This window comes from Protopterus annectens, chromosome 2.part2, assembly GCF_019279795.1.
Source record: "Protopterus annectens isolate FY-2018-M chromosome 2.part2, PAN1.0, whole genome shotgun sequence".
In the NCBI taxonomy this organism is placed as follows: Eukaryota; Metazoa; Chordata; order Ceratodontiformes; family Protopteridae; genus Protopterus; species Protopterus annectens.
In genome coordinates, this window is record NC_056730.1 from 644,778,723 (window position 1) to 644,922,901 (window position 144,179).

A 144,179-nucleotide genomic window follows, 5' to 3' on the forward strand; every position below is an offset into this window, starting at 1 on the left:
GCATATCCTGGGGAAATCCAACGTAATAGTAGACAAACTCAGCCGAGCAATTCTGATGCCTCACAAGTGGTCCCTGAATCCAATGGTTGCAAAATAAATCTTTCATAGATGGGGCCAGCCTTGCTGCGATCTTTTTGCCACTCACCTGAACACCAAATGCAGCAGCTACTTTGCCCTCATTCCCCATCTGAGGATGTCACCTAGGGATGCTCTAGTTCACGATTGGCCCCCAAGACTTCTTTATGCCTTTCCTCCTTTTCCACTCATCCCCAAAGTAATACAGAAAGCAAGAAAATTGAGGGGTTCCTTAATGCTCATTGCTCCTTACTGGCCTCGACAAGTTTGGTTTCCCTTCCTATAGCCCTACCTCTTGGAGGAACCATGGATTCTGGACCCATCTCCAGATCTCCTGATTCATCAATTGGGACAGTTCCATCCCTCCATTCTCACCCTCAAATTGACAGCATGGCTGCACCAGTTCCACGAATAGCCAGGTGTATTCCCTTATCACCTGTGGTCAAACACATCCTAATTTCATCCCATAAACCTTCCACTCAGAAACTATATTCTAGCAAATGGAAAAGGTTCTCCCTTTGGGCTACGAATCAGGGCTTAGATCCATATACAGCTCCTTTACAATCCATTTTATCCTTCCTAACAACAATTTTTCACGAAGGAGCAGCAGCCGCTACAGTTACAGTTAAATTAGCTGCCATTTCCAATTTCCATTTCGGTTTCATGGGAAATCCAATCATGCAGCAATCCTTGTGTAAAACTTTCTTAAAAGGAGTTCTTCTTCTCAGGTCCCCAATAAAACAACCTTTAGAACCCTGGGACTTAAACTTAGTCCTTTCATCTTTGATGTCTGCACCCTTTGAGCCATCCTCATCATCGGACCTATAATTGTTATCATGGAAAACATTATTCTTGGTAGCCATAACATCTGCTAGGAGAGTTTCAGAACTACAAGCTCTAACTATTTGACCTCCTTACATTATCTTTCACAAGGATAGTCTCTCTCAGGACAAACCCTTCCTTTCTTCCTAAAATATGCTCAGAGCACAATTTGAATACCACCATTGAGCTACCTGTGTTTTTTCCAAACCATTCTAATAAATCAGAGTATAGACTACACCAGCTAGATGTCCACAGAATACTCAGGTTTTATGTACACAGGATTAAAGAATTTAGGAAATCTGATCAATTTTTTGTTTCCTTTTCTGACAAAAGGAAAGGCTTGCTTGTTTCTAAAATTACTCTCTCGAAATGGCTTTCGGATTGCATATCCTTTACTTATCAACAAGCTGGTAGACAATTACCTCTCAAAGTTAAAGGTCACTGTACTAGGGCTGTAGCTACTTCATGTGCCTTTAGATCTAGGCTCCCAATTGATACTATCTGTGCAGCAGCTACTTGGGCAAGACCACATATGTTTGTCATGCATTACAAATTGGATTTGGCCTCCTGGGACAAGTCATTCTTTGGGTCCACTGTGCTGAAGAGTCTCTTCGCTTGAGCCACCCAGGATAAAGGTGCTAGGGATGCTGTCCCATCCAGCAAGAATTACAGTGAGATAGGACTACATAACATAAAGAAGTTATGTACTTACCATAATGTTCCATATTTGTAGTCCATCTCGCCTATATTTTTGCATCCCTCCCTTCAACCCCTTTCCTGTTTCTGGGGGATCTGGTGGACCTTTTTTTGGTGCTGCCTGACATTGTTCTTTTTATTGTCCACCTGGAAAGGATTATATTTCTAATCCTTTGCTGTATTGATTCAGCTCCTTTCTTATTCTTACCTGATAGGTATTTATTGCTTTCTTGCAAACTAGATCAGGGGAATTGCCGTGAGGCACCATGGGATAGGGACTAGCCTCGAGCCAGTAAAAGCTCTTGAGCTTTAGTATTGGCCGAGTCGGAGCCGAATATCGGCTCCGAACCCATCCAGCAAGAATATAGGCGAGATGGACTACAAACATGGAACGTTATGGTAAGTACATAACTTCTTTTTTTCTATTCCTTTAGTTTTCTGTTCCATACTGGGTATATCTTCTTGTAGAGTTTACTGTTTTGCAATGTTTTAGGCCATAAGCTGACAATGATTCTAGTGAGAAACTAGAATCATTGCCTGCCTATGACCTAAAAAACTTGCACAGTTGCCCTGAAGAGGATGATAAAAAGGATGGGATGTTGAACTGATCCTTGTAGCACTTACCCACTTGGACTGGGAGCCCCAGTTTGTAATACACTGCACACCTTTTGGCCTTCTTCTTGTATTGTTGTTGTCATATTTTCGATAGAACTCATTTCTATAATCAAGTTTTATAGTATAAATCCCCAGATAGGCATTACTCTTGCTCATAGCCACTTGCCTCCCATATATCCCTGTCAGAAATATTACATTTTGTACCTTGTCATGTAAACAAAAGACAAGCTGTAAAGCACCCAAAATAGCCCCCCCTCCAAAAAAGGGTTACTATTAATGTGCCTGTGTTCAAACAGAGCTTTAAAAATGTTAGATATGGGTGTGAATTATTTCACATTGTGCAGACTCAGTATTTAAAGTGTGGTCTTTTGTGGGTCATTCTTTTCATGTGCGTTTTTGGTTACAGAAGTGGTCAATTTCAGAAATGGAAGACCGGTTCGTTCATCTTTATACTACTGTGTATTCTCCACAAGAGAGAATTTTTTTTTAATTATATAGTGTAGCATCCTGTCCTCATCTGTATTAACATCTTTTGTTCTGCACTTCACTTCCAGTTTTTTTTTTTTTACAGGAGAATGAAATGTAGAAAAAGATGTGGTCAGAAATTATACAGCTGCAGCCTTCTTCTGAGTCCAGGTTACATTTTATTCTCAAAGTAAGACGATAACAGCTGAAAACTAGATTGTATGCAGACAGCTCTGAAATGTTTCTGGAAGGATAAGGCATGTAGATAAGACATTTCAATGATCTACAAAAGTGTATAATACTTCCACTGTTTCTGATTGAAGTAAAAAAGGCTTAAAACACTTGCTTATGGCCTTACAAGTAACAAAAAATAGTGAACTATGGAAAAATAATCTACCTGCACTGTCTGTGTAGATGCAGAAAACTGTCTGTGTAGATGCAGAAAAAGAGTTATTACTGTCTAAATCAGTGGAAGGAAAACAATGTCATGTTATGCAAACGGGGATACTGAATGCATTGTGGGAAGAAACTTTGGAGCCGAAACAAAAACTGTCCCAGTTATGTCACCTTGAGCCATTAAGTATATTAACCATTTTGGGTGATAAAGGATTATATTGGTATTGCACTGAATATCACATTATGAATGTGACAGGTCCGTACTCCAGGCCAGCAATCAAGGAGACTCAGTCCTCGCCACTGACTCCGGTGAGGGACAGTCACTAACAGCAAAGATGGATTCACACAGTATTTTTAGATGCAGCTCCCTGCACCAAGTGTAATTTCTCTTAAGAGCACACAGGGAGCATGCTCCAGACTTGGGACTGGGCTCTCTTTCTCTCTCCAGGCCCACACAAATCTCCACACTGATCACTTTGGAGTTCTGTGTCCCTGTTCCCAGTAGCTGACTCACACACATGGATATTTGAGTTTCACACACACACACACACACACACACACACACACACACACACACACACACACACACACACACACACACACACACACACACACACACAAACTTACACACCTGGGAAAAGCTGGGGCAGATTTAATAGCTGTGCCCCTTTCTGCCCAGATTGTGAGGTAATCATGCTGCCACCAGTCAGCTACCCTACTGTGTAAAATTAATAATAATACAAATGGTAGGGTGTGACCAAAGCAGCAAGGCTTTCAGGACTGGCCACAGTGTCACTAAAACAAGCATAAGTACTCTCAAAGATGTTAAAAGTATTCTCTAAAGGACCAGCCACAATGAAATGTATTAGAATATTTAATGATAAATAATAAAACAGAAAACAGAAGAATACTGAATACAATAAACAACAGAGTTTCAACCACAGAGATATTAAAATAATACAACTGGATAGTTTCTCACAGATGCAGAAAACAGTATTAAACTATTCTCACTAAATGTCCCTGACTAACTAAAGAATTACTTTCCCGACTACTTACTAAAGCAAGGCAAGCTGATGTATGCTGAATTTCTTACCACAGCAAAAGCCAGATGATGTTTCTCTCTGTGTGGATGTGTGAGATAATATATCCTGTCAGAAGTCTTTCCTGTCAGATTCTAAAGTGCTGCTGTGAGGGTTCCACAGAAACCAGATGCAGGTTAGAGAATGACATCACCTCTGATCACCTGACTCTGGTACAACACATACAGAACTTTGCTAAGATCTGTGGCAGCATCTGAAAGCTATAACTCAGTTTCGGACCTTCTGCCCTTTCAGGGTTCTCTGATAAAACATACACATTTGATCAGTTACAGCAATACAGCCTAATATACATGCACATAGTGTTTCTGTCTAGCAGGGCCTACTGTTGATGCATTTTTAATACAAGTAACTTTACAAATATATTTTTAACTCCAACATGTGTACAAATCAGTGTGATAGTCAAATAACATAAAATTCTTTATAAAATTCCAGCTAGCTATGCTGGCATATGTACACATGCACCGTCCTACTCTTCCCTGGCACAGATGGCACTACCTCATAACATCACAATGACTGACAACTTTTTTTATTTTTGGTTTCTGACCTTAGTTATCATCCAGTACAGACACACACTCATGCTCACACACACACACACACACACACACACACACACACACACACACACACACACACACACACACACACACACACACACACACACACACACACACACACACACACACACACACACTTCATTGGAATGTTCTCGTTCACATAATGATTTTAATAGATTGCTAAAATGTTCATGTATTGCAGTGAATTTGAATGAGGCTTGGATCTTACTTGCCATATCACTTCTAGGATGTGCTTGGACAAATATTAACTGTGGCTGGGAATCAGAAGCAAACTATGCAAAGAATTAGGTAAAACAAGCACAAAGAGCTGTGGTTTGTAGGATAGGGCTGATTCAGAGACACAGGTAGTGGTGTTGCACGTATAGGAGAAATTGTGCTATCAGTATCATATACTAATGACTATATAGTGATACAAAGAGCAATATTCTGGTATTGAATCCCACTGTGAATACAAATGAGGGTAATATGGATTAGCTATTCAAAAATGTAAAAAAAAATTGCAAGATCAGTTGTGGCTACCAGCAAGTTTGTACACTATAATTTCTTGGTGAACAGGGAGACTGCTCTGCGATGCTAAGAGTAGCGGCATCTATAGCTAATCTGTGTATCCCAGAGGCCACTCTCGCAGTCCATGTACACAGAGGGATGTGTCACTATACTCCTCCTCATCAGTGAAAGACCAGCCCATGTAACATTCAGCCATGGCAGAGACATAGTTAACTGCTGTCATTTGGACAGAGAAACTAAACAGCAGCTGACAGACATTTGCAGTACTGACATGGAGTCTCAATGGATGCTTGAAATACTGAACAATGTGAACACTAAGGTGTGTGTAGCTTTGACAGTTCTTATCCACCATCAGGGGGAATGGTGGGCGTATCACAGATTTCTGCCTATGAATACTACACCAGTTCTTTGATATGATGCTGCAGTATTTGGATGAGTGTATGTGGCAACTATCTCAACAGAGAGAGATACCACTGTGCAGGCATTTTGTGAAATAATAACCAGAAAAAGTGTGTATATCCATACAACCCAGTAATAAACCATGAAGACAGTTCAAGGATTCACATAACCACATGTGTAAAACAAGCACACATCCAGCACCAAAAAAAGTATATGTCCACAGTCTTGTTAAGTGTAAATTCGAATAATTTATTAGAAGATCTGATATATATATATTTTTGTTTGTTTATTGCTCAACTGATAGGTTTCAGATCTGACCTTAGATCCAGCTTTGGCCACTTCAGTAGGCTTTGACCCCGTAGCTGTAGCTCCTCCCCTTACCCATAATCCTCTCCTATACCTGAATTATATCAGCTCTCATTTGACACTTCAGCATTTGGATGTAGTCACCTGAAAGTTATAGTAAGCTTTAGTATCAGGTAAGTCATTTCTGCTTATTTCTCCCTACCTTAGAGTTGGGTACTTCTCTTTTTACCATTGTTGGTATTTCTTTTGAGTACCATTGCTGGTATTTAGTATTACCATTGTTGGTTGGCCTTCTTCCTTTTGTCTTCTCCTTGTAGTAGTTGCTTCTGTTGTGGCTGTTGGTTTGGTTGAGATGTCTGAAAAAACAGCTGGGTTTAAAATGTGCTCATCTTGTGGGCATAAGATTTCTAATTCTGACTTTCACTCCGAGTGCGTTTATTGCCTCAGAGCAGGACATCTTAACACTTAATGTGAAATTTGTGCAGAATTTAATCATCAAGCTCTGGTTGAGTGCAGAAGCAAACTTGTTCTGAAAGGTCTGCTTCAATCTGCTTCTTATTCTTCATCTTTTGGAGCTCCCATTCCCTCCATGAAGTCTTCAGAGACTTCCAAGGAGGATTCTGCCAGCAAGGTTAAAGATTTGCGGAAGTGTTTCACAGATTGCTGTCCTCCTACGTCTGGCTCGGTTCTGCCCAAGAAAGTTGCAAAATCTTTGGATCCGACTGCTTCCTCTGATCTGACTCGATCAGTACAAAGGTCCTTGGATCCATCTTCTCCCTCATATCCGACTCTATCATATTCAAAGTCTCCTTGCCATAAGTTGTCCATATTCTCCCTGACCCTGTTTCCTTGAGGCTCCATTCACCTTTCCTACAAAAGTCGCCTCGACGGATTTCTAGACCACCTTCAACCTCCTCCTCCTCCCGCAGGTCAGCTAGGAGCCTGGCAGAAGCAAATGGGGACAGGATGATGAGAACATTTCTTAGAACCCAGATTCAGTTGGGAGTCATTCTGTCTCTGTATCCCATTGGATCTGTGAGCCTACCACCAGCCCAGTCCCAACTTTTGACTCCTACTCCAATCAGCTCCCTTGTTTTTGAGTCTTCAGACCTGGGAATCCTGAGTTTGTCTGTGTTGGATCCTAAGGACAGAATCTCAGAGATGTAGTGTCAGGGCCAGATCTTTGGATCTGGGGATTTGGGCTTGACTATAAGGTTTTTGGAGAAATCCTTTCCTCTGAGATCTGCGGCACTGGGCAGCTCACCCCTAACCTGTGCATTGAGGCAGGGTCTTGGGGATACTCAGAACTGAAATGGGCATTGGACCTCTACTCCTACCAGGTCAGTTCTTGGTTCCCTCATGTCCTCTACCTTTCTTGTTGTGGAGAGATACTTTTCTACTTCTGTGGACAAGGCATCCTTGCCCCCCTTGTGTCCACCCCCCCTCTGCAACTGTCTACTTTGGATAACAAGTCTTTTCATCATTTTCATTGGGACAGCCAGCCTGATCAAATCTAGAGATGGTCATCTTCCAGAATTCTGCCTACTCTCCTGAGTCCTGTACACAACATCCCACTAGAGAACTCCTCAGAAGTGTATATGCAAAAGGAGGTAGTTAGATTCCTCGCAGGAGTCTTTGATAGAAGACACTAACTTTGATAAAGCAGAGGGGTCCCCCATATCACCCCTTGAGGATGTCTTTTATAGTGAAATGCTCTAACTTTTGAGACAGAAAGGTGGTTGGTCTTCTGACCCCCTCTTCCCAGGAGGTGTTAGTGTTTTTTGAGGCTTTTGGAGCCAGCTCAGCTATGAAGTTGGTAGTCCCCATGGTGAATGAAATGGTGGACCTCATTTCCTGCCAAGCCTGGAAGTATTCAAATGTCAAATCCCCAAGAGACCAGACTAGTACCTCGTTGTGCCAAAGGATTGGGCCTATTGGAGCAAGGGTCCTCCAGTGGATGCTGTGGTGGTAGCAGTGGCCAGAAAAAAAGAACTTGATGAACAGAGTTCATCTGTCCATTCCTCAAATAGGGAGTCCAAGGAGTTGGACAGATTTTGGAAGCATGTTTACTTCTCAGCAACCTTCGCAGTCCGGTCATTGATCTACATGGCTTACTTAACAGATTTCAGACAAACTTGATCAAGGAGTTCTCAAATGCCCTCTCAGGGTCCATGTCTGCAAAGACCACTCTTCATTCCCTATTGAATACCTCCATGAGGCTGATTTCTCACTCATGAGAGGAAGCTTTGAGAGCCACAAGTTAAGGGATTGCCATAAGAAGGCATGCCTGGATGTGCCTTTGTGATTTTGTGGAGTCCTTCAAGACATGATTCATCAACGCTCCCTTTGATGGAGCCACCTTGTTTGGCCATAAGCTGAAGGAAACTCTTCAAGTGAGAGCATGATGTGAAGACATTGTCTGCCATAGGGGTATGTTTTTCTACCCCTCAGAGGATCTTTTCCCAGAACCAGAAAGAAGGAAGAAGCATATGCTTCTGCAAGACACAAGGGTATTTCTAGGACTCATACAGGGACAGATTCCCCATGGCAGGGGGGGACTGTAATGGCAGACATGGCCCTCATGACAGAAGAGGGCCACAATCCCAGGCTTCACTGAGAAGTACTTTTAGCTCTCCTGAAATGTTGCCCAACTGCTGAGCTCTGAAGGAAGTTGGTGGGGTGCTTATCTCTGCTCCCAGAATCCTGGTTAGCCATCACCAAAGACACCTGGGTGCAGAGTATAATAACCAGAGGTTATTGCATACCATTTCTTTTCTTCAACCTCCCAAGCAGAACAAAAGGATTCCCGACATTCCACCTAGGAAAGCAGCAGTATTAAAAATAGAAAAGCTGCTGGCAAGAAGAGTCATCCTGACGATCCCCCAGATCAGCATGAATCTGGAACTTTCTTGAGATTCTTTTTTTGTGCCAAAGAAAAATGGGAACCTAAGACCAATTATGGATCTCAGCAAATTGAATCAATTTGTCAAACACTTGAATATGCAGATGATTATGGTTCAGGCCATTCTGTTGCTGTTGCACAAGGACGATTGGATGTGCTCTGTAGATCTCCAGGATGCATACTATCACATCAAAATAGTCAGACACTACAGGGGATACCTATGCTTCCATCTGGGAGCCAGTAACTACCAATTCAGGGTCCTACCCTTTGGTCTCATCAGATCCCCTAGGGTGTTCACCAAGTGCATGGCAATGGTTGCTGTTCACTTGAGACTGCTAGGATTTCTTGAGTTTCCTTACCTTGATGACTGGCTCCTCTCTGTTCCCACCTAGCCTCTACTAATTCAAGCCAGGGACTATGTGCTCCAATTATGTGTTCAGCTGGGAATCACAGTGAACTACAGCAAGACTCAGCTCACCCCTTCTCAAGCCCTGGAATTCATTGGTGCTCATCTGGCTACAGTGACACAGACATCAAGCTTAGCACAAAACAAGGTTAAACAATCTACAGAGCAAGCATCACACGTTCTCTTTCTCTCCCTTTCCTTCCAGTTAGCCTAGAGTTACAGCTTCTCAGATCTATGTCAGATTCCATAGTCTTGGTACCTTTAGCAAGGTTTTACATGAAGATATTGTAATGGACACTTGTAATACAATGGTTGATAGAATGTCATCCTTTGCCTGCACTGATTAGAATTACAAATATTTGCAGGGAACACACAGCCTGGTGTATTCATGCAGAATTCTCTCAGGGCTGCCCTTTTATTCTGTCTGCTCTCAAGGCCCCCTTAAGTCAAAGACCCAGCAGAACAACAATTTAAGCTTAATATTAATTGCTGCAGTTTCATTTATCAGTTCACAACAACTGAGGCTCACGTCTTCCCTGCTGAAGTGGAAGTTTAAGCATCCCTTAAGTCAGTGATCCAGCAGAACAGCCATTTAAGCTTAATGTTAATCTCTGCAGTTTCATTTTATCAGTTCACAACAACCGTGGCTCACTTCTTCCCCTGCTGAAGCAGAAGTTTAAGTACGCCCAAAGTCAAAGACCCAACAGAACAGCCATTTAAGCTTAATATTAATCTCTGCAGTGTATGTTATTCCCACTTTTTTGTTTTTAAGTTCCTAAAGTTCCTAAGTTCCTAAATCCTGGTATTTCTCTGTATATTACTGTATTACTGTATATTACTGGTAAAACCTGGTCAGTGGCCCGCACACCAAAGGGATTGCTAAGGAATAATTCTGTCTTCCCTCATAACCACACTATAATTTCTAAAACTTTTTCTTTACTCCATCTCAATAAAACCTTAAAGATTGTTTTTCTCTATAAGTTAACTGCAATAGCTGTAGATGTTATTGTATTCTCAGACACTGACCTGTTGTAAGGGGCAGTAGCTGATTGTTTCTTTTGGCTGTCTTAGCACCAGTGAGGTTCTGACCTGATTTGTTATAAACAGCTCTGTAACCTAGCTAAGAATCTCATCTCTAAAGACAAGCAGCACTACTTCTGGAACCAGCAAATTAATAGAAAAAGTAGCCCCCAATTTTTTTGATCTTCTATAAATAATCTCCTGAACCTTGGCACCAAACCCAGTCTCTGCTCACACCCTGACAAGCCTCCAGAACAAATAGCTAGTATTTTTAATTCTTTTTTTTATTGACATAGTTATCAACATTACCTCTATGTTTTCCCTTTCTCTCCTGAACGACAACTCTTCTTCTCCATCTCATACACTACCTCAGAACCTTCCCAACACTTTATGTACAGTGGATATAAAAAGTTTACACACCTCTGTTAAAATGCCAGGTTTATTTTGTGACATAAAAAAATGAGACCACAATAAATCATTTCAAAACTTTTCCCACCTTTAATGTGACCTATAACCTGTACAATTCAATTGAAATACAAATCTGTTAGGGGAAAAAATATAAAAAATAAAAAACGTACAATAAGCTGGTTGCATAAGTGTGCACACCCTTAAACTAATACTTTGTTGAAGCACCTTTTGATTTAATTACAGCATTCAGTCTTCTTGGGTAGGAGTCTATCAGCATGGCACATCTTGACTTGGCAATATTTGCCTACTCTTCCTTGCAAAAGCGCTCCAAATCTGTCAGATTGTGAGGGCATCTCTTGTGCAGCCCTCTTAAGGTCACCCCACAGATTTTCTATTGGATTTAGGTCTGGGCTGTGGCTGGGCCATTCCAAAACTTTAATTTTCTTCTGGTGAAGCCATTCTTTTGTTGATTTGGATGCATGCTTGGGGTCATTGTTGTGCTGAAAGGTGAAATGCCTCTTCATCTTCAGCTTTCTAGCAGACACCTAAAGGTTTTGGGCCAAAAGTGACTGGTATTTGGAACTGTTCATAATTCCCTCCACCTTGACTAAATTCCCAGTTCCAGCTGAAGAAAAGCAACCAAAGTATGATACTGCCACCACCATGGTTCACCATGAGGATGGTGTTCTTTTGGTGATGCAAAGCGTTGTTTTTGCGCCAAAGTTACCTTTTGGAATTGTGGCCAAAAAGTTCAACCTTGGTCTCATCAGACCAAAACACATTTTCCCACATGCTTTTGGGAGACTTTGTGTACTGTTTTGAAAATTTTAGCTGGGCCTGGATGTTTTTCTGTGTAAGAAAAGGCTTCTGTCTTGCGACTCTACCCCATAGCCCAGACATATGGAGAAAACATGAGATTTTTGTCACGTAGTATACAACCAGTACTTGCCAGAAATTACTGCAGCTCCTTTAGTGTTGCTGTAGGTTTCTTGGCATTCTCCCTGACCAGTTTTTGTCTTGTCTTTTCATCAATTTTGGTGGGACGTCCAGTTTTTTGCAACGTTACTGTTGTCCTATATTTTCTCCACTTTTTGATGACTGTCTTCACTGTATTTGTGGTATATCCAGTGCTGTGGAAATGTTTTTGTACCCTTCTCCTGACTGATCCCTTTCAACAATGAGATCCCTTTGATGCTTTGTAAGCTTTCTGTGAACCATAGCTTTTGCTATAGCAGGAAACTGAGTACATGTCAGGAAAATCCTACTAGGACAGCTGTACTTTATTTGGGTTTAATCAGAGTCTCTGTAATTGATGGCAGGTGTGTACCCAAGAAGACTGAATGCTGTAATAATATCAAAAGGTGCTTCAACAAAGTATTAGTTTAAGGGTCTGCACACTTATTCAACCACGTTATTGTACGTTTTTTATTTTTTAAATTTTTTCCCTAACAGATTTTTGTTTTTCAATTGAATTGTACAGACTATATGTCACATTAAAGGTGGGAAAAGTTTTAAATGATTTATTGTGGTCTCATTTTTTTATATCACAAAAACCTGGCATTTTAACAGGGGGTGTGTGTAAACTTTTTATATCCACTGTACTACTCATCATCCCTCTCCATCCACTGATGCTCCCTTGCTAAACAGCACTCAACTGTCTTCTCAGCCACTTTTCAATCTCTGCTCTATTCCTACCGCTTATATCAAAAAACTTCTTCTAAAATTAAAGCCTTGCTCCACCTTGTGAACTATCCCATTAGCATTCTGATAAATAGATCTATCCAAGAATCTTACATCCCTGGCTTTTGGAAAAAAGCTATAATATTACCACTTCATAAAGGTAGCCATTCAGCCAACATCTCCAATTTCCAACCCATTGCTATACTTTCTCCTATCTCTAAAATTCTAGAAAAATGTGTGCAAAAACAACTCCTGGACTTCCTTCTAAAATACAATATTCTCTCCCCTACTCAGCACGAGTTCCATCCAGGACATAGCACATCCACTGCACTAATATCCTTCTTAGACATAGTTAACAAAGTCTGCGATTCAGGAAACATTGTATCAGCCCTTTTCTTGGACTTATCAAACGCATTCAATACTATCTCTCACTCTGTCCTCCTCTCCCAGCTCTCCAGTATTGGCCTATCTCTCCAGTCACATAACTGGCTCACAACCTACCTCTCTAATAGAGAGCATGCTGTTAAATGACAGAACTCCAACTCCCCTTATATTCACAATCCTACAGGTGTTCCCCAAGGGTCAGTTTTAGGCCCTCTTCTTTTAATATTTTTATTAACAATCTCCACCAAGCTATCCAGCAGGGGTCCCTAATCCAGTACGCAGATGACTCCACTAAAGTCTGCTCTGCGCACAACTCAAACATAATAAAGAAAGTCACCAAGCTGCATTTTCCACTGTAGAAACCTGGCTTCATGGAACATCACCTCTCTCTAAATCCTGAAAAAATTAAAGTTATGATCCCAAAAGAAATTCACCTATTAATAAAGCTGACTTTGAAATACTCTGTCTTAACTCCACCAAAATTGAGTTAGTAACCCACACTAAGCTATCAGTAGTAATTATTGATGAAAACCTCATATTTGATCTCCATATTCCAAACTGTGTAAGCAAGACCCACAAAAAAATGGGATTAGTCTACAGACATTATAAGTTCCTCTCTCTCCCTTCTAAACAAGCATTAACATTATCTTATATTCTGCCTTTGCTAAGTTATGGTGCTCTGTTATTAACTAACCTGCAATCTTCCCTGAAAGCTAAATTAGAAACGTGCTACAACAAGATTGCTAAATTTGCAACAAATAGCCGCCATTCTACTCATCACTGTATTGCCCTAAAACAATTACAGTGGCTTGAACTTTAAGCTCCCCCACCACCTACTCCTCCTCCAGCTCACAACCACTCATAAACTGATATGTAAGCCCCACGACTGTCCTGCAGTCAGTTCCCTTTTCACCTTTTACAATCCAACTTGGCCTCTACATTCTGAACACCAATGTCTTCTCCAAATACACAAACCCAAACTACCTGCAGGTCAACTATTATACTCCTGGACAATTTCCAAAATATGGAATAACTTTCCAGCATCTATCTGCTTACAACCAAGACCTTCTAACTTCAAATGTGCACTGCACAATCATTTCCTCTCCATGTGGATATGTAGCTGTACAGTTCCTACCTCAGACATTACTTAAACTTAATCTATTAATTAAACCCTGAATCTGTCTGTTCCAACTCTTTCTCATAATTCCTTTTCATTTTAAATTTTTAATGACCTTTTCATCGTACTCCCCCTCCTGATGTCACTTACCTCCTTACTCTTTTCCCCGCCCTTTCATCCTCATTCCCACTTTCCTTCTTTACTAATCTTATCTCTCTCCTATCTCTTTATTGTCCTTTAACTTTTGCTTTTCTCCTCTTACTCTCTTTTTTTGTTTCTCCTTTACTTATTTCCATTCTTCTTTCCCTACCCCATGCCATAATTAACGTATACCTGTATGTCTTTCTCATTAAGTTACATTCATGGTTTTGTATTACCTGATCTAAATAATGTCTCGCATTTTATACCTTTTTTACTTCTGCATATTACTGTATAATTCTGAAATCACTATATTATACTCTGTACTTAATTTATTGCACTTCTTTACTATTATGACATCTAACTTTTATATTGATACTTTGTTTTATTCAGTCATATGTCATCCTAAGTCATTTTATAAACTTTTTTGTAATTCTATGCATTTCTTCTTTCATTGGAGCTTTCTCCCTGGGCCTCCACTGAAAATGGGCTAGTCTGGCCAAGAGGACATTCCTAGTAAACAAATGTCAATAAATGTCCATAAATAAAAGGCCACATTGACTACTCAGGCCTCCCAACTAGGGTGGGGAGGGGGCATTACTTGGGAAGGATTGCCAAAGGCATGTGGTCGCAGTTGGAAGTCAATCTTCACATCAGTGTCTTAGAAATGAAAGCTGTCCTTTTAGAACTGCAGGCATTTCAAGATGTTCTCCCTCTAGGGATGGTTGCTATTTAGACAGACAAAATGTTGGTGGTCTCTTTCATCAACAAACAGGGGTAACTCAATCCTACTCATGAGGAGAAGCAATGAGAGTGTGGCAATAGGAGATCTCTTCCAGCCACTTTATGCTGGCAATGCATATTCCTGGGAAGTCCAGTGTGCTGGCAAACAAACTGAGCATATCCATTCTACTTCCTCATGAGGGGGTTGCACCATCTTTTAATGGCAGAAAGGATATTTTGCTAATGGGGCCAACTATAGTGCGACCTTTTTGCCTCCCTCAATTCCAAGTGCAGCATGTACTTTGCCCTGATTCCTCCAGAGAAGGAGTCACCGAGAGACTTTCTGATTCATGATTGGCACACCAATCTCATTTATACCTTCTCCCCACTCCTCTCATTCCCAGGTTTCTTCAGAAAACATTTCAGCAGAAGAGCAAAGTGATCTTCTTTACCCCATTCTGACCTTGACAAGTGTGGTTTCCCTTCCTGTGGTCTCATCTAGTTCACCCTCTCTGGGTGTTCGATCCATCTCAGGACCTTCTGTTTCACCCATTCGAGATACCTCACCCAGATATAATATTGACCAAATGCTTTCTCCACTTCAGGTGCTGGCAAGGCAATACAGGTTCCCTGTTCATCATATTCTTACTTCATCCCAGAAAATTTCTACAAGAAAGATTTGTAAGAGCAAATGGAAAAAAAACTTTCCATATGGGCTCTCCAGAGGCAAGTAGATCCATTTTATGCACCTATTCCATCTATTCTAGACTTCCTTGCTTCTATTTTCAGTAGTGGAGCTAGTTATTCTACAACTAAGGTCCAACTTGCTGCCATTTATAATTTTAACTTAGGTGAAAACCATTCTTCCTTGGCTTCAGTTAGATTATACAAGGCCTTTCTCACAGGTAGCTTTTACTTTGACCAACCATTAAATACCCTATTCCTCCATGAGACTTAACATTACTTCTTCAAGCTTTGACCCAGCCTCCATTTGAGCCCCCTGCCAAGGCAGAAATAAAATTCTTATCATGGAAAACCATTTTTCTGGTTGCAATAACTAAAATTCTTATCACGGAAAACCATTTTGCTGGTTGCAATAACTTTGGCTAGATGAGTGTCAGAACTCCAGGTACTCTCTTCTGAGCTGCTGTATTTGCTTTTTCATAAGGATAGGGTATCCCTTTAGACTAACTCCATAGAACTAAGGATTACAGGAAGCCAGACCAATTATTTGTCTCCTTTTCTAAGGCTAAATTGGGCAAGGCGGTTCAAAGGTAACTTTATCCAGATGGCTCACTGATTGCATTTCTCTTGTTTGTAAGATCAAAGGGTTGACATTACCTAAGCCTCCCTAAGGCTCATTCCACTAGATCTGTCCCTACGTCATCTACCTTCTGGTCTACATCTTCCATAGATAACATTTGTGCAGCTGCTACTTGGTCCAGTGCTCATACCATTATTGCCCATTATGAATTAAACATCTTATCTAGGAAGAGGGCATCATTTGGCTCTGCTGCACTCCAAAATATCCTTCCTTGAGGACAAGCCAGGGTTTTATCTAGCTGGTGACTGTCCCATCGGTTGAGGAATGGGCAAAAAGGACAACAACAGATACAAAAATGATGTACTCACCATACCAATGCATCTGTGTTGTCTGTTTTTGTCCTTATTCAACCTCATGCCCTTCAGTTTCCTTCCTGGTTTGGAAGTTTTTCATTTGAGCTCTTAGTATGTCATGAGGAGTATTCCCTGCCCATCTTCCTGGATGAGCATCAGTCTTCCTCTTCTTTCTAACTGAAACTTGATTTAAATTGGAGTGTATTTTTTACTGGGTACCTTTTTCAGTGCAAGCCAGTTGGCTGACTAGAGTGCTAATTTGATCTTAGGTAATTGAGGTGAAAGAGAGGATTATGGGTAAAGGGAGGAGCTTGAGCTGCAGAGCCAAAGTATAGTGAAGTGGCTGAAGTTGGATCTGAAGTCTGATCCAAGACCCATCGGTTAAGGAAGGATGAAAAAAGACAACACAGTTGCATTGTTATTTTGAGTTCCTAACTTTTGTTTAAGGGCTTCTGTCATTATTCTGGACTTCTTCAGAACTAATGTGAACAATAAAAATGCTTCCTTATGTATTATGTTAAATTAGTCAAATGATTAAAATCATTAAAGAAACGGTAACTCTTTGAAGTAATCATTACAAATATTTACTTGAAACTAACAACATTATACTGAACTAGATAAAAAGTTATTGTAAAAAAAAAAAAAATTTTTAAAATAGTAATCATCCAATAAATTAATTATAATTTTGCTGCTCTCATCTTTAATACTGAATTAATAGACACACTGATTTAATCCTGGAAAAACAGTGACATTTAGCCTAAATTGCCATATTAATTCTTTGTACTGAATTACTGTTTCGCATTGTTCACCCATCGCATCAAAGTTAATTATTTCTAATATTCCGAACTTAAACTTTTCAAATTCATTGCATACTAAAGAGTGTTTATATAATGCACTATCAATACTTCCCCTTTTAATGACATATATGTATATATGTGATCATATAGTCTTGTTTTCAGACTTCTCTTTAGTTTGTCTATATAAAAATGAGGGGCAGTTTGTGCAAACTGCCACATATACTACTGCTGTTGTGGCACAATTGCCCTTTCTTTATGGTATACTAGAGTGACAATAATTTTTTATTTTTGTAAAATCCTCTTCCAAAATATAGGGGCATTGGTTACATGAACCACACTTAAATGTCCCTGCTTTTTCACAACCTACCCTATCAATCCTTTTCTGTTTTTTTTTCGATAAAATTACTTTGATATTGTTACCTACTTTAAAGATAAAGTGTGTCTGATTGTCAGCTACTTTCAAAACTTGTTTGTCTTAAAAACTGACCAATTATTCTTACTAACATCTTTAATCACGTGTACATAATTATTGTATTTTGTCACCACAAGAATTCTGAAATGTTATGTTGTGATCCCCATTATTGTGTCGTGTAATGATAGGTTCATTATTATCTAAAAGTGGGGTATATTTGTGTTCCTGTTCGCTAGTGCCCTCCTCATAAATGTTATTGATAAAATTAGGAGGGTATCCTCTCTCAAAATATAGTACACAATTTTTGCACCTCCTCATAAAATAATTCTTGTGTGGAGACCATATGGGCTGCACGTGTAAATTACCCCTTAATTATGTTTCGTTTACAATGCCAGTGGTGGCAACATTTGTAGTGTAAATAAGATTTAGTAAAAGTAGTTTTCCTATGTATAGTGGATACAAATGTGTTGTTCACTGTCACTATGTTTACTTCTAGATAACGGATGGTAAGGATATAGCTAGCAAGTTAGGCTGGTGCAAGGCAAGCGAGTATGTTAGTCCCAAAAAAAGAAAAATGCCAGCACCTCGGAGAGTCAGACAAATAGGTTTTATTTGACTTCAAAAAGCAAGTAATTAGACCAGTTTCAGCTCAAAGCTTTCCTCAGTAATACATTGAAGTAATTGCAAGAAGCCCTTATATAGCTGAAAATTGTAGATTCATGACATCATTTCCTGTAATTAATTAGGCATAAAAATATAATAATAGTAAAAGGTCACAAATAATACATTATTGAAATATCATCCATCAATAAATGAGTTTGCTATCAAAATATCAATATGACATATCTCTGTAATAAAACAGAAAAAATAATAAAAGAAAAGAAAATAGTGATTTGTACAATAAGGATTAAATTACTTACTGCAAAATCATAACTTGTCATTTAGCCCTGGGGGAAAAAGTCCCCCTAGTTTAATAATCCACCTTCTCTCCTTTGTGTTAAGAATGTCGTGCCATCCTGATTTGAAAGAGCGATCTCCCAAAATTCGATCAATAATAGTAAAGGTGGAACGGATGGAACTTTTCTTAAATGTGTTTAAACTTTAAAAATGTAGTAGTAGTATTTGATATATAATTGACAAAATCTCTTAACTCTGTATCATCCTTCCCCCATATAATAAATAATGCATCCAGGAATCTACAATATAGGTTCCAGTATGCCACTTCCTCTGAATTTAGCACATATCTCCTCTCCCAACTAAGCATAACTAAATTAACAAAAATGAGGGCACATGTTGTGCCCATAGCTATACCATTAATCTGTCTGTAACACCCACCTTCAAAAAATAGAAAATTATTGTTTAATATTATCCCCATTACATTCATTATGAGTATAATCTCCCTTCCATCCAAGTATTTCATATTTGAGTAGTGCAGAATGCAAAAAATGTAAACCAAGATCATGCAGAGTACTACTAAATAAATCTACCTTATCTATAGTGAGGAAGCGTATAGGTTCATAGGTGTTTATTAGGCTAATGACCACAGACAGGGGTGTTTGTAAGCCTAGCCATCCTTCCCAAATCTCTGACAAGTTCTGGTACCCTTGAAAAGTGTAAGTAGGGGCTCTGGAGGTGAAACATTTGCAAGCAGGGTCCTAGGAGATGAACCATTTAGAGGCTGCTTGTGTCCATTAGAGACGTAGGTGGCAAACCAGGGATGAATTTTCTGTTCCCCATCCAGTTGTCCAAGTTGCACTTGAATTGGATTAGAGAAGATCTTTGCTTCACATGGATGTGGAGCCTGTTCCAGGGAAGGGGTAGTCTCTGGGATACATACCTGCCTCTCCATCATGTCTTATTTATATCACAGGCAAGGTTTAAGTCTTTAGAACAAGTCATTTTGTTGCTCTTTGTTTAGCGGATTTGCAGGAGCTCCATCAGAGTGACATCTGACAATGCCTTATATGCCAGGCATAGATCTCCACTCAACAGCAAGTAGGAGGCAGAATATAGGGATAGGGCCTTGAGGCAGTCTGCATAGGACATGTTACTCACGCCTTGTATTCTTTTAATGAAGAACCTGTGTGAATGGTCTAGTTACTGGATATGCCTGGTTAGGTGCATACTAAAGGGGGCATTGTACTCAGTGATAGGTCTGATGAATGCTGAATACAGTGAAACTATTACTTCCTTGGACGTAGATGCCATACCTTTGTTTATAAGTTGCACAGTATAGAATGAGTTCCTCATTACTGTAGACATGTGATGGTCAAATGGAGCAACAAACCGGTGACCACTAATTCTTTTATTACTCCTGACAACTCGGCCGCAGGCCTTCAAGGAAGATAAAAACTTGGGAAATATCCCATGTATATATACTATAACTCATTATTCAATAAAACAATTAGTACAATAATTAAAGCATATTAAGACCCTTAAAGCAGCAAAATTACATTTTACAACAAAATTTTCCAATTAAATTCTGAATTCATGCCCTTAGGGCTTAAAGTATCAAACTTAAGAATATAAAGTGCTGCTTTATACAATAACTTATTTTTCATACAAGAATCCAAGGGAACTTTATCAATTCTTTCTAAAACTGTGCCATATAAACCTGTTACAGAACGTTGATGTGCATTTTGAAAATTCTCCGCTACTGAGCTAGATTCTTTAACATTAATTATATCTCTGATATGTTCCAACAACCTCACTTTGAAATCTCTCTTTGTTTGTCCAATATAAACCATATCACAAGGGCACTTCAAGGCATAAATAATGCCTTCTGTACTACATTTAATACTACCTTTGACATTAAATTTCCTTCCATTAATGTATTCAAAACTATTGGTGATATATTTACAAGCTTTACACTTCACACAGATCTGAGTACCTCCATAAGAAATAATGGGATCTAGATTAACTGGGGGCATAATAAATTTATCTTTAACCAACATATTTTTCAAACTTCTCCCCACCCTAAAAGATACTTTAAGTTGCTTAGGGTGCCATGGATACACTTCTTTTTTAGACTGAAGATAATTCCAATAATATTTTACAAACTTAATCAAAATACCACTAAAACAACTGTATACGGTTGTAAAATATATATTAATTTCAGAATTTCCTGAATTACATTCATATTTAAATGGCTTAACTAAACTCCTACTATACTTGTTATTAACTTTAAATACTGTCTCGGAAATAACTTGATTAGTAATATGTTTTATTATAGAGGATATAGTAGTTTTTATAATTTCCTCCTTTAATTCAGAATCAATATTACATAATCTATGTATCCGTATTAACTCACAATAAGGTAAAGCATCTATTGCATGTGGTAGGAGACAACTTGTGGCTGTTAGATAGTAAATGTTCCCCTCAAATTTTCTATGTACACAAGTATGCAGTCCCAAAGGACTGGAAATATTCAAATCCACATCTAAAAAAGAAACCTTTTTTCCCCTCTGTATACCATGAAATTTCAACTCAAATCTATTTATCTGTAGGCTATCAACAAAATTATCCACTTCATCTTCTCCCCCTTCACATAAAAAAATAAGGTCATCAATGTATTGAGCATAATGTTTAACAAACCTATTATAAAACATAGCTTTGTATATATATATATATATATATATATATATATATATATATATATATATATTCATGCTCAAATAAACCCATGCTTAGGTTCGCATAGGAGGGGGCAAAAGCTGTCTCCATAGCTGTACCTCATTGTTGCTTAAATATCTCACCATTAAATTCAAAAATGTTGTTGGACAAACAAAAATACAACAATTTCAGAATAAATTCAGTGAGGGGGCATTCTCCTAGAAAAAAATCTAACAGCCTCCATACCAAAAACATGTGAAATATTGCTATAGAGGCTGCTGACATCAAGTGTGATCCAATACATATTTTCATTCAAAGACATACTCTTAGTCCTATCCAAAAAATCAAACACATCCTTTACTTAAGCAGGTAAAGACAAGACTTTTGGCAACAATAAATGATGTAATAAACATCCCATGTTATATACAAAATACTGTATCCCTGAAACAATAGGGCGTCCAGGGGGGTGTTCTAAATTTTTATGAATTTTGGGTAGGCAATAGAAAAAAGCCATACATGCCTGATCTGTATTAAATTTCTTTTTAGCATCCTCCCTGGAGATATACCCTAACCTAACACCCTTGTTAACTAATTCCAAATATATTGTTCTTGAGCCAAAAAAATAAATGGAAATGTGCACTTTTTTATATACATCAGCATCATTTAAGTGTGTGTAACACATTTCTAAATAACTTGGTACATTCATGATAACCAGCTTATTGCTTTTGTCAGCAGGTTTAAAGATCAAGTTATGATTTCCCCTTAGATTTTTCAGTGCAGCCCATTCAGCCTTGGTAAGATTATATTCAATATTGTTCACCTCTTTAAAAACTTTATCAAATTCTAATGCAACAGAAAAATTTAATATTTGAAAAAATGATACAATCATTTCATTATTTATAACTGGCATAAATTAAAAATTAGAATTCATCTTACTAGTATCAAACATATAATATGCATTGACCAATTCATCCGAAACACATGAATAAAAACCTTTCATTTCCTGACATAGAATCACCTTCCTCATTCACTTCTTTATCTATTACAAATTCATTTTTGTTATGAAAACAACATTTTAGTTGCAACTTTCTTACACCTGATGAAGCGTAGCTAACCTACGCAAAAGCGCTTGTGCAGTTTTTATGGAAAAATAAAGAAAGTTTTATTTGATTCTTCCGTGTGGTGACTCCTGCTTGGATCGACTATTGGCAAATTTATAAATATCACATTTGATATCATGTAAATGTGGAATAACAGTGGGTATAAACTTTAGTCTAGACTCTAAAACTGCTGTTTCAACATTATTCAGTGAATATCCAGACAAATTAACTATATAAGAAGAACAATTATCACTTTCCTTTCTTTGAATACTGGTACTGTTGGAGACATTGGTTGTTATAATTAAACTGTTGCCCATTGATGTTGGACTGTCCTTCACGTTGACGCTTTTTTGAATTGAACCCTCCTGGGCCATTATTAAAGTTCCGAAAAGGCGGATGAATAACTCCAAAAGCACCCCCAATAAAATGGATACAAATATGAATGCATGTATTTGTACAAACAATTACATATGATTATATGCATGTGTGAATGCACTCAAACACACACACACACACACACACACACACACACACACACACACACACACACACACACATACATCCACACACACACACACACACACACACACACACACACACACACACACACACACACACACACACACACACACACACACACACACACACACACTCCCTCAGAATTTGTAAAAATGATGATCTAATTCATCCTGTAAATCAAATGGGGTGGATGGATCTTTGAACGCTCTCAAACCCCATGGAGTGATATCCAGTTCCAAATATTTCAAAAGACTCTAGATAGTCAAAAAAACAGATGTTTCCTTAAACAATAGTTTTTCCAATGAATCACACAGTACCTTAATTTCCGAAACAATTAGTACAATAATTAAAGCATACTAAAACCCTTAAAGCAGCAAGATTACATTTTACAACAAAATTTTCCAATTAAATTCTGAATTCGTGCCCTTAGGGCTTAACATGTCAAACTTAAGAATATAAAGTGCTTCTTTATACAATAACTTATTTTTCATGCAAGAATCCAAGGGAACTTTATCAATTCTTTCTAAAACTGTGCCATATAAACCTGTTACAGAACGCTGATGTGCATTTTGAAAACTCTCCGCTACTGAACTAGATTCTTTAACATTAATTATATCTCTGATATGTTCCAACAACTTCACTTTGAAAGTTCTCTTGGTTTGTCCAATATAAACCTTATCACAAGGACACTTCAAGGCATAAATAATGCCTTCTGTACTATATTTAAAACTACCTTTGACATTACATTTCCTTCCATTAATGTATTCAAAACTATTGGTAATATAGTTACAAGCTTTACACTTCCCATAGATCTGAGTACCTCCATAAGAAATAATGGGATCTAGATTAACTGGGGGCATATGATGGTCAAAGCCTAGATTATTGTCTGTGTGTTTCCCAAGTCCCTGACTACTGGTCACTTCTTAGGGATGTGTCATCAATATGATAGTTACCAGGGGTGGATGACATCCCAAAGGATGCTATTATACATTTCTTGGCATTTAGTTTCAGTCCATGGCTCTGATACCAGTTGTTTGTGTCAGTCCTTTCCTGATAGTGGGCAAGTCAGTAACTGCTCCTAATTTGCAGTCATCTGCAAATTTAGTCAGCCAGAGACCACTGACATTGGCTTTGACTTCAGAGAAGTAAATGACAAAAAGGATCTGTGCCATGACCAGTACCTGAGGGACATACCTCCCAACCATACCGAATTACTTGGTTGTTACTGATTTTTGGGGTCCAAATGAAGGAGTGCCACAATTCCTGATGTTTTCTTTGTTTTTTTTTTTAATTTCTCAAATTTTTGCATTGTTTGAGCTGACATCATTCCGGCTACCAGCCTGTCGGAATTGAGCTCAAGGAGCTCACATCATGCACACATTTCCGGCTGCTCAAATGTTAGTGGGAACAGTCTTCTAATGGATTATCGGCATGGATTATTTTATGTTCGTTGGGAAACAAGGAATCAGACAGTCTGGTCAAAAAGAATGCAGACCAAGTAAGGAAACTGTGTGTGGGTGTGTGTGTGTCTGTGTGGGTGTGTGTGTGTCTGTGTGGGTGTGTGTGTGTCTGTGTGTGTCTGTGTGTGTCTGTGTGTGTGTGTCTGTGTGTGTTTGAGTGCATTCACACATGCATATAATTATATGTAATTGTTTATACAAATACATGCATTCATATTTGTATCCATTTTATTGGGGGTGCTTTTAGAGTTATTCATCTGCTCACTGTGTTATAATAGCACCGGAAGCTTTACACAGAATCATGCTGTAAAATTTGCCCTACTTTAAGTGTATGACAGCATCTATGTAATGACTGCTGAATTAGCGGATCACAGTCTATGGTTCCATACTAGCATGGGGCACTGCTCCTTACTATTGCACCTTAGAAAGTACAGTGCCATTGCATTTCTGCAGTCTTTCTGGGTAAGCAGTGTAGTTTCCTTAAAATCTGTTTTATTATTTTTCTTTCAAGACATGCAATTCATCTGCACATATACTGTATCATGCACATGCAGCCATCTTGTCACACTGTAACATATTAATTTTGCTTGTTTACTACTCATATGTCACAGAATCTACATATACCCTGAAGCCATACACACATATATTCAGTAGACACAGTATATATGCTACACAAAGCATAACAATTCATTGATCATATAAAAGTTGATTGTAAATGAGTTGTATGAGTGGTTAGACTACAGCATCAATCTATGGACATGAGTCAAAAGCTTAAAAATATGATCTACACTGTGTCACTTAGTATACAAGTGGTAATGCAACAAAGAATACTTCAAAAGAATAAACAGGTAGTAATACAACATACCACACCTCTCAAGTGTACATAATTATGAGAAACTTTCCTCCTTTTTTAGACTTAAAAAGATACTGCTCCACTGACTCTGTTTCACATTGCTATGAATTATTTTAACTAATATCCATGGTAAACACTACTTAATCATAATAATCCATCACAAATGTATGTAGAATAAAATATCATATTTTAATCATGCTATCAGATTTCTAGCTTAAGTTGTTAGTACACTGTTAGTAAGTGTTCCACAGTTTGCCAATTTGCTCTGAATTATGAGAGGCAGTTTTCCCTATTTTGGTGATGCTAGGTTGAAGGCTTTGCTACATACAATACTTTACTGAATATACTACCTATATGAATGTGTGTGTGTGTGTGTGTGTGTCCAAAATTATACAAGAAAAGAGAGTTAAGAGCTATGGTGAGAAGTGAGAAGTGAATTCGTATTCCCCCATTATTGGCTTTGTTTGTTCAAGTTTCTTTGTGCTAAGAATTTAAGAGCTATGGTGAGAAGTGAGAACTGAATTCACTAAATGATAGCCATTAAGTTTCAGTCTTCCTATTGTTCAGGAAAGTGCTGATTTGGCATAGTGGTATGTTGCTCTGACTGTAGTGCATAGGGTCCTGGATTCAAGATTTGCCAGTGAAATGCATGGTGGTAACACAACATTTTATTCTAGCAACTTTCCAAAATTATACAAGCAATGTTTAAAATGTGTCCCTGTTTTTTGACTTTTGTCCCCTCCTTCCAAAAAAAAAAATGAAATTGAAAATAAGTGCGAGAAGCTGTGCAAGATGCCTATGGCTTACACTACTGTCATTTTATTTATTGTGTGGGTGTGGAAGTAGACTTTTATGATGGAAATGTTCTGAATTGGGCAGTTTCGTCATTATTGGTTCATGCATTTTGTTTCATTGCCTACAGTACAACCTACTGGAAAAATGTTCAAACAATAAATTTAAAATGCACTCTGTCAAACAAGTGTACTGTATTATACAAGAAATATAACTTAATAAAGTCAGGAAGGTATATCAAAGAAAAGAACACATGTATGTTTCTTGTTTTGTGGGCAAGAGGCCAATGATTTGAAAACAGCCCAAAGGTAATCTTTATCCACCACTAGCCAGATACATTTTCTTTGGATGTGGTGTGGGTTTCAATGCTGTTTCAATGAATGTGAGTTTCAAGGGCAGAGAAGTTTTAATGCCAAGTTTGTTTTCATTGTGAGACAGTATTGCTTTGTTTAGCAGATGTCTGTTAGTGTTTGGGCATTGTTGTGCTGCAAAATGTTAAAATAAATCAAAATAATCATTGTAGAAGTAAAGCAGTATACACACATTAGTGTTTATTGTAAATGGGGTGAAATAGCCAGGTAATGGGACATTGGAATGGCTGCAGAGGGACTCTAGTGCCATATTTTGGTTGTCTGTTCTTCAGTTTACGTTTGAAAGTTGGTCACCCACAATTCCACTGGAGTGGGTGGGATTATGTAATTATGTATGCAAATTAGATGTTAATCAGCGCACGGATTTGAACCTATTTTTCATGGGCCTTGTCCAGATTTTTGATGTTTCCAGGTTGAGAGGTATGCTGAAAGACTACACTTGTGACTGGCCTCTTTGTAGAGACGGGCTCCCCAGTTCTAATTTTCTGGGTTCTGTCTGTGAGCCAGTTGGCTATCCACTGTGTGACATAAGGGTTTGTACCTAACCTCTTATATTTGTCAACAATACCTGAATGGAGTATTGTGTCAAATGCCTTGCCAGGTCAAGGTAGAAAGTGTTAACCATTTTGCCCTCATCCACTGCTTTGGTGACCTTCTCAAAGAAGTCCACCAAGCTGAGTAGGCATGACCTGCCCTTGATGAAAACAAATTGGGTTGGGTCCAGTGTCTGGAGGTTTCCTATGTCATTACTGATCATTTTCATGATAATTCTTTCCATGGCTTTACATATGAGACTAGTGAAAATTGTGAGTCTGTAGTTTCCAGGGTCTGTAGATGGCCCACTTTGTACAGAGGGATGATTGTTCCCATTCTCCAGTCATATGGCATAAAGTCTGTCTGGATGCTACAGTTAAATAACAATTCTAGAGGGACTGATAGGTCCTGTTTCATACAGTTTAGAAGATATCCTGGGATATTGTCTGGGCCCATTGATGCAGTGTTCATGGCCTTAGAGAGACCATTAAGGACCTGTTCCCAATAGTTACAGTGGTCAGGAGATAGGCTCCTCAAAAACTTCTATGAGTCTTTCAGAATATAGTTGTGTCTTGTTGAGATGTTTTTAAGTGTCCTATCAATAAATATTACCAAGGGATATACCTTAGAACCTTCAGCAGAAACAGTCAGTCTGTATGGTGGATTACATACATCTTTGTGTATTTATGGTATTCCAAGCAGTGTTGTAATTACTAGTTGTTTAATAGTTAAACAATTATAAATTTACAGTGAAATTAAACCTTGGGTGAGGGAATCTTCCAAGTATATGTTTATTTTCCTATATCCTATGTTGATTTCATTTTTGAATGCTATCTTATATTTGTTCTTGTCCTGTAAGATTTCAAAAGTCCTGCTAACATAGTCAGTTTGGTTAGCTATAGCCATCCCCTCCCCTTATCTGGTTTCATTATCCTAGTTGACTTATTTCTTGTTAAAGTAAACAATAAGTCTGATTTGCTTTTAATTAAATTAAAATGCCTGCCATGCTTGCAGCTTAAATGAACATAAAAGTCTTTTTCACAAGCTTTGTCAAATACCATCACAATGTTATTTAAGACTGGATTGTATGAACTCTTTTTCCTAAACATTAGTCCCCCCACCCTTGTGTAAAACAGCAAAATTTAATTTCCAGTGTAAAGTTTTAGATCAATTATAAGTTCAGAAATATCAGCTTTTTTCATTGTGACGATGTTGAACCCTTTCTCAAATCGACTAAAATAGTCCTTGTCTGTAGTGAAATGACGGTAACCATTTGAAATGCAGGGACCCACTAGAGTGAGTCCTGAAACACAGAGACTGAATGGCCAAATGAAAGGACTTAGATATACTAAGTTCGAGATGCCATTTGTTAGAATATTCTCTTTTCTCCCAGGTATGGCAATCTCAAAGTGGGTATCTCTATGTATTTATATGTGTGTATATATATATATATATATATATATATATATATATATATATATATATATATATATATATATATATATATATATACAGAGGAAGAGGTTGGTGAAGAAGTGGGATTGTCAAAGAAATTAAAAAAGTAGACATGAGTATAAGGAGATGAGGCGCATGGCAAAGAGAGAGGTGGCGAAGGCTAAGGATAAGGCATATGGAGAGTGTATGAGAGATTGGACACTAAAGAGGGAGAAAAGGACCTGTACCGATTGGCTAGACAGAGGGACAGAGCTGGGAAAGATGTGCAGCAAGTAAGGGTGATAAAGGATAGTGAGGGAAATGTAGTCACAAGTGAGGAGAGGGTGTTGAGTAGATGGAAAGAGTACTTTGAAGGGCTGATGAATGAAGAGAATGAGAGAGAGATAAGGTTGGATGATGTGGGGATAGTGAATCAGGAAGTGAAACAGATTAGCAAGGAGGAAGTAAGGACAGCTATGAAAAGGATAAAGAATGGAAAGGCTGTTGGCCCAGTTGACATACCAGTGGAAGCATGGATGTGCTTAGGAGAAATGGCAGTGGAATTTTAACCAGATTGTTTAATGAAATTTTGGAAAGTCAGAGGATGCCTGAGGAGTGGATAAAAAGTGTTTTGGTACCTATCTTTAAGAATATGGGTGATGTGCAGAGCTGCAGTAACTACAGAGGAATAAAATTGATCAGTCACAGCTTGAAGTTATGGGAAAGAGTAGTGGAAGCTAGGTTAAGAAGGGAGGTGATGATTAGTGATCAGCAGTATGGTTTCATGTCAGGAAAGAGCACTGCAGATGCAATGTTTGCACTGAGAGTATTGTTGGAGAAATACTGAGAAGGTCAGAAGGAGTTGCATTGTGTCTTTGTGGACTTGGAGAAAGCATATCACAGGGTGCCTAGAGAGGAGTTGTGGTATTGTATGAGGAAGTCGAGAGTGGCAGAGAAGTATGTAAGAGTGGTACAGTATATGTACAAGGGTAGTGTGACATTGGTGAGGACTGCAGTAGGAGTGACAGATACGTTTAAGGTGGAGGTGGGATTACATCAAGGATCAGCTCTGAGCCCTTTCTTATTTGCAGTGGTGATGGACAGGTTGACAGATGAGATCAGACAGGAGGCCCCATGGACTATGATGTTTGCAGATGACATTGTGATATATAGTGAGAGTAGGGACCAGGTTGAGGAGACCCTAGAGAGGTGGAGATATGCTTTAGAGAGGAGAGGAATGAAGGTCAGCAGGGCTAAAACAGAATATATGTGTGCAAATGAGAGGGAGGGTAGAGGAATGGTGAGGATGCAGGGAGTAGAGTTGGTAAAGGTGGATGAGTTTAAGTACTTGGGAACAACAGTTCAGAGTAATGGTGAGTGTGGAAGAGAGGTGAAGAAGAGAGTATAGGCAAGGTGGAATGGGTGGAGAAGAGTGTCAGGAATAATTTGTGACAGACGGGTACCAGTAAGAGGAAAAGGGAAGGTCTATAAGAGGGTAGTGAGACCAGCTATGTTATATGGATTGGAGACGTGGCATTGACAAAAAGGCAGGTGTCAGAGCTGGATGTGGCAGAGTTAAAGATGTTAAGATTTGCACTGGGTGTGATTAGGATGGACAGGATTAGGAATCAGTATATTAGAGGGTCAGCTCAGGTTGGACAGTTTGGAGACAAAGCAAGAGAGGCGAGATTGTGTTGGTTTGGACATGTGCTGAGGAGGGATGCTGGGTATATTGGGAAAAGTATGCTAAGGATGGAGTTGCCAGGTAAGAGGAAAAGAGGAAGGCCTAAGATAAGGTTTATGGATGTGGTGAGAGAGGACATGCAGGCAGTTGGTGTGACAGAGTATGATGCAGAGGACAGAAAGAAATGGAAACAGATGATCTGCTGTGGCGACCCCTAACAGGAACATCCGAAAGAAGAAGAAGAATGTATATATATATATATATATATATATATATATATATATATATATATATATATATATATATATATATGTGTTCATAGGTAGGTACTAGGCTATTGGCCCTAGGGCTTATACAAGCCTAGCCAAAAAGGTACCCTGGCTTTTGCCACCCAAGAAAATTATTTTCCTTTGCCCCTGTCAAGCAGAACCACAGAAGTGATCCCCGGGTGAATTTCCTATTACCCATCCAATCATCAAGATTTTTCTTGAAGAGTGCTAATGAGGAGCTCTGTTTGACATAGACAGGTAGTCTGTTCCAGAGTATGCAAAATCTCTGGGACAGGAATCTATCCCTCCAGCATGTTCTGTTTATTGTGGTGACAAGGTTTAGGTCCCTAGAGCGTGTAGCTTGGAGGGATTGGGATTTCTTTAAGTGTAGCTTGTCCAACAGCTCTGGGTTTGACATAGCTTTGTATGTTAGGCAGAGATCGCCTCTGAGTAGGCGATATGCGACGAACTAAAGCTGGAGGTTTTTTGAGACAGTCTGCGTAAGGCATCTGTTTGAGGCCAGTAATCCTCTTTGTGATGTATTTTTGAAGGACTTTCCAGTTGCTGTAGATGTCTTGTGAGGTACATACCAAAAGGGGCGTTGTACTCTATAATGGGTCTAATGAGTGATGAGTAGAGGGGAACAATGACCTCTTTTTTTCTGGATGAGAAACCTTTTGTGATTAGGTGTGCCACGTAGAAGGATTTCCTGACCACTGTGGTGATGTGATTAGACTACTGTCCACCTGTGTCCCAAGGTTTGTTATCACACTTTCGGTGTTAAGTAGACTACCGCCTATGTGGTAGTTCATGGATACAGAGTTTTTATCAAAGGGGATGACAATGCACTTTTTGACATTGAGCTTGAGACCATGGCTTTGACACCAGGCATCTGTCTCAGTGAGGCCCTTTTGTAGGATGTCCACATCATTAGGAGTTTCGATTATGGCTCCTAGTTTGCAGTCATCTGCGAATTTTGTTAGCCAAAAACCTTCTGTGTTAGCCTGTACTTCAGAGAAGTAGATACCAAACAGGGAGGACCCAGGACTGAACCCTGTGGTACTCCACTTGTCACTGGTCTGAAGTCTGATTTGGAGTCTGCTACTTTCACAGTGTGGGTTCTGTCAGTAAGCCAGTTGGCAACCCATCTTGTGACATAGGGATTTATACCTAGTTTAGTGAGTTTATCTATAATTCCAGAGTGGGGGATGGTGTCAAACACCTTGGCGAGATCTAGATAGGCTGTGTGAACTACCTTACCCTCATCTATGGCTTTGGTGACTACTTCAAAGAAGTCTATCAGGTTTAGGAGACATGATCTGCCTTTTACAAACCCAAACTGTGTGGGGTCCAGAGTTTGGAGATCTCCAATGTCTTTGTTTATGAGTTCCATGATGATACGTTTCATGGCCTTGCAGACCAGGCTCGTCAGGCTAATGGGGCGGTAGTTCCCGGGGTCTGTTGTGGCCTCCCCCTTTGTGGAGTAGGATAACTGTTGCTGTGCGCCATTCAATGGGCACAAAGCCTGAGGTGAGGCTATGATTGAACATGGTACTTAGGTGGGGTGCCAGTTCATTCTGTAGTTCATGTAGAAGGCAGCCTGGGATGTTGTCAGGTCCCATGGATGCTGTGTTCTTGGCTTTGGAGAGTGAGGTTTTTACCTGTGCAGCCGTGATTACAGGAACTTTTCTTTCTTCTGGTATAAAGATGGGCCCTTTATGGGGTGAGAGAGGATAAAGTTAGCACTGAACCTTTCTGCCAGGATGTTGGCAATATCAGTTGGTTCTGTATATTTAGTGTCATTGTGCTATAACTCAGAGAAGATCTGAGTGTTGCCATTGAGATTCTTGACATAGCTATAGAATACTTTGTGGTTGTCTTTAGAATCACTGGCAATTTTGTTTTCATAACTAGCTTGGGAGGATTTTATGAGGGATCTCAGCTTCTTACTAAGGCTGACCAGGGAGTTCCTCCAATCATGGGATTTTAATCTTTTTTGCAACAGTTTCTTTCTTCTGTTGTAGAGTTTGTTTATGGCAAAAGACCACCAGATTGGCTTCCTTTTTTTGGAGGATAGCATCTTGGTTCTGTTAGGGATAGCACGATCCATGCACTTGTGTAAGTGCTTATAAAGTGCATTTGTGTAGGATTCAGCAGTCATACCTCTATTGTCCATCTGCATGGGTATCGTGAAGTTTGCCACTTCTGTCTTAAGAAGCGTGAAGTTGGCTTTGGAGAAATTTTTTACGGTTGTTTTCCTAATGGGGTGTGGGAGCGGGATGTGGATGTCTAGGGTAATTAGCTTGTGGTCAGATCTGACCAATGAGGAGCTGACCTCTGGTGTGGAACACCAGTCACCCATGTTGGTGATGACCAGGTCTAGGATATTGCTGCCCCTGGTGGGGGTGTGGGTAAGTTGATCCAAGGCATTGGAATCAATGATTTCCAGAAAACGTTGAGCAAAAGAGTTGGTACATGAGTAGTTTTCCCAGTTAATGGTAGGGTAGTTGAAATCACCCATTATTAGAATGTTGGGTTACCTTAATATTTTTTCAGTGTATCAAGAAAAGAGGAGTGGGAATCCTGGGGCATGGTGGGGGGTCTGTAGCAAGCTACAATCTGGATTGCGGTTTTGCCCAGAGTTAGTTGAACTTGGATAATCTCGGATGCATTATGCTGAATTATAGCTTGGTAATGCAGGGGTGCTCTCTGGAGCTTTGAACCAGGTCTCTGTCACTTCACAGATGTCAGTGTTCTCCATTTTAAGGAGTGCCTCGAGTGAGTGCATTTTGAGGTTTAGACTTCTAGCATTGAGTAGCATTACCCTCAGATTTTGCTTGCTTGTACTTGTTACGGTGGTGAATTTGTCATTTGAACCTTGCCTAAAAAAGGCACTATAGCGGTGGCAAGAGCCTTTGCCAGTATCTGGAATCCCAAGGGCGAAAGGTGCAGGCCATCTCTGGCAAAGCAGCATGGTCTGTCGATCATGTCATCCCAGGCAGACAGATACTGGATTCCCTTAGAATGACACCAGAAACTTAGCCGATTGTTAAAGTCAATCATTTTGTCCTTGTACTGTGGTATCATTTTGGGTGATAGCAGGATGCTATTCAGGGCTAAGGTCATACCTGCCTGGGCTACAAGATCGGAGATCTCCTCCATGTCTCTTTTCGTGTAGTCCAGGGAGGTACGTCTCAGGTCATTCACACCAACATGGACAATGACAGAGTCATATTTGTACTTGTTGTGGAGTGACCTGAGTGCATGCGTTATGTGGCGGATCCTGGCACCTGACAGGCAGCTGACAGTAACTTTTTCCTTGTTTAGCCTGGTGAGTGGAACATCAGTGTACCTGACTATAGAGTCACCTATGACTAGAGTGTTGGGTACATTATGCCTTATAGGCTGTAGTTGAGTGGCACACTGAGTATGTGGGCTATGAGTCATTTGGGTTGTGTTGGGGGGTGGACGTTGCTTGTATTTCTGCTTTGGAGGTCTCTGTTCTTTGGGCAGATTTGAACTGAGAGCATCCGCAAATGTAGGTGTGTGTTTTGTGCTTCTGTGTGTGTGTTTTGGTGATATAGGTTTTGAGGGACTATGTGATGAGTGTGGTGCAGTGCAAGTGTTTACCTTCTCCTCTTGACTGTCTAGGCCAGTCTTTGGGGAAGAGAGCTTTGCTTCCAGTTTGGCTATATAAGTGCATCTCTCACAGGTCATAGTGTTGATAGTAGGAGGAGAGGGTTGTCTGTGTACATGAGGCAATTGCTGCATTGTCCCAAGATGCCCAGATTCATCAGGTAGACAGGAGAAAAAACCGGGAGCTGACATTTAGACATGCCTGAATAGGTGCTTATTTATTAAGTACTAAAAACTGTTTTCCTCTAGACAAGTGAGGAAAGTTGAGTGCTGTAGTAATTTGTAACTTATTTAGTGCTTACAATGAGTTCTGAACAACTGCTGAGCTCAAAGAAACAGATTTGAGTGCTAAAACTAAAAAGCTGGCTAGTTGCAAGGGAAATTTTGAAGAACAGACTTTATGGCGCCAGGAATACTTTAACCCCAGTTAAGTGGGGGGGGGGGGGTGGCTTAGGAGCTCACAAACAGTCCTGGACACAGCAAATCCATATCTGGTCAAGACCTGCCACAGGAAAGGGGGGAAGCAAGCTTAGAATTTTCTTTTTCCAGTAAAAGTGGAAATGAAGAAAGCTAGCACAGAAGTTAATTCAACGTTAAGAATCTGAGTGGGTTGGCCTTCACAAATGTTCTCTATTAGATTGAGTGAACTAATGACACTAGACTGGGAGAAGTGTCACAGATCAAATATACAGTATGGGCGGGCAACTGCAAAGCCACCAAGTATAAGAACACACAACACTAGTGATGCTGGCTGGGAAAAATTACAGTTCCTAGCTGTAGCCACTAAATGAAAGTTTTAAACAGACCAAGGAGCAGACTCTAGAGAATGTTTTTAACTGTAAACAGACAATTATCAAAAATGCACAGAAAAGCTCGGATAGAGCACTCACAAACAGAAAATACAACTCTCAGTATGAAAAAGCAGTGTACAGTTAAGTAATTCAGTAAACATGCAATTAGCCATGAAAAATACAGTTAAAACAGTATAAAACAGTACATAAATGCAGTGAAACAATAAAAAAAGCTTTATAACAGTGCAAAATGTAGTAGATCAACTGTATAGCACAATTATAAGCGTTTCAGAAGTGCAGTTCAGTGAAATAAGTGTGAGAAATAACTTATCCTGCTCTTGGAATCTTAAGGAATTTCCACTTATGCAATGCAATCCAGAGCATGAGCAAGACAAGCACAACCTTTATAAGACACAGGGTTTATATAGCAGTAAGAATGGAAGAGTTGAAAGATCAAAATACTAATCAGCCCCTGCTGAGTATAGATATATATATATATATATATATATATATATATATATATATATATATATATATATGTATAGACACACACACATACACACACATACACACAAACACACACACACACACACACACACACACACACACATATATGGGTCTGCTTTGACACATCAAAATTACACTTTATTGAATCTTACTTACCTGACTCCACTTCCCCAAAACAACTTTAAACCAAAAACACGGACTGCTGAAATCCTTTCCCTGTGAAAGGAACCACTTGGCCATCATGGTGAACTTTGCCCGTTCTTCAGTGTAGTGCGATCTCGGAGTTGGTATATTTAAGTAATGTGGGGGGGGGGGGTGAAGCCTCCCACATTGATGGGTTTAGTGTTGGTCCATTGAAGTTTTTTTCCATGGATGTAAAAAGTTTACACACCCCTGTTAAAATGCCAGGTTTGTGTGATATAAAAAAATGAGACCTCAATAAATAATTTCAAAACTTTTCCCACCTTTAATGTGACCTATAACCTGTACAATTCAAATGAAAAATGAACAAATCTGTTAGGGAAAAAACATAAAAAATAAAATGCATACAATAAGCTGGTTGCATAAGTGTGCACACCGTTAAACTAATACTTTGTTGTAGCCCCTTTTAATTAAATTACAGCATTCAGTCTCCTTGAGTACACGCCTGCCATCAATTAAAGAGACTCTGATTAACCCCAAATAAAGTTCAGCTGTTGTCGTAGGATTTTCCTGACATTTACTCAGTTGCCTGCTACAGCAAAAGCCATGGTTCGCAGAGAGCTTACAAAGCATCACAGGGATCTCATTGTTGAAAGGTATCAGTCAGGGGAAGTGTACAAAAAATTTTCCATAGCATTGGATATACCATGGAACACAGTGAAGACAGTCATCAAAAAGTGGAGAAAATATAGGACAACAGTGACGTTGCAAAGAACTGGACTTCCCTACAAAATTGATGAAAAGACATGATGAAAACTGGTCAGGGAGGCTGCCAAGAGAACTACAGCAACACTGAAGGAGCTGCAGGAATTTCTTGCAAATATTGGTTGTGTACTACATGTGGCAACAGTTTCCCATATTCTCCATATGTCTGGGCTATGGGGTAAGGTTGCAAGATGGAAGCCTTTTCTTACACAGAAAAACGTCCAGGCCCAGCTAAAATTTGCAAAACAATACATTGTCTCCCAAAAGCATGTGGGAAAATGTGTTATGGTGTGATGAGACCAAGGTTGAACTTTTTGGCCACAATTCCAAAAGGTACGTTTGGCACAAAAACAACATTTTGCATCACCAAAATAACACCATCCCAACGGTGAAGCATGGTGGTGGCAGTATCATACTTTGGGGTTGCTTTTCTTCAGCTGGAACTGGGGCTTTGGTCAAGATGGAGGGAATTATGAACAGTTCCAAGTACCAGTCACTTTTGGCCCAAAACCTTCAGGCATCTGCTAGAAAGCTGAAGATGAAGAGGAATTTCACCTTTCAATATGACAATGACCCCAAGCATACATCCAAATCAACAAAAGAATGGCTTCACCAAAAGAAAATTAAACCAGAGCCCAGACCTACATCCAACAGAAAATCTGTGCGGTGACCTGAAGAGGGCTGTGCACAAGAGATGCCCTCGCAATCTGACAGATTTGGAGCGCTTTTGCAAGGAAGAGTGGGCAAATATTGTCAAGTCAAGATGTGCCATGCTGATAGACTCCTTCCCAAGAAGACTGAATGCTGTAATTAAATCAAGAGGTGCTTTAACAAAGTATTAGTTTAAGGGTGTGCACATTTATGCAACCAGCCTATTGCATGTTTTTTATTTTTTATATTTTTCCCCTAACCAATTTGTTTGTTTTTCAATTGAATTGTACAGGTTATAGGTCACATTAAAGGTGGGAAAAGTTTTGAAATGATTTATTGTAGTCTCATTTTTTATATCACAAAAACCTGACATTTTAGCAAGGGTGTGTAAACTTTTTATATCCAGTGTGTGTGCATGTGTGTGTGTGTGTGTGTGTGTGTGTGTGTGTGTGTGTGTGTGTGTGTGTGTGTGTGTGTAAATATATACAAATATAGGTATACATACACACACACACACACACACATATATATATATATATATATATGTATATATATATATATATATAGGTCTACCTGAAAACACTGACTCGCCAAAACACTGACAGCGAGATAACCGACACCACAAAACCGACAGTTCAAAAGCACGAAACTTCACATGCCCGACAAACCACAATCCTGACAATCAACAAAACAAATACCTTTTCCAGAAAACACACACACACAACACAAACACACCAAAAACCTTACAAACCTACACTAAACCTTACATACACAACTATCTATGCACTAACCTTAACCCAAACCCTAACCCTAAGGTCCGTCACTATCGCACACTCACCTAACCCACACCCTAACCCTAACTCACTTAACCCGCCCCTAACCCTAAAGTCTGTCACTATTGCACACTTACCTTATCCACACCCTAACCCTAACTCACTTAGCCCGCCCCTAACCCTAAAGTCTGTCACTATCGCACACTTACCTTAACATGTCGATGTTCTCAGCATCAGGCTTTTCAACTGTCGGTCATCTCCATTGTTGATCTTCCAGTGTCGGTGTTCTTTTCGTTGGCGTTTTTAGCTTTTGGTGTTATCAGATAGACCCATATATATATATATATATATATATATATATATATATCTATATATATATATATATATATATATATATGTGTGTGTGTGTGTGTGTGTATATATATATATATATATATATATATATATATATATATATATATATAAAATAAACTCCAGGGTGTATTTGGGTGCAGGCGATACTTGCTTCCCCCTGCATAAAGAAGTTTTAAGGAGAAGAGTGATTTTCGAGATTTGCTCTTCTCTTGTATTTTTAGCCAGAGTGACTATAGTTCAAAATATTAAAACCTCTAAAACTCAGTAATCTTCCCCCATATGTGGAAGTTATATTCTTGTCTAGTAATAGTAATTCTGGAAGTGGTTGTTGCTCATCTGACCATCCCCTGTTCCTGTCCCTCTTCCTCATCTGCTGTTGATAAATAACTTATCTAATTCAATATAATGTTGTTAGTTTCAAGTATTTATTTATAAGTATTACCTCAGAAACTGTTACTATTTCTGTAATGGTTTTAATCATGTGACTGATTTAACTTAATACATAAGGACATGTTTTTTGTGGTTCACATTAGCTCTAAAGAAGTTCAGAGTAATGATGACAAAAGCACTTAACTTGTAATAAAATCTTCAAGTTTACACTTAATGGACTGTGGACATATGATACTTTTGTGTGCTTGTTTTTCTACCTATGGCTATGTGAATTTAATGAAATAACCAGTTTCCCTGAAGTTCTACAGACCATTGATTGCATCCAGATTGCTATCAAGGTCCTGCCCCCGGTACACATGGACAGGTATCACTCCGTCAAATGACAGGTGGCATGCAGTCCACAAGGTGTTATACACAGTGTGTCTGTAGGCCATCCAACTTGTTTCTACAGTTCTGACTTCTGGTATATGCTTGACTTCTACCAGTGATTTTTGCAGGTGACTTAACTAAGGATGTGGAAGAGACTGTGTGATATGGCCCAGGGACTGGGTGAGCTGCATGCACTGTGTTGCAAGTAGGGGCTAGTGCTTCCTAAGATGGTATGTGTCCAGCAGTATTGGAAGTGTGTTCAGAATGAATGCCAGGGAACACTGTTTCTGTAGGTGTGTCTGCAGTTTGTATGTGTCTGTGTGACAGATATTATGAAACCTCAGGTGGGAAGGATGCAGACCTTGAATTTGCCTGGCCATGGGTGCATCTTCTCTGAGTAATGGCATTGCCATCAACACCCACTAGCAAGGACGATGGTGAACCTTAAGATATGACCACCCAACTGTATCGTGCCTGATCATCATGTACTCCACATCATGTGCTCCTCATCTCTGGGGTGACAATGCCACACTTCAACAGTGGGTGGTGTGCAGTGGCCATGCCACACTTCACCAGTGGGTAGTGTGCAGGAGGTTCCAGTAAATTAGCATGACCTGCCTGCCCTGTGGGGTATACCCATATTGTAGGCAAATGGATAGCAACCAAGGGAATGAAGTTGGGTCCTATGCATGTAGGCAGATGGATCCATGTTGTCAGTGATGGCACCCAGATGCCTGTTCAGTATTCCAGTCAGTTGGGCCATGTATTTAAAGCCCTAACATATGTTGCCACTCAAGCAGCACAATTCTTTGCCCCGGCATTCTCCTGTGTTTGGGTAACAGCCCTGTTCATCCATTGTGTAACACTCATTGTGACAGTTATGTCAGGCAATGACTGCAAGGCACAGTGATGATGGCCACCAGTCCACCACTCTTGACCCGTTTTCTCACGCTCTGTTGAGGCACCATCATCCATTGCAGGTGCACAAGGGTACTCCCTGAGTAAGTATGCTGGGCATGACCTTTCCTTCTCTGGAGACCAGAGGTTGGTTCCGCAGGCAGCAGCGCATTGTCTTTAGATGTGTTTGGTACTGTACCCCAACAGTCACCATGGTTGACATTGGCATTGTGCTCTCAGACTGTACTACCACAGTCAGTGAGCAGTGCAGTAGTGACATCAAACATGTCTTGTTCCATAGTAGAGGGCCCTATGACAGTACCACTCTTGAAAGCAGAAAAATAAACACCTGTGCAAAAAGTATTTATGTGCAACAATCCAGGCACCCTGCCTTGCACCCACAGTAAAAATAACAGGTAAGCAAAGTATGTTGTGATGATGTGAGGTATTACCTTCTGTGCCAGGGAGAATAGAGCAGTGTATGTGTAACATATGCCAGCATAGTTAGTTGGAGTTTTGTAAATAGTTTTGTGCCATTTGACTGTCATGCTGAGTTGTACATATGCTTGTGTTAAAAATTTATCAACAGCGTTATAACTGAGTAAATGTATATGATTACAAAATAATTCTGGAAAAGAAGAGTAGAAGTTTTTGAAATTATTCCGTAGCTTTCAGATACTGCAACAGATTTTAGCAAAGCTCTGAGTGTGTATTGTACCAGGCTCAGGTGATCAAATGCAATGTCATTCTATAACCAGCAGTGAGAGGTTGGAACTCTCACAGCAGTTTGTTTTGTTTTCTTTGGAACCTTAATTAAAGATCTCTGTCAGTTATCACAGTTAGCTAGTGGAGTTCAGTTCAGCTGAGTGTAGCTCATCACCTTGCCTTGTTGAAGTAAGCATCTCGACATCTAATCTTGCCTTGCTGTATTAATTAAATTAGCTTGGGAAAAGTTATTCTTTAGACAGTCAGGAAATGCAGTGAGATTGGTTAAGTAGTATTTTTCTGCATATGTTTGAATCAGTCCAACTGGGTTATTTTTATTTCTCCTATGATTGAAACTCTGGTGTTTATTGTACTTAGATATTTATTATTTTCATGTTTTCTATTTTATTATTTATTATTAAATATTTTTATAGCTTTCATTGTGGCTGGTCTTTTAGAGAATACTTTTAACATTTTGTGAGTACTTGTTCTTATTTTAGTGATGCCTTGGCCACTCTGAAAAGCCTTGCTGCTTTGGTTACACTCTACCATTTATATTAGCATTGTTTTATAATTGGATACCCTTGTAAGAGCCATCGAGTGGTTTACTGGTTGCATCATGGTTACCTTATGGTATGGGCAGAAGGGGTACATCTAGTAAATCTGCGCCAGCCTTTCCCAGGAGTCGGTGTGTGTGTGTGTGTGTGTGTGTGTGTGTGTATACCCCACAGGAAAATCAGATACTTGGAACTGGGACACAGTGCTCCAAAGTGAATCTTATTTGAGATTCAGAGAGACAGATAGTCCAGTCCCAAGTCTGGAGTGTGTTCCCTGTGTGCTTTTGGGGGGAAACTTGATGCAGAAAGCTGCATCTGAAAATACTGTGTAAATCCATTCCTGTTTTTAGTGGCCATCTCTCACCGGTGTCAGTGGTGAGGATTGAGGCACCTTGATTACTGGCCTGGGGTAGAGAGGCCATCACACATGTAAACAAAGGTGCCATGTATGGTATGCTAGATGTGCCTTTAGAGACATATCATGGTGATGGACATCCCTGAGCTTATTTGTTTTATTTACTTTTGTTTAACATTTGTTCACTGGGACTAGCATACCTTTTTTCAGAGAAGGCCTGGGGAGAAAAGCTGTACATTTAAACTATAAATTATAGTAGACTGCAAATTGCAGAGGTTACACTCAGTTGGTTACAGATTTGATAACTTGCGTAATTGTCGCATACAAACACTATGCAATGGTTCTAATAAGATATGACTTCAGAGACATTTAATAAGTTGTTAGAATGGCATAGGATGGGTAGTAGTAAAGGTGACAGCTAAATTTATTAGAGAAGAAGGATGAGAGTATAAGAACAGATAATGGAAGTATAAAAGAAAGAGGTCAATTTGAAAGGTGAAGTGGGTTGAGACTATTTAGTATTTGATAAAGAAAGAAGAAGAAAGGGAAAAGAAAAGGTGGATAGTAGTGATAGTCAGTAGCACAGCCAGGAGTTAAAGAGCTGTTCTTTAAGTTTAACTTTGGAATGGTGGTTTGGGGTGAGTCTAAGCTAGAGAGACAATGTATTTTATAGGTTTTTAGGTAGGTACTAGGCTAGCTGACCCTGTGGAACATTTTAAGCCTAGCCAATTTCCCTTGGTGAAAATCAAACTCTATACCTCCTGTCTTTGAGGTAAACACCTTAATCATTATGCCAACCCTCAACCTCATTCCAAGTTTTAACAATATAGTTGAAATAAAGACAGTCACCAGCAGATTTGGAAGATTGGGAGGTTGTATGCAAAGACTGGTTACTTGACTTAAAATGTCTTTTAGAGGAGTAATATTGTATTATATTTTGAAGGTCAGAACAATTTTCAGGTGTGTAGAGGAGAGAGTATGCAGTGATTAGTTGGGAGTAGATAAGTTGGTTTGGTAGGTTCAAACCATTTCATTTCGAGGGGGATGGAAGGTTTTGGCAAATTTTGCTATTTTGTTACAGCATATGTTTAGTTTCATTTTTAAGTTAGCATTTAGGTTAGGCGTGATGAGATTGCTTATAGTAGTGATGGCAGTAAGTAGGTAGATGCAATAGTTTTTCTGGAGATATTATTTAGGTGGTGTTTGAATCTATATACGAAACCTAGTTTTTGATTTTTTTTTTAATTACATGGGTTATATAATGGTCAGATTTTAGGTTTTCATCAATAATGACACCTATCAGTTTTGTTTGGGATACACCTTCTAGTGGTGTATTGTTATGTGATGTTATGTTGAAAACAGGCTTTAGCTGCTCAGAAGTTTTTGTGCAGTCCCTCATCATCTGGTTCTTCAGGCAGTGTTCATTGTTTCAGAGCACAGCCTAGTGGCAGACACTTTGAGCAGGTCCAAGACTAATACTAATTTATGGATGCTTCACAAGGAGGTGTATCTGGACATTGTACATTGGCGGGCACTTCTCAGGTAGACTTCTTTGCCTCCCCTCTGAACAGACAACTTCCTCAATTCTGTTCCAGAGTGCCAAGTCCTGTGGCTTGGAGAGTGGATGCTGTCACTTGTCCCTCTCTAACGTAGATGACGAACAGGCAGGGGTAGTTCATTTAGTTGCTTTATTACATAGAAACACATCAGGATGGATAGCAGCATCATAAATGTAAACAAACTGATTAACAGACAGACCTTGCAGACATACATGCTTACACCTCAACAGCTTACTATATAAAATCGCAGTCAGGCTCGCACTTGTTCAGTATTTATACACATGTGCATACCCTTAGATAGCTTTTTAAGATACATACACACACATTGATCTAGATCCTCCCTCTTAAAAAGATTGCTCTTAGCTGAAAATAAAATTGGAGTTAGACATGCATTACTATAGACATTAGAAACAAACACAATGTTCATGTCCAAGTTGCCGTACATCTATAACATGGTCTGAAGATACAACCTGATCTGGTAACATAACAATCTAGATCGGGTTTAGCAACAGGAACAGTCTTCGGTGAATAACTCGTATCAGGAACTTATGGATTCATCACAGGAACGGGAATATTCTCTGGAACCACCTCTGGAATTGGAACACTGGATAACTCACTCTGAGATAAAGAGTCTTTCTCACAGGCTATGTGCTATGGTATAGGCTTGGACACCAGCATAAAATGTTTCCGATTCTGCCTAAACTGTAGACCTTGTTATTCCACAATGTACAATCTCGACTCTAGACTAATATTCTTCACGACTCCAGTCTGATCATAACCGTTGGACATTTGCATCCTTACCAGTTCTCCTTCTTGTAATGGAGTGGTTTGCTGGTCTTATCGTAGTAGGACTTCTGGGTTAAATGCTTCTTCAACAGATTGGTTTTCATGGACTTGTTGTTCTTGACACATGGAACCAACAATTGACTACTGACTGGCAACGTGGTTCTGGTTTGTCTCAACAGAAGTCTCTGGGCAGGTGAACCAAGATGTTTATAACGAGAAATATTTCTGAGATTCAAGAGATTCAGGAAAACATCACTATTGTCTAATTTTGACTTCATTAATAAATGTTTTGTATTTTGAACTGCACATTCTGCCAAACCATTTGACTGCGTTTACTTGTGGCATGAGTTAAGTCCCACTCTTCATCAAATCTTTTGAACTGTTGGCTTGTAATCTGTGTGCCATTGTCAGAAATAACTTTGTATAGACTACCATGGACTGCAAAATGACACTTTATCTTAGTGATGACAGTATTGAATGCTAGATTAGGAAGTAGGTCAGTCTTGAACCTATTTGAATAAGAGTCTACTAACATCAAATAATGTTGGCCATTCCATTAGAAAATGTCAGAAGCTACTGTCGACCAAGGTAGTACAGGAATCTGGTTTAGCTGAAATGGTTCTTTCTGTTGATGTTACTTAGTACTGTTACACACGGAATAAGATAATAGCACACTCTCAATATTTTGTGTCATAGAAGGCCAAAATACTGGACCTCTCACCCTTCTTTTGGTAGAGTCTACTCCTGGGTGACCACGATACAAGATAGTGATGTACTCTTGTTGTAAGGAGTTTGGGACTATTACTTTTGGACCTTTCATAATAATACCATTGTCAGACACAATCTCATCTCTGTATGGAAAATAAGACTGTACTTCTTGAGGTAAACTAGATTGCTTTGATGGCCATCCTACTTGAATAAAGTGGTTGTGCCTCTGTAAAATTGGATTTGTGGCTGTGTGATCTCTCAGCTCAGCAAGACACGTGGAAGAAGAATTTCTCACTTCCACTTCCAGGACTTCAAAATCAAGATTCTCATTCTCACTTCCATTTCCATGACTTCAAAATCAAGGTTCTCATTCTGATGCTGTTCAATGGTGTATGTGTTATCTGGACAATGTATCAGCAAGATAAAGAAGTTTCCCTTTGTTGTAGACAAGAGTGAAATTATACTTTTGCAATCTCAACATCATACGCTGCAATCTAGCTGAGCTGTATGCATAGGCTTTCTAAAAATAGTGACTAGAGGTTGTTGGTCTGTTTCGATGTGGACAGGTCTACCATAAACATAATCATGGAACTTTGAACATGGAAAGACAGTTGCCGGAAACGTTTTCTTGATCTGAGCATACTACATTTCAGTGTGTGTAAAAGTTCTCGATGCATAGGGAACAGGTTGACCCTCTTGTAGAATGACTGCACCTAGACCAAATCTTGAAGCATCACATGAAAGAGTGACTGACTTGTGAAAATCATAGTATCTGAGAGTTGGTGGACTGGCAATTCTCTGTTTCAGGACATCAAATGCTCTTTGCTGTTCTAACCAAGACCTGGATACATCTTTACATGTCAGCTCAACGAGTGGTGCTGATATTTGACTCAAGTCTGGAAAGAAGTGACCTAGATAGTTAACCATGCCAAGAAAACATTGCAGGGCTCGAACATTGTCTGGAGCTGTCATCTCAAGAATGGCTGTTTGCTTAGAGGGGTCTGGTTGTAGGCCTGAACTGGTAAATAAATGCCCAACATTAAGTAGCTTCAGCTAGCATGAATTTGCATTTCTCTGTATTGAGATTAAGATTCACTTGAAGTGCTCTTTCCAGAACTATTCTGAGGTTTCTGTCATGCTCAACTTCACCATTACCTCCTACTAGTATGTCTACTATAATAGCAGAAAGATGGTCAGAAAAAAAAATTTGCTCCATTGCACATTGAAAGACTTCACTTGCAGAATTTATCCCAAATGGTATTCTCAAAAATCTGTACCTTCCAAACGGAGTACTGAAAGTAGTTAGCAATGAGGATTTCTTGTCAAGCACAATTTGCCAAAATGAACTCTTTGCATCTAAGACAGAAACAAACAGTGGCATTTGACATCACAGCAGCGATTTCTTTGACTGTACACATTGAATGATGAGGTCTTTTCAATGCCTTGTTCAAATTTCATGGTTCAGTACCTATTCTGATGTCATCTGAGCTTTTCTTATGAGCTACCATCATGGAAGATACCCATTCAGTTTGTTCATCTACTGGTCAAAATCACACCTTGTTGCACCATGTTATCTAGCTCAGCTTTGACTCTGTTTTGCATAGCTATTGGAACCTTCCGGTCTGGCCTGATAAATGGGCTGACATCTGGGTCTGACTTGATGGAGTACACAACTGGAAGCTTGCCGAGCTTGTCTTCGAAAAGATCAGCACAGGTAGAAAAATATGTCGGGTGAAATTAGAGTAGTGGTCTTTCAAGTTAACATGATGGACTTCCTTATTAAACAAAAGCAGTCTTGTTTTCAAATGGTCTCTGAGCCCTAATAATGACTGGATGTGCCTCTTGACCACATAAAATAACAAGTCATAACTTCTCCAAGCACAGTAACATGAAAGCACTACTGAGCCTTCTGTCTTGAATTTCTTCACCTCCATAAACAACAAGCTTTGCACACTTTGCCAAATCAAGCCTTTTACCATTACATACTCTAGCAAATGTTTCTGCTGAAATAACATTGCACTTAGAATCTGTTTCAACTTTGAGCTCTGTGGGTTTTCCATTTATCTGAACAGTGCAAAATACTTCATTCTTTGCCCATAAATCTACTGCATTGACTATTTCATTAAGCACTGACACAGCAACAACATAAAAAGTATGGTCACGGCTCTCTAACTGATCAGCTTGTCTCTTGAAATGTTCCCTTTTAATAAAAAAGGTGTGCCCTTTGATTTACAAAACCTCTTGAAATTATTCCACTTATTGCATTTGTTGCATTGCTGACTAAAAGCTAAACATGATTCCTTTTTAGATTCATGATTTCCACCACAGTTATGACAGTTGGCAATAAAACTAGGTTGGGGCCCATGCTTTGAGTTTGCTGACTGACTCTTATGCTTCACTGAGACTGTGCAAACTCTCTGGAATTTTCTGGAAAGCTCTGGAGTTTACCAGTGAGTGCTGCAGGGGCTACAATTGTTTGCTGTGTGCTTGGGCCTGTTTCTTTTAACCATGTGCTGCATACTATCAACATGAGCTCTAGAAGTTACTGGAAGCCAGCATCTCTCATTCGTAATCATATTTGTGTGATTTTCTGTGAGCTCGTATATCTGGCAAATCTCAATGGCGTTATTCAAAGTTAAATCACTGTCACAAAGCAAAATCTTTCTCACAGCATCATCTTTAATACCACACACAAGTCTGCCTTTTATCAACTCACCCCTTAAATCATCAAATCTGCACATTTTAGCTTTGAGAAACAAAGTTTCACCAGGCTTTTGATCCCTTGTATAAAATAAGTGCCCTTCCATTGTAATGTTTGTCTGGGGGGGTTACACGTTTCTCTAAATTTACATTTTAAGCCCTCAGGGTCCTCCCTTTACTCAGCTGGTACAGCAATATCACAGTTTTCCACCCTCTCCTGCAAAGATAGCAGGTGCATGCACAAATGAATGCTCCCTCTCAGTGGCTTGACCCAGCTAAATTAAGTAAAATAAATTAATCAGCAAAAAAACAGGTAGGAGCGAAGCAGATATATCGAAAAGCTTGCCAAAACTGCAGCAAATAATCCAATGTTCTCAGTTCTCAATTGGTTCACTCAAAAATCACGAAGTATATATATTGTAACCAGGATGAAACTTTATTCCATGAGATAAGCGCTTTCGCTATATGTAGCTTCCTCAGATCTCTTAACAAAATTTAATTAAAAATTCCCAAAATATATAGGCATATCAATTAAACAATTACTAGAATAAAAACCAGAAAATATTTAAAAGGGAAATGTTGAAACTACAAAATGCAGTTAATCAACATGGTATGTATTTCAGATAATTCTTAACTACTATATAAAATATAAAAAATATGTATAAAAAATATAAAAAAAATATATAAAAAATATATCTATACTCTCAGATGTCACAAAACACATTCTAAATTCATTTATAGAACATTCTCTAAAATTAAATCTATGGACATTGAATATATGCATATATGTATATATAAAAATGTATGTGTTAAGAATGTATACGCATATAAATATAACATATGTGAATAATGTAACAACATATATACATATATAGAAATGCTAACAAACACTTACATGTAGATGTGTGAAAAACTTATTCGGGATATTGAGTATATTATTCTAAAGATGGTATTTACTTAATATTTCTACGTCCCCTCAGCCTAGGTTTTATTGATGCTCTCTCATTTAGGCCTGATCCACTATCAGCTCTAAGAAGAACAATCCAATCACTTTCCTTACTTTCAGTGTATGTCCTTATGTCACCACCTCTCTTGTTCGGAAATATAACTTCTAGGACCCTAAAGAGAAACGTATGTGCATTCCCAAAAAGACTAACATGTTTAGCTAGGGCATTGTATAGTGATCCTTTCTTAATATAATAGACGTGTTCCCTGACTCTGTCCCTAAGTCGACGGTTTGTTTTGCCCACGTAAAAACATGAGCAAATCTGACATACAGCAAGATATATAACATTACACGTCATGCAATTCGCAGTGACGTTTGTCCTAGTGACTGTCTGTGAATCTGGATGTATGAAATCAACACCAGTATCTATGAATGAACAAAAATTACAATGTCCACAAGGCTCAGTGTGGCCTATCATCCTATCCTTCCTTTCCTGTCTTGGATAACATAACATCCTCTTTAAATTATTCTTGTTTCTATACTGGAATCTAGGAATATCACCAACAATGCTCTTTAAATCATCATCTACCTGAAATATGGACCAATATTTACTGATAATGTCTCTGACTTCAAAATGGTCAGAGGTGAATGTTGTTAGGAACTTAATAGTAGGAGGTTGAATCAAATCCCTGTTCATGTTTCCTGGGATGCCTAAAGGTCCAAAATATGGTGTAGCTACTGTTTGTCTTAAGTCATATGTTCTTTCTAAAAAACAACTGACTTCATTGATGTTATATCCTCTATGTAGGAGCCTTTCTTTTAAATCATCTAATTCCAGCAAAAATCCCTTATCTGTCGGATTTAACCTGGAGGCTCTAATTGCCTGGCCCTTCATGATGTTTCTAAAAACGAAAGGTGGATGCATGCTTGATCTCATTAATAACAAATTACAATAACAGGCCTTTCTGAAAACTCCAGTATTAATGAGACCATTAGGCAATTTCTCAATAAATAGGTCTAAAAACTCTATCCTATCTAATGAGTAATTCATGGTGAATTTAAGGTAGCTAGTTAAATTATTCATATTATCTGACATCAATCTAAGCTGTTCAACAGTCCCTTTCCAAAGAACAAAGACGTCATCTACAAAACGTCGATAAAAAACGACGTGTTTCCTAAATGCAGCTTCACAAAATAAAGTATGTTCCTCCCAATAGGCTAGGAACATATTGGCGTAGCTGTTGGCACAAGGTGTACCCATTGCTACGCCATCCAGCTGTCTATAAATCTTATCATCAAAAATAAACAAGTTATTCTCTAGGACCAATTCCAGAAAATGCACTAATAAATCAATCTTAACAGCATTGTAGTCACTATGTTCATTTAAGTAATCAGATATATAAACAAGTCCTGTTGTGTTAGGAATGATAGTAAATAGTGATTGTATGTCAAAAGTGACAAAGATATAATCATCTGAGATATTATGGTGTTTAACACATTCGTACAGTTCTATCAGAAACTGCTTGGAATCCTTTAATACAAACATATTAGTATTAAGGATTGGTCTCAGGTTTTTCTCTATATACACTGAAAGATGCTCAGTCACCCACCCTCGACCAAAAACTATTGGTCTCAATAATAAATGCCTTTGTATCTTTATCAGAAAATGCAGCCTGTATGAAAATGTCATACTCTTGCTCAAACACTCTCCATTTCTCTGCAACATTATTATCAAACACAAGTGCACTGGGTTTTTGAAATCCATTTGCCATGCCAACAAAGTATACACAAACACATGGAAAATATGGCTCTTGTAATTATGTATGAACAAGCCGTGCTGTGAGAGCTCATAATAACATTCAAATGCACAATAAACTCATAACACTGTACTTTGCGAAATATGCTCTGAAATGGCTGCTTCTTGCAAAATAGCTTTACTGTAATACTGCAGAAACATATGAACCCTTCATACACTTCTGATAACTCGGATATCTTTAATTTATATGAAAAATACGCACACAGCGAAATTGCGGTCATTTCCTTTTATTTTATTAGTTTTGTGCGATTTGGACTTTATTTCAATCATTTTCTGTAGTAATTCAAATATTTTTATCAATATCGGACATTTCGGTTTCTTTAAATATTGTTTAGAGAGTTCTATATGCTTCGTTTCATGTTTTGCGAATAAGAAATTATTTGAGCAAGTTTTAGCATCCAAAATTTGTTTCTGATATGTTTTGTGAATTATACATGCAGTACTGATGAGCCACTCCTATATATTCCTCCAATACCAACTGGATGCCTCTCGGACTCAAAACTGGAGAAACTGGAACTCTTTCTGGCAATAAGTCGTTTTAGCCATGCCTCTTCTGACACCATGTCGCTTGACCGTCTCTGACATAGATGATGAACCGGCGGGTATTACAGAGAAATACATCAGACTGGAGAGCAGCAGCATAAAATATAAACAAACTGATTAACAGACAGACCTTACAGACATAAATGCTTACATCTTAACAGCTTACTACAAAGTAGCAGACAGGCTCGCATGTGCTCAGTATTTACACACTTGTGCAAGGCCCTTAGGTAGCTTCTTAAAGATACATACACACATTGATCTACAGATGCCATGTCTTTTTCTTGGAAGGGGATGTTTCTCTAATCCTATCCTACTTTTCCTCTACTTCCTAGGGTCCTGCCCAAGATCATGTAGGACAAACCCACAATCTTGCTGGTAACTCCTTTTTGGCCCAGTCATCACTGTTTCCCCCTTCTATTTCACCTGGCCAATGGCAGTCATAACATGTTACCTCAGTGGATGGATCGTCTCACACAAGACAAGAGATATCTCATTCACCCTCACTTATCTACACTTCAACCTTCACTTTGGCTGATAGCATTTTGATTCCTTTCAGGTACCAATTTTCTGAGGATGTGCTTTGGGTTTTGCAGGAGGCCAGAAATCCCACTACTAGAAAATCCTGTGTGAATTAATGAAATTTTTTTTCTGTTTGGTGTCTCAAGCATGACCCAGCCCATTTTTTCTGTGGGAACCCCTACAGTTCTTTATTTGTGTGACTTGCTCAGTGCTGGTTTGGCATATTCCTCTATTAAAGTTTTTCAGCCATTTCTGCCCATCTGCCTCTGAGCCCATCTTTGGCTTCTAGTTTTGAAGTCAAACAATTTCTAAAAGGTGTCATTTATATCAGGCCTCCAAGAAAGCCTGTTCCTCCTTTTTGGGAGCTTAATTTTATTCTTGAAAAATTAAGTCAGTCCCTTCTTGAGCCTGGCATTTTTCTTCCCTGCAACATTGTACTTGGAAGATTGTATTGTTGGTGGCTCTTACTTCTGCCTAGATGCTCTTCCTTTCTTGTTTTTTTCACAAGGACAGGGTGTGTCTTCATACCAGTCCTTCTCTTATGCCCAAGGGGGTTAATGATTTATCCTTGAAATCAGTCCAGTCATCTATTCTGTGTTTTTCCTTCTCCACAGAATTTTAGTGAGAGGGTTTTACACAGCTTGGATTTACATAGACGGCTCAGATATTACTTTGATATGACAAAATACATCAGAAAATCTGAACAACTTTTTGCTTCCTTTCATGCCAAGAAATTGGGTTTAGCAGTATCTAAGCGGACGATCTCCTATGGGATTTCTAAGGCCATTTCTTTTCCTATTTTTTTCATGGCAAGCAGCTTTCCTCTTCTGTTCATGCTGATTTTACCAGGGCACTGGCCTCCTTGGTGCTTTTTTAAAGGGTCTGAATACTAGATCAATCTTGGAAGCTGCTACTTGGTCTTCTGTTCGCACTGCTACCAAACATTACAAATTGGATGTCATTTCCTGGGCCAGGGTGGGTTTTGCCAGGGCCATCCTTCCTTGGGTTTGTGGAGGGCTGTTTCCTGCCTTCCTCCTCCCATATTTTCCAGTAGCTTTTGTACCTCCCAGCAGCAGTGGCCTTAGGTCAGCTGGTGCCCTAGGCAAAAGGGCTCCACGGCGCCCCCCCACACCACCCAGGTGCCCCCATCCTGGTCTACCTACACCAAATAAATACTGGAAAAGCGCCCTTGCTACAGCGGCGCCCTAGGCGGCTGCCTAGTTGGCCTATGCCTAAGGCCGGCTCTGCCTCCCAGGCATAAGGAATACTCCAACAGTGATAAAGAAAGACATAGTACAGTTGTGTAAGATCTTACCATAACAGTAGATGTCCTACTTTTTACTGTTGCAGTATTCTGTCCCTCCTGCCCCCAGTTACTCTCTGTTGCCCTACTTCTGGTCGAGGAGTCCCTGTTCCAGCCTTATCTCCTTCTTATTCCCTTTCTGAATGTGCATGTTATTGCTTTCTCTGGAGTTGCTCCAGTTCTCCTGTGGCACTTCAGTTCTGAATATTAGATGTTCGTACATCACATTTATACCTTACATCTTGCACGTAGGACATCCATCTGAAGTATGATGTCTGAAAGGTTTTTGTATACTGGCCAGGTATTAGGCTGTCCTCGGCAGGATATCCCAAGACTTAAGAATACTGCAATGCTGAGAAGTAGGATATCTACTATTATGCTAAGACCTTACACATCCATACTTTCCTTTTAGAATTGGACAGTTGTAGTACTGTGTTTGAGTCTAAAGTCATGTTGGGTATTCGTAAAAAGGTTATTGGACATTAGATAGTTCATAAGTTGAGAGTGGATGCATGTTTCCAAGATCTTAGCTATTGGAGAGAGTAAGGGAGTAGAATGGTAATTAGAAAATTCTTAGATGTCCCAACTTTATGAAGTGGAATAATATATGATGTTCTCCAGAGAGTAGATATTATGCCTTCAGTTATGGAACGATTGATGAGAATGGCTATAGGACTATGTTACAATATTAAGATATTCAGCAGGAATGCTGTCAGCAGCTAAAGTAGAGAGTTTAAGATATAATAGGAGCGTTATTATAATGGAGATAGAAGCAGTTTGGAAGGAAAAGGTAAGTTATGTGGAATTATTGGGAGAGAGAGTGACATGGGGTTGTTATTGAGTAGAGTAAGGACAGATTAGATAACGTGAGAGCTGAACTGATTTGCTATTGATTCATTAGAATTAGGAACTAGAGTGGTAGCCTGGCGTGGTTTAAGTAGCTTGTTAATGGATATCCAAAAAGTTTAGGGTTATTGTAGTATCTATGCTGAAAGTTAATATAGTAGGTTTGTTTGTCTTGATTTTATTTTGGCTTTGGTGAGGTTTGAGTTGTTTGAATTTGTTATGGGTTGCTCGTGTTTTATTTTGTTTCCATAATTTCCAAGCCCTGTCTGTTTGTAACGTAAGCTATTTTATTTCCTTTTTAAGCCAGGGTGCAGGGTTGCTTTTAATTATTTTGGTCCTAATAGGGGCTTGTTGATCTAATATATTTAGAAAGGTTGAATTGAATTGAATAAGTTAACACCATAATTTAGTGGTAGATATTTTAAGGGAGATCGGTCACAATGTTTTGGTGTTTCTATGAAATTATCCTTATTGGAAGGAGTTAGGTTTTGAACACTGTTAAAGGTGAATATTTTGACTGTGGATATTTTGTTAATAGTATTGTATTTTCTAAGACTAAAAGTGGTCATGTGGTCACTTGGGTTATCGGGTAGATTGTGGGCATAGTTATGTTGTTCTGGTTGCTTTTTAATATCCAGTCTAAGATGGATTCATGACTGATTGTTTCATATGTCCTGCTTGGGGTGTTAATCATCTGGGAGAAGTTGTATAGGCTAATAGGATTTGATGTTCTCTGTGTTCCAGATGTTCCATTTAATGTTAAGGTCACCTAGTATGGTAGTTTCAAAGGAAATGTTACTGTTAAATCAGCTAAAAATATCCTCAACAACTGTAATATTATTACCTGGAGGGATATAGAGGGCTGCTATATGGATAGTTTTATGGTTGTTTATTTTTAGTTGAGATATGAGTAGTTCTGCCTTGTTGAAATTGGGAGTCTTATTGGGGTAGGGAGTTAGTAGGAAAGTGTTCTTGTAAATCTATGGCTATACCTCCAGCTCTTTTTTGCAGTCTATCAAGTCTAAGGATATTATAGCCTAGGGGTAGCATTTGTTCATTAGAAATGTATTTTTTTAAGCAGGTTTCAGTTATGTTAAAGATGTCAACTGCGTAAAGAGAAATGGTTGCATGGATGTCTTGAATTTTGCTTCAAAGGCTTCTTGCATTAGCATACAAGAAGAGAACGTTAAGAGTATCGGTCTGGGATGAGAGGGGAGGTAGTCCTAGTGATGAAAAATGGAAGAGGGCTGCTAATTTTGGAATGCGCCTAGGTTATGGTATATGTCTCCATAAAGTGATAGTGAGTTGGGAGTAGGAGTGGGAATTGGGTGTAGGGTAGTGGAGTGGAATGACCTCAAGTGTAGCGCGAATGAACAGAGTGGACAGCACCAGGTCCAAAGGTAAACTGTCTGTTTTCACGCATTAAAATTCCAATGTGAATGAGCTACTCTTTTGGGTTTGTGGGAAATTATCTTTGCAACACTTATCGACATGGGGTAAAATCAAAGCACTGAACAAATTAGGAGTAGCTGATTGTATCAAGATTTGTACTTTACTGTGCTATACAGTTAGGTGTTTTAGTGACATTAAGATAGAATGCTAGAAAACACTTTTAACAACTGACTGTACTCTTACAGACTGTATCAAAGAAATCAGGGTAACGTGCCTATGACTGTCCTTGAGTTCAAGCAAAGATGTGCTCCTAAACTATGTTATTGACATATGGTAATTCCAGTCTGGTGTATCCCCAGCAGTGACATGGGATGGTGAATACAATTCAACTCTGAACTCCAGGCATCTTCCAGGTATCATGGCCCTTTTAGTACCCCTAGACAGGGTCAACGGAAATCCTTCATGGTGGTGATTATGGTCTGTGTTGGCAGACCCCCCCACTCATGGCCATCCTCTACTGTGCAGTAATGTGGGTCTTCTGGAGCATGTCAGTGATCTGAAATGTACCTCAGCTGGCTATATGAAAAGAGACATTATGGCTCTGTCTGCATATGTGTCTCACACAGATAAGTGCCTTGCATTAAGCAGCATTCTACCTTCACCAAGGGTGATGCCACAGTATGAACAAACAATTATTGACTTTAACAATTGGGTTAGTTTCTGGTGTCATTCCAGGGGATTCAATATTTGTCAGCATTGGAGGACATGGTTAACAGACCACGATGCATTGCCAAGGACAGTCTGTACCTATTTCCCCTGCCCACAGGCTTTTGGATATTGGCAATAACCTTATCACCCTCCTTAGAGTCTGCTTTAGGCAATGCCAAATTGACTAAACTACTAGCTTAATAAATAAAACCCAAAAGAACCTGAAGGTGCTATTTCTGAATGCTAGGAGCCTTTACAGGAAACTTCATACCCTACAACCTCTCCTCAGTCTGGGGAATATAGACATCTGTGCCATTACATATATGTGGTTTAAAGCTGTAGAATGTACTCCAGCAGTGCAAAGCTTCAGTGCTTTTCACACATTTAGACAATCAACCACATATACAGGGACTTAAGGTGTAGATATCTTGATCTACATTAGCAGCAAGTATTCCTCTAGGTTGTTTAAACAGGATGATGCCCTGAAGTTCATCCACATACAAATCATTATAGTCAAAGTCCCTTATCATATACTATCAAGCTATAGGTCACCATCCATGCCCTATGAATCCCATAACTTGTACCTAGACCTCCTGGAGGCACTCACCATCCATACAGTATCCTATTCATGGGAGACTTCATCTTCCTCTCTATAGAGTGGGAAACATACACTGTCTCCAACTTGCAAACACAGTGTTTCCTGGACTTTATTAACATAAATATCCAACCAGAGATTCAAACATACTGGATATAGTACTCATCAATATGGGAGAGCTCTGCACCCCCCATGCCACATGCCCACTGATGAAGTCAGATCACAAAGCTCTCTCCTTTGAAGTAAAAAATGAACATAGAAAACCCAGCAAAACCCATAACAGTTAGAAGTATTCTAAAGCAAATTGCATTATACTAAGTGACAATTAAAAATTCAGTGCCTCTCTGAACTCCAAGCTCACGGCTACCTATGTGAAATTGTTCACAGAAACACTGTGCAGCTATGTAAATGGCTGCATAGAGGCTAATGTACCTACCATAAGTATGCTCAAAACAAACCCCAAAAACAAATGTCACTATTGGAATCCTAACCTTAACAGGGTATATAACAAAAGGATGGATGGCGCAGTGGTGTAGTGGTTGAGTTGTTGCCCCACAGCAAGAGGTTCTCTGGTTTGATTCTCAGCTGGGATGCCTTCTGTGTGGAGTCTGCATGTTCTCCCTGTGTCCGTGTGGGTTTCCTCCGAGTGCTTCGGTTTCCTCTCACATTACAAAGACATGCATTTGGAGCATTTCTCCCTGGGCCTCTGCTGAAAATTGGCTTTGTTCCAATTCGGACTTTCCTGGTAAACAAATGTTAAATAAAAATAAATAAATAAAAGCAAAAAGGTCATGGTCAATGTGACACCCCACCACTGGACCAGTAATCAGGGAGCCTCAATCTTCACCACTAGCAACAGTCAGGACGTTCACTGAGAGGATGACAGGTACACAGTATTTCCAGATGCAGCTCTCTGGATCAAGTGCAATTTCCCTTAACAGCACACAGAGACCATAGGTTCATAGGTTGGTACTAGGCTATCAGCCCTAGTCTATGACATCACTTCCGACAACGAAGATCCGCAACAGAATGGCCCCAGTGAACATAATGCTAATTACGCAGATGAAGGAGTTAGGCGTTCGGAAAGGCTACTCAATCGTGGAACCAAGCAAGTAGATGATGAATATAGAAACATGGGGGCCAGACCAAAAAGAGTTTTTTTATCGGCGAACAACGCAAAAGCCGGATGGAAGAGTCGCAAATGAGGAATCCATCCTTGTATCGAATTTCAGACAACGTGTATACACCCATGGACATGAATGATGCGATCGATACACAAACTTTGGAACTATGTGAACAACATCAAATACAAGGTTTGTTTAAACATAGCAATGAAACTTATGAACATTCTATGGGTCATACACATGTATTTGATGCAATTAATTTATATACACAACAAGAATCAAAAATTAATGATACAACTGGGGAATATGCTTTATGTCCCAGTCATGAAAAACAGTATGACAGTAATTTTAATCAAATTGATAACTTATCATCTATGGAATGTGATAATATGAATGAATATATTGCATTAGGTCTGTACTCACAGGATGGTTTTGTATGTAACAAGTGCATAGAGACAGACGGTGTATGTGGTAATGAAAACAATGCTATTACTAATCATATGCAAGCCAATAATCATGTAAATGATCAGAATTATGTTGTATATGTGAATGAACAAGTACATAATAATGAAATCGATGAAAAATTATTTATAAATATTCATCAAGGTGAAATGCAGCAAGAAATAACTAAAGTACATCAGGAAGATCAAACTTTATTGAATTTAACTACATATGACTACCCTGATTTGACACATTATTTAGCCAATGAAATGAATGATCAATTGGTTAACATGGCAGAAGCTATAATTAGCAATGGTGAGAATATTAATAATAAAACTTATGAAAATAATGAAATCTTGGAAAATTATGAAAATAACATTCCTATTAATTTCCATATTGATTTTAATGTGGACAATTACCTGGATAAGGTTAATCAATGTATATCAACTAACAATTTTGAACCAATCGATAAAGAATTTTTAAGTAATCCTAATATAATAACCAACACCTATGGAGATTATAAAATATTTAACTATTCTAAACATGAATTGAACAGTGAACATGCTAACCTTTTTTCGCGAGGAATTAATTTTGTACCTTGTCGAAAGGGGAGATTAGTTGGTTCAATTATTGATTTAAAATTATTCAGTAGAAAATTAAATTTAAAAATATTTTTTGATGGTAATATACACGATAATAGGAATGATATATGCCATGATTTGACTAAACCTAGTGTTTTCAACCCACTCACGAATGACAAAATAGCTATATTTGAAAAACGGGTTGAATTGGACATTAGGGAATTTTTTAAACAATATCGAACACCTATACATAGTAATATGACTGAAAATGAGGAAGAAACATTGAAATATATATTAAACATTAAAGACATCAGGATAATGAGGCCTGATAAAGGCAGTGGTGTTGTTATAACTGATAAAGGGGATTATGTTTCCTACATGACTGCCATGTTAATGAGTAAATCTTATTCAGAAATAAGCTTAAATGAAATTAACATAGCCCATAAAAGAACTGATAATTCATTGGAAGATATGTTAATGCAAGGCGAAATAATGGAAGATGAATATGAATATCTTAAAAATGATTTCCCTGTTATTAGTGGAATATTTGGCATACCAAAGATTCACAAAGGTCTTAATAATTTACAATTTAGACCAATAGTGGATGGAAAGAGAAACAAAACATGTTTCATCAGCCAATATCTGGACCATCATTTTAAACAAAGTATGGCCAGATTTCCATATATAACCAGGGATTCTTGGGACTTCCTTAAAATGTTGAACCAATTTAAGATGAATGATGGAGACATACTGGTAACAATAGATGTATGCAATCTCTTTACTTCAATACCACATGATATAGGATTGATCTGGCTAGAAGAACAGCTTTTTGAATCTAAAATATTTGATCAGACAAAAATCAACACCTTGATTAGCCTTATGGAAATTGTACTTCATTAATAATTTTTTGTACTATGAAGGGAATTATTACAAACAAACTGATGGAGTTGCAATGGGGGCAGCATGTGCCCCCATGTATGCAAACTTAATAATGACATATTGGGAGTATAATTATATTTTCAATAGCCCATTCCAACAACACATCAAAATATATTCCAGATTTTTGGAAGATATTTTTATAGTATGGGATAATGATGAAATGGCATTAAAAATTTTTCTTGAATATATAAACCATAACGTTCGATTTTTGAAATTTACACACCATATTGGTTATGAAAATATATCGTATTTGGATGTGCAGTTAACATATGATAAGAACAGAGGACAGCTTAAATTACACATTCATAGAAAATCGACTTTTTCAAATTCTTACATCCACTATGACAGTTGGCACCCTGACCACCAGAAAAAGGGAGTAGTAAAAGGTCAGATGGTCAGGGCGGCCAGAATGATTAGTGAAGAAGGGGATTTTATCGAAGAGTTGGAATTTATGGAAAATATGTTTTTAAATAGGGGTTACCCAAAAACTTTATGTGAAACAATCAAACAAGAAGTTAAAAATAAGAGACATGTAGGAGTATATCAAGCCATACTTAGTTATGGCTATAATAAAGAAATAAATAAAACGAATAACGAAAACAAAGATCAGATACCCCTATACATTTCAATATATGATGACTCTTCTCAAACTATAAAGAATATCGTTAAAAGAAATTGGGGCTTATTTATTAATGATAACATCATGGCACAAATATTTCAAGGACCTATTAAGTTTGTATACAAAAAGGATACATCGTTCAAAGAATACTTTTAGAACAATATGGAAGTACAGAGATATAAAACTAATAGACCCATAGGCAATTTCAAATGTGGAAGATGTACAACATGTAAGTATATTAATGACACAAAGGATAAAATTAAGATAAACCTGTATAACATTAAAATCAAAGGGCATTTCAACTGTCATACCTTAAATGTTATATATGTTGCACTTTGTCAACATTGCAAAGCATTTTATATAGGTAAGACTAGTAGAAAATTTAGGAGTAGAATTAAAGAACATCTTTTGGACATCAAGCATATGAAAACTACGAATGCCCTAGTAAGACATATTCAATTATACGCAAACCACAGGTTTAAATTCTGTGTCATTGATTATATACCAAATGACGCACAAGGAAGATATACAAAATATGATTTGGATGTACAGGAATTAAGATGGCAGATTCTATTGAATGCCCACAATTGGCCGGGGTTGAATGAATACTGTACCATTAAACCTATTCTTATGAAGAATCACATTAAGGGTAGGTCATAACATAGCTTAACACACCCCAAAGTTAAAGTTAGTAACTAAGGAGGTGAAATATATTTAATATTTAATACTCAATATTTAATATTTAATATTTAATATATCCTTTATGTATATTACAACACATTAGATTAGGAAATGTACAGGTATTTATGAAAACCCAAAGGAGTGACAAATACAGTGGTATAAGTCATTTTATAAAATATGTACATATGTTTAACTATGAATGGTATTCACATATTAGGGTAGTGTATTACACATACATATATGTATAATGAAGAGAAATATTTATAGACATTATATATTATATTTTAACACATATTACAATATAATATTAGTAATAGACTGATCTTAGTTTTTCATATATTTTTATAATATACATTTTTGTAATTTTTTCATTTAATTACATAAATATACATAGTGAGTTTATGAGTACTATATGTGTTTTATATTTATTATGTTTATTTATATATATTTTTATATATTTTAATCAAATTGACCTAAGTAGCATGTTAAACAATTACTTAATTAAATAACTGGGTGGACCTGTGTATTTAAGGGAAGCAGTAATTAGCTTATGCATTCTGATGAAGTTCGTCTTGGCGGACGAAACCCGGGTAAATTGTTGAACAGTTATTGTTGCATTGTGGATTGTGTTGTTCGTATCTGTTTTCGAACCTGCTTTTAAAGAATAAATATCCATCATTGCTGTAGAAACTTGAAGAAACCTTCTTCAGCGTGGATTTATTGGTATATGTAACAACTGTGGACATTTTTGTGAAAGAGAGTATTGTGCATTAGCTGTGTTTTACCCCGACCGCGGAACACCCTGGTCGCTTTTTACTAGTTTGTGCTTCATCTTGGTCTTGTGCTATCAGCCCTAGGGCCTATGCAAGCCTAGCCATAACAATTCCCTGGCTATTTCTTCCCACACTATTTACTTCCCTGGACCCCTGTCTAGCAGGGTGACTGACGTGATCCCCGGGGTGAATTTCCTTTCTCCCATCCAATTGTCAAGGTTCCTTTTGAAGAGGGCCAAAGAGGCACTCTGCTTGACATGTATGGGCAATCTATTCCAGTCTGGGGAGTCTCTGGGTCAGGAACCTATCCCTCCAGCATGTTTTGTTTATTGTGATGACAAGGTTTAGATCCCTGGAGCATGTGGCTCTGTGGGACTGGGATTTCTTTAAGTGTAGCATGCCCAACAGCTCTGGGTTTGACATGGCCTTGTATGTTAAGCAGAGATCGTCTCTGAGTAGACAATATGCGACAGAGTATAGCTGGAGTTTTTTAAGGCGGTCAGCATAGGGCATCTGCTTTAGGCTTGAGATTCTTTTAGTGAGGTATTTCTGCGACCTTTACAGTTGTTGCAGATGTCTTGAGAGGTACATACCAAATGGGGCATTGTATTCTATAATGGGTCTAATGAGGGATGAGTACAGTGGAACAATGACCTCCTTTTCTCTGTATGTTTTTTCCATCTTCCTCCAGATCCCCAATAAGACTCCCCACTGGCACAGCTATAGAGTTGAGATCTCAGCTGAGTGACAAAGCCAAGACCTACCAGCACCCTCTCTGTCCAAACAGTGTTTTGTGTCCCAGCCCAAGTAGCTGACACACACACTCTTTGGGATTTGATTTACACACCAAAGACACACACACACACACACACACACACACACACACACACACACACACACACACACACACGCACACACGCACACACGCACACACACACACACACACACACACACACACACACACACACACACACTAGTTACCACCGCCACCAGTCACCTCCTTATCAGCTAATTTAAGGCCCTTAACAAAGTGTGCCCAGTCTTACTGTGTAATATTAATACAAATGGTAATTTGACCAAGAGCAAGGCTATTAGGAGTGGTCCACATAGTGTCACAAAATACATATGCAAGTTGTAATGCCCCTGCACTGGCCCAGTAATCAAGGAGCTTCAATCCTCACCACTAACACCAGTGAGGGATGTGCACATTGGGAAGATGACAAATACACACACACAGTAAAGTAGAGTTTCCCTTAAGAGCACACAGAGATCACAGTCAGTCTTAGGTTGGTTTCTCCCTCTTTCTCCAGATCCCCAATAAGACTCCCCACTGGCACAGCTATAGGTTTAAGACCTCAGCTGAGTGGTCAAGCCAAAACCTCCAGCACCCTCTCTGTCCAACCAGTGCTTTGTGTCCCTGCTCAAGTAGCTGACACACACACACACACACACACACACACACACACACACACACACACACACACACACACACACACACACACACACACACTTTGATATTTGATTTATATACAAACACACAGACACTCCTGGGGACATCTGGCACAGGTTCACTAGCTATGCCGCCTTCTGCCCACACTATAAGGTAGAAATCACTGCCACCAACCACTACTTATCTATCAGCTACTATAAGGCCCTTCCCAAAGGGTGACCAATTCTCCTGCGTAATGTTACTATTATTGAACAAATGGTAAGTGTGCCCAAGACTAAGGCTATTTAGTTGCGGCCTATACAGTGTCACTAAATACATATGCAAGTACTCTAAGAGCTTAAATATCTCTAAACAAACCGGCCACAATTAAAAGGTTTAAATATATTTAATAATAAATAATAAACGAGGAAGACAATACTCAATAACTCAATACAGTGACAACAGAGTTCAGAATCACAGGAAATATTTTCAAAACAGCATTGCAAGACAGTCTCACATAAATACAGAAAACATCTAGACTAATCTTACTACATTCCTATCTATCTCTAAGAGAAATCACTATACCCAAGTTTTACTTACAGATCCAGGCAAATGCAAGTGCTGAATGAATGTTTACAGGTCCAGACACAAATGCAAAATGCACAGACTCACTTTCTGAGATAGTTCTTAAATTACTATCAAACATTCCTGCTGGGTTATCTCAGATTACATCATTATTGTCACCTTGGCCTTTAGTTTCGAGGCTAACAGAAATGTAAAAGTTAGCACCCCTGTGTCAAAAATACTTATCTGTCAGAAGCTTGCCTGGAACTGGAAGCCGTAAAACAGTTACACACATTTATATTTGAAACCTGTAATTATTTCTGCTTCCAGACAATGGAAATAATTTCTAGCTGCAGACATTCTGTCTTCTAGCTGTGGTAAACACAATCGTAAAACTCTTTACTTGTCAACTTATTTTCTTAGAGTTTTGCAAGTTAACTCTGTTCTTTTCCAGTAGGGTACACTGTGGTTACATTCTTGAAGCTCAGCACATAACATACAGTTTTCTTACATTTGTAGGACGAACATACAAATCATATTACTATTCACAAATGGCAGAAAATTATTTACAACATTCTAGCTAGCTGGGCTGGCAGCCTTCACACAAGTACTCCCAGAACTTAAATATCTCTACACAGCTCAGCCACAGTGAAAGGTTTAAATATATTTAATAATACTAAATATATATTCACAGTGACATCAGATTTCAAAACCACAGGAAATATTTAAAACAACATTGCAGGACATTCTCATATAAATAAAGAAAAATATCTAAACTGAACTTCACTATATTCCTGACTGAATCTAAGACAATTACTGCATCCTAGTTAATTTATTTAATTAGAGCAAGGCAGATGTGTGGTGAATGGTTATTGTCTGGTCCAGGTCCAAATACAGAATGCTTTGTCTCTCTAACAGGGTTCTCAAGTTAATATTTCAAATATTACTGCTGAGATAGCTTGCAGAATGACATCATTTCTTGTCATCTGACTATCCCAGGTGAAACCCCCACTGCTGGAAGCTGACCGTATTTAGCATCTACCTGTGAAAATACATAGACCTCAGATCTTTGCCAGATGTTGGAAGTCATAAAACAATTAAATTTCTCCACATTTCAAGACTAGTAATTATTTCACCATAAAGACAATACAGAACACTTCTCATCACAGACTCTGTGCCTCTAGCTCATTGAAAATTGAAAGATATCTTTTATTGCATAGCCATAAAATAATTTAATTTCAGCTATTTTACTGAAGTTAATCTCCTGTATTCCGGTTTCCACTGTTAAAATATATACATTTAAACAGTTACAACAGTGCATGTACATTTGTGTTCTATTCCAGTAGGGCACACTGTAGTTACATTTCAAACAGCACTTTGCAAAAACCTTTTCAGCACACACTTCTGTACTATCAGTTTGATATGCACATGACATACAGTTCTAATACATTTTTAACACAAGCATCTTATATAAATCATGTTAATATTCACAAATGACATATAATTATTTACAAAATTCCAGATAGCTGTGCTGGCAGTATCCCCTTTTGTCACAATCAGAATTAGAAAGACCAACTGTCATAATGACAAGTACTCACTAATTAAATTAAACAGGAAACTAAAAGGACTAATTAAATGCAACAAGACTAATTACTAAGTCAAGATATCCTCCCAGACTAAAGACAATCACAAAGTAACACACAGCAGTGTGCTGAACTGGTGGTAAGTAGTACCACGTTCACCAGGCAGAGTGACATAAAGAATCTGCTTGCTGACAAATTCAGCTCTGACTTATCCCCCCTACTCTCCCTTGCCTCCCCTAGTGAAATCCTTAGTAGAGTAAACCCCCATTACTATTAGCAGGAGGCCCTGAAACAGTTGCTAAGGCCAAAAACACAGCCTCAGTGGGCTCAGACAATATCCCAGGTTGCCTTCTAAACAGTTTTAAACATGACCTATCAGGACCAGATGAGTCATTTCTTTTAACTACAACCTCAAAATAGTATATGTACCATGTGAATGAAGGACTACAACAAATGTCCTTCTGTTCAGTGTTGCAGTATTCTTTACATGTGGTGGAATCCACCACCCAAACGACCCAATGTCCAGCCAGCATACAACAGCTTTCAGCTACTGCAAGTTATGTGGGAGATCACATGTATGTGCTGACAACATCAGCCATAAAAGGACATCCACACATACAATCCTCAGAAAATTTCTGCCGCCATTCGGAATGCTTGACTTGTATATTGGTCTGTTGCTGGATTCCATTGGTTGCTGCCTGCTTTCAGATTAGTGACGTGTTGGGGATTTATTTCTTTGCTACTGCCTTTTGTATTTAGTTCATGTCATCCAGGAAGGGCAAGTGTAGGTGTGGAAGGCAGATTCCACATAAAGACAACCACAATCTTTGCCTTTTCTGCTTAGGTCCCAATCATGACCATCGCTCCTGTTCCATTTGTCAGACCTTTGTCCCTAAAACTTTACATAGCCGACTTTCGGCTTTGAATGTTTATTTAGAGAATTAATGATGTAAACGTCTGGCTAAGAATGTTATGGAGGGTTCTGTGGGTCCTTCAGCTGAGCTGATTTTGAAGAGGAATGTTAGCAATCCTAGGTCTGAATCCTCGTTGGCTGTGCCTCTTTTCACCGACCTGTCTCTTGAGGTTAGTGAAGACCTGGTGGTACGTTCAGAGGTTGGGTCCATTTCTTTAGCATGAACCTCATCAGAAGCTGCTAAGGAATCCAACCTAGGCATGTCCTCAGAGGCAGTGCAGGACAAAGGATTCTTTAGCATATTCTACACAAATTACCTCCCCTTTAGAATATGCCAGTCCAGAAGAGGAGTCCAATGGGGAGGGTTCCCCAGTTGAAGAGATTTCTTTTGGGGAGACCATTAACCAAATGAGAGAATTTTTTTTTAAATGGGACTGTTCACAAATTTCAGAGGTGCAAAAAAGGTATTATGATCTTCTACAAATGGAAGTTCCTTCTCCTTCTACTGTGACTCCTGTTTTGTCAGCTTTCTTGGATACATTCGCTTCTTCCTCCAAGGCCTCTGACTCACAAGCACCTGCTCCTAAAATGTTTGGTTCTATAAGGTGCCTGATGACTGCAAATTCTTGTATAAGTGTCCTTCGGCTGATCCAGCAGTTGTCTCCATTGCCTCAGACATGTCTTCCAGGTTGCCTGCTTCCTCAAAATTACTTCCTTTTGATAGAGAGTAATATTCTAGAAAGACTTGGTGAGAAATTTTATACTTCCTTCACTTTAGCCATCAGAGCTACAGGTATTCACTCGCCCTACTTTCTCAGGCCTCTCAAGCTCTTGCTCAACTTCCAGATTCTGGCATTAAAATTCAGGTTATGTCTCCTTCAGCAGCTTCTTTTCAAGTGGCTAGGCATTCAATTAAATGCAGTTATGATGCTGAGGCATTAACCCTTTTTACAAGGGTAGACCATCAACTGACCTCAGAAAGTACAGGCCTATTAGTCTGACTAGTCTAATATGCAAAGCCATGGAATAAATTATCATGAAAATGGCCAACAAAGACATTGGCAACTTACAGATACTGGACCCAAACCAGTTTGGTTTGTTAAAGGAAGGTCTTGCCTACTTAACATGGTAGATTTCTTTGAGAAGATCAACAAGTCAATGGATAAGGAGAAAACAGTGCATACCACACAGCTAGACCTGGCTGAAGCATTCGACACAATACACCACAAAGGTGTGGTTGTCAAACTCACCAAACTAGCCATAAATCCCTACATAATTTGCTGGATTGCCAGCTGGCTCACAGATGGAACCTAAGAAGCTTGCATTGGTGACACTACCTCCACCAAGGGACTGGTCACCAGCAGAGTACCTCAGGGCTCAGTGCAGAGGCATCTGCTTTTTGGAGATCAAGACTGATGTTAGTGGCCCCTGGCTGACCCAGTTTGCAGATGACTGCATATTGGGACTATCATAGATTCCCCCTTGACACCAACATCCTGCAGTATGATTTGACACAGACAAATGACTGGTGCCAAACTCACTGATTAAAACTGAATGCCAAGAGGTACATTATAGTGCCTTTTGGGAAAAAAGTTCACCTAGGTTAATTACTCCATTGATAAGACACCCCTAAGAGTTGACCCAGTAGTTAGGGATCTGGGAACATATGCAGACAGTAATTTTGCCTTTGACCAACATGTAGCCAAAGTAGTAAGAAAATCATTCTGTGTCACGCAACTTATAAGTAAGGGTATGGCATCCAATTTCAAGGAAGTTATAGTACCACTTATTCTTATCAGATCCACCGTTGAGTACAGTGCCCCCTTCGGCATGCACTTGACCAAGCATGTACAAAATCTGGAATACCTACAGAGGTTTCTCACCAAGAGAATCCAGGGTATTAACACATTGTCCTATAAATTTTGTCTTAAAGCCCTATTTCTGTACTTATTTTCCTAGAGGCTACTGATAGGCGATCTATGCCTGTCATATAAGGCATCCTCAGTTCCCACCCTGACGGACTTTTTGCACAAAACACATGAGAACCAATATACTTTGATTGTGACATAAATAGAATATGCTGACAAGACAGATATGTTTCTCAAAGGATCCCCATGCTCTGAAATAGGCTCCCTATCCATGTGAAGCAGAGTCCATCCCTAACCTTATTCAAATGTAAGCATGACCATTGGATGGGAAACTGAAAATTTACCCCCGGTCTGGCCCTTATGTCTGTGATAAACAGAGACTGGCAATGAATATTCCTTAACTAACATACCCCCCACTAAACCTTTAGCAACATCTTAACTAATGATGCCCATGTTACATGGGGGCACAACTGAGTTGGGTTGCACACTAGTGTTATAAAGGGCCTGGGGGTTGTTAGCCTAGTATATACCTATGAACCCTTGGATATTTGTTAGATATCTGCTCAGTTGTCCATGTTTGCATTGCTAAACTTATTGTAACCATTGGATATGGCATTATGTCACATACCTGGTCAGTACAGGTTTAACTGTTTTACCCTTTATTCTACCATGAGGGATTCCTGTTGGTGGCATGTTGGTAGCGATTGGATTGACAGTGGGTGCTCCGTAATCATCCCAAGTGTTATCATCTGTTTTAGACCTGATTGGTTGCCTTCTTCATTGCAGTGACCACGGTCTTGCTCCTGTCATTCATAACATAGTAAATTGTATTTATTTATTTATTTTTTGCATTATATAGTGCATTTCATGATTTAAGGGAAGATGACTTTAAGACTAGAGTTAAATGGAAGGAAACGTTCAGAATAAGGTTGAGTGGAAGGAAATGTTATGGCAATTAAGATTATAGACACACAAATTTCCTGGGTTGAATGGTTCAATTATTATCAAATCTTTTTTTTTTTAAATCTAGGACATTAAAAAAGCAATTTATTATTTTATAGTTTAATATTTTATAGTATTTGTATAGATTATATATATATATATATATATATATATATATATATATATATATATATATCTCTATATTATTTTATTTGGTAACTGTATTGTAAATTGTGTAAACTGATTTTGTGTATAATGAATTTAATAAGACACCATGTAAATCTTGAATGTTGTATAAGGATGGCCGGTTATGTTTAAGTTTAGTCTGATGAAGTCCTGTAACAGTGGATAAAAGAACCTAACAAATGCATGTGTTTTGATAGTTTCTTGGCACTTTGGTCTGGCTTTTCGTATTTTAAGCACCTGATACTTTGAAATACTGTTGGTGAAGTAATTAAAAAAAGAAAAAAGAAATCATTAACTCAGTATATAGTCAAAACAGAGATGAAATATAAGCCCTTTAGTTTTCTGTCATGTTTGTAGCATCCATGGGTATGTTTTCATGACATTGTGATGTGTACCTGGTCATGCCATGTTATACTATCTTTCACAATTTTTTATCTCTGTCTTTCACAAGAAGCATTTTAGTAAAGGCAACATTGTTTAGAAAAACAAACTTTTAAGAGAAAACAGCTTGAACACTAGTCAAAGTTTTTTGTTCTTTTATTTATATTTTGCCTTTTTGCTTACAGTTGTAAGCATCAAGAAAAGTACCTCTTCAAGGTAGAAAAATAGTTAATTGTCATAAACTAATAGCACAGCTTTGTTTACTGTACTAGAAATTATCATTGTTGTTCATAAATAACACAGAATATGCATATAAATTACAGATGTACTGTTTAAAACAAAATATTTTTTGTAAGCAGTCATGGGGTTACCGTATTTTGTCAGCATCATGGAATTAGTGATATGTGTATAAATACCCTCCAGTACAGCATACAATATGAGAATGCTGGGTAGATCAAGGTTTCTGTCCTACCTCAGCTATAAAAAAATGGTTTGATTCAGATTCAGTTCCAGTACAGTACTTACAAACTGCATGCAATTTATGATTCTCCAGTAATCTTTATTTTGTGTTGATCTTACTGACAATAAGGCCTATTCAGCTTGAGTATGAAGGAGAAACTAAAAAAGGCATATCACACATTCTTCACAATGTTTACAAAACAACAGTAGTGTTTTGGCTTCATTGTTTAGAACACTTTGTTTCTAATCATTGTGACAGGCACAAACTGGTATTTCCAGGTCAGCCCTGGAAGTTTAAGTTTGTAGTAATCTCTCTGTTCAGTAATCTGCAGCTGCAATTGGAAAGGTAGCAATAACAGCATATGCGTAGTTTCTTTCTGAATTCTAGTACACAGAGTTGGAATATATGCTGGTGGTATGTTTCAACAGCAGTACTTTACAGAATGTAGAAATCTGCATTGTGAAAAAGGAAAGAAATTATAGAGATTAATGTGTCAGCAGCCATGATGGATTAACAATGCCTTAACAGTGAATGAGAACACGTTTTGACAGTCTTGTGAAATCAGCTGTAAACATGCCTGTTAAAAAACTGTGCTGTGTCATTCAACCTGTCATAGATCGGTTTCAACTCCTATATTACCAACAATAAAATTCATAGACACAATGATACTGTGCAGAAGAAAATGAATGGCGGTTGTAAATGCAAATGTATTTTAGGGGTGCTTACCATAGTGTTGCTTGTAATGAAATAATGCACATTGAAATAACCCAGGTATATCAATAAATAATAATCAAGACAATGCTTACTTTAGGATACAGTACCGGGACAGAAAATAACAGTACTGACATACACCATGAATTTTTTTCTGTCACGTTTTCTACATTTTCCAATTTTTCTATTTCCATTCTCCAGATTTCATGCATGCCAAATCCATTTCTTGTGACATTTGTAAATGAAAAGTTAATGGACATTGTTTTTTTCAAAGTGAAGTCAAAGGCAAAGTGTAAGACTGACAAAAGAACTGTGGTTGACTGTTTTCTAGACCAGGTTCCACAGAGAGAAATTTGTAGTATGAAGCACCACAGAAAGGCATGCTGTCTCTTTTTGTATATATACATTGAATGCTTTTCAAAATTTTGCTGTGGATACACTTTCTTTGGACTTCTTCGTGTTGTTTACAGCAGTCATACTGTTAGGGGAAAATTAACACAACCCTGATAAGTGCAGGATACATAAGACACAGGAGACTGCCAGGAGCGTACCAAAAGCTTAGCAATTGAACCTTTGCTATATTACCATGAGCGCGTCAGTGTAAGGATGTAAAGGACTGTGGGATTGTCAGTCAGTAGTTCAGTAGTTGTCCAAAAAATTATAATTTTAGTGCTGTGGATTTCAAGAATATGACTTCACTGTGCACAGGTGCAGAATTTACTTTTTCAGTCTTCAGCAAAGAAGCAAGATGATATAAGAGTTTACTAAATTGGTAATTAGTGTATCATCCTGCTTGCATTCATAACAGTGATCACTGATCAGAAGCTTAATAAATGTATGGGTTGCAAGAATCACAGCTGTCCAGATGAAGTCTAGAAGAACATCATTACTTGCAATGAGACCACAAGTCCTGCAGCCTTATGAGACCATGGAATAAAATAAGCTATATACCTTGTCTCTTTCAGGGAGAGGGAAGGTATCGTGTTAAAATTAATTGTGAAAATACTGACCAGGACTGTGCACTAACAGTATCACAAAATGGTCAGTGTACTGTGAGAATAATGTAATATAATGCCACTCCTTCCTAGTGCTGGTCCATTTCTAGAGACCCCCAACAAGTGTAGTACTTGGTGAAAGGGATTCAAAGCCATGCTGACAAGATAGAGTCATAACATTTTTGTTATCGTTATCCATGAAGTGCTTTGTTCTGCTTAGCAGTAAACCACTCCAGGCCCAATGCTTATCCACAACTGGTGCTGGTTTTAGATTACTGTTTTTAGATGTTGCCTGCTTCACCATTGCAAAAACCTGTAGTAGTGCCTGAAGAACACATTACTCACACTGAGGAATTTGTTTGTGTCTTTTGGCTTTTCCTGGTTAGGGGTCGCCACAGTGGAACTCCGGTCCGCTAATGATTGGCAGTTGATTTTTACGTACTGGCTTGCCAGGCCTGATGCACAGCCTTCAGCGAAGGTACGCCCATTCACGCATGTCTCCACGCAGAAGACGCTCTAGCTGAGAATCGAACCGGACAGCGTCTTACTGTGAGGCGACAATGCTACCGCAGCACCACCTCCGTGGGTATTATATAAAAAAGGATTTGGAGCTTTCAGAGAATGTTTAACTAAATAAGTAGCTTTCTAACCAACAGAGGTACTTGCCTTTCAGTAAGTGGTTACCCAGTGGTTTCCTCCCTGTTAAAATTAATCACTGGTCTAATTCAAGTGTATTTTCAACACACTTTCAACTTTTTAACTCTGAAATGCAATAGAAGTTTGCTTAAGTTAAATAACTCTTGATTTATGTGCCATCCTCTTGCGCTGCTGCAGAACAAGAACCATGTAAGATACTCTGATACTTCCACTGGGGTTTACAGGAATGGTTTGTCTAAGAAAAGTGATTAAGTAACTAATCAGCTAAGCAAATAAAAGACTACCAGAAGCAAGGGTGTATCCAGGAGTGTACCACGTATTCCACAACAGAATTGATTTTTTAAATTTTATTTTGTGCAATAAACCATGCTAAAGTTAAGTACACATTTACCATGCTTTTATCTTCATTAAGTCAAGTAGTTTTTAAAATGGCTTTTAAAAGTGTCTGGTTGGTTAAAGTGTTTCTTGTTTAAGTCTGTAAATATAGGAGCTTGGGGTTATTTATGCAGTTATCATGTTTATGAATAAAATCGGTAATACAAATGTCCAGAAACATAAAACATACACTTGGGGATGGGAAGTAGGCAGGCGTTAAGTTATGGAAGTGGCATACAAGTTGGTTCCACATACTCTTGGCTATGCCCCTGGCCAGAAGCACCTTTGCAATGTACATGTAATATGATGTTTATAAGAATCTACAAGTTACTTCATGATTCTCAGAAAAATAGACCTGTCAGTTTGGAGCAATCTTAGTTTTAGTCTAAGTTAATACATCTTAAATGATGGAAGCCTACATTTCTTGCAAGACTAGTAAAATGTTGTGTGTCGGATGACTCATAACTTGGACTGTAAGGACCTTTTAAGACATCACTTGGCAACAGTTCAAGGAGTCTACAAGCCCCCCCCCCCAAAAAAAAAAAAAAGAGATGAAAAGATGTCCTGCCTGTGATCAGTACTGCAGTATTACTGATGGGATATTGTGCTGTATGTCTAGTGTATGACCAAAGCATGTCAAGGCTATTTGGTACATAAGAGATATACATGTGTAAAGTACCTCAGAACTTTCTTGTCACCAGCCAGAACACTGAACCTGTATCTCTATGTTGGACTGTCAAACTTACAACCATTGCCAGTTCCATGTACCTTTGGCAGATTAAGAGTCCCCATTGTGAAAACTTCCTCTTCTTCTTTTTTGACAAAATAGTATGTCAATTAAGAAGAGAAAATGTAATTGTGGGAGGCAAATACTTTACAGGGGCAGACACACAATGTTTTGCCTAAGAGACAATCTATAGAAATTGCTCTACTTACTAATCATTCATGCCTAAGATTCTTAGGAGCTGTTAGGCCTTCCTTAAGATTTACTTGGAAAATCAAAGACTCAAAGAGCTCACACATGTAGAAATGGAGACTGACCCTTCTCACTCATCTTGTGTCAGCTAAAAAGGAAACTAAAAAAGTCTAAGTCTGATGCTCTGGCTGTCCAATCAGACCTGGACTTGTCCACTGTGTCTCCTGATAAGTTCTCAGCCTATTCAGATGCTTCGGCTACTCACTCTGTCTTGACACATACCTCTCAACTGTCCCTGATTGGTGGAAGCTGACATGGCACAGCCACTTAGCACATTCACATCAACTGATCAGAAGACTGCCTCAGCTGTGAAGGTGGAACAAAAGCTTAATATTTGGGAGAGACCTGATGGCATCCCTCAGATTCTTGTCCAAGAGGAAGTACTGGATTCCATCACTGAGGTATGTCAGGGATTGGAACCTCCTCCTTTTGTGCAAAGTTCTTTTCCTGCTAAGAAAAAGCAGAAGACAAAGCATACATCTCCTTCTCCCCCAGATGTCAGAAGAAGTGGTATGAATTCTGTCATGAACCTTAAAAAGCTTTGGTTTCCTTGAAGCCTCCACAGTTCTTTTCATATGCTCTCCCTCCTTTCAGGGTATATATTAGATCACCGAACGTTTAAAAAAGTGAATGGTGATTAAGTGCCCCTATATAAGCGAAAACTTACAATTTCGAACTGTCAGAACAGTGATTTTTTCCAAGGGAAAAAAAATCTTTCCAACAACAAAAAAATAAATAAAAACACTTTAAATATTATATTAAGTGGGGGGCTTTGCCCCCCACATCCCCCTACTTAAATATACCAACTTTGAGACCGCACTACAGTGCCAAAAACAGCAACGTAACAAAGCGTCCAAGCAAATTCTTTCCCAGGGAAAGAATTTTGCTTAAAAGCCGCTTCGATATTTTGCCTTTGTTTCAGTCTTTTAAGTTCGACCAAGATGCATCCAAAGAATGCATCTTCGGTCTTCTAATAGGAACCATCCTTTCATTCTGAAGAAAGAGGGATTCCTCCTATGATGAAGAAGAGTCATATTCTGATGGCGATTCTCTGGCTACTGTTCTCAGATTCATTCTCCTCTGAGATATGAGTCTGAGGAAGGGAACTCTGTGTCTCTTGATTCCCCTTTGGAAGAGCTTTACTTTGGGGATACATTTTGCAAGATGTTGCAGCATTTTCAATGGGAAGGTAAACAGCTGTCAGATACTCAGAAAAGGTACTATGACTTGATGTTCATGTAGGTCCAAAAACCCTCTGAAATCCCTATGGTACTCGAGACTTTACAGGATACCTTCATCATGGCTTCAGTGAACCCTGAAACCCAACCTCCAACCCCTAGGAAGTTTTTCATGTTTTATAAAGTACAAAACATCCATACATTTTTGTATAAGAGCCCTTCCTCTGACCCTGCTGTCATTTTGCAAGAATTTGATAAATCTACTAAACACATACTGTCTTCCAGTGCCCTACCTAGGAGTAAGGATAGTAGGGCTATTGATAGATATGGAAATAATGTTTACACATCTACTGTAGCCTTTCATGTTCTTAATTACTGGACACATATGACCAGATATTTGTTATCTCTCTTGGGAGACTTGGATAAACTTCTGATTGATATGCGTGATTCTTATAGCAAGTCTTCTGCTGTTTTTTTGTCCAATGATACCTCACAGGTTGTAAGGCATTTTATTAAATGCATCTGTTATACAGCTGCTACTTCTTCTAGAGCAGCTGCTGCTGGATCCAATACTGTCTTTTTTTGTTTGTCTCAACCTGAGGGAGGTTTTTGTATAGGATGTTCTGAATTTTAGTGTTTGTTCGTATTAATAGTTTGAATGTGTGCTTGCTTTTTATATATTTGGTTGTTGGTAGTGCTTTATTGGTACAGTAGTGTTTATTGGCTTGTTTGGTCATCTTGACATAATGTGCCAGGCATATTTGGAATTCAGACTGAGAGCTCTTTCTGATTGGAGGACCAAGTAAGTTTTGAAGGGTCTTCTCATGCCCAATGCCACCTCTTCTGCTGTCCCTTCTTCATCTTTCCTCCTGAAAATGTCCAGAGAGAAAAAAATGATGAAGAGAAAGATGAGAGAGAGAGAGAAGGTGTCAAAAGAAAAGAGTAATGCTAAAGAATAGGAGGAGTGCAAATGCTTCTTTACCTCCATGGGAGGGCAGCTGGGTCCAAAGATCCAGAGGTCTTCAGCTTCTTCTTCTTCACCAACTGTGCCTTCGACATTCTTTTGATGCCAGTTTTCCATTACTTTAGTTCCAGGATTGGAGTGTGTGTGTATATATATATATATATATATATATATATATATATATATATATATATATATATATTTCAAGCAATGGCATTAATGCCTTCTAGCCTGCCAATATACCAAAACACTTGTTCCCATAGTAAGAGTCCAGGCTGTTCTTAAAAATATCTAAACTAGTACTTGCTTTAATGTAAATTGGTAGCCTGTTCCATGCATCAGCTGCTCTCTCATAGAACCAATTAGTACACTTCTCATTCCTATAGAATATTCTGCATAGGTTGTCTGATGATTCTCTGCTACTTTTTGATAACCCCAAACATTCCCAGAGGTATTTGTCTCTAAATGCCCTATATACATGAATAGGATCTCCTCTTAGATATCTATAAGAGACACTGTATAAGTTCAGATACTTTAGTCTTTCATAATAACTTAAATTTTTACATCCATGGATGCCCTTGGTATATTTCCACTGTACTTTTTCCAGTTTACTCATGCTTGTTTTTTTATAAGGTTTCCATATTGCTATTCCAAACTCAAGTTTGGGTCTAATGTATGGCTTCATCATTTATGATTTCCTAGACTTTATAATTCTTTTTATACAACCTATAGTTCTCTAACTATCAGCAAGCAATTGGTTGATATGATTAGAAAAACTCAAAGCTGGATCTACCCATATACCCAGGTCCTTAAATGAATCTACAGTTTCAATCACTGTGCGCTGTATTAAATATTCACCCTTCAATTTATGTCTCCCAAATCTCATATGCTTAGTTTTTGATGTATTTATCAGCATATTATTCTCCCGTGCCTAAATGGTCAATTTAGCCAACTTCTTTTGCAGACATACCTTATCTGTAATACATGTAATCAGTTTACTCAGTTTCAGGTCATCTGAATATAGACTGTAGAACATCTCAGATCTTATAAAGAGCACATTGATATGTAGTTGTTCTAAATTATTGATCTGTGTTTTGTGTATGACCCTACCCAACAAGGCACGCACGTAGGACTGATGGTGCTCGGTCCAAACCACGACAATACATCCAAAAAGAAAGGGACCAGCACTCTATGGCAACAGATAAAAGTAAATTTATTAGGATTGTAAAAACAACCTAATATTGGTGCACAAACCGGTTTCGGCTATAAAAGCCTTTCTCAATGTGACTTAATAATGAAATACAAGTTCAAACCATGATGCATCTTGCTACTTATTTTATACTCACTTGTTAAAGTGGTATTACCCATATTCATTTAGTGATCCATGATAATGACAAATCTTATCTAATAAATTGAATGACCATCTTAAACATTTAAATTCACCACTAGTTACATATTTATACAATTAATGATATTCACAATATGTAATAAAAATTTTTTTTGATTAATGACTAGGCATTCAAATTATAATCAATACTGTGGTGAAATCTGTTTATAGCAACTCAGAAATAATACTGATACAACAGTTTCCAAACACCCCAATCAATTATAATGATAAATAGAGGATGTATACATAATAATATGCATGTTATTAATTATTTTTTAAAAGCATATTATTATTAATAGTATATTTGAGAATTTGAATGTTTCTCATGACTGACAATTATGTATCTATTACTGATAAATGTTTGATTCTGAGAAATACTTTTTGTATTATTATTAAAGATAAACCAATTATTTAATATGTCTGAGATTATAGTAATGTACTGCCTCAATATAGTTCTTGGTATAGCTGTTGCATGTCTAGCACTTATCCTTCATGTACATGATATTCATTAAGTCCAGGTTTGAAGAGGGCCCCAAGTGTGGTGATCCATCTTTGTTCCATATTATTGAGTTTGGTATGCCACCCCATCTTAAAGTTTCTGTGATTGTATTCTGTCAATAATAATAAACTGAAATGAAGCCGTGGTGTGTTGTTTAGTGTGTTTGTATAAGGCATTGGTTATCCGCCTATTTCTAATGGAACTGAGATGTTCGCTGATTCTGATCCTGATTGGCCTAGAAGTCTGGCCTACATAAAAAGCAGAACAGGAGCATTGAGCCAAATATATCACCCAATCTGAGCTGCAGTTGCCAAAGGTTTTTATATTGAAAATCTTAGATGTGTTTTTACTAGTAAATTCTTTAGTTTTCCAAATATATTGGCACAAACTGCAATGTCCACATGGGTAACAACCAACTAGTGCATCCCCAAACAATGTAGTCTGATGTTTGATACCCGGAATGTATCTTTTATAATGTGCAAAATTGGACTGAATAGTCCGTCCTCTACGATAGGAAAATGAGCAGCTTTCAGGAAGAATATCCCGAAGAAATGAATTGGACTGTAATGTACTCCAATGTTTATTAACAATTTGTCTGAACCATTTGGTGTTAATGCCATACGTAGTAACCAACCTAATCGGTTGCTTGGCCAACTGAAGCCCTTCCATAGATCTATTGTATTTGAGCAGGTCCTCACGACTTTTTGTGTCAATTTGTGCAACTGTTTTGTTAAGCTGATTTGTATTATCCACAAATCTGGTAGTTAGTTCAGCTGTTCTTATGGAATATTCTGTATTAGATGAACAAATCCTTTTAAGGTGCATGTATTGTGATTTGGGAATGTTGGTAATAATGTGGCGGGGATGAGAACTTGTTGCATGCAGAATCGTGTTGTACTGCGGGAACTTTCGGTGTATTGTTGTCGATAAGGTATGATCCGCTAGTCTGTTGACTAAAACATCCAAGAACACAATTTCTGTGTATCCAATATTGATCGTGAATTTTATATCAAATGGATTCTTGTTGAGATATGCCACAAACTTGGTAAGAACATCCTTACTACCCCGCCACACCAACCAGCAGTCATCTAAATACCTCCGCCATATGTCCATATATTCCAAATAGATGTTCCGCTGAGTATCATAAATGAAATGTAATTCAAAATATCCCATAAAAAGATCGGCATAAATTGGAGCAAAGGAAGCTCCCATGGCTGTGCCCTTAATTTGCCAATAAGGGATCCCTTCAAAATAAAAGATGTTTTTTTGTAAAACAAACTGAGTTAGTTGGATAAGAAAATTATTGAATCCTGTTGGATATAATTTTGATTCTTTTAACCAATATGTTACAGCCAAAATACCAGCTTTATGTGGGATGCCTGTATATAGTGATGTTACATCTAAAGTGCACAAAAGCCAGTTTTCCTCCAATTGGGAATCTTCAATAATATTCAGGAATTGTGTCGTATCTTGAATCCGGGATCTAACCATGGACAATAATGGCTTGAGATACTCAGTCAGGAAAGCAGATAAGGGCTCAGTTAAAGACCCATGACCTGACACTATTGGTCTCCCCGGAGGGTTATTTAGATCTTTATGTGTCTTAGGTATTAGGTAAAGATATTGGGGCATTGGATCTGGAACTTTGAGTTGGTTGACCACTTGTAAGGTGATAATTTCTTCTTCTTCGGCTAAGTCAAGAAATGAATCTATTTCTGATTTGAAATTAGAAGTTGGATCCACTATCATCTTAATGTAAAATCTGGTATCAGATAGCTGTTTCATGACTTCTGCCTTGTATTTGGTATAGTCCATAACCAAAATGCCCCCACCTTTATCTGCATTAGTAATCACAATGTTTTTGTTTTGTTGTAATTGCCTTAATGCATCACGTTCTTGTTGATTCAAATTGTTCCGAAAACTGTCCATATTTTTTGAAAAATGTAAATCCCTCAATACACATTCCTTAAATGTGGATACATATTTATCCATTGGAGGCATGAATGAAGATTTGCCAAATTTGAAACCAGTAGATCTTTGAGAATTAATTGTATCTGAAAAAAATAACTTTAAATTAAGGGTTCTGCAAAAATTATTAATATCTTCTACCAATAAGTGTTCAGACACTGGTGCTGTGGGTACAAAATTCAGTCCTTTATTAAGCACATTGTATTGAAATTCTGTTAATATAACTGATGAAATATTCAATACATTATTTATTGTGTTGTGATTTGTTTCAGAAGTGTCTGTAGACTGGTTGTACCCCTTTCTGTACCCATGCTTGTGCTTCCTGCCTGCTCTACGTTTCTTACTCCTAAAGGGAGGGACTGCTTTCTTTTAGCCACTGGGGACACCTGGTTGGAGGAGGCATCTCCTTCCATAGTGGATGAATAGTCATCATCTGTGGTGACCTGATTTCTATTTTCTTGTTTTTTTAGAATGGGTCTAGGTCGCTTCCTACCCCTAGTAGGTCTATATGTGCCTTCATTAAATCTCACATTCTTAGTGGTGACAAAAGGTATGCCTTGTTCATAATCCCCTAAGTCCCGATTAAATTTGTGTAGTTTTCTTTTCTTAAGATCTGTTTCAATATTCTCTAATTCCTTAGATAATTGTGTTAACTGGTCTTGACAATGGCTAGACTCAGAAAAGATTTCCACTTCAGAACAAGTTGTTTGTAATTCTGGAGTAAGGGTCTCAATATTTCTTTCATAATACTTAATAAGGCAATCCACGAATAACATTGATGCTTGATGTTGTGCCATAGCCCAATCTTGCCTTAATTCTTGATCAATGTTAGAAACCAGAGGTTGTAACTTAATATGGAGTCCTTTTGGTGTTATGTCCTTAATTTTGTATGCCTTGAATGACTTCAAATGCCAAATATTGGTTCTAAAAGCTTTCATTTGTCGTTGTAACTTGGTGAAAACATGTGTACATTTGTCTTTAGAAATACCACTACTCTCATTCATAGGGGTATGGCCCATATTGAGCCCAAAAACTTCTAAATTGTCCTTATCTGCAGACAGGCTTTTTAAGATGTCATTTAAATCCATGTTTTGCATGATGATATCCAAATTGCACAAATAATACAAATAATGTGTGTGTTAATGTATTTGTAAATATTCTAGATGTAATCCAAAAAATATATTGTTTATAAATCTCTATGTTTATTGTCCTTAAACCCGACCAGAATGTTGTGTGAATTTTCTAATTATTTTTATTTTACTTTGGTACAATATACACATTATCCATGTAGGTTGGGCTCAACAACCAAACACCTGTTAAGGGTTTATTGATTTTAATGTCCTTACAATACAATGTGTATGACCCTGTCAAATGCTGAAGTTAAATCTATATAAATTACATCACATCACACTTTTTCACTTATAGCTGTTATTATAGAACTTCATGTTACTGGTGGTAATAGATCTATTTTCAACATATGCATACTGATATATAGTTTCAAGTCCCAACCTATCTAGTTCTGACAATAACTTATTTGATATTACTTTCTCCCTTATTTTTCTACAACATAAAAGTAGATTTAAGGGTCTATATGACTCTGGGTTTGTCCTACTCCCCTTTCTCCTAAAGACAGGTTTAATAGGCGTATGTCTCCAATCTTGAGGAATCTTCCCATATTTATATGACTTAGTAAATAATAAATATACTGATACTGTAAGCTCTTGCTAAAGTGTTCTCAGGTCATTTTTACTAATTCCGTCTCCTCCCTGTGCTTTGTTTGACTCCAGTTTGCGCAGTTCTTTTTCAATATAGTAAAAATAAAAAACAAAAATAAAAGAACACGGCCACATACAAGAAAGACAAGAATATTTAGCGTAAAACTTATTTAATTACCGCTTTCGTCGGCAAGACTTCTTCAGAAATAAAAACCATAACACATAAAACCATCTTTAAATACACTCATCTTAATTAAACATAATTAATCAATTATCCAGTCAACCATAGACAGCAATAATAAACAATAAAATAAATAATACATATATTATATTTATTTCTTCACATATACCCTGCGATCCTTTAAAAAACATTTGATGTTTATCACATCATTTAACCCTGAGGGTATATCAGCTCCGAGATTTATTTGCCATTTGGTCTCCATTTATTCTAGTTTCTAAAATTTCCCCCTTGTAAGACTAAATTTACCTTGTTCCAAAACAGAGAACAAGAACTTACCGAAACCAACACATTCTGAGCAATGTCTCTAAAGTGCATTTTTGCCATCCTTTTTTCTAATACTGTTCACATGCTCTCTAATTCTAACAAATAAAATTCTAGTGGTCATACCTACATAGAATTTTTGACATTTGTTACATACTGCAATATAAACCACTCCCTGACTTTTACATGAAAAGTGTCCCTTTACTGGCATAGTATGAGAAATGCGTGGCAATTCGATGTAAGGTCCTTCCAAAATGTATCTGCACATGCTGCACTCATAACACTTATACATCCCTTGTGGTCTGATGGTAGATGTTATGTCAGTATTAAAGAAATCTCTACCTTTTTCAAATAAAGTTTTCAATTTATATTCATTTCTGTATACAAATCTAGGTCTAAGACCCACACTTTTCAATAATTCATGGTTCTCCTCTATTATTTTCCAGTTTTTGAAGATAATATTTTTGACAATACCCATGTCCGTAGTCATGGGCATGTCAAAACATAAATGTCTCTCATATGACTGAATATAATTATTTAATTTAGGAATTAAGTCAAGCGATTTTCTCAAGATAGGCAGATACCATCCCTCTTTCCTATTCCATGTATACTGAATCTGTTGATCCAATAATTTCTCATCATACCTTCTATCCATAAAAAGTTTTTTAATATATATAAATTCATCAGTCAGAGAATGATCTTCCATGGTCATTCTACTGGCTCTGAATTGCCCTTTTGGGATATTATTTTTTATAAATTTGGGTTGTTGACTAGAATAGTGTAAGTAACCATTCAGAAATGTGTGTTTTCTCTAGATCTTTCTAATAAATTTATTACTAATACTATCCCATTTTAAACTAACATCTAAATAATTAATAGATGTACCAATGTCTCCGACTGTGAATTTTAAAAAATGAGAACTGGAATTTAACTGTTTAACAAAAGATTTAAGAGTTTCAGATTTTCCTTCCAAAATAAACACCAGGTCATCAGTAAACCTCTTATAATATACAACTTGAAAAGTGTCTTTACAAGTTCTTAAAATATGATGTGCCCACCATCCCATGATGATGTTAGCAAATGAAGGAGCTACGGGCGAACCCATAGCTATACCTTGAACCTGTTTATAATATTTATTATTAAACAAAAAATAATGGTTATTTAAAATAATGTCCAACAAATTGCAATAAAAATTGACACAAGTATTGTCCACATTGCCACACTGGCATAAATATACTCTGACATATTCAATGCTAAGTCATGGGGTATACAGGTGTATAATGAGACAACATCTAAAGTAAACATAATATGTCTACTAGAATCAAAAACTACTGTCTCACTAAACTCTCTGTTACTATCCAAGAAGTTCCAAGAATCTTTTAAAAAAAGATTCCATACTGTGTACAAATGGTTGTAAAAAAGTATCAACCATGAAAGAAATGTTCAGTGACATAACCGGGTGCTGATATAATCGGTCTGAAAGCAGGGTCTATTAGACTCTTATGGGTCTTTGGAATATCGAATAAGACACCAATTTTAGGATTTTCAATGTTACAGAAATTGTATGTGACTTCATTTAAGTCCCCACACATCAAACTATCATATAGAAAGTATGCAATATATTTGTAACACTTATGAATATCAATACTTTCCACTTTCTTATATTAATTTTCATTAGATAACATTATTTCCTTTTTTTAACATACTGACTTTGATCCATAAAGACCAACATGCCCCCTTGTCACTTTTCATGATACAGATGCATTTATTATCACACAAATCCTTCATAGCTGACCTTAGATCACTACTTAAATTATTAAAGTGAAACCCACTATTGTTATCATGCAACAGTTCTCTAATTTCATTCTCACAGTATCAAACACCTTCAAGGTATGATTCAATATGGGGTTATAACAAGAAGGTTTAACAAATATACTTTCTGCACATTTCACATCCTTAAGTAATAAGTAAATAATTCAGATTTAATTTTCTAATATACTTTTTTAAATCAAGAATTGTATTTGTAATATTCACCTTCTTGGAAGGCACAAAATTAATACCCAACCATAATAAATTCACATGATGCATGTTTAAATTAAAACTAGATAGATTTAAAATGTCTTTTATCTCCTCATTGTACCTTACTTATTGTCAGTGGATGAGTCGGACGCCATCCGACCCTTCTTCTGAGGCATCATAGCTCTTGTTTTAGCTGTTCTCTGTTCCTTTTCCAAAAGGAACTATGTTCAGCCATCCAATCTTGGGTCAGTGTTTGATGTTATAGAGAAGATGCTCTCTTAATCGTAGATTGGGGCTACAGTAATAAATTGGACCCATCCTGGTCCTGTCACCCATCTAGTTCCTTGGGCTCGCATCAACTGACTCGAAGACAGCCTACATCATTATTTCTATATCATTCCCCTGAAACAGGATTTCCCACTTCTTCAGTATCTCCCAGGGCTTTCCCTCCCCAAGAGGTTCACTTGAAGAGCAGATGAAAGAAGAAGCACGTAGACTTCAAGGAGTTATTCACCAAGGATATCAACCTCGAAGAAGGGGATGGGTCCCCAACACCCCCCACCCTATAAAGTTGCCAGCTTTAGTGATTTTTTGAATTGATGAGTCAGAGTGGGTATGGATCACTGAAGCCTCCACCCCTGAGGAGTCAGTATGTCTTTAGCCTTTTGGTAGTGGTCCATCCATTTCCTGGTTGGTTGCCCCCCCCCCGATACCCTCATTGACTTGGTATCGTGGAGGGCATGGAGAAAACCAACATGGTGATTCCAATCCCCTGGAAACTGGACGAGGTACTGGTCCCCCCCCCAGGATGAACGTTTTTGGAGAAGGGCCCTGTGGTCCATTGTGGTTGCTGTGGCCACCAAGAAGGAGGTCTCCAAGGAGAGCTCTGTAGTCCACCCCTGAATAAGGAGTCTTGGGCATTAGACTGTCTAGGGAGGCACACCTATGCATCAGCTGCCTGTTTCTAAATGATGAAAAACCTAAACAAATTCATAACACTTATAGAAGAATAAAGCAATGGCAATAGTGATTGTCATTTATGAAAATATATAACAGTAAAACTATTTGCAAAAAGAAAAAAAAAAGTACCATTTCTTTTAACCAGAAAGTGGGGGAAATGTCTCTTCCATTTCTAAGATCCGGAAGGTAGGGGAAATGTCTGTCTTTTTTTCCCCAAGTTATAGCAGTTCTACCAGGACACTCCTTATGATGGTGTTCCACATGGTATGAGAAGACAGATTCAACAAATGCTGCCCCAGAGGCAGGGGTGGTCTGCAAAACCAAGACTTCTGTAGTCCCATCTCCAGAAGGCCTTTTCAGCACCCCTGAAGTGTTGCCCAATTGCCGTACTCTGGAGGCAGTCAGGGGGCACCTGACCGTCCACCCAGGAGCAGAGGAGGCCATCGTTTTAGATGCTTGGGTTTTGAGAGTTATCAGAGATTGTTCAATTATCTTTCTTTATGCTCCAAGGGAGCATCAAAATCTCTTCCTGATGTTACACCCCCTTCAGTGAAGGGAAGCAGTGGTAAAGATAAGAAAGCTATTTCACATAGAGTCATACAGGAGATCCTATCAAATTAGAGAGGATCAGTGGTCTACTCAAAATACTTTTTGTGCCAAAGAAAAACAAGAACCTCTTGACCATTGTGGATCTCAAAGCTTTGAATCACTTAATAAAACAGACCAAATTCTGGATGATCATTGTGCAGTTCATTCTACATCTGTTAAAGAAAACAACTGGATGTGCTTGGTATACCTCTAGGATGCCTACTATCATATACAGATAGTGAACCACTCAAGGAGGTCTCTACAGTTCAGGCTGGGAGTTAGCCGTCATCAGATCTGGGCACTGCTCTTTGGGCCCACCCAGCCTGGGTATTCACCAAGTGCATGACAGTGGGTGCTGCCGGTCTCAGGTTGCAGGAATTCCAGGTCTTTCCTTATCTGAATGACTGGCTCCTCAGAGCAACCATGAAGTTACCTCTACTCCAAACAAGGGATTATTTGCATCAACTGTGTCTGTCCTTGGGCATCACTGTGGAATATAAAAAAATCTAACCTGCAACCAGTACTGACCCTTTAATTTATTGGATGCCATATGGGTACCACCAATCCTATTGCCCCCTTCCAGACTATCTTCTTTAAGCATTCTGGCATCCCAGGTTCTAAACTCTCAGAGGCCTCCAGCTTTCTTGATCCTCCTGCTCCTTGGTTTGACGGCTGTGTCAGTTTGTCTTGTGCCACTGGCAAAGTTCCTTATGCAAGTTTTTCAATGGACCCTGGCAGCTCAGTGGTCAATCTTATCTCAACCCATGGACTTTTCCATCAACCTCAGTTAAGGTATGCCATCTCCACATTGTCTGGTGGTTAGGGTTCCACCACATTCCAACTGGTCACTCATTTGTTCTTCCCCAACCCCATGCCATGGTTACCACTGATGTTTCCCTTCTGGGCTGGGGGTGGGGGCATTTCGAGGAGATGTCAATCCAAGGTACCTAGTCAAAGTCAGAAGCCAATCTTCCTATTAATGTCTTGTAGAAGAGTGATGCTCCTAGCATTGCAGGCAGGCCTTCCATGACCGTCTCCCCAGGGTGTGATTGCCATTTAGTCCAACAAAACATCAGTGGTATGGTATATAAACAAGGAATGGGAAACCCATTTGTATCTCCTTTGCTGAGAAGCTGTGAGGGTATGTCAGTGGGCTATGTCCTTACAATGATTTCTGAGACCAACATATATTTTGGGGAAATCCAACATTGTAGCAGACAAATTGAACAGAAGTATCCTTTTGCCTCATGAATGGTCACTCAATCCAGAGAGTGTTCAGGCTGTGAGGATACCCCTGCTGTGATCTTTTCACATCCCCATCCAACACCAAGTGCAATAGCTTTTTTGCCCTAAATCCCCCTAGGGACACTCTTCTCCTTGCTTGGCCTCCGAGTCACCTTTATGCCTATTCCACAGCCCTTCTGACAATAACGTTTCTTCAGGAAGCAGCCCATTGCAGACCATCCATCATCCTTATTGCTTACTTTTGGTCAAGACAAGTTTACCTCTCCTTTCTGTGGCCAAATCTCTTTTACCCATCCTGGGTTCTGGATACATTTCCAGATCTAATATTACATCCCTTGGGTCAACCTTACCCTGATCTGAAATCCCTCAAACTGACCACTTGGTTCTGCTAATTCCAGTGATGGCCAAAGATCGTAGGCTTTCAAAGAGATTTGTCTTTATCCTTTTGTCTTCCCAAAAGCCTTCCACCTGGAAAGTGTATGCTAGCAATGCAAATGATTTTTTATTTGGGCCTCTTCCGAAGGCATAAATCCTTTCTCCATTCCTTTGGACACAAGTTTAGCTTTCTTGATGGATTTGTTTCATTCTGGCTTCAGCAATTCCACTAATAAAGTCCAACTAGCAACCATATCTAATTTTCAGGTTGGCATGAACAATACCCCTATCTCTTCTCTCAAACCATTAAAGGCTATTATGAAAGACACATTTCTTCTTAGACCCCCTGTCAAAGATTTGGCCCCACACTGGGATTTACTCAACTTTTGTAAATTTTGACTAGACCCCCTTTTGAGACCGCTGCTACAGTAGATTTGAAATTGCTGTCTTGGAACTTGTGGTTGTTACTTTTGCAAGAAGAGTAGGAGAGCTTCAGGCTTTATCTTCTGTTCCACCTTACCTTGTGTTACATACTAATCCTTTCACCTGAAGTGGCCTCAGGGCATAGGAGTCAGTATACAAACTTTTTTCTCTACTATGAATCATGCAAGTTTGCAAGGATGTTTGTTCACTTAGAGAGAACTCAGCAACACTTTTCCAGTGTTTCAACTGTATCCAGAGTCTTACAAGCTAAGATAATACTTTTTTTTTATTTACAGCACTTGTACTTGCTTTATATAGGTGTCACTACTGTTTGTGAGCATTTGTTAAAGCATTTATTTAATTTTGCGGCAAAGTAACCATTTTTCAATTTGTTGACCTTTTTAGTTTTGTGCATCTCTAAATCTACTTGCAGAAGGGTGAATTAGCCAGGGATTTAGTTGTTAGGTAGTTGTTTGCTGTTTCATATGCACTTGAGAGCTGCTTTTGCCATGCAAAATTTAGAAATTTAGAAAGTCAGAAATTTTTACATTTAGAAATTCCAGGATGATCTGGCTTGTGGTAGAATGTGTTTATGTGGTCTCTTTAAGTTGGGAAGCACTACAGGAAGCTCAAAGTGTGATTGATTATTGGTTAGAGAGAACAGGAGTCAGTTTGCAAGCCTTTTTCTGTATTATAAATCGGGCAAGTTTGCAAGGCTGTTTGTTCACTAACAGGGAACTGTGCAGTGCTTTTCCAGTGTTTCAAATGCATCAAGAGCCATCCAAATCTAAGAATATTTTCTTGATTTACTGCACTTGTGCTTGCTTTATACAGTGATCACTACTGTTTTTGAGCATTTTTTTGCTTCCTTCTCCTCCATCTATTTTACCAGTCTGGCACCCTAGTATCTGAACACACCAGGTATAGTAGCTACTGACCCTATCCCCACAGATTTAATCAAATATAGTGCTGGGGCTGGTAATGGAACAAGGCATTTGGGGGCTTGGCACATTTGTGCATCCATCCAGGGGGGTTACATTTTTTTTTAATGGCCTACCCATTTCAATCTCCCTTCCCCATTGTGGATCCATGTTTTAGCCTTGGAGGTGGGTGTGCAATGGAGATGTGTAGTGTTGTGTGCCAGTTCCACAACCACTCAGCTATATCTCTACCCTTAAACCCCTCTTTTAGACACACCCACCTTGTGATATCACCAGTCTCCATCAGTGATTGTCACCATGGGTATCCATGGATCAACCCCTGGGATGGTTATGGAGATCCCTACCTGCTTTTCCTTCAGTAGCACAAGTCACGAGTCAAACTCAGGTCGGCTAGGTCATAGTCAGGGCTTTATCCCTCTACGCCAACAAAGAGGCATGTTTTTGAGCATTTTTTAAAGTATTTATTTAATGTGTTAACAAAAATAGTCATTTCTGTGTTTGTTGATTTTTCTAGTTCAGTGTTTGTGGGAAGCACTCCAGGAAGTTCAAAGTGTGGTCATTGGATAGAAGGTATAAGAGTTAGTTTTCAAGCTTTTTTCTCTGCTAAAAGTCAGGCAAATTTATGCAGAGCTACCCACTGAGCAGAGGAGGTTAGCAGTGTCCTGTATAGTAGCAAACACCTAGACAATAAAATATCTGTATAAGGTTAGGATTAGATCCAAAACTTGTTAAACAGTGTATGTCATTGTGCAGAAATAATCTTAGAGCAGCTGTCTTGTGCATTGAATAAGACTACCATATCCATGTGCCAACACTTATGTGAACCTAGTAGTCTATCAATGGGAGAAAGAGTTTCTCTTCACTCATAGAGATTTCAGCAAGGTGCTGATTTACTGGAATGGTACTCTTACAGAGTTTGAGACTTTCATGAAATATCTAGAAACTACCAATAATTTTCTTAGGTTTACATTTGATGCTTCCTATGAATCAGTCAGTTTTCTTGATGTTAGTTTGAACATACAGGAGGGTAGACTGACTTCACCCCTCTACAGGAAGCAATGTTGGAAGAATGCTATACTTCAGTTTGATAGTATGCATCCTCGTCATGTTTTTAAGGGCATAGTAAAGAGTCAATTTAATAGGTTGTTAAAGATTTGTAGGCAAGAAAGGGATCGGTTGATGGAATTTGATAACATGGAGAGAATCTTTGTTGAGAGGGGCTATGATGCCTTCATGGTAAAGAAAATAAGATCTCAGGTCACAGGAGAAGCTCAAGATTTGGGATATACCATGCCCTATAAATATAGTAAGACTTACTGTAGTAACAATAAACATAAAATTAAGACAAACTTTATGGATAGACTTAGTTTTATTACAACATACACTAATGATAGTACTGCTATCAAGAATATCATTTATAAGAACTGGGGTGTGTTGACCATTGATGACAAGACAGCTAAGATTGTTGGTCACACCCCTAGTTTTACTTATAGAAACAATAAGTCTCTTAAAAAGCTGTTATGCAAGAATGTAGGGAGTAATGTTTTAGACCATCCAGCAGTTTTGGGACATTGTAGAAAATGCAACTATTGTCAACATATATCCACTGATTCTGAGTTTATTCACCCTACATTAGGTATTTGTGTGAAACCAAATTGTTATGCAACTTGTGAGACAGCTGGTTTGATTTATCTAGCTTCCTGCAATGAATGTCCTGCGTTTTATATAGGACTTACAAAACGTAAACTCAAGCAGAGGATATACAACCACCTCTATGACATCAGGTGCAAAAATGAACTCAACGCACTAGCCAAACATATTTCCGTGAATTTTGGCCATGCCTTCTCTTTTAGGGTTTTGCAGGTAGTACTTCCAGGGAACAGAGGTGGAGATTATATGAATTACTTAGAAAACAAAGAGCTTGAGTGGATTTTTAAATTAAAAGCACATCACTCGCCAGGACTTAATGCCTATGTCTCCATAAGGTCTTTTTTAGCTTCACGCAGATAATTTATATATTTCATAGATTGTATAATGGTTTAGCAATGACCATTAGTTATATGTAGCCACTTGGCGTTTTGAATATTGTTGTTCATATATGCACTTATACGCTTTATGTAGTTTTGACATATGCCCTACTATATAAGAGCATTAATAAATAATTAATTTAGGGTCATCTTATATTTCCAGATCTTATATTTACATTTATATCTGTAACATATTCAATGTTTTTAACAATAGTTTACCATTGTGTAATTGTTTATGTTACAGATTATATTTTTCTTTTTATAACAATGTTTTTTTTAAAAAAGAACTCTTTAACATATGAGTTTAATGAGTGTATGCTTTAACTTTTATATATACCAAATGATGGCTTAAAATTTTTAGATTATTAATATTCTAATGGAATTGTCTACCAGAATGTTGCTTCATATTTAAAAGTTGGGCATTTTTAAACCTGAACTTGAATAAGCTTTTTTCTTCCCCTTTTTTTTGTTGCATAGCTAGTTAATCAATTGCTGTGTTTAACTTGATTGAATAATTGATTTTAGCTGGTTCAATTTGATGTGACTGAGTCACAGTACTAGTGTATAAAATCTCTCAGTTCTTTTTGTAATTCATGATCTGAAGAGCACTAGTCTCTATTAAAGTTTGTTACATTTTATTGCCTTTTTGCCGTTTCTGTGGTGAGACTGAACGTGTTTTTGTATCTACTATCCTAGTATTATATTACAACTTGCCCTTAATCCCAGAAGCTGTTTTGCATGTTGAATAGCAGTACCATATCCTAGCACTATATAACATATTGCCCTTAACCCCAGAAACCACCCTAGGAGACCCCTGTTAAAACCCAACCCTTAATCCTAAACATCCCACCCTATTAAAGGACCGGACAACATGGATATGCAATTTCCAAATGTCTCTGTGGCCATCTTGATAGATTTGGCATCCTAAGGCAATGTAGCAATTGCCTCATATTCTCAGAACACCATTTAATCATTAAAGAAAATATCACAGTATGAGAGAGATGTAAATACACAACTTCCTTGGAGGCAAAAATATCACAGAGTTTGTCAGGAATACCCACACTACATCCCTCACACACACACTGCTCACCACATGCGCACAGATTGTCTTGTGCTGAAGCACTTAAAAGAAACCTTCCCAAATCTCAAAGAGCTCCAAAACCACCTAATGGCAACAGTGCTCCTCAGCAGTCACTAAAGACACATGGAAAGAGAAAAGAAGCACAACACAACTCACATAAGCCTACACCCAGTGGTTCCCAAGAGCAAAACCCATAAGGCAAGCATATATTTTACTTAATATTCACCATTCGGGACTCAATTGTGCAACACCCATATGCCCCACTCACCATGTTAGACAAGGAAAAGATAAAGTTAGTTGCTTATCTAGAGTCAGAATCCAGAATATCTTGCACACAGCCAAGTTACTGCACCCCAGGTGCCAATATGATTCTGTCATAGTCCATCTGGGTGCAAATGGCCTGAAACATACCTCAGTGGACTGTATGAAAATGGACATAATAAATATCTTGGAATACATGTTACAAATAGGTATGTGTCTTGCATTGAGCAGCATTCTACCTTCACCAAGGATGATGCCATAGTATGAACATAAATTGATTGATTGTAATAATTAGCTTTGTTTCTGGTATCACTGCAGGGGAATCCAGTATCTCTCAGCATGGGAGGACATGGTTAAAAGACCACATTGTTTTGCCAGAGATCGGCTACACTTGTCCCCTCTGGGCTTTCGAATATTGGTTAAAATTTTATTTGCCCACTTAGAGCCTTTTTTTACACAATGCCAAAAAGACAAAACTACCAACATAGTGAAAAAGTCTACAAGCAACCTTAACTCATTCCCTCCAATGGAACACTGGAAGTTTGCAGTGTAACTTCTAATGAGCAGAACCTAAGCTTTCTGATAAAATCAAATTATGTCTTCACATTTCAAACAAATGATCATATCTCTGAAACCACAGGGGTTACTAAAGAAATATAGTTGGGAAACTCTTCAGCACAAACTATTATTTATAGTGGTAGTATTCTTTACATTTCAGGTCTTAAACTAGATTTTATAAGTTAAGGTAAACACAATAACTATTACATTTATAATATTTGATAAACAACTTACAATATCTCTGAAACTGCTCTAGTTACACACATACTGACAGTAGCATTTTGTTCATCCAGCTGAGAGCATGCACATGAGGTTAAGCAGTTCTGCCTCTGTTGCTTGGTTGTTGAGATATTTAGAGAAACTTGAAATTTATGACAATATGAATTTTATGTGAACAACAATAAATATCTGCTTACCTGAACTAGACAGAGGTCAAATTTCAATGCATTTCTTTGTGCCACTGTGAATGCTTTAAGATGAAATCTTCTAGTAATTTGTATGCAACATGGTTTTGGAATTATTAATGTAAATATGAACAAACATTATTTGCCGCCTACAGGCAGCAGTAGGATGTCATTGCAGAAACACTTGGAGGCATCACTAGGGTGTAATGAGTTAAGATATTGCTGCTCAATGCTTATAGCCTAAACGAAAACTTCATACCCTTCAAGCCCTCCTCACTCTGGAGAATATAGACATCTGTGCTGTGACTGAGACTTTGTTTAAAGTCATAGAAAGTAGTCTGGAGGTGCAAGGCTACAATGTCTTCTACACATTTAGACCAAGAAAAGCACAGACTGGGGCCAAAGGTAGATATTTTCTCAATCTATATTAGCAACAAAAATAGCCCAGCCCCAGGTTGGTTAAATACGATGACATCTTGGAGCTCATCCATATTCAAGTCACCGTAGATAAGAAGCCTCACCATATCAAGGCTAGCTACAGGTAACCTTCTATGTCCCCTACAATCTGACAGCTCTTACCTACACCTACTAAAAGTGCTCACCATCACTCTCTTCATATGTGACTTTAACTGTCTCGCTATAGACTGGTAAGCATGCACTGCCTCAAACTCACAGCTCACTGCTTCCTATTCTTTATTAAAACACACACCCTGGAACACATAGTGCACGTTCTAACCAGCAATTCAAACATACTGGATCTGGTACTTATCAACATGGGAGAGTGTTGCACCCCCCCCCTTCTCGTGTCATGTCATCACTAGTGAGGTCAGATCACAAAGCTGTCTCATTAGAATTAAAAACATCCCTGAAAATCCAGATAAACCAGTAACAGTAACTATTCAGAGGCAAAATACATCGTATCAAGTGACAATTTGTCAAGATTCAGAGCTTCCCCTCAACCCTGAGACCACAACTACCTATGCTGTAGCCTCGAAGTCTAAGGACAGTCAGAAGGCCTTCTTCAGCTTTGTCCAGAACCTTAGAAGTAACACACATCAGTGTGCTGAACTGGTGGTGAACGGTACCACCTTCACCAATCAGGGTGTCATAGCAATCTACTGGCCGATAAATCATCTCATACTTCACTCCTCCCAAGCTCCATCAGGGTGAAATCCCCTCCAACATACTTCCCCCAGCTGTCAGTGGGGACCAAGTGCTGGCAGTATTGGTTAAATCCAAAAACTTTGCTTCTGTAGGTCCTGACAACATCTTTTGTTGCCTCCTGAACAGTCTAAAACATGAACTATCAGAGCCACTTGAGGTGCCCTTCAACTATAGCCTCAAAACAGGCTGCATTCCAAGAGAATGGAGGACCACAATAGTCATTCCCCTCCATAAGGGTAGACCATCAACCAACCCAGGGAACTACAGACCCATCAGTCTAATTAGCCTAATATGCAAAGCCATGGAACAAGTCATCATAGAAATGTTAAACAAGGACATTGGCACCCACAGACAGTAGGCCCATCCCAGTTTGGCTTTGTTAAGGGAAGATCATGCCCTCTTAACTTGGTAGATTTCTTTGAGAGGGTCGTCAAGGCAATGAAAGGGTAAAACAGTGCATACTGCATATCTTGACGTGGCTAAGTCATTCAGTACAATAACCCACTCAGACATTTTGTCAAACTTTCTGAGCTAGATGTAAATCCTTACATAACTTGCTAGATTGCCAGCTGGCTCACAGACAGGACCCAAGAAGTCAAGATCAGTAAGACCGGCACCACCATGAGACTGGTCATCAGCAAAGTACCCCAGAGCTCATTGCTGGGCCCACTTCTGTTTGGCATCTACTTATCGGAAGTCAAGACTAATGTTCAAGGACTCTGGCTCACCAGGTTAGCAGATGACTGTAACTTGGGAGCTATTATAGATTCTGCCCAAGACACCAATATCTTGCAAGTGGGTTTAACATAGACAAATGACTGGTAGCAAAGGCACGGTCTAAAAATCAATGCCAAAAAAATGCACAGTAATGTCATTTGGGAAACTGTAAACCCAAGTTAATAACTCCATATAACTCCCCTAAGAATTAACCCAGTAGTAAGGGAGATGGGAAATTATGTACACAGTAATCTGGCCTTTGTCCAACGTGTAGCTAAGATAAGAATATCATTCTATGTCACCCAACTTATAGGTAAGGGTATGGCATCCAGGTCCAAAGTAGTTATAGTACCACTCTTCTCTGCCCTTGTCAGACGTATTAGGACATGCTGGAGAGACAGGTATGTATCTGAGAAACTAACCCTTCTCTAGAACAGGCCCCCATCCATGTGAATCAGAGTTCATCTCCCAGGCCTCTACTTGTAAATGTTTTATCTTCCAAGCCTGTGCTTATATTTATCAAGGATACCAGAACTTGTCAGAAGTGTGGGATGCATGGCTAGGCTCAAAAAGGCCCTTGTAGTTATCAGCATGATAGATACCTATGAACCTACGAATGCATCATTGAATACAGTGCCCCCTTTGTCATGTATCTATCTGATACTTGCAAAGGTTGGAACTGCCACAAAGACTTCTCACCAGGAGAATTTAGGGTATGAATACTGTCCTACACTGATTGTCTAAAGGTTTTGTCTCTGTAGTCAGTCTCCTGATTACTGGTGAGAGGGGATCTTTGCCTGGCTTAAAGGGCTTCCTCAGACTCAGCCCCGATGGATCTGTTGCACATGCACAAAACAAAGAGTAGCAGAAGTACTTGACTCACAGATCTGAACTTCGCTTTCATCATAAACAGAACATGCTGGAGAGACACATATATGTCCCAAAGGATCACACACAATGGAATATGCTTCCCATCCATGTAAAACTGAGTAAATCCCTGACCCTATTCAAATGAAACCTTGACAGTTGGATGAGAAATCATAAATTTCCATCTGGTCTGTCCTCCATGTCAGTTATGGACAGAGGCCATCAATAAGAAAAGTATTATCCTAACTAGCACCCCCCCTATGAATCCTTAGTTATCTTTCTACTAACATACCCCCCCATAGATGTCCATGATACTCAGAACCCAAATGGTTTGGGGTGTGCAGCTATGCTTGTAAGGGCCCTAGTGATCGTTAGCCAAGTAACAACCTTTGAACCTATGAACCCGAGTCATACCCAAGTCAGCCTGTCAGCCTATTTATTTACCAGTCTTCTTCCCCAACATAAGCATCAAATGTAAACACTTGCTACACTGTTTGGATGTTCATCATTGACTAAGATTTTATTTGGACAGAACTAGGACCTTCAGGAAATCTGATCAGCTTTTTGTTTGTTTTTCCAAAACAAGGATGGGTAAACCCATTTTAAAATTGTCTCTCTCCATATGACTTTCCAATTGTATCTATTCTGTGAACTTTTCAAAAGGAATTATTTTACTTTGTAAGCCTAAAGCTTATTCTACCTGGGTGATTTCCATGTCTACTGCATTCTTTGCCCGAGCCTCACCTTCTTGAATGAACTTTGTGCAGCTGCTACTTGGTCTAGTATTCTTATTTTTGTGAACCACTATGAATTGGATATTCAGACCAGATGCAGATCCACCTTTGTCACCTCCATTTTAAGGAATATTCTTTCCCAATTCCCCCCTGGAATTTTACTGGCTGAGAGCTTTTTCCCACAGGTTGAGACAGATGGAAAAGATAACACTGGATTGAAAAGTTATGTACTTAACATAACACTAGATCCATGTTGTCTTCTTCTTCTTCTGTCTGTAAAAATCTCTTCCTCCTTTCCTCTGTCCAAATTGCCATTTACTTTGTGATATTTCTGGCTGACTCTGCAGACTTGCCTGAAGCTTTTGCTTGGACTACGTCCGTAGTACCTTTTATCTCCGAATGTTGTATATTCTCCTCTTTTTGGGAACTTCCTTTTCAATTAAAGTATTGCTCATGGAAATGGGAGGAGAAAACTAAATCTGAGAAGATTCAGAGAGTTCATAGAGCTTCAGGGTGGAAGAATCTGAGATACAAACCACTGGTCCAAATCAGATCCTGTAACAGTTAAGCTGAGATGGATGGAAGAAGACAACAAAGATCTAGTGTTACAGTAAGGACATAATTTTTCTTTCTGTTTTTTTGTGGTTTGTCTGGCTTAGGCTCCACTCTCTTACTGAGGGTGTTAAAGCTAAACTCTTGCACATTCCTCTGGATAGAAAATCTCTGGTTCTACCTGCTGACATTTTTAAGAACTTTCAGAAGAGAGGTAAAATAATGAAGGAATTTAACAGATTTTTCTCTTGCATCTTAATAGATTTCAAAGGAACTCCCTTTCCAGGGCTGACTCTTTCTTTCACAAAGATCAAAATGTCCCACAAAAGGGTAAAAAATATTCAAAGAAGAAATCTCAGGACAATTTTAAGCTTGAATTTAAGGGGTTTAAACCACCATTTTCTGACACACCAGCCTCCTTTGATTATCCTCTTCTTTGTCCCATCCACCCCCAGTCCTCACCTTGGTCTACTATTAATTATTCCTGTAGTAGCAAAGCTTTTCCTATCCCATCTGGCTTGGAAATCAGTCACCAGAGACTATTGCTTTCTTTCTGTTATTCATTGTGGTGACATGCTTTTGCCTGGGTCTTCAAGTCAGCTGAATTTAATTCCTCCAATTTTGAATGATTTTCCTACAGGGAACTATAGACCTGGTTCCTCCTCATCAAAAGGGAAACAGTTTTATTCAGGACTTTTCCTGGTTCCCAGAAATGAGGCAAAATGGAGACCCTTTCTGGATTTGTCCCATCTCAGTTTGTTTTTGAGAGTCCTAAAATACAAAAAGTTCACTCTGCAGTCTCTGCTCCTAGTGATTCTATCCTGGGCCTTTTTGGTTGCCTTGGACATAATGATGCTTATCTACATATTCTGGCCCACATAGACCTCATGAGATTTTTAAGATTCTGTGTTTTGGAATATCATTTTTAATTCTGTGATTTGCTCTTTGGGCTTGCAACAACACCAAGAGTTTTCACAAAGTGCCTAGCTTCTGTTGCTGCTTTCTGCTAACTTCAGAGAAGTCAAATTTCCTCTTACTCAGATGATTTGCTACTTCAGGCTCCTACAAAAGAGAATCTCCTTCTAGATCTCAACTTTACAATGAATCTGCTTCTGTCACTGGGATTCACCCTAAACATCAAAAAACCCCAATCTGATTTCCTCCCATGATCTAGTGTTTCTAGGTTCAAGTCCTTGTCAATGACAGCCTTCCTTCCTCAAGAAAAGATGCCTTTCCTAAAATAATACTTTGTCTTTTTTTCTCTTACATGTGATCTCAGCAAGAGAGGTCTTGAGAGCCCTGAGGTTTATTGCCTCTACCATTTTCATAATTCTTTGGGCCAAATGTCAAATGTAGAAGATTCAATAGTATCACAAATAAATCTGGTCACAGCATAGTCACCCTCTGAACTTCCCAATTCCTCCCTTGCCATTCATCAAAATGGAGCTTCACAGGTGGATCACTCAGATATGTCTCAACTCAGGGATGCCTTTTCTAGTTTCTCCCTCTTGTCAAGATCTCTTTTCAGATACCTCAGACCTAGCTTGTGGTGCCTGTTTCATGAATGTAAAGGTCCAGGGTGTATGGTCCAGGAAAGACAAGGAGAACCAAATAAATATGAGGGAAATGAAAGAGGTGATTCTAGCTTTGCGATCTCTGCATCACCTCTTATCTTTGGATACTCTGGATATTTACAGATAACACCACAGTTATGTATATGTATAGTGGTATATAGACTTGCAAGGTGGGACAATATCATACCTCCTTTGCAGGTTGGAAATGACTGCTTGGAATGTAGCTATGCAGCACAATGTGTTTCTTCAGTTTTCATTCACTTGGAGAACAGTTAATTGGCAGATTACTTGAGCAGATCCCAGGCAGGCCCTCATGAATGGATGTTGAACAGAAAGGTCTTCCTATATGTTGTCCATCACTGGGGTACTCCTCAAGTGATCTCGTTGCCTGTAATCAGAACAGACATCTCAGGCTGTTTTGTTCAAGGAATCCATGTTTGAAGGGCAAACATCATGTCTTTTTCCTGGAAGTGCAGATTCCCTTATTCAATATCTCCCTTTTCTCTAATTCAGAAGATTCTCCTGAAAATCAAAAAGGACAAGCTGAAAATCTCCCTTCATCTGGCTCAGGGCAATCACCATAAGTTACCTTACATGATGGACTTGTTCACACAGCAAAAGGGCTTTCTAATTTGCAAAGTCTCCAGACTTTAAATCTAACCTGCTGAATGATCAGACTCTAATACCTTGTAGACACCAATTTTCACAGGATGTGCATGGGTATTACAGGATGCTAGTAAAGTTACTATAAGAAAATTGTATGTTTCTAAATAGAAGAGATTTTCATGGTGCCACAAGAAGAATCCAAACCCTTATATAATGAGTATTCATCTCATTTTATCTCGATGTCTAAATTGCTTACTTTGGGCTGGCATATTATATAAAAGCATATCTGTCAGTCATTTTTGCATGCCTTCCATTTGATCCACTTTGTCCTCCTATGACCTGAATTATGTCTTGGAAAAGGAGACTCCTCCCTCCCAGGCGGCTGCCTCAATTGCTTCTAAAGTTTTCTGCTTGAAAGATAACTCTACTAGGGGCTCTTACTTCTGACAAAAAGGTTTCTGTACTACAAATTTCATGCCCTCTTCTCCTTTTTTGGTTTTACATAAAGATAGAGTTACACTCAGGACTATTCTTTTATACCTGAGGTTGTTAATAAGCTATCGCTGAACCAGACAAATAATCTGTCTACATTCTCCCTTATTTTGAGAGCAGGGGAAAAATAATTCTGCTCTCATTAGATGTTCATAGACTACTGTGTTTTTTCCTTGACAAAACCAGGTCTATCAGAAAATCAGATTTTCATTTCCTGTCAGTATAAAAAGGTAGGATTTCTCTGTTTCCAAGCAAGCTATCTTCAAATGGTTCTCTTCTGCCTTTTCCTCTTACTGTTCTTTTCATGGTAAGGAGCTTCCAGGCTTGTTCAAAGTCCATTCTAATGGAGCTGTTATTTCTTCTGGTGCTTTTTACAAGGGTTTTGATTCCAGATTTATTTTGGAAGCTGCTTCTTGGTCCTCTATGCATACCTTTACCAAGCATTACATGACTGATGCCATTTATAGGACTAGAGCTGGATTTGCCCCATACCTCTTGCAAGGAATCTTTAATTTCTAAATCTATTCCTCATTCCTCCTCCCTATACACTTCTAAAACTTTAAAGCTCTTCCTATTGGTTAGTAATATCGCAACAGTGTTCATAGGAATTACATTGTACAGTTGTTCAAGAACTTACCATAACAGTAGATATCTGACTGATCACTGCTGCAGTGTTATACCCCTCTCACTCCTTCCCCTATTTTGTCTTATTTCCTGTTTTGATCATGTTGACATCCAGTATTATTTTTCACTTTTGGTTGACATGTGTTTTTTGGTGACCTGTTGTCTTTGTTGCCTTTCTAGCTTTTGGACCTGGGGAAAGAAAGTCCTGAGGTATGAACCTATGAACTATGAACAGAGGTACTTTGCCTGCTTGTATGGCTGATGCTCTATTGTTGCAATTTACTCCTCCAGAGTCAACAGTGCTGGACCATGGACAAATGGAGCCCTATGCAGGGTAATGAACCAGGCCCCTGCCAACCATACCAATATCCCATTACTTGGCTCTCTGTCCCTCATTACCATAAGCATTGTTTAAACACATTAGTGTACATACTGTTTCTTCTTTATTTGTTATCACAGAGGTCTGTATTTCACAAAAAAAAATATCAGATATTTACTAAACAAAACACTCTCACATTGACAGCTTCCTTAACATAAGAAACACTAAACTTCCTTCCTTTGAACCTCACATTTAGTGAACATGCTTCTGGCACCCCATTAAACTACAGTAAATATGCTGATATTCATACTCAAATAGCATAGAGTGAAATGCAAATTAGCGTATATGTTAAGGATGCAGAAATTCAAAAGACAATTGTGTAACACATTTGTGAGCAGCCTGGAACAGCCCACTGAGCACAACTGTTCCTTTTCTGCAGCAGCCCAGGAGTACTATCTGGTGAAGTAACTTGGCAGAGACACAGATGACAAAGGAAAGCTGAGAGACTCAAACCATTAAGCCAGGAAGCAGCTCTTTAAGACCTCCTTATTCCACTCATCTGCATTAAGTGCTAGACAAACTGTTGTAGTCCAGTTGGTGCATTTCACAACTGTGTCCTTGAAATAAAAGCTGAATTAAAGATATATTCATAGTTAAAATATTAACATCAAACTACTAGACTTCATGCTGTCCAATTTATTCCCAGCTAAATCATAAACACGGTGTTAACACTAAAAAACTCAGGGATTGCATCCAAAGAGCATGGCCCATGTTATGATGCCCCTGTTTATTACAATCAGTTTCCTTCCTTTATACCATAACTACTTTGGTTCAGAGGTATTAGTTACTAGGTTTGTAGTCCAAAGGACCATTAAGGTGCCTAGCCCAAATTTCCAGTTGCCCCAACGTACTGTCTGATTAAGTGACTTGCTCAAAGACAGGGCATAAATATTAGGCAAAATCAGATATATTCCGGAAAACTGGAAACAGATAAGAGCAGACCACTCTAAATCACTTAAAAAGTTAATAGAACATGTTTTGCATCAACATATATGTTGTGAACCACAACAACTGTGAAACTCTTAATGACTGACATTGACTGCAATCCTCAATGGTTTATAGAAGGGAAAAAAAGTAGTTGGTGGAGGTCTGGCAGTTGGTGTGGCAGCTTAAGGCTTTTGCCTCCTGTAGCCAAGGTGCAGGGTTTGAGTCTGACTATGAGCTAGTCATAACTAGACAGCACTCCAAATTGAGGCATTACATGGACACATACCTGCTAAACTACCTCTTCCATTTCCTGAAAAATGCCTCTCCTGTTCCCATCATAAAAGGTTAGCATGCTGCAGAAAGAAAAATTCTCTCACCTGCAGTCTACCTGCTTGTTAAGTACTTTTCCTGTTCCCTGCTCAGCTGGTCCTGTCATTTCTACTCATGCTTGATAATGCTGCACAAAAAAAAAAAAAAAGTAATTCAGCCATCATCTCCTGTTTGCATTTAATACGAGCCCCTGAGCACTCATTCTTCTGTAACTTTAAATATCACCAGTGCCTACCAACTCTCTCATTCGCTCTGCATGCCAGCTTTGGTCTCATTAGCTCAAAGCATGTGCCAGTGAAATAGGTCGGAGCTGTTTCATACCATGCCAAGCAAGAAATAGTATATGGACTCCAAGGAAGAAAACAATAGTGTTTTTATAATGCTATGGGTTTAGAATAAAGTTAGGAATAAAGTAATGTTTTTGTGACTCTGATGGCTGGCTTAGACTTGGGGAGATGATATGAGTGAAAATCCTGGCTTATTTCAGGCATGCTACTAATCAATAATCTAGACAGAACCAACAAAGATATGCCTAAATCTAAAGTTAAGGTTATTTGGACTGGGTTAGTCATATAAGGTCAATGTGAGCAAATATGTTTTTGTATTTTGTGGAAGATTCCTAGCAATAATTTAACCTAAATTTCGTGTTAGGTTCATTGTTATCTGGACTAACCCTGGACCTCAACATTGCAGATAAGGCTGAGATTAGGGTTGACTGAACTTTTAAGGCAGATTTCATCTAACGGAAGCAGTGTGACTGATGTAATGGTTTTATTTCAGGCATATCCCTAATCAGGATCTTAAACTGAGCTCTCAGCATTACTAGTTAGTTGAATTGGGAATAGGGCTGAAGATGTAGTCAGTTAGAATATGAGGCCTTGGTAACTGCAGGAAAAGCAGCTTGAGTAAAGATACAGGTGTATTTTCATATTTTACTGATTAGCTTATCCATGACCTTAAAGTTATGGATGGATTTAAAATTGGGGTTTTTATGACTTTGAGGGTTGGCGTGGTCTTAGAGATACAGTGTTAGGGAAGATGTAGGCTCTTTTATGGTATATTCATAAGCAATAGCAAGACTTAATGTTTAAGCTTGGTGAAGGACAGGGTTACCATCCATGCTGGACAGATATGCAGTTATTTCATATGGTCAGGTCCCTATAGCTTTCCACCCATTCAAGATGAATACATACATGAAGAACCCTACCAAAAATAGCTGTACAGTTAAGGATGAATGTAACTCAGTATAGCTTGACTTTGTGCATAATTCCTTCCTTCTTTTGTCCTTGCCACTTCAAAATCATATTAACACAGGATAGTTTTATCCTGTTCCTTAGTCTTATTATTAGTAACCCATAAATATACCAAAGATATAACAGATTAACTATGTACCAAAGAATGATGAAATGGAACATTTTGTTTAGCTATGGTGGTGTAAGCAGCAAATATGATAGCTCCAGGCTAGGTAATTATAATATAGAGAAAAAAGTTGGTAAAATTAGCAACTCAATTAAAAATTGTATACTGGAATACATATGAAGACTAGAAGATTCTCCCAGAAGCAACAAAAAAACCCATAAAAAAAGCGTTTATAAATAGGAAAAATTCATCGTTTAATAAGGAAAATGTTGGCAACATAATAGAATGGCAGAAAATCCAAATTGAGATGGCAGCATCAATGAGAATGACATTGGATCCAGTGGGGCAAAAAAATTAATAAAATGCAAACTGAAATATTCAAAATTATAAGTATATTTATGGATTATTTCACAGTTAACAGGATCACTTTGAAGAGGAATCATGCTGCTAATCTAACCTGGTTCCAGGATGTAGAGGGGAGAAAAATGGGATGAACATAAAGCTTCTAAAGGAAGTAGGTAGAGAGTAATACAATTAATCCTGTAAAACATGGTTTTCATTCGTATAATACTGAGTTTGAGAAAAAAAACAGCTTTAAAACCAGAGTTGTTCAACTTTATACTTAGCTAAGATAAGCAATTTCAGTAGACTTCAGATGTGTGACTTGTTAAAAGATGACATCTTTATGGGATATATACACTAGTATTTATGCAGATGTGGTGATGAGGGTCTAGTGAGCAAGTCATGGATAATTTCATAGGGTAATTGACTACCTTCTCATCCACTGGTGATTGGGAGCATGGGGGTCCAGTGAAATGATAGAAATGGCCACCCTTACTTGAATAGAGGTATTTTAGTGGTTGAGCTAAGGGTCTTTCCTGATTGGTTGTTTGGACTCATGTCACCAAAAGCTTCTTTACAGTCATATTGCTAAAAGTGCAGTAAATGTCATTAGTTCCAGATCATGCTTCTAAACAAGGTTATTTTCTAGTCATAGACAAATGTGATGAATTTTTATTCTTCCTCAATGTATGGGTTCAGATCCAATCCTTGGATCCTACTCAACCGCTTATTTCATACTCAGGATCCAGCTCTCAAGCTTCCCCCTGTACTCATAATGCTCTGCTGTATCTCCAATGCCGATCTCATTTGCCACCTTCGGGAACAGATGCTGGTTTCCTTAGCTCTTGAGCAGTTTTTGAATCTCATGTGAGTAGTATCAAAACGTATTAACCTTTTTTTCTCAAACTTAATTTTCCTCTCTTGTTTTTAATGTTTCTTGCTGGTATTAGTTGTTTTGCTTTCCTTCCAACTGTTTGCTAGTACTCTTTAATACCATTGCTGATATTCCCTTTTTATCCTTCTTATAAGGGTATTTTCTTCTTATCATTGTTGGTATCTTGATCTTTCTTCTGTAAAAAAAAAAAAACAAAACAAAACAAAAAAAAATTGTACTGGTTTTCCTTGCTGTCACTGTATTCCTTTTGTTGTTGTATTGCTGTTGGTATGTTTTTCTGCCACCTTGTCAGAGAAACCCACAGGGTTTAAAAAGTGCACTTCTTGTGGGCATAAAATTCCGAATTCAGATGCCCACAAGGAGTGTGTGCCTTGTTTAAGGGCTGAACATGTTGACACTAACTGTAAAATTTGTTCCACTTTTAATCCCAGGGCCTGAGCGGATTGGCTCAGTAAACTCATTTTGAAAGGACGTCTGCCATCTACTTCTACTTCAGGAGCTCAACCCCCCTCCAGACATAGTAAATCAGCTCCCCTGAGGCACAGGAAGTGCTTCCCTCTGAAGTCCCCTACGCCTTCTTTGGAGCCTTCTAAAAACTCTAAAAAAACATCAGATCCTATGCTTTCAGGTCCTAAGTTCCTACTATAGGATCTGAAGCCTTTTGATCCTAAACTGTCTATCATCACAATAAGTCTGACTTTTGTACCCTCAGATGCTAGAGTCTTGGATCCTAAACTGGGTTCTGTGTACAGGAGTACTACTCTCGAATATTCAATAAAACCTGTTTCTTCTACCCTGCTTTGAGGTTGCTTCAGACACCCAAGAACCACTCTAGGCCTCCTTCCACTTCTTCCTGTAGGTCATCCAGGAGCTTGTTGGAAGCATTGACAAGATGATATGAAAGTTACTCAGAGTCCAGATCCAGATGAGAGTCTTACCAGCTTCTTCCCCTACTAGATCTGTGAGTAAGACTACAACTTCTGCAGCCACATTTTCCTCCTTCTCCAGTCCATCTTATAGTTTTGGAGTTCCAGGATCCAAAATCCCTGTGGCGTTTGGTGTCAGATCCATGGAAGGCTTCTTCCTCTACTCTGATGATTTCCTTGACCAGTTCTGCTCTGATGCTGTCTGATCAGAATGGTTCTCAGAGCTGAAGTGTCAGTGTTGGGTCTGAGGGGATGGGTTCAGCTCCAGTTTTGTTGGATCTGTCCCTTCCTGTCAGAGCCTCAGCCCTCAACAGTTCAGATATGGTTCTTCCCCAAGACTTGGATCCACGGAGATTCCAGATTTGTTTTCCTTGGGAGTATTGGCTCCGGGGGGAGGGGGTGGATTGGAGTTTCTCCAGTCCATCTGTCTTCGAGGTGTTGGAAAGGACTTTTTCTCTCCACAGAAAGCCACCCTCTCATATTATGGATCCTACTTCCTTCCCTCCATTAGTTCCTAGTCAGAATCAATAAGTGTCCAGACAGTTTATGTGGTGGAACTTCCCCTCTCTTCTGAAACTTCACCTGAGCATCCCATAGTGGAGGTTTACCAGAAGAGAACATGTAAAAGGAGACACATTGACTCCCCTTTGAAGTCTGTCACAGAGGATACCGATTTTGATGAAGGAGAGGAGTCCCCAGTTCACCACCTGATGATATCTCCTTTGGAGGTATTCTAGAGATCCTGAAATAGAAAGGTGGTTGATCTTCCCAAAAAAAACCCTCACTAGAATAATCTGTATTTTTGTAAGCTTTTGATTCTGTCCTATCTACATCTTTTGTTCCCCCAGCAGATGAACTTATTGATTTTGTTGCCAGTCGGGCTTGGAAGGAGCTGGACACTGTTGAACTCATTCCAAGGAGACCTGACAAGTTTTTGGCACTCCCCCCTCCAACAGACCACACTGGAGCAAGGGAGTCCTGGTAGATGGTATGGTGGTGGCAGCAGCCACCAAGAAGGAGTTAGCAAAGCAGTCCTCTACTTTCCATCAGCCTAACAGAGAGTCAAGAGTGTTGGACAGGTTTGAAAAGTGAGTTTTCACCTTGGCAACATTTGCCCCAATGTCACTTAATTACCTGTCACATTTCACTCAGATTTAGAGAGGTTTGACCAAGGAACTCTCAATTTAGAGAGGTTTGACCAAGGAACTCTCAAATACTTTCTGAGTCCATGTCTGCTGAGGACTTCAAAAGAACATCCTCTCAACTGGCCACTCTTTTGTCCATATTCAGTGCTTCAATGAGGTTGATTTTTCACATAGCTGAAGGCACCTCATGAGCTGCTGGTTCTGGCATTGCCATAAGGAGACATGCCTGGATGCGGCTTTGTGACTTTGCGGAACCTTTTAAAATTACTTTTATTAATGCCCCCATTTATGGCACATCCCTGTTTGGGCCATCAGTTAAAGAGACGCTGACCCACGGTGAATAAAAGGGAAGCACTCTGTCTTCTATAGGAGTCAAGTTTTCTATGCCTCAATGAATCTTTTCTAGGAATCACAGAGGCTAAGAAAAGATGTGGTTCTGCAAATCTCGTGGTCCTTTCCAAGATCCACACTGTGATAATTCCTCCATTGGCAGATGAGGAAATTTTAATGGCAGACATCGTGTAGAGGCAGAGGAGGTCTGCAAACCAGCACTCATGAAGTGCTGCCTGACTATCCAACTCTGGAGGCAGTTGGGGGTCGATTGTCTTTGCACCCAGATGCATAGGCAAATATAACACAAGATACCTGGGTGCTAAGCATAATATCCAGGGGTTATTACATACCATTTTCCCTTCTTCCTCCTCCCAAAAGGAAGAAGCTTCTCGATATTCCACCCAGTCAGAGAAAGGCAGCAGCACACAAGAGATCCTGAAGCTGCTAGACAAAAAAAAAACATTCAAAAGGTCCTTCCCTGAGTGCCAAAGAAAACAGGGGACCTGAGACCTATTTTGGATATAAGCAATTTAAATCAGTTTTTAAAGAAAGCAAAGTTCTGAATGGTCATGATCCAGTTCATTCTGCCATTTCTTTGCAAGGACGATTGGATGTGCTCTGTGGATCTTTAGGATATGTACTATCATAACAAAATAGACAGGCAATCCAAAAAACATCTTCGCAGTCATTACCAATTTAGAACCCCGCCCTTTGGACCCACCACAGCTTCCAGGGTGTTTACCAAATGCATGGCAGTGGTGGCAGCTCACTTGAAACTCAAAGGATTCTAGGTGTTTCCATATCTAGATGACTGGCTCCTTACCACCCTTCCAAGCATCTACTTCTACATGCCAGGGGCTATTTGTTTTGGATTTGCAACTCTTTGGGCATAACTATAAATTATGCCAAGTCGAATATAAACCCAGTACAGAGCCTGGAGTTCATCAGTGCTCTTCTAGAGACTACAAAACAAATAGTATGACCTCATCATCATATCTCTATGATAAGGACTCAAATTCACTTTCTCCTCACTCGGCTCCTCTGGCAATGTCAGTACTGCAAGCATTATGTTCAATGGCAGTGGCTATTGTATTACTTCCTTTGGCATGCTTTTTATGTGGGTTCTACAAGGGACACTAGCTGAACAATGGTTCATTCTATACCAACCTCCATCCTATTCAGTCAGGCTCACCCCAGTTTGCTGAAGACACATTACTTGGTGGGTGCAGTCGATGATCTGCATCTAGGCAGGCCCTTTGTCCTTCCAGCCCCAGTGGCCAAAGTGACCACAGGTGGGGGGCATTTCTTGGGGAGAATGGTCCATGGCACTTGGTCCCCCAAGAGACCAAGATGCATATCAATGTCCTGGAGATGGGAGCAGTCCTATTATTATTGCTGGCCTTTCAAGATGCTCTTCCTTTCAGGAATATTGCAATTCAGTCTGACAACATATCCAACATGTCTGTAGTCTGGTACATCAAGAAATAAGGAGGTACTCGATCTTATCCCCTTTGTAGAGAGTTTGGGAATGGGCAATCTCTTCAGCCCATTTTTTAGTTGCAGTGCACATTCCAGGGAAAACCAGCATGTTAGCAGACAAGCTAAGCAGATCCATTTTGATGCCCCACGAGCTGTCTCTCAATCAGTCTGTGGTTAAGATGATCTGGCAGTGGGGCTGACCTTGCTGCAACTTATTTGCCACTCCACTCAACAAAAAGTGCAGCAAGTATTTTGCTCTGATCCCCTCAGGGAGAGTCAGCCAGAGATGCTCTGATTCACGCTTGGCCCCAGGTCTCTCATATGCCCCCCTCTTCCTCTAATTCCCAAATTCTTACAGAAAGCAAGCAGACTAAAGAGCTCAGTGATCGCAATTGCCCCTTTCTGGCCTTGACTGGTATGGTTCCCCTTTCTATGGTCTCATCTTTGCTGTTGTCCATGGAGCCAGCTTTGGATCTCCTGTCACAGCCATCAGGGATCCATCATCCCATCATTCGAGCCGTAAGACTAACCACATGGTTTCTCCACTTCTAGTTATAGTTAGACAGCCCAGGCTTTCTTCCTGTGTATGCAGTATTATTTTGGCTTCTCAAAAAGAATCAACTGAAAAGGTATACTAAAGCAAATGGAAAAGATTCTCTCATTGGGCTTTGAATAAAGACATTGATCCCTTTTCTGCCTCAGTTTCTATGATTCTACAGTTCTTGACAATGCTGTTTAAGGCTGAAGTCCTATTTTCTACAATTAAACTCCAACTGGCAGCTATTTCCAAATTTCATACAGGCAGCAAACATGTTTCTCTGGCTTCTTCTAAATTTTATTTTATTTTATTTTATTTATTTATTTTAAATTTGTTAACCAGGAATTTCCAACCAGACCAGGTCCATTTTCAGCCGAGGCTTGGGGAGAAAAGCTCCAGCATCTAGTTATACAAAAACAGTACATCACACATAATACACAAAACAGGTTACAACATATATGATGAGCATAATAATATAACAAGAAATTACTGAAAACACTCCAAATAAAAGAAGATATAGAAAATGAGTAAAATGACAGTGTCAATTATACATTGGTAAAAGAAGAAAATATATCAAGTAAAATTCTACAGTTAAAAGTTCAACTTTCAAATGAACAAGCATGCAGGGGATCAGAGATCAGGCAGGTAATAAGAGAGTAGTTTGGGGAGTTAATAACAATGTGGGTAAAGTTATACGATACAAGGGCATAACCAGGTACTAAGGAGATGTGATTTGAGGGAGTTTTTGGATATGGAGGTGGAGGGGGCAGTGGACATGGAATGGGGAAGACAGTTCCAATTTCTGGCAACGGTGTGGGAGTAGAGCACTTTCCCTGCATTATTGTTAGCCTTGGTGATGGAGAGGAGAGATTTTTCACTGGATCTTAGGTACCAGTTTGCAGTATAGATGGTAAGTAGGTTGGATAATGAGGGTTTTTTTTCCAGGATATTTGAGAATATTGTAGGCTGTGCCCAGCTGGTGATAGTTAAGTAGCTGTGGTAGCTCAAGCCATTTTAGTTCTTTTAGTGCAGTCCAGTGATGGGTTCTATAGGTTGAGTTAGTAGCAAACTTGGCTATTTTATTGTAGCATGATTCTAGTCTGTCTAGGTCACATTCTCTGATTTGGGTAAAGATTAGTGTTGCATATAATAGAGTTGAGAGGATGTGGCTTTGTGCAAGAGTGACTCTTGTTTTTGTGGGAGAAAGGACTCATGCCTGTATAGGGACCCTAGCTTTTTGTGTACTAGTTTTATGGAATGTGAGATGTGGACATCAAAGTGAAGATTATTGTCAATTTCAATGGCCAGAAGTTTGGTGTGGTTAGAAGGGGAGATGGTGGTGCTGTCCTTAGATGTTATGGTAAAGGAGAGGGTTTTTTTGATCTATTAGGGGTAAATAGTAGCAATTTTGTTTTCTTGGGATTTAGAATTAGTTGGATCCCTGAGATCCATTTTTCTACAGAGTTGAAGGTATCCTAAGTGAGTGTTTGTAGGGTGGTGTGAGATGAGGCGGAGCAGATCAGGGTTGAATCATCTGCATATTGAATGAGTATGATGTGCTGTGTTGAGCTATTGAGGTTATTTGTGACTATAGAAAATAGTAGTGGGCCCAGTATAGAGCCCTGTGGGACTCCTATGGTGGTTGGAAGTTGTTGTGGAGACAGAGTTCCTTTCCACTGGACAGATTGTTGCCTGTCAGATAGGTAGCTTCTGAACCAGGCTATAGTAGAGGAGGTGAAGGATAGTGATGTTAGGGTGTCTAGTAGGATGGAGTGGGAGACCATATCAAATGCTTTTGAGAGGTCTAGGAAAATGGCTGATACATATTTGTTATCATTCCTGTGAAGGTTTATATGATTAGTGAAGGATAGAAGGGTGGTCATAGTGCTGTGATGTGGACTTTATAGAGAGGAATGATGTGAGATACTTTCCAGAGTTTGGGTATGTAGGATTCTTGTATGGAGCAGCTGATTAGGATGGAGACAGGATATGATAGGGAGTCACTAGCCATTTTTAGGTATGCAGCATGTATGTTATCAGCTGCCAATGTGGTTGGTTTGAGTTTTAGGAGGAGTTTTTTGATAGCTCATAGGTTCATATGTTCATAGGTAGGTACTACACTATTGGCCCTAGGGCCTATAAAAGCCTAGCCAAATGGTACCTTGGCTTTTGCCAACCAAGAAAATTATTTTCCTGTGCCCCTGTCAAGCAGAGCCACAGAAGTGATCCTGAGGTGAATTTCCTATCTCCCATCCAATCATCAAGACTTTTTTTGAAGAGTGCTAATGAGGAGCTTTGTTTGATATAGATAGGTAGTTTGTGTCAGAGTATGGGAAGTCTCTGGGACAGGAATCTATCCCTCCAGCATGTTCTGTTTATTGTGGTGACAAGATTTAGGTCCCTAGAGCGTATAGCTCGGAGGGATTGGGATTTCTTTACGTGGAGCATGTCCAACAGCTCTCTGTTTGACATAGCTTGTATGTTAAGCAGTGATCTCCTCTGAGCAGGCGATATGCGACAGAGTAAAGCTGGAGTTTTCTGAGGCGGTCCGCATAGGGCATCTGTTTGAGGCCGGTAATCCTCTTTATGAGGTATTTCTGTGGCCTTTCCAGTTGTTGTAGATGTCTTGTGAGGTACATACCAAAAGGGGCATTGTACTCTATAATGGGTCTAATGAGTGATGAGTAGAGGGGAACAATGATCTCTTTTTTCCTGGATGAGAAACCTTTTGTGATGAGCTGTGCAATGTAGAAGGATTTCCTGACTACTGTAGTGATGTGATTATCAAAGGAAAGACTACTGTCCACCTGTGTCCCAAGGTCTCTTATCACACTTTTGGTGTTAAGTAGACTATCACCTTTGTGGTAGTTCATGGGTACAGAGTTTTTACCAAAAGGGATGACAATGCACTTTTTGGCATTGAGCTTGAGGCCATGGCTTTGACACTAGGCATCTGTCTCAGTGAGGCCCTTTTGTAGGATGTCCACATCGTTAGGAGTTTTGATTATGGCTCCTAGTTTGCAGTCATCTGTGAACTTTGTTAGCCAAAGACCTTCTGTGTTAGCCTGTACTTCTGAGAAGTAGATACCAAACAGGAGAGGACCTAGGACTGAACCCTGTGTACTCCACTTGTCACTGGTCTGAAGTTGGATTTAGAGTCTGCTACTTTCACAGTGTGGGTTCTGTCAGTGAGCCAGTTGGCAACCCATCTTGTGACATAGGGATTTATACCTAGTTTAGTGAGTTTGTCTATAATTACAGAGTGGGGGATGGTGTCGAAAGCCTTAGCGAGATCTAGGTAGGCTGTGTGAACCACCTTACCCTCATCTATGGCTTTGGTGACCTCTTCAAAGAAGTCTATCAGGTTTAGGAGACATGATCTGCCTTTTACAAACCTGAACTGGGTAGGGTCCAGAGTTTGGAGATTACCAATATCATTGTTTATAAGTTCCATGATGATACGCTCCATAGCCTTGCAGACCAGGCTCATCAGGCTAATGGGGTGGTAGTTCCCAGGGTTCATGGTGGCTCCCCCTTTGTAGAGTGGGATAACCGTTGCTGTACACCATTCAGTGGGCACAAAGCCTGAGGTGAGGCTATGATTGAACATGGTACTTAGGTGGGGTGCCAGTTCATTCTGTAGTTCATGTAGCACGCAGCCTGGGATGTTGTCAGGTCCCATGGATGCTGTGTTCTTGGCTTTGGAGAGTGTGTTTTTTAACTGTGCAGTCGTAATTACAGATGTTCACATCGAGGTAGGTTTCATTTTCTTTGTTTGGAAGTGTATTTTCATTAAAGTTAGAATACTTAAACCCCCAACTCCTATTATTTCCCATATTTTTAAGTTTGTTAGTACCTCCTTTTTGGTTTTTTTAACCTTCTTTTTTTTCCACACTTTTCAAAAAGTTCTCCCTGGCCTAAAAGTTTCCCTTCCCCCTTCTAGTGGTGTGTGTGTGTTGCTCTATTTAAAACTTTAAAATTCTTTTTTTTTTTTATTTTTTTTAATAAAATTAGTTCTTTTTGTGTGTGACTGAGTGTGTGTTGTTGTGGCCTTTCTTTGTTCTAGGATCTTGTGAGACAAGGTCTCAGGCTTCAAGCTTGTGTAAGTGCTGTCAGAAAATGTCTCTGACAGGCGGTCACAAAATTCCTCACTCTTGATTTCTTCCTTCTGCAAAACGTCTCTCCTTTGACACTGTGTGACCAGGGGTCCCAGGGTCCTGCTGCAGCCCCCAGAAAATGCTTCTGTCAGTTGGTCTAAGGGCTTGCCTCTAAATCTCCTTCTTTCTCTGGGAAGCCCTCAGGTGCTGTAGGCCCCTGCCCAGGTCTCTAAGGAAACTTGGAAACCTAAACCCTCGCCTGCATTGTCTTAAGCCTGATCTCCCTCTAGATCTTTCTGTGCATCCTGTGAACGCTGGAGCCGAGGGTATCCTCCCCTGTGCTGTCTCCCACCTGACCTAAGGCCGACATCTAGGCAGAACGAGACCACCGGACCTTCCCCTTGGCTCAGTTCATTCGGCTGTTCAATCTCTCAAGGCTTGTCGTCTCCCCTCTCTACCGCCCCCTCTGTCATATCGGATCTAGGTTCAGAGTTCATCAGGCCGTTCATTCTCGGCTCCTGGTAGTCCTTCAACGGGCACAGGCCTGCACTCATCAGCGCCTCTGTGTCTGAGGCTCATCAGTCATGGCTCCATGAGTCTCGTGAGTGTTTCGGAGCGAAGAGTCGAGCCTCTCCTCCCGGCCCGAGCCGAGCCACCAGCGTCGCCTGTTCCGTCGTCGCATCCTGCCGTCTCGGGCTCCGGGTTCGGCTCGGGCAGGCTCCTCTCCCCCGAGACTGTCCGAAGCGAGTGGCCGTGGACCCGAGCCGTCCGACCCCAGCTTCCTCCTCGAGGACGGGTTCGTCTTGCTGAGACGGCGGCATCGGACTCGGGCCTGGAGCCATTGGTGCCCGTCGACTCGCTCTTTCAGTCGGCGGGCTTGGCCCCTCTGCTCTGACAGGGGGGAGTTCGAGGAGGTCATGGTGTGCGGGGACCTGCTCGGCTCTACTCCACAGGGCTCCTCGGCCCCTCCCCTCCTGCACGCCCTCTTGTCAGTGGTCCTTACTCCCTCATCCCGGACACCCCTCCAGCCTCCTCTGGAACCCCCCCCCCCCCTCATCTATCTCTCCTCCATCCCATCTTTGGGCCTCGGCAGATCCCGGAGGGAAGAAGTGTAAGAAAGAAACCCCCATGCAGGAGATCACATCTCTCACAGACAGAGGAGATATTCGGTTCCCCCCCTTTCCCCCCCAAGTAAGATGCCCAGATGCCTCCTTTGCTCCTCAAACTTCCAAGACCAGGCCAGCCCGAAATTGGCCAGCCCCCTCAACCCCTTCGAAAGTGGAATCTCGAGTACCTAGAAATCCTCGGCACTGCCCTTCCACCTCCTGGGTGTCTCCCTTGACCCCCCAGGTAAGAGCTATGGCAAAACGCTCCTCCCCTCCTCACTCCACTCAAATCCTCCTTGACACCCTCAAAATTCAAGGTTTTGAAAATCATGGAACAGTCAGTGAAAAGTGGATGCTGGTCCCAGGAGACCTCGAACTGGGAATGAATCCAGCACCACTACATCCACAAGTCAAGATCCCTCCAATGCTATCTAGGTCCGCCTTCAGGAAATGGACTCCATGATCCTTGGTACTAATCATGCAGGGCTGCTGCTGTGCTGGTTTACTGCTGCATTACCTGGGATTACTTCAAAGGCTCAACCAGCTAGAAGCGGCATTGAAGCGAAAGGAAGGAGTGGGGATGAAGATAAGAATGCTCAAAAGCTTGCTACAACAACTAAGCTACCCTACGGCTGCCTGCTGCCTCCCTAATGCTTTCGCGATGCTGGAGGGCCGAGCTTCAGTGCAGGGGCCTGCTGGCTGGATCGGCTTATACCGAGATGCGGGCTTGCATTAAGCATCTTGTTTCCGCGACTATACTAAAGACTGCTTCCACTCTCTATGTGTTTTCATGGACCCCTTCCTTGTCTTGCCTTGTTGATGAGGAGCAAGACTCTTTCTGTTGGTCCTTCTGCTTTTCCTTCCCTTTTCTAGGCCCTGATGGCCAGCTCAGAAAGTGGGAAAATGTGGTTGTGAAACAATCTCAAGGGACCCCGCCTGGCGCGAAAAATTGTTAGGCCTCGCGGGAGGCAGGCGCGGGCTACAGGGGGAATCTAAATGGGGGATGTCATGGGGGCTCCGACTGTCAGAGGGAGCACTCCGATAGAATGTCCGCATAAGCCTTTCCAGGCCGCCCCTACCAGGGCTCTCGAGGCCTTACCGAGGCCATAACCGAAGATCAGCATCCCTGGCAGAATCCCACCCCAACCTTCCGGAGCCTTCAAGGCCCTTGGCTCCACTGTATTCAGAATTCTGGCTATATTATTCCTTTTCTTCGCATTCCAAACCAAGTCAAAAATCCTTCCAGAAATTCCGCCACCTGTTTGGAATCTAAAAAGTTTCTTAAATTTCAAAGCTGCCCAAAAAAGAAGGGATCAGGATCATTCTCAATCCACCAGCTATCCGAATCTAGAAAAGGTTCTTTTAGTTTCAAAGAAAGGATCAACAAGGACTGATCTCAGATTTTAGTATCCAAGTAGATCAGTCAAGAGATAAAGATTTCGGATGGTTCTTGAACAGCCAAGTCCTTCCCCTTATGTACTCTATAGATCGCTGCAGAGCATCTTCCTTGATGGAAAAGCGCACTGCTATGACTCGGCATGAGCCCAGGATCGAAAGATTCATAACCTTCAGGAAGTGGCTCAGTCATCACCCAGCCCAGGCCCCCTCTCCTCACTCTCACCATGCCCCCCTGTGCATGCATCTCTACTGTTCTCGGGTGAGGACTTCAGGCTGTTCCATTTTTGATTCCATGGCTCCATATTTCCTCCAGGGCTCCCACCAAGCATCTCCTTCTTCCTCACAGCTCCATTTAGCATTACCTCTTCAAAAGTTAGGCATTTAGAATAGTCGAAAGTCTGTTAAGTCGTAAGTTTACGCTGTAACTAGACCTCTCTACATTGTCTAGACACGTAATACATGTACAACAGACATAAAATCCAGACACAACACACAAGTCAACAAGACTCACCACAACTGTTCAAACACACTCCAAAGCCAGGTCTCACTCAAAAAGTGTTGGGTCTGGATCAATTTGCTAGTATGTTCATACCACCAGCTTCCACATACCGGCCACCATTCATGCAATGTATCTGCTTACGCAAAATCATACAACCAGCAACCTCCACATTCACACCCCGGAGATCTGCCCATGTCCCTCATGTCATCTATCATGATTGTCACCCCCTCCTCTTGTGTGGTGAGTGTCTTCCCTCTCCTTGACGTTCCCTGCCTTTGGCGGGGACCACCTGATCAGGTGGGCACATGGGGGCACAGAGCAGACTAGCAGGGGGCAGCTGCATACGGCAGAGGATGTCCAGGAGTATGTTCATAGGAAGCGAATGCAGCTTGCACATTCTAAGAGCTGAAGCCCTATCAAGAAGACTCTTATGTTGGAGCAGACAGTAAATATGACAGACAACCTGCAGGTGCCAAGTACATCAGACAACATCACGAAAGTGTAGTACATCGCACTCGAGAAGCACTCCATTGGCTTACACAAGCAATTTCTTCCTCTCTCTTTTCCTGATAAGTTTCTTCCATCGTTGAGCAGAGCTCAGCAGAAGGACAAGTTGCTGAGAGCATAAGACTCTGTTGTGAGCTTTTCTTTCCTCAGCTCCTTTTTTGTGTTCTTGGGTCACTCCCCAATAAACAGCAAGGCTCTGACCTTTCACTCTATTCCCTTTATTTTCACTTTAATCATTTACTCAGCCCAACCCTTTCCCAACCCTGCTTGCATAGGCCAAGTTAGCCTTTTGCGATATCTCCCTTCCTCCCTCCATTCTCCCTCTTCTCAGAATTGATACAGAAACTAATCTCTCAGAAAGCCTCGTTGATCCTCACACCTCTCCTATCCTATTGGCTGTGGGCTGGCCTCGACATCAATTTCTCTTTGAATTGGGCTTGGGGTTGGGACATAGTTCTGATCCTTTGATCCATCAGTCGTCACCTCTTCTCCCCTCAGCTTCCAACCCTCCTCCCTTCACCTAGTTCCAACCTTAGCATCCTTAGCCTTAAGGCCTCCTCCTCAATCTCCTCCGAGATTTTTTATTTTTTTTTTCCCCAAAAATAAACACTGGAAGTAAGAATGAAGTAAGGGAAGATGGGCTCAAGGGCATCACATAATCCCTTCAAGGAGATCCTTTGACTTTTTCCTTGATTTTTCTCTTGTCCTTCCTTTCTCTACTTTTGCATGTTCTTCCTTCTCTACTTTCAAATTTCATGTATTTTCAATTTTCATGTGTTAATTTCTGAGTCTGCCTTTTTGCAACACATTTCCTTTTAAAGGCCTTGAAGCTTTTTTGAAATTTTTCCTTCCCACCTGCTCCTCCAAACCTCCCTTCTTACTCTTTCCTTCTCTTCTTTGATTCTTCCCCTTCTGTCTTTGCAGCCTCCTGCCCTTTAGACTCTCTTGTTGCTATGCTATTCTCCAGCTAGAAGAGTTTCTCAGCTTAGAACTAGCAGCTACTCTTTGCACTTATCTGCTCCATCTCCTTATCTATTGTTCCATAAGGAACTCCTTCCCTATTCTCCCAACAGACCCTGCTATTCCGAACGCCCTCGTCGCCAGAGTAGTCTCAAAAACATTGACCAATCAAAAATTGTTCCAGATTATTCCAATAAATATTTCCAAAAGGTCTCTACACAAAAAATCACACTGGCTAGATGTTCAAATAGTTGAGAAAAATTTAAAAGCTGTTTGAAACAAATGTCTCCCGACCAAAATGCAGAAAGAAGTTCTTTTTCAAAAGCAGAAAGGGTAAGGGCTCTTCAATCTTCTATTATCATAATGGCTCTGATCTCTGATTTCAAAGTTAACCAACACCAAAACATTCTAAATTACCTAAAACTCTTTGCTCCTTTCAGCTCTGGCTAAAGATTTTTTAGCCTTCCTGTGCAGCTAGCCATTTGCCACTCTTTGGCTACTTATCTTACTCCTCTACTTCACATTTCATTTTTCTATTTAGAGCTAACTTTAGCTAGTTTGTTCTCAAGAGTCTGTTCCTCCTAGGCTCTGTTGGGACAAGGTGCTAGACAAGACGGGTCCCATCCAGTCCAGAAGAAAGAGATAGAGAATGTAAGATAATAAGAGTTATAGTTCTCTTATAACGTTCCATGTTTAGTTGTTTTCTTCTTTTCTTTCTCTTTCCCACCCTCCTTCCCTCCTTCCCCTGGCCTGACCTAGAGGAGTTTGTGACCTGACCTTTCCTACCACCTCTCTACTTTAGGTATATGCTCTGTGCTGTATATTTCCTGGATCTGGATGTAGATCACCCTTCTCTTCTCCTCCTTATTTATTTATGGGGACTTTTGTTACTAGTTATTCTATTACTATTATAGGGCTGGCCTAGCTACAAAACGAGATCTGAGGGTAAACTCTCTTAGCATTGTAGAGGATATAAGGGGAGCCTCGAGGTGGTGGAACCAACTCGAGCTTTAGAGTGGCGGGCCGCCCGAGGGTCAACCGAACCCATCCCAAGAAGAAGAAGGAGAAGAGAACAACTACTGGAGCGTTTATGGTAAGAACATAACTTCTTTTTAGTTGAGGTGGGCACTGGTGATAGGCTGAAAGAGGGGGTGCTGTGGGATAGGTTGGGGTGTGATTGAGGTAGTCTATTTTTGGTTATTTGACTGGACAGGGCTAAGATGGACTTAGTAAAATGGTTATTAAATTGAGAAGCTATGTCTAGGGTATTGTCTGTAGAGCTGGGTGCTGGAGTAGTTGTTTTGCCTGGCTTTAGTTGGGAGTTAATGGCATGACAGAATTTTTGTGGATTCTTTGAATATTTGCTTTGGGCACTAAGAAAATAGTTTTGTTTGTTTATTTTGGATTCAGCCCTGGCCTTGTTTCTAAGCTTTTGATAGTATTGCCTGGAGCTAGGGGTTTTGTAATTTTTCCAGATTTTCCAGGCTTTATATCTTGATTTTAGTAAGACTCTAGTGTCCTTACTTAGCCAGGGTGCATAGTTGGCCCTAACTCAGATTTTTCTGCTGGGAACTAGACTGTTAAGAATAATAGAGAAGGTAGTATTGCCTGGTCTAACCCTAGTGCCTGTAGTGGGTCCACATTACAGTGGCTTAGGACAGTATTTAGGTATTGTGGGGTAAGGTTACGGTCATCTCGTACAAGTTTGTAGAGAACTGGTTTGGGGTGATTGGAGTGTTTGTGGAGTAGGAAGGTGGGGAGATGTTCATTTAGATGATCTGGGAGACAGCCTACTGTATAGTTTTGTTTGGGATAGTTGGTTTGTGTCCAGTCCAGTATAGATTCTTTTTATGTTTTCTTATCTATTCTAGTTGGTTCTTCAATTCGTTGAGAAAACCCATATCGGTTGATATGTACAGAGGGGCTGCTGGAGTTACAGGCTGTCCAGTCGGTGTTAAGGTCACCTAGTAGGATTGTTTCCTGTGGTAGATTGTTCTTTGTCCAGTATAGGATGTCTTCTATTATGAGTGAGTTGTTGCCTGGAGGTATGTAGCAGCATATTATATTGATTTTCTTGGTGTTTCTTATGGATAGGACAGAAAATAGGACTTCAGCATTTTGAAATGTGAGTGGTGTGGTGTGCAGGAGCTGGAGGTTAACGGTGTTTTTAAAGAGAATTGCTACTCCTCATCCTTTCCTGCTTGTTCTCTCAGATCTAAGTGTATTATACCCTGGGGGAGAAAGTCTTCATATTGGATACAGGGTTTAAGCCAGGTCTCTGTGATGGTGAGTATATCAGGGTTGTAGTGGGCTATGAATCCATGTAGGTCTGTTAGCTTGTTGGTAATACTTCTTATGCTGAAATTTAGGATCATCAGTTCAGATGTTTGTTTGGCTGTGAGTGAACCTGGATTTGAGTGAATGTTGCCAGAGTTTGTAGGAGTGTCAGTATGTGCTTTTTAATATTAATTGGTTGTGAGCTTGGTCTATGTGTGTTTTTCCTAGTGTAATGAATTGGTGTTATTATTGTAAGTGAGTAAGATGTAGTTGTGAGACCAGAGTTCTGCTGTGGTGACCCCTAACCGGGAAAAGCCAAAAGACACAAACAAACTACAATTAGGATTCCTGGTTGGTTGTGTGTAAGGGTGTAAGGGTGGAAGTGTGTTGGCTTGGTATGTGTTGTTGGGAGTGAGATCAGTGTGGTAAGTAATTGGATTGGAGGGTGGGAGGGAGGTGAGAAGAGTGGGTTGGGCTAGAGGTTAGGCAATTAGGGGTTGGACTAGTGGTCAAGTGATTAGGGGTTAGAATAAAAGTAGAGGTAGTGAGGGGTGGGAGGGAACAGGAGGCAGGGTAGGAGAGTGGAGTGAGCTGAATGGAGCAAGGCAAATGGTGCAGGGACAGCTAGACTGTGAGGTTTTTGCAAAAAAACAATCATTCAAACCTCTGGTTCAGTGGGAGAAAGCAGTAAGTAAAAAGAGTCTAATTATTCACTTTAATAATGTGCTCCCTGCCCAAATATATAGGTCTGCACTTTGGGATAAAGCTCTTCAGTGTAGTATATTATTTCACCACTTTAATATAACACTTGGTTCTATATAGTTGAATATGTGGGTTCTTATGAGGGGCGGGGTTACTATAACCCGTTCTTGCCGCGGGAACCCCGATTGGCTAAGAGCACTCAATATATCTAGTATGGTCTTAATGCAAGTTATGTTAAGGATATACACCTTGCTTTTATAGTTGTATGGCAGGAGAAAAACAATTCCCTGCAGTTTGAACACCCGCAATGTGTGGAAACAGCTGCATTAGTTTAAATAAGCACTCTGGGGTTGGCGTGGGTTAGGCTGGTGATTTAGATGTTAAGATAACTAGATAATGAAAGAGACAGGGGACTGAGTTAGGATAGGTGAGAGGGTAAAGTTTACAGAGTTACCTGTACAACAAGAGTAAAGTACAGTTTAGCATCTTATTCAGTCATTTTAGTAACAGTTAGCTCTTACACGCATTCACTCTCCAAGCTACTTCAGTTATGAGGGTATATGATACACTGCAGTTTAATCGCACAGATCAGCATTTAGAAACATTCAGTATCTCCCCAGGCTTTCCTTCATTACAAATCCACATTAATAACACAGTAACAGGTGTTCCTAGACTTTAATACAGCTACAGCACAGCATGTTTGCTGCTAAACTAGGTCTTTTCAGCATACTTTCAGTTTCTGGATTGAATTAATTTAGGCAGTTACTTGCCGTAAAGTTGTCCCTTCAGGACAACAAATGCAGAGTGCTGCTACTGAGCGATAAACGGCTATCTCCCATAGAAGTCTAGACAAAGGTTACATGCACTCGTTTAGCTGCGATATACCTATTTATGAGACCTCACCTAGACTGCACATGGTCAGAGAGCCCTACGCACTTTGTAACCACAAGCTAGTCCTCTCTGAACAAGATCAACATGCAGTTATGGTTTTGTCACCAAATAAGCAGGTAACTGCTATATCTATGCCCTCTACTTGCTGTTTTCTCTTTAGTAATTGAACCGTTTAGCAGCAATCACCCTACTGTTGCATAGAGGTCTCCGTGCTCCTTTAAGCTCTTATATGTACATTCAATACGCTACTGCAGGTATTAAGCATCCATGACCTTAATACATTGCTCATTTCAATTGGACACACTATAAAAGTTAGCAACAGTAAATATTGACAGTGCTTAGCATATTCCTTACATTAGCACATTTAACAGTTTGCACAGCTAGGCAGCTGCAGGTATTAAACCTCAATGACTTTAATATATCGCTCAGTTCAACTGGATACACTATAACAGTTGGCAACAGTAAATAATAACACAATGCATATCCTATTCCTTGTACTAGCATTTGTAAGAGTTTGTACAGCTAAGACTGGTGTGCTTACCTCAGACAGGGGGATCCGCGGACACTTACAGATTGAAAAATGGCGCCAGCCAAGTATGATTTAATACATCGTTTTTGTGCCTTTGTTGCTATTAGCAACTGGTGGCTGATGGGGGGGGGGGGGTAATTGTGACATTTCTACCAGCTAGACTGAGAGGGTTTTGTGAAAAAACAATCATTCAAACCCCTGGTTCAGTGGGAGAAAGCAGTATGTAAAAAAAGTGTAATTCTTCACTTTAATACTGAGCTCACTACCCAAATATATAGGTCTACACTTTGGGATAAAGCTCTCCACTGTAGTATATTGTTTCACCACTTTACTATAACGCTTGCTTCTATATAGCTGAATATGTGGGTTCTTATGAGGGGGGAGCTACTATAATCCGTTCTTGCCGTGGGAACCCCGAGTGGCTAAAAGCACTCAATATATCTAGTATGGTGTGAATGCAAGTTATTTTAAAGATATACACCTTGCTTTTATAGTTGTATGGCAGGAGCAAAACAACTCCCTGCAGTTTAAACACTCGCAACGTGTGGAACCAGCAGTGTTGGTTTAAATAAGCACTCTGGGGCTGGCGTGCATTAGGCTGGTAATTTAGAGGTTAAGATACCTTATACAAAGTATAAATATCCTTTAATTAGATTCCATTGATAATACAGCTAGACTTGCTCCCAATCAGCAAACTGCATCTGTTGCTTACAACTTTGGAATGCTAAAGTTACAACTCCTAACTATGCAGCCCATAACAGGAGACAAGGAGACAACACATGCCTGCTACTCTCAGACTCCTGCCTGCCTCCTCCTCCCTCACTCGCCAGCAACAGACTAAATTATTAAAAGCTTTCATGAAAGGAATTTTTCTTTTAAGGCCTCCAACTAAAGATCCCTTTCCAACTTGGGACTTGACACTTGGGCTGCAAGGCCTAACACAGAAACCCTTTGATCCTTCAGCTAAATTCAGTCTGAAGTTTCTGTAATGGAAAACAGTTTTCTTGGTAGCCACTTCTGCAAAGTGAATATCTGAACAACAGGCGCTCTGTTCCAAATCTCCATATGTTATTTTTCATAAGGACAGGGTCTCCTTACGGATTAACCCTTACTTTCCAACTAAAGTAGCCTCTGAGAATAACATTAACCAATCCATTTATTTACCAGTCTTCTTTCCAAATTTTACCAACAAAGATGAATACATGCTACACCTCCTGGATGTGTATAGACAGTTACATTTTTGTCTTCATAGGACAAAACAATTATGAAAATCAGACCAACGTTTTGTTTCCTTTTCCTCAAAAAGACTGGGTTATTCAGTATCCAAGGTCACTCTAGCTAAATGGATAACAAATCATATTTCCTGGCTTTACTCTCAAAAAGGTATAATATTACCCAAGCCTCCCAAGGCTCATTCAATCAGATCCATGTCCACATCATCTGCATTTTGGTCCAGGACATCTATTGATGACATTTTTGCTGCAGCTACATGTTCCAATGCTCATACCTTTGTTTCTCATTACAAATTGGATATTATCTCTAGAAATAGAATCTCCATTGGTACAGTGCTGCTCTGGAATATCCTTCCATGACGGCCACCCAAGAGCAGTGTAGCTGAGGTCTCTGTCCCATATGTTGAGGAAGAATGAAAAGGACAACGTCAGATTTAAAAGTTATGTTCTTGCCATAACTAAGCATCCATGTTGTCCTTATTCCTTCTTCCTCAACTTCCCTTCCATCCATCCCCCATCCAACACTCCTGGAAACCCCTATTGGACTGTATTGGAACCTACAGTTCCAGGTTTGAGCCCTGTCTTTCTTCTTCATCTCCTGTTTGTAGTTCTACTATGGGGATAGGGCAGCAAACTTGATCTGAGGCTTTGGGGATACAACAGAACATTGTGGGGTCAGGGAGGAGCTTGACAGCTGGATCCTAAGTCTGAAATAAGCAGCCGAGTCAGATCGAGGATCGGATCCGAAACCATATGTTGAGAAAGAATGAAAATGGACAACACAAATGTCTAGTTATGCTAAGAACATAACTTTTAATTTCACTTTTACCGGGCAAAGATCTAGCTTTGATTTGTACACTTTAAGTATCCAAAGGATCACAATACAATTAGCCCACTTTTACAGGGCATAAATAGAATTTAATCTGTAGATATTATCTGACCAATGTTTCTAAAGTAACTAAAACTAGGCCATTTCCTAGACCTTTATTAATAGCAAGACTGGATCTTATTGTCTGTGAAGTGTTTGGAGTGTGGTACAAGCTGACTGTTTTTTTTATCTTACTGTCTCATTTTATTGGAATAGGCATTTGTTTAATGAAGATATTTGTTTGATCACTGTTGCAGTAGATAGCCTAAGGTGTATGGGTTATGTGGTTCCTAGGCACTTTCTCTGCACTTAGACCATTAGTCATCTTGAGCTGAGCTGACTAAAATTCAGTTTTGGGCACCAGGCCATTCAGAGCTTTCCAGCTGCTGGCTTTTGAAGATCGATGATAGGGTAATGTTGCTAAATTGCTGATCAGGTAAGTTCCCTTCAGGGAGAAAAAAAAACTTCCACTTTATTTTTTGTGAAATAAAAACTTAACCTTTTCTGCAACATATTTATATTTTAGCTAGGAAAAGTGTTTTTATTGATTGTCATATGACTTTTGTTCACTTTTAAACAGGAGCATCACTTTTTTATTTTTGCTGTAAAAATGTTTTAACATCTATTTAAAACTAAATGTGGAGAAGCTAATGTTATTTTAAATTTTTGCAGCTGGGTAAGTGTATATGTTTTTTACTGTGTTTTTTTTTCAGGGGAAAAGTTACATTTTTACAACTTACCTGTTTTACCGATTATTGTTGCTTAGCTTCTGTCACTTTTTTGACTTAACCGTCTAACAATCTACTAGTTCCTTGATTATACATTCTAGCACAAAAGTAAAAATATTATTAAGTAGCCTTTGCCAATATAGCAAGCAGATATTTTGCCTCAGCCACAGGTGGTTGACTCTGCTTTGGTCAGAGCTGGTTGCTTGGATCACTCATCTTTCTTCTTGGGTTCCACTGGTGTAGTCCATACAGTCACCACAGACATTGACACATCCTCTGCAGCTGTTAGTGTGCCCTTCCTGGGTAGGGGAGAACCAGTCTTGTTGATCCTGGGAAAAGAGGCAGGGAATGCCTCTTTGCTTATCCAGAAAGCTATGCCCATCCCTATGGATGTGATTGCTGGCAGATCTGTGTCTGTTCCTGTCAAAAAGAAATAAAAGACTAAACATATGTTTTCTGTCTCAGTGACACTGGACAGGAGTAATTTATTGTTCTTAGCTCAGGGATTAGTTCAGATGGTTGTCCCTTCTTATATGGCTAGTTCTATTAAAAGAAAGATGATTTTTTCTTTTCCTGAAGTGATTCAAGACTTTGAACCTCAAAAGGACTGTGAAGGGACAGATGATATATCTCCACAGATTTCTGATTCAGATTCTGAAGAGAGTGTAACGTCAAATAGTCCATGTGAAGGATTCTCTTTCTTTGAGACTATTTGCAGAATGAATCAGTTGTTTCAGTGGGAAAAGAGTGATGTTTCTCAGTTCCTCAGAAAATGTTATGATTTATTACAAGTGGAATATCCTGTACTTACACCTATTACTCCTATTTTTTCTGCTTTGGATGATGATTTTGTCATAGCCTGCAATTTCACTGACAGTCAGCCTGCTGCTTTCCAAAAAGCTGATAGATTATATAAGATTCCTCAGTCTTTTTAGTTGCTATACATTATTCCCAGACCTGACTCAGCAGCTATACCTTTAGCAAAAACCCAGCAGCTGTTAAGCATTTTGTTAATACTAATCCCTCTCATTATGACAAGGATGGGAAGGCTTTTGGTAAGTTTAGGAAAAAGTGTATACTTCAGCAACTCATGTTTTTAGAATTCTCAGCCATCAGACACATATGTTTAAGTTTATCCTGGCCATTTGTGAGGATATGAATGTTTTGGCACTGGTTGCCTCTTGTGTGAAAAATCTACTTTGTGTAATTTGGTATCTACTGTTTCTGAGGTCACTACCCATTGTTTAAAATGTGCATATGACTTTATTTATGCCACTTCCAGTGCTGCTACCACTGGAACTGTATAAGGAAGTTTGACTGGTAGTGTTAATAAAACTTGCCAGAGGATGTCACGTAAGAAATTTTGAATTTTCCCTTGGATAGAGAACTAGTTTTTAGACCTTCTCCTGCAGAAGTCATTAAAATTATGATGAAAGGGGGAAGCTGATTCAAGGGACCTCCTAGATTTTCAGCTCTCTTTCTCTGAGTTTACCAAGTGATTCTATGGTCCCTTGTCAAATTTCAGTTAAAAGCAAAACAAAATAGACCCAACAATACACTGGTAAGCAGACATTTAAAAAAACAGTGGCTGGGTTGTCCCAAAAAGAAAGCAGAAACCGCCAGGACAAAGCACAATAAGTCTGACTATATGAAGGATTTCCAAACCCCTTCCACCCTGGCAGTCCTTTAATCCCTCCATCAGAGCAAAATTGTGCAGCAGACAAGCTGAGCAGCTCCAGGATAGACCCTCACAAGTGGAAACTGTATCAGAGGGTCTTCCAAGATTTGATCCATCTGTGGGGAGCACCTCAAATAGATCTTTTTGCTCCCTTAGTTTACCATACTTTCCACTAATATTCTGGATAATTCTGAAGATTCAGAAGAGTGCTCCTAAGATCATTCTGGCGCAGTCAACAGTGGTTCTCCCTTCTTCTAGAAATGGCAAGGGACAGTGACCACAAGCTTCATCACAGGCTGAATTTACTCACACAAGACCAGAGGTGTTTGATGCATCCTGACTCCAAACTATAACTGACTGCTTGCATGATACATTTTTAATGCCTTTTTTTCCTGAGGACATACAGCAGGTTTTAATGGAGGCCAGAAATCCTGCTACCAGAAAATCATATATTAGTAAATGGAAAGGTCTAGTGTTTCTCTGGTGTTGCTGCATTTGTGTGAGTTATTATCCATGGCTTGTCTTGCTCCTTATCCAAGGTTCATGTGCCAGCCAACATGTCTGTCCATCTTTTAATGTAACCTCATGTAAAAATGTTTTTGAAAGAGGTGTTGCTTAAGAAGCATTCTAGGAAGCAGGTGGCCACTCCCTGATACCTTGATTTTGAGTTCAAAAAATTAAGCTAGCTGCCCTTGCAAGCTATTTTAAGCCTAGCCAATTATCCCTTATGAGACTCAAACCCTGCACCTTGTGTTTGTAAGGCAACCATCTTAACCATTAGGCCACCCTCCCAACTCTTGCTTTATATAAACCAGCTCATCAGGCTGGATTAAGGTTTTGAGATGGAAAACAGTCTTCTTAGTCTGACCTCTGCAAGAAGAGTATCTGTGTTGCAAGCTCTCATGGTGGGCCAGCCTTATCTCGTTTTCCACAGAGGTAGTGTTTCCTTAAGAACTATTCTTTCTTTTATGCCTAAAGTGGAATTCAAGTTTACCTTAAGCCAAGCTACCCATCTCCCTGTCTGCTTTCCAGAACATAAACATGAGGAAGAAAGGTTACTTCATACCTTGGATATCCACAGACAACTCAGGTACTATCTTATCAGAACAAAATCTTTCAGAACTTCTGATCAGTTGTTCATTTCTTGTGAAGGTAAGAAAAAAGGAAAACCATTGTCAAAACAGACTGTTTCCAAATGGCTGTCTCATGTTATTCCATTTTGTTATTCCCACCACAGCAAATCTATTCCAGCCAGGGTCAAGGTTCATTATACCAGGCCCTTTGCTTCTTCTGTGGCTTTTTGAAAAGGATAGGATTCTAGAAGAATTCTAGTAGCAGCAACTTGGCCCTGTGCCAAACTTATACGAAGCACTATAAACTAGATTCTTTCTCCAAGTCTAGGATAGGCTTTACTAGGACCATTTCTAGGGGCTTCTTGACCCTTATCCTTCCTCCTCCCAGTCTGTCTAAATGATGGTAATCTACCCATATACCTTAGGCTACATATGTAGAACTTAATATATTTGTGTAAGTAAACCTTCCATAATAGTAGATGTTTCTAATGATCACCACTGCAGTAGCCGGCCCCTCCCTCTGCCCCCTTGTTTTTGTGTATGTTTTATGCCAGGGTATAGACATTTGTTATTATTATTTTTGCTAGCATAGTCCTCTTCAGGGCTTTAGCCTTCCTCTCTCAGTTGGCATGAAAGATCTGAAGGGCTTAGCAGGATATAACCATATAGCTTAGGCTACTGTAGCAGTGATCATTCAAACATTTGCTGTTATGGTAAACTTACTTACACAACCATAGTTTCTGGGAAAACTGATGACATTCTGATTAACATGGCCGGGGACAGCTAACTTGTATTGAATTTACTCACATAAGAAATATTTTAATTTAGTAGACCATCAGCTGTTTCAGGTTGCCTTATTAGAAAGTGTCATAATCCAAAAAGCAGCACAGTAGTTTCAAAACTTTCTTTCCGGCTGTAATGTCTCATTGAGAATAGGAACCTACACAACAGACCCAACTCCAAACAATGGGATAGCAGAGGGATTGATCTTATCCCAAATCTGTTTTCATTGTTCATTAACAGACTTCCAGCAGATCACCCTTAACTCCTGTCATGGTGATATATAGATTAGGTTCATTGCCCACCAACATAAAGTCACAAATAGAAGATGAGCTGGCTTGACCGAACTCCAGAAAACACATCACATTTCTTACTAAAACTGAAGCAGTTTTGTTTAGTACCTTTCAAAAGCTAGCTTTAGTTCACACAAACTGTCACATCCAGGATCATAATAAACTCTTCGATTCCTTCAAATATCTGGATTATTTATACACAAAATGTAAGGACTAAAAACTACCCTGGGAATGTAAGGGTAGGATTATAAATCATTAGACTAGCAAGTATGAACCTGTGATGCACTGGGAAGACCAGAGTCTTGCATTCTGACTTCACATCAACAGTCTAGATCAAAAGTTCATATTGTAGTGTATAGAGCTCTGTGATTACACTCCAGTATTGTCAACAATACAAACTAAGCTCTTCAGTAGCACAGGACCCAATCTTAACAACTAAGTACCCATTCAAGCAATGTTAAGATCGGTCTCTCATTAGTCACTAAAAATGACTGTGCCTGCCTGCAAACCACAGCAGCAGAAGTAAAAAAAATAATAATAATAGAACACCTTTGTTTCTGCCTGCAGTGTCTATAATCTGTCCATGAAATCTGTCAAAATCTTTCCCTGATACGTGTTGTTGTTCATTTGACAGCACTCACTAAGTGCTTTACTCATTTAAAGTCTCGCAAAACACTTCATACCTTTAGTTTTCCTTTTTTTTACTGTTAATTAGTAATAAATGGAGCAGATGAAGCTTCTTGTACTACAAAGAATTATGATTGGGTCTCTGATCCTAACACAGTATTGTGTGTTCTCGACATGGGTGCCAAGATTCCACTATCGAGCAAATTTTTTGCCATCTATGTCTCGAACACATAATAATTATGACTGGAGACCTGCTCATAATACTCAATATTCTGGGCTTGAGAAATCTTGCAGTTTCTATTTCCGGCCATCAGACAGAGACAGTGGGCAAGAATATCTTAAAAGCTACAGTTGGAATATAAATTCCAAGTCATTGCCGCTGTTTCAAAGAAGTACCTGAATTCTCTTCATACCGCATCAAAAATAATCTGATTTATTACACTAGCTCCCACTGCAGAATATCACTGCCTGCTCTTGAAAATGGTAAACTGGCTTCCTATCCAAAAAGAAAGGAAGTTCTGATTGGATCTTTATAATAAACTGATTCCATACTGTTTAGAAAGTTTCTCAATAACAGCAAGACCTGCAGCCTTGGTTCATACCTAAAATGCTCCCTTTCTTCATTCCACTTTTACAGTAACTTTTGGCATTACATATTAACTACTTTATAATATGTAGTCAACTTGTAACAGAAATACATGTTTCAGGGTGTGTGCTTTGCTCAGGTAACGGCGCAACTATGATTGTTGGTCTTACTCTGACTTTGGCCTTACATCTAACAACAGACAAGATGTTATTTACTTATTTACAACACATGCCTTTTTGTGCATTGTTGTTATATACTTTTGTTCTTTTATTTATAATTTAAATATGCTTGAACTAGGTATATAATTTATGGGAGAAGCTGATCTTATACTAACTTGGTTATATTGCAGATTTACAGATTTATTAGAACATTTTAATATGTGTGCTTTTATTCGAGGGTTAAAGTTTACAGACTAATGATTATTAAATAAAGTATTTCACTGAGAGACTTGACGACATAAATGGTTTGCAGTTCTGCAACAGAGATTAAGAGAACCATTGTTTTATTTTTTTGTTTGTCAGATACAAATAGATCTCTACACTGGTCAAAAACCTGCTGTCACATTATAGAAAGGGATTCTGAGTTTTGTTCAGGATAGAAAATTATGAAGTGGAATAGTGAAATGTTAGAATTCTCCTCTTAGATATGTGGGTCTAGTATGTATGATAGCTAGTATGTAGTTTGGATCAGGGGGTTCATTAAACAGGTCATGTAAGTATGTGCAGAGAGGACCTGCTTTCTTATCCCCTCTGGTCATTAAAGTATTGTGAAAGACCTCCCAATAGTTTGAAGTGCACCTTAAAATGTATGTCTGGATTCAGAAGAATTTCAGGGAAAGCCAAAAAAAGTCTGTGGTATTCAGGTTCTCTCCAGAATCCCTACTCCATTTCATCAGATCCTTATTGCAGTTTAAAAATGCAACGGGAAAGTAGATCTTCTGTAAATAGCATGTTGTAGAAATGCACTAATGATGTAAAGTGAATATTACATACTGCTTGATATCTCTTTGTATGACCAGCCTGGTATAACTTTATGAAAAAAGTGTTCAACATTCCAGTATAATATAGATGCAAATTTGCCTGTTGATCATGTCTGTTAGGCCTAAATTAAAGATGGCAGTACAATTAAGTATCATACCTAATGGGAGTGTAATGAAAAAAGGAAGATGGAGGTTGGAATATGGATTTCGGTAAATAATGTGAATATCTGTTAACAAATCTAAATACTTTTTGAATACAACAGTACTAAAGTTGTTAGAAATATTCAGCAATAACAAGTGTCAGAAATTTATTTTTGCTTCTAGAGAAAGTAAAGACAGTTTATGCTAGACTGCTGTGTGAAAAAAAAGAGATGGAAGAACTCATAGATATCCTTGTCTTTAGTGTAATATATATTTTAGCTTTGAACTCCTCAAAATCTCCACTTATTTTAACTACACACCGTAGTGAGTACATGGGTAGACGTCAGATGAATAATTTGGAATAACTGAGTATTTGGTATTTCATTTTTCACTTCTGTCTCTTAAATTGTCACAGAATTTCTACAGTGGTTAATGTTTTCAGACATTGCCTATTAGCGTATACCTCAGGATGAAGCAATTTTTTGAGTTGGTGCTTTTATTTATTTATCTACTGTTGACCAGGTTAATCCAACAAGGCTAGTAGTCTCTTTTTCCAGGGAGATCCAAGTAGGTATTTATATTACTAGGAGAAAATTGGCCAGGGTATTGAGAAACTTATGCTACTCTTTTTGACAGGTGCTGTGGGTTCTTCTACATCTGCCTGTGCTGCCATCAGTTCAGGCAGATGGGACCTCAGTTTAATGTCTCATCCAAAGGGCGATACACTCAGGAGTGCAGTACCCCCCCCGCCCATTGCTTCACTGTTGTGTCAGCAATATAATTACCTGAAGTAGGAAGAGAACCCGTGGCCTTCTGCTGTTCACCAAATAGAAAAATTCTACGTGTTGTGCCACTTGCACTGCTTCAGTTATGTAACCACATTAAGGATGCAGAAGCACATGTATAGTGGTGGCAAACATAACTCATTTGGCAGTGACAGTGTTTGTGTTATTGGATGTTTACCTGATACTCTTGGACAGTCTTTGAGTTCCATTCTTCATGCCACTTTTGGTTGGCATACTGATGTGTTGCAAAAAAAAAAAGTCAGTTACTGGATTGTTGACGTCTGACTGTTGTGTTCAGTAAGGCATTACTTGCTTTTTTTCCTTGCTGTTCAAAAATCAGGCTGTCGGATATCATAGAAAGTCTGCTGTATTTTCACCTGTCTTTGGGTTCTTTACCTATAGGACATGGACAGAAATTGCAGAACGGTATTCATTTATGCCTACTACATGAACAGTCCAGAGAGGTGATACAAAAAAGTACTTAAGCTCAGATGTTGATTGCTGTGTATGATGGGGAAAGGAGGCCACTGGTCTAGTATGAATGATGTTTCTAAAGACTTCATGTCAGCTATGCTTGTTTTTTAAAAGCTATGTTGCTTGCAGTGAAACGATATCTGAGGATGCCATTTCAAATGAAAGGGGCTAAAATCAGGTTTAAACCCCCATTTAAGATTATATTACAATATTGGTTGCATCTTATTAAATTGAACCATTTCATAAAGATAAGGTAGGCCTTGTGGGAAGCAAAATGAGGAAACAGCAAATTTTACCTGTCTATTGGCATTACTTCACTTCTTCTCATGGAATATTCCTTTTGTGTGTCATGTCTTCATCTACCCATTTTAAGTCCAACCCCCATTCCCTTAATACATTACTTCTAAGGTGGTAATATATGTCTCTTGTATTAAAATAGGGTAATTAGTGTTTTAGTTACAGCATAATTTGATGGCATGCAAAATTGAACTCTGCTCCACTGCTGTTCCAGGACATGAAACATCTTTTGATTTTTCCGACATTGAAGCTGAAACACAATTATGCATGAAGGATTTTCAAGTTTTAGAAAGCTGTGCAGAGTTACAAAAAGTGTTTATTTTTCTCGTGCATTTTTGCCATAGAAAATGTTCATTCAGTGCCTTTTCAACTACAGCTTTTCACCTTCATTGGTAGCTCAGTAATACAGCATATTTAGTGCTTGCTAGAATCGTTTGGTTCAGTTACTCTGTCCAGGCACATGCTGGGTCCCTCTCTTTCGCTGCAAAATCCAAGCAGGCATTCACTGCTAAAATACTGTTTAGATGTTATTTAACAAGCAGCCTGAGTGGTCAGACATGCAGACTCATTCAGAGGGACCATCTGTCCTGCCATCAGGTGTGCTACAAATCACTGACTGTCAAGCATGCACACACACTCTTTCTCTGTCTATATAAAGTGCAACAAACATATTTTCAAAGGAAAATTGACACACTGTGTGAGAGATGTAATTACACTATGTTTCTGGAGGCAAAGCTGTCACATACAGACACCAATATCTCCAGATAGGTTGCCAGTAACATACACACTACATCTGCTATGGATTAGACACATAAACTCACATATGCTGAGACTATTAAATGCAATTTATTTATTTATTTATTGACATTTGATTGCCAGGAAATTCCAATTGGGTAGAACTCCATTTTGAGTAGAGGCCCAGGGAGAAAAGCTCCAAATTATTACAAAACATTTTAACAACAATAGTGATACAATCTTCAAAAATAAAACAAAACATCTGCAGTTTAAGTAATTATAACAAATTAGACATAATATAAAATCATTAGGTAAGAATTGATACAAGGTATATAACAATCAGTGTAAAGAGTTCTGTTTTATACAGCGGGCAATGGGATAAAGTAGCTCAACCTGTGAGTGTCCCGCTAATAATGGGACGGGTGCCAACATTAGAGAGAATGTGGGATTCCTGGGTTCACCTATTTATGTTTGTATTAGGGTGACCTGTTGTGTGGAAGTATAGAGTTGTTGGTGAAAATGTTAAAGAGGAGGAGACCAAACATAGAGCCTTGTGGTACACTGGTGGTTACTGGGAGGTAAGGAGAGAGCATGGCGTGTCATTTTACTAACTGATACCTATTGTGCAGGTATCTTTTGAATCAAGAAGGGTGGGCTGAGAGAGACCTAGTAAGGACATTTGAAATAGAAATTTGCTGTGACAAACTGTGCCAAAGGCTTTAGACAAGTCTATAAGTAAGGAAGAGACTAGTTTGCCATTATCTCTAGCTTTATTGACAGTATCTGTACAGGTTAGAAGGCCATTGTTAGTACTGTGGAAAGGACAGAAGCCATGTTGTGTAGGAGACAGGAGTTCTTCCTCGAGGAAATAGTCTAGCAATTGTTTTTGAATACATTTGTCAAGTATTTTGGCAAGGAGAGAGAGGATTGCTATAAGTCTAAAGTTATTAATGTCTGTTGAATTTCCTCATTTTCACAGAGGGATAATGTGTGACTTTTTCTAGCAAGAAGGAACTAGGGCTGCCACCTTTTAAGCGGGCCAAAGTGGAACATGGGGTGTCTGGCCAGTATGACACTGGCCACACCCTCTACTATGACATCACCATAGCAGTGATGAAGGAGATACAGTTATGGGTACAACAGCTGGCTGGCTACTGGAGTGGCTAGCTGGTTGGCTGCTGGGGTGGCTAGCTGGATGGTGGATGGCTGGCTGGATGAATGGATGGATGGCTGGATGGCTGCTGTAGTGGCTAGCTGGCTGGCTGGAGTGGCTAGAATGATGGACGGATGGATGGATAAATGGATGGCTGGCAAGAATGATGGATGGATTAATGGATGGCTGTCTGTATAACTGGCTCTGTAGCTGACTGGCTTGTCTGTTAGGAAAAAAAATCTTGCTCGTAATTTCATTAGTGGCTGTAGAAATGCTAAAATAAACCGCTTCCTGCCCAGTCCCCATCCCCTTCATGAATTGCAGCCAATTGCTGCAAGATTTAAAACACCCAGACCTAACAGGGAATAGCAAGTCTTTGAAGGACAGTTCTGGTCAAACACCTCCTGGACATTCCACTTGCACAAAGGGAGGCAGCAGCACAGGAAATTTCCAAGCTGCTATAAAAATGAATCATCCAGCTGGTTCCCCCAGACTAATCTGGATTAGCATCTATTCCAGGTTCTTTTTAGCGCCAAAGAAAATGGAGGACTTGAGGCCAATTCTGGATCTCTCTACCCTGAACCTGTCAGTTGCCAAGACGAAATTCTGGTTGGTCACACTCCAGTCTATCCTGCCCTTCCCGCAGGAGAATGACTGGATGTGCTCAGTAGATCTTCAAGACACATACTATCACATCAAAATGGACAGACACTGTTTCTCCACTTCTGGCTGGGGGCCAGTCATTACCAATTCAGAGTGCTACTCTTTGGTCTCACCAGAGCCCCCAGGGTGTTCACCAAGTGATGGCAATGATAGCAGTTCACCTGCTGCTGCAGGGCTTCCAGGTCTTTCCCTACCTGGATGATTGGCTCCTTTCCGCCCCCTCCAGGCACTGACTGTTCCAAGCCAGGGATTTCCTTATTCAAACTGCCCACCAGTTGGGCATCACCATAAATCTTAACAAATCCCTATTAGAACCGGTTCAAGTTCTGGACTTCATTGGAGCCCGGTTAGACATCATTCAGACCAAGGATTTCTTGACACCTGACAGATTTCACTCCCTAAAACATCATGTCTTGCACATTCTTCAAGTTCCATCTCCTCCAGTATAGTTCATTTTAAGGGCATTGGGGTCCATGGCAGCAGCAATCACCCTCATTCCCACAGCTCGGTTACACATGAGGGTGCTCCAATGGACTCTGGTGGTTCAGTGGTCATTTCTAGATCTACCATTCTCACATCCTGTTCATCTCTCTCAAGCCTACAGGGATTCCCTTGTCTGGTGAATTCATTCCCTGGACCTTCTTCACGGTCACTTGTTTATTCTTCCTTCTCCTCTGACCACTGTGACCACAGATGCCTCCCTACTCGGATGGGGGTGCATTGCTTGGAAAGGACAGTTCAAGGCACATGGTCTTCCCTGGAGACTCAATTGCATACCAGCATCCTGGAAATGAGGGTACCATCCAGACAGACAATATGTTAGTAGTCTGGTATATCAACAAACAGGGGAACCAGGTCATATCCCCTTTGCCATGAAGCCATTAGATTGTGAGAGTGGGTGATCTCCACCGGCTGTTTTCTGGTGGAAATGCACATTCCGGGGTACAACATTCTAGCAGACAGGCTCAGCAAGTCTATCCTGATGCCTTACAATTGGTTTCTGTCTCTTTCAGTAGTGAAACAGATCTTTCTAAAGTAGGGTCAGCCTTCCTGTGATCCCTTCACCTCTCCTTCCAACATGAAGTGCAGTAAGTTCTTTGCTCTGAACCCCCCTCCAGGGGAGTCCCCCAGAGATGCTCTAGTTCATGCTTGGCTCTCCAGTCTTCTCTATGCTTATCCTCCACTTCCCTGTTACCAAAACTCATTCAGAAAGCACAATGGCTGGGGAGCTCAGTCATCCTCATTGGCCCCTTCTGGCCTCGACAAGTATGCTTCCCTTCTCTGTGGTCTCAGGTAGTGTGTCCTCCCTGGACATTGGATCTGGATCCGGATCTGATTCCACATGCAGATCTGGTCAGTCTGAAGCTCACCACTTGGCAGCTCCAGTTCCCATGATAGTTAGGACTCCTGGGCTATCTTCTCTGATTAAGATTTTGGTAACAGCTCATAGATTTTCCACAAGGAAGGTTTATTTGAGTAAGTGGAAGTGTTTCTCAATTTGGGCATCTCAACGGGATTTGGATTCCTTCACTGCCCCGGTTCATGTTATTTTAGAGTTTCTGGCAGGCATTTTTCAACAAGGTGTCATCTGCTCTATGGTTAAAGTTAAGCTGGCGGCTATTTCTAATTTCCACATAGGGGATAATTCAGGTTATCTAGCCTCTTCTAAGCTCTGTAAAGCTTTTCTGAAGGATGCTTTTCTTCTTAGTCCACCGATCAAGGACCCTACACCACCTTGGGACCATACTTTGGTCCTTGACTCCTTGATTTCTTCCCCCTTTAAACCTGCTGCTTCAGTGAATCTGCAGTTCTTGTCTTGGAATACAAACTTCCTGATTGCTATTACTTCGGCTAAAAGAGTGTTGGAGCTTCATGCCTTATCGATTAAGTCTCCTTACATGATTTTCCATAAAAACAGGGTATCTTTATACACTAATCCTTCCTTTCTGCCTAAAGTAGCCTCAGAATCAATGGACTCTGGTGGTTCAGTGGTCATTTCTAGCTCTACCATTCTCACATCCTTTTATCCTTTTTTATCAACCTCCCTACCTTTTTCTGAACTTTCAGATTAAGGGAGAGTATAAATTCTATCTACTGGATGTTCATAGACAATTACTTTTTTACTTACACAGAACAAAGGCCTTCCACAAGTCCAATCAATGTTTCATTTCCTATTCTAAGCCCTTTTTTGGGAAACCTGTATCAAAGGTCACCATTGCTCATTGGATTTCTCAGTGTATACTCTTGGCATATTCAACCAAAGGAGTGTCTCCACCAGGTCAAGTTAAGGCCCATTCTACTAGGTCTATGGCTACTTCAGCTGCTTTTGGTCCAGAGCTTCCTTGGATGACATTTGCTCTGCGGCTGCCTGAGCATCTTCACAAACTTTCATCTCCCATTACAAATTGGATCTTCTCTCCAGAAGTAGGGCATCCTTTGGCTCTGAAGTGTTATGGAATATCCTTCCATGAGGGCCTCCCAGATGTTTGGTAGCTGGGGACTCTGTCCCACAGGTTGAAGAGAAAATGAAGACAACAACTTCAGATAAAGCAGTTATGTGCTCACCATAATGTTTCATCTGAGTTGTTGCTCTTCATTTGTCTTCAACCTTCCCTCCTTCCCCCAGCCTTATATGGGCTGTGTGGTGGTCTGGCTGGAAAAGACATGGCACTTTCTTGGGCATAAATGGTCATTCCTTTTGATACTATCTGGGTGATTGTGCCAAGGGGTAAGGCATTGTGTTAGGTTGGGTTGCTATGGTGGATAGCAAACTCAATCTGAAGGGAGGAAGGAGACAGAGGCATTATGGGTAGGGGAGGAACTTGGATCTTGGATCCGATGCTGGAGAAATGCAGCCGAGTCAGATATGTCCCAGATCCGTGTTCCCACAGGTTGAAGACAAATGAAGAGCAACAACTCAGAAGGAATGTTATGGTGAGAACATAACTTCTTTTTTTATAACCAGTCTGCAGAAAAGCCCCCAGGAATAGTTGGCATTCAGTCTGGAAGCTAGGAGGGAAAAATTGATAAAAATCTGGAAGGTTTTATTTAACAGTATTGTAAGAGGAAGAGAAGTATCAACATCCTGGAAGAAAGCAGTGGTAGCTGTAATACCTAAAGAGGGTACAGAACCATCAGATCCAGCTTCATACAGGCCCATTTCAATACTAAACCACAATTATAAAATGTTCATGTCTATTGTTAGAGTGTATTTAACAGTGAATAAAAGGTTGAGAGTAATTCTGTTACAAATATTTAAAATAAATAAGGTATAAAATAAAGCTTGCTTAAATGTAGAAATAGAGTTTAGTAATATGTGATTAGCATCCATACTAAATGACTGTGGCTTGGAAAATAAGAAATTTGCTTAATGGACATGTTTTCCTACAGAATCAGTATGCATTTCACACTGTCAGCAAGAAAGATGGCCTCTTACAGACTTAGAAATGTAAAAAACAGGATGTAAGGAATGGACAACAGGAAAACAGTCTGCACATGTTTCTATCATATGACACTGTTAAGCAAGGACGTTTGAATGGTGCTTTTATCAAGTCAGCATTTGCAAAAGATGGTTTCTTAAAAGACAATATCAGTATTATTTCTCTACAGGATGAAAACATATTTTTCTGCAAACACCAGAAAACAGATGTTGTCATACAAAGACCAAAATAGAATACCAAGGAGAAAAACAGGATGTAAAACCACTATAAAGAGACTATAACAAGTGAAATTGTTGGGAGAAGTATTTTGTACAAAAAAGTTATCATTTATGCTGAACGAGAAGTAAAAAGTGGTATAGTATAACTAAAGCTGCAACAGTATTACGTGTGGTTTGTTATTAAAAAGCTATTTATTAATTACTGCATTAATGCATAAGTAACAGAGTTAGGTGCTGCATCAGTGTATATTCTGCAAGTTTCTGTGGGTAACAGACTGTGATAACTAGACTTTGATTTCAGCAGAATCCAGCCAGCAAGACCTTAGTGTCTTAAGAAGACTTCGGATCCATCACAGTAAGCAGCACCTTGATAATTAATTTTTCATCTATAATGGCTAAAAGAGTTGCAAAAGTAATGCCAAAGTTGATAGATATGGATCAGTGTGATTTTGTGGAGGGGAGGCAAACATTTGATAACATTAACAGAACATTGATGAATCAGAGGGAAGCAGAATGTAAGAAAATACCATTGTTGTTGCATTTTCTGAAAAAAGCTATAAGGTTGGTTAGGAGTAAGATATATGAGGGATTGGAGATGAAAATTAAAAGTGTGTGGGGTCCTCTCTGATAATTTCTGATTGAGCAGAGGAACCAGGCAGGTGTGGCCTCTTTACCCTTTGTCATTTGCATTATATTTAGAACCACTGAGAAAGAAAATAAGGGACTCCGAAATTCAAGGATATAATTGGTATGGTACTGAAGAAATGCTGGCTGTATTTGCAGTTGTTATTATTTTATACCTGACAAAACCAGAAAGAGACATTACAGAGTTATGGAACATTGTGAGACAGTTTCAAATCTTTTTGGGATACAAAATTAATGAAGCTAAAACATATGAATTGTTACAGCAAGATTCATATTTATGGGGACATGATAAAATTAAATACTTGGGAGTATGGATTAAAAATTATTATGGTGTGGCAGCTAAGGATATGTGGGAAGAGACTAAACAAAAGGTAATACAGAGACTGAAGAAAATGGAAACATTGCTAAATGGATATGGATAGTAAGATACAAGCAGTTAAAATGTTTTTAGTCTCATTAGCCTTACACATAGCTCAGTCATATTTCTATCAATCAGTGGAGAAGTTGTGGATTGCAATTAATAAAGTGCTGAAGGACTTCATCTGGGAGGGGAAGATGGCAAGAGTCAAGCGGTTTAAGCTGATTTTTCCAGTAGAACAGGACATATTGGGATTACCTAATTTAAAGGGGTATTTCAGAGCTACATAGTCAAGTCTCCTATATATAGCACAAGCAGAAAAGTATAATTCAAAGTGAAGAGGAATGATGATGAAATGGGGGAGGGGCTCAAGAAACAAGGAGAGACTGGAATTTTGGATGCAGGCCTTTAAGGAGAATAACAATAATCATACAAAATATTATGTCTATAAAGTAGCAGAAAGTATCCCAAGAATTAAGCCAACATGGGAATGAAGAAAGGAGATAATGTTGATAGAGATAATTGCAATTAGGGATATAGACAATAATCAAGAGGAGGCTGGAATTTATTGGAGAAAACTGGCAATGTAACCAAGGTATTGGGAGCAAATAACTAGAGAGGAAAAGATGATAAAATTGGAAGACACCAATAATCTATTTGGACTACAGGTAATAGAGTGCCTTCCCTATTAAGGACTGATGTCAGATTATAGGTTAACAGAAAGAAATAAGGGGATCCTAAACAAAAGAACAGCACTGGTAGAATTTGTAGTAGAGTCTAGAACAGAAGCTGCCAATAAAAAGGTATAATTAGTAGGGCATATAAGATATTGCATGATAACTATAAGAATCAGTCAGAGGAGGTTAGAATGGATTGGGAAGGAAGACTGGATAAACAATTCACAAAGAAACAATGAGAGGATTTATGTATGTCTCTCAAATATGCAACAAAATCTAGAAGATTTAGGATTTTTGTTGGTAAATGTTTACATAGATATTTTTATACCCCAAGTAAACTTTAGAGAATTTTTTCTCAGGTAGGCAGCAAATGTTGTTGATGGGGAAACAGGCAACTGGAAACATTTTCTGGGAGTGAGTTGGTGGACTTTAAGGATTTCCTGGGGGATGCACTGTTGGAGATGTTGGGTGGACAGATTGGTGTGCCAAGGGAGATGATTTTTCTGAGCTATGATACAGAATCAGAATTGCCTAGATATGGTAAGGCCTTGCCGTGCCTAATTATGATGTTTGGCAAAAAAGCAATTACTAGAAAATGGAAATCAAAATCTAAACTAGTTATACTAGAAGTGGAGAATATAGTAATAAGAGATAAAACAACTGGAATTGAAAAAAGGGTAGGAGAAAACTACATAAGAAAAAATGGGAATTGTGGGAATAATACATATAAGGGAGGAATGAGGTTTTAAAAGAAGAGGACTTAAATGAGCTATGTAATGTTTGACTGTAAATGCTTGGGTAGATTATAAGTGATTTATAATGTTTGCACCTGGGAGTGTGTCAGTATGGTTTGTGACTTAAAATACTTGCAACTAGGACTGTGTTGATGTGGTTTGTTTTCATTTATATAAATGTGTGATTGCTTATTAAGTGATAGTTTAATAAAGATGTTTCTTGTAAAAAAAAAAAAAAAAAAGCACAGTCGATGTTAGAATGATCAGTGCTGCAGTATCTGATCCTTCCGTCCAACCCCCTTGTTTTCTTTTTTGCTTTTTTGTTATGCCAGATTGTTAGCAATTATTTATTTATTTATGTAGGTATGTATTTATTTATTTATTGTGTTACTCCTTGCATTGTCCTTTTAGGGCTCAGCTTCCCTCTCTGTTGGCAGGAAAGCTTCGAAGGGCTTGGTAGCCAAACTTGTCTTTTAGTAAGCTCAGCTCAAGCTGCCTGACAGTTTGGGTGGGTAGAAGGTGCCCTTAAGCTTTGGAAATGGGCCAGCTGTTATATCCTTCGGAGGATATAACCCTTATACCGAAGGCTACTACAGCAGTGATCATTTGAACATCTACTGTTAGTCTATGTTTACTTGTACAACTGAACTTGCACATGTTCTAGAAAAGCAGTGGTAATTTTTATTACATAAAAGTGTCTCTAGTTTATCCAAATTATTTATAAAAATTCTGCAAGACTGTGCCTACTGTCTCAGAAGAAAATAAATGAGTAAATAAATAAATCTAGATATTTGTAATTGTTGAAAGATATGTTTTAGAAACTAAAGGATAATTTGTGGGTCAAAAAAGAATCAATGTGAATACTCCACAAAACTGGGCATTTAAAAGTCAGGCTTCCATAACAAATGCATGTGTGCAATATTCACAGACATAGGAAAAGGGAAGAAGTACGACCGAAATCTTACTCTTGGGTTCAAAGGTAGGAAAGTTAGTCCTGTTAATGAAGAAGGAGGCTGTTTCTTTGAATGAGGATAAGCTCATGGCGCTACATGGACAGTGTTCAAGGGTAAATACTGGTTGAGTCTTTTGCCATTTGTCACTTGAAGTATGTTCATAGGTTCATAGGTAGGTACTAGGCTATCTGCCTGAGGGCATTTATAAGCCTAGCCAGAGTATGTTGGCTTTCTCCACCCCATTGATTAATTAACTGAGCCTCTGTCAAGCAGAGCCAATTAAGTGATCCCAGGGGTGTATTTTCTGTTACCCATCCACTCGTCAAGGCTTCTCTTGAAGAGTGTTAGAAGGGGCTCTGCCTAATGTAGTTAGGAATTTTGTTCCAAAGCGTGGGGAGTCTCTGTGACAGGAATCTATCCCTCCAGCATGTTCTATTTATTGTTGTGGTGAGGTTTAGCTCACTAGAACGCGTGGCTCGCAGTGACTTGGATTTCTTTAGGTGTCTGCCTTGGGACTGCTGTAGAACATTCATGACTTACAGGTTGGAAAAACAAACTGAGTAGCAGTGAGAGAGTTAAACATGCATCTCTTTACCTAGTTAATCAAACGTTTCTTGAAGAGTGTATTTTGGAATACCTTGAGTACCATGAGTGGGCACTTCAGTTCTCAGAAGAGAAATTTTACTAAATGACCCCCCCCCCCCACACACACACACACAAATATATATCTATGTAGCGATCTATCTATATATTAGATATAGATAGAGATTTTTATTGGAGAAACAGACAATTAAGACCAGATGATTATCAGGGGCCAGGATCCACCAGATAGCATGGGCAGTCTCTGGGTTATGAACCTGTCCCTCTAGCACGTTCTGTTGATTGTGGTAATGAGGTTGAGGTCTCTGGAGCATGTGGTGTGGAGGGATTGGGATTTCTTTTGATGTACCATTTCTAACAGAGCTGGGTCAAACATGGCTTTGTAAGTCAAGCAGAGATTGTCTCTAAGTAGGCAATATGAGACAGAAAATAGTTGGAGTTTTTTGAGTCTGTCCATATAGGACAAGTGTTTAAGGCCTAGAATCCTCTTTGTGAGGTACTTTTGTGGTCTCTCCAGTTGTTGCAGGTGTCTAGTGAGGTACATGCCAAATGCGGTATTACACTCTTGGATTGGTCTAATGAGGGAAGAGTAGAGAGAAATGATGGCCTCTTTCTTTCTGGATGCAAAACCCTTAGTAATGAGACGTGCCACATAGAAGGACTTTCTGACCACAGTGGCAATGTGGTGGCGAAGGAGAGGTTGCTGTCAGCCTGTGTTCCCAGATCTCTTATAATGCCTTCTGTGTTCAGTGGACTAACATCGATGTGGTAATTCATGGGAACCGGGTTTTTCCCAAAGGGAATGACGATGCATTTTTTTGACATTGAGCTTAAGGCCATGGTTCTGACATCAGTCGTTGGTCTCAGTGAGGCCTTTCTGTAGGATGTCAACATCACTTGGGGAGTTAATAATAGCTCCCAACTTGCAATCATCTGTGAACTTTGTCAGCCAGATTCTCTTCATGTTGACCTGGACTTCAGAGAAGTAGATTCCAAACAGGAGAGGACCCATAACTGAACCCTATGGGATTCCATTCGTGACTGGTCTGCAGTCTGACTTGGAGTCAGCTAGTTTCATACTGTGGATTCTATCTGTGAGCCAGTTTGCTACCCACCTAGTGATATAGGGGTTGATGCCTAGCTTACTGAGTTTTTTTGTGATTCCTGAGTGAGGAATGGTATCAAAGGCCTTGGCCAGATCAAGGTAGGCTGTGTGAACCAACTTGCCTTCATCCACAGCTCTGGTGACTGACTCAAAGAAGTCGACCAAGTTGAGCAGGCATAATCTACCCTTGACAAAACCAAACTGTGTGGGATCCAGAGTTTGGAGATTCCCTATATCCTTGTTTATTAGGTCCATGATGATGCGTTCCATAGCTTTGGATATGAGACTCATGAGGCTAATGGGATGATAGTTCCCAGGGTCTGTAGTTGCTCCTCCATTGTGGAGAGGGATGACTGTAGCAGTGTGCCATTCAGTAGGGACAATGTCTGAGGTGAGGCTGTGATTGAACAGGGCACACAGGTGAGGTGCCAGTTCACTCTGTAGTTCATCTAGCACACAGCGAGGGATATTGTCAGGTCCCATAGAAGCTGTATTCTTTACCTTGTACAGGGCTGTTTTAACCTGTGCCGCAGTAATACTGGGTGCCTGGCAATCTACTGTTAATTTGATAAGTCCTTTGGGAGATGAGAGAGGGGTAAAGTTGGCACTGAATCTGTCAGCCAGTATATTGGCAATATATGTTGGCTCGGTATAGGAGGTACCATTGTGCAGTAGCTCAGAGCAAATCTGGGAATTGCCATGGAGATTCTTTACAGAGCTATAGAAGGCCTTGTGGTTGTCTTTTCTACTATCTGCTGGAATTCTGTTTTCATAGCCTTCTTTAGAGGATTTGATGAGGGATCTCAACTTTTTGTTGAGGCTGATAAGGGAGTTTTTCCAGTCTTGGGAATCACCTCAAAGCCCTTTCCCTATACTTTGTCTCCCGCAGACTGTTGAGGGATGATCTATGTCTGGCATACAAGGCATCCCAAGATCGAGATCTGGAGGACCTCTTGTATATCAGCAGAACAAATAACATGACATCTACCTGATCCATGAACTTAAACCTTGCTTGTGACATAAATAGGACATTGCAGGAACAGGTATGGGTCTCAGAGAATTCCACTTCTCTGGATCAGGCTTCCCATTCATGTGGAGCAGAGTGCTTCCCTGACTCTAGTCCAGCATAACGTTGACCAGTGGATTAGGAAATTAGAAATTCAACCCTGGCCTGTCACCTGTGTGTCTAATGAAAAGAAGCAAACTGCAAATATTTGACCACACATGCTCTAATTTACACATATCCCTAAAAATAACCTGTAAGACACCAAACTTGTTAGATACATTTGGATACAGCTAGGTTTAAAAAGACTCATGTCCATTAGCATAGTATATACCTATGATCTGTTAACCTGTGATTTTTCTGATGCATTCTATCCATTTTTCAGCAAAGTTTTTCAGATTGATTGAAGAATAGTTACCACTGAGTCCAAGGAAAAGGGAAAAAAGTGAATAAATTTAGTTGGATGAAAAAATGGCAATAGTGGATATAGTTCATTAGTTCATGCCAGGAAATACAGAAAATTAGAGATGATGTACTTGTCAGTGCAATAACTAAATCTGTGATGCCTGTGTAGGTCACTTTGCAGATGAGATTGGGTGGTGAGGGTTCTGG